Genomic DNA, 105,666 nt, shown 5'->3' with positions numbered 1-105,666 from the left:
CCGCTCGCCCCGTTCCCCCACAGCTAGTGGGGAATCTTCTCCTCCTGCTAGCTGTCAAAATTAAAAACAAACATCCCCATGGGTGGCCCTGCCCCGCCTGGGCCATGTCGCTCATTTACAGTCCTCTATGAATGAGAAACTACAAGTCCCGACGGCCTTAGCAGCTGTCGACTTGTAGGTCTTTTTTTTCCATAATACATTTTTATTGGATTTTACAAATATAGTTACAACAAAAAAAAAAATTGCTCAATAATAAAATAATAAAAGGAATGCACTAAAGTGTCAAATAATTCAAAACAAAAAATAAAATATACTAAATAATAATAATGATACAAATGTCCACAAATCTTGTATACAGTCCAACCACCAAAAAGTGATAAACAATGTTGCAATCTTGCATAAACAATTGACACTGTGAAGAAAATCCACCATCAAATGAATTAAATAAACTCACCAGAGCGATATGCTGATCAAATTATAAATCAGCATAATGGCTAGTGCTCTGGGAGTGATGATCTGTTTGAGATATCCAAAAGTATGGGAGCAGTACTCTGCAATCAGCCAGCCCGCATGTATCAAGAGACTTTAATATCAAATGGACCTCCTCCCTCTCTCCATGGATAAGGCAATGCTCGGGGAATTGAACAGAAATATAATAGTGCAGTACGTTCTAAAAAACATAAGCTTTATTGGATGCCGACACCAGCAATCACAGCATCTGTCAATACCAAGGACAAGCCTCGCTCACCACGGTGACCCAGCCGACAGACTCGAGGAATGTCCTGACATCACATCCATTAAGCCCCGCCCTACGTGTTTCGTCATTCGACGTCCTCACAGAAAAAAAAATCAGACAGTTAAAAGCTATGCAATATCACAGTATAGGTGCTGCGGTAAAGTTTAACAAACAGAAAAAAGGAAATATTGAATAATTCCTAACAGTACTACTAGTTCCACAAATAATCATTTTAGAGTATCCAAGAAAAGGTTAAACATAATAATATCTTCGGTTCCAGTTTTGAACCAGTCGGACCGGGGAGTCCAAGCTTTGTCAAATGTAGTAATTCTATCGTTTAGGTAAGCCAAAGATTCCTCATAGATGAAGTGGGTCCGGACTCGCCCAATGACTTCTTTTAGAGAAGGGGCGGAGTCTTTTTTCCAGTGTCTAGTAATGGTAAGTCTTGATGTTAGAAGAATATGTGTCACCAACAGTCGATCATGGATTGGATATGTATCTACAGTGGGGATCGAAAGTTTGGGCACCCCAGCTAAAAAGTTGTATTAATGTGCATAAAGAAGCCAAGGAAAGATGGAAAAATCTCCAAAAGGCATCAAATTACAGATTAGACATTCTTATAATATGTCAACAAAAGTTAGATAAAATAACAGAAAACAAAAAAATGGCGTCTGCAAAAGTTTGGGCCCCCTGCAGAATTTATAGCATGCACTGCCCCCTTTGCCAAGCTGAGACCTGCCAGTGTCATGGATTGTTCTCAATCATCGTCTGGGAAAACCAGGTGATGTCAATCTCAAAGGTTTTAAATGCCCAGACTCATCTGACCTTGCCCCAACAATCAGCACCATGGGTTCTTCTAAGCAGTTGTCTAGAAAACTGAAACTGAAAATAGCTCACAAAGCTGGAGAAGGCTATAAGAAGATAGCAAAGCGTTTTCAGATGTCAATATCCTCTGTTCGGAATGTAATTAAAAAAATGGCAGTCATCAGGAACAGTGGAAGTTAAAGCAAGATCTGGAAGACCAAGAAAAATATCAGACAGAACAGCTCGCAGGATTGTGAGAAAAACAATTCAAAACCCACATTTGACTGCACGAGCCCTCCAGAAAGATCTGGCAGACACTGGAGTTGTGGTCACTATTCCACTATAAAGAGATACTTGTACAAATATGGTCTTCATGGAAGAGTCATCAGAAGAAAACCTCTTCTACGTCCTCACCACAAAAATCATCGTTTGAACTCTGCAAATGAACATATAGACAAGCCTGATGCATTTTGGAAACAAGTTCTGTGGACCGATGAGGTTAAAATTGAACTTTTTGGCCGGAATAGGCAAAGGTACGTTTGGAGAAGAAGGGGCACAGAATTTAATGAAAAGAACCTCTGTCCAAGTGTTAAGCATGGGGTTGGATCAATCATGCTTTGGGGTTGTGTTGCAGCCAATGGCACAGGGAACATCTCACGAGTAGAAGGAAAAATGGATTCAATAAAATTTCAGTAAATTTTGGATGGTAACTTTATGCCATCTGTGAAAAAGCTGAAGTTAAAGAGAGGATGGCTTCTACAAATGGATAATGATCCTAAACACACCTCGAAATCCACAGGGGATTACATCAAGAGGCGTAAACTGAAGGTTTTGCCATGGCCTTCACAATCTCCTGACCTCAACATCATTGAAAATCTATGGATAGACCTTAAAAGAGCAGTGCGTGACAGACAGCCCAGAAATCTCAAAGAACTGGAAGACTTTTGTAAGGAAGAATGGGCAAAGATACCTCAAACAAGAACTGAAAGACTCTTGGCTGGCTACAAAAAGCGTTTACAAGCTGTGATACTTGCCAAAGGGGGCAGTACAAGATATTAACTCTGCAGGGGGCCCAAACTTTTGCAGACGCCATTTTTTTGTTTTCTGTTATTTTGAAAGTGTAAATGATGGAAATAAAATCTAACTTTTGTTGACATATTATAAGAATGTCTAATCTGTAATTTGATGCCTTTTGGAGATATTTCCATCTTTCCTTGGCTTCTTTATGCACATTAATACAAATTTTTAGCTGGGGTGCCCAAACTTTCGATCCCCACTGTATATTTATATTCAGAATGGCGGGGGTAGGATCGGGTTGTTCTAATATCCCAGTAATTTCTGATATCATGTGGAAGACTTTATACCAATAGCTTCTAATATTTTTCCATGTTTATAATTAGAGATGAGCGAAGTATTCAAAAATTTGATTCGGCTGATTCGCCGAATTCGCGGAAAAAATTTGATTTGAGGCGAATATATTCGCTGCGAATTTAACTTATAAAAGGGTGTTTCTAGGCTTCAGAGAGCCTTTATATTAGTGCAGAACACTGTATCTTTAATTTAAATGCCCTTGGAGTCTGCTGGGGAAGAGAAATAATACTGTCAGTCAGTATGACATGCAGATGAGTGCCGTCGATCGTAGAATCACTGCACACTTCACTCATTTGGGCAGTCACGGGGCCAAAACCAGAGTGTGGAGCCACAGTGTGGCGGTGGAGGCAGCAGCAATGGGAGGCCATACAGCACCCTATGACAAAATGGAACCCACCAGCAGTATGAGGAGACCTGAAAGTGGCACATGGCAGAGTGTGGCGATGGAGACAGCAGCAATGGGAGGCCGTACAGGGACCCATGACACACTCTGGACCTGGCAGCAGCATGAGGAGGCGGTACAGGGGCCCATGACAGATTACGGGCCTGGCAGCAGCATGAGGAGTCGGTACGGGGGCCCATGGCAGATTACGGGCCTGGCAGCAGCAATGGGAGGCCCGTAATCTGCCAGCACCCTATGACAAAATGGAACCCACCAGCAGTGTGAGGAGACCTGAAAGTGGCACATGGCAGAGTGTGGCGATGGAGACAGCAGTAATGGGAGGCCGTACAGGGACCCATGACACACTCTGGACCTGGCAGCAGCATGAGGAGGCGGTACAGGGGCCCATGACAGATTACGGGCCTGGCAGCAGCATGAGGAGTCGGTACGGGGGCCCATGGCAGATTACGGGCCTGGCAGCAGCAATGGGAGGCCCGTAATCTGCCAGCACCCTATGACAAAATGGAACCCACCAGCAGTGTGAGGAGACCTGAAAGTGGCACATGGCAGAGTGTGGCGATGGAGACAGCAGTAATGGGAGGCCGTACAGGGACCCATGACACACTCTGGACCTGGCAGCAGCATGAGGAGGCGGTACAGGGGCCCATGACAGATTACGGGCCTGGCAGCAGCATGAGGAGTCGGTACGGGGGCCCATGGCAGATTACGGGCCTGGCAGCAGCAATGGGAGGCCCGTAATCTGCCAGCACCCTATGACAAAATGGAACCCACCAGCAGTGTGAGGAGACCTGAAAGTGGCACATGGCAGAGTGTGGCGATGGAGACAGCAGCAATGGGAGGCCGTACAGGGACCCATGACACACTCTGGACCTGGCAGCAGCATGAGGAGGCTAATAGTCGTCTCCCCACGCTGCTGCTGGGGGGACTTTTTAACATAGGCCTCTGTATGGCCTTCAATTTAAGCTGCTTACGCTTCGCCACTCTGCCATTGGCCCCTGTACCGCCTCCTCTTGCTGCTGCCAGGTCCAGAGTGTGTCATGGGTCCCTGTACGGCCTCCCATTGCTGCTGACTTCATCGCCAGACTCTGCCATGTGCCACTTTCAGGTCTCCTTATGCTGTTGGTGGGTTCCATTTTGTGATAGGGTGCTGTATGGCCTTCCATTGCTGCTGCCTCCACCGCCACCCTGCGCCTCTGTCTTCTGCTCACGCTGCTGACGGCTTCCGCTTTTTAACCGAGGCCTGTGTTTGGCTTCCGAATACTGCTGCATCCACCGCCACCCTGCGCCATGTGTCTCTGTCGTCTGCTCACGCTGCTGACGGCTTCCGCTTTTTAACCTAGGCCTGCGTATGGCTTCCGAATAATGCTGCCTCCACCGCCACCCTGCGCCATGTGCCTCTGTCGTCTGCTCACGCTGCTGCCAGGTCCATACTGATTCATGGCCCCCTGTACCGGCTCCTCATGAACGTGGTTCAGCGGGTTTGCATCACTTAACGGCAAATCGTTGACAAACGCTGGGACGTTCAGTGTTGTGCGCATTAAGCCAGACACCAAAGGGCAGCACAGACCTGTTATTACTCGCTCAAGCATGGCTGAACAAAACCAGTCTCTACCACAAATTGGACCCAGACCTGCCCAGGGTCTCGTAAGTAGATTGCACGGAGGAGTAGAGTTCGTTATTGGAATTAACTGTGAGGGACTTTTAAACCTAGGCCTGTGTATGGCCTTCAATTGAAGCTGCTTCTGCTCCGCCACTCTGCCATTGGACTCTTGATAGTCGTCGACTATCAAGAGTCCAATGGCAGAGTGGCGGAGCAGAAGCAGCTTCAATTGAAGGCCATACAGAGGCCTAGGTTAAAAAGTCCCCCCAGCAGCAGCGTGGGGAGACGACTATCAAGAGTCCAATGGCAGAGTGGCGGAGCAGAAGCAGCTTCAATTGAAGGCCATACACAGGCCTAGTTTAAAAAGTCCCTCACAGTTAATTCCAATAACGAACTCTACTCCTCCGTGCAATCTACTTACGAGACCCTGGGCAGGTCTGGGTCCAATTTGTGGTAGAGACTGGTTTTGTTCAGCCATGCTTGAGCGAGTAATAACAGGTCTGTGCTGCCCTTTGGTGTCTGGCTTAATGCGCACAACACTGAACGTCCCAGCGTTTGTCAACGATTTGCCGTTAAGTGATGCAAACCCGCTGAACCACGTTCATGAGGAGCCGGTACAGGGGGCCATGAATCAGTATGGACCTGGCAGCAGCGTGAGCAGACGACAGAGGCACATGGCGCAGGGTGGCGGTGGAGGCAGCAGTATTCGGAAGCCATACGCAGGCCTAGGTTAAAAAGCGGAAACCGTCAGCAGCGTGAGCAGACGACAGAGACACATGGCGCAGGGTGGCAGTGGATGCAGCAGTATTCGGAAGCCAAACACAGGCCTCGGTTAAAAAGCAGAAGCCGTCAGCAGCGTGAGCAGACGACAGAGGCACATGGCGCAGGGTGGCGGTGGAGGCAGCAGCAATGGAAGGCCATACAGCACCCTATCACAAAATGGAACCCACCAACAGCGTAAGGAGACCTGAAAGTGGCACATGGCAGAGTCTGGCGATGAAGTCAGCAGCAATGGGAGGCCGTACAGGGACCCATGACACACTCTGGACCTGGCAGCAGCAAGAGGAGGCGGTACAGGGGCCAATGGCAGAGTGGCAAAGCGTAAGCAGCTTAAATTGAAGGCCATACAGAGGCCTATGTTAAAAATAATAACATGTTTGGGGCATGATTCATGGCGGATTTAGTCAGTTGTGTCAGGAACTGGTGGTTTGAAATCCAGACTAATCCACGCCTGATTCATTTTCACAAACGTGAGTCTCTCCACACTTTGGGTGGACAGTCGTGTCCTCCGCGGAGTTACAATACCTCCTGCCGCACTAAACACGTGCTCCGATGCCACGCTACTGGCCGGGCATGACAGCCTTTCAAGGGCAAATTCAGCTAGTTGGGGCCAAAGGTCAAGTTTCGTTGCCCAGTAGTCAAGGGGATTGTCTACCTCGGTTGGCAGGGTGCTGTCCAAGTAGGCCCGAGCCTGTTTGAGGTCCTGCTCCAGGTCCACCTGATGCTGCTGCTGCTGCGGCTGGTTAGTAGTTTCCTCACTGCGCTGGTGAAGAAAGCTACTCATCATCGACTGCAGACTGAGGCAGCCGCTGCTGGTGGAGCTGCCACTGCTCCTACCACCCCACCCTCCCCTGCTGCCATGGCAGCGGAACGCGAGCGCACAGGGCCCACAGTGTCTGAGGATGGACGTTGGCGCAGAAAGGCAGAGACCAACTGACTACATAGGTGGTTTTTATAGTACTTTATTTTGGCCTCCCTCTCAGCAGGTGTGAAAAAGGCCACCATTTTTGAACGGTAGCGAGGGTCCAACAAGGTGGACAGCCAAAAGTCATCCCTCTGTCTGATGGTTATTATTCGGCTGTTGCTACGCAAGCAACCGAGCATGCTATGGGCCATTTGTGCCAAGGAATGTGAGGGACTCCCTGCCTCCATCTCCACAGCATACTGCCACGGTGCATCTGGGTCCTCTGTCTCCTCCTCCTCCTCTACCAGATGCTCCTGCTCCTCCACTCCTGTCCGCTGAGTGGAAAAACCACCCATTTCACTCAATAATTCCTGAGCACCAATGTCCTCCTCTACCTCCTCCTCTTCTTCCTGTCCTGCCCCCACAGGGGTCATGTGGCGTTGAGATCTGTGCGCCACGTCTACCGCACCCTGACCAGCCATTGTTAACAGCATTTAACTGAGGCTGAGGACACGGCGGAAGAAGAGGTGGTAGAGGCGGACATCTTTGCTGGACCAAGGACGTGCAAACGTGGAGGCAAAAGCGGCGTGACCTGTCCAAGTTGCTGGTGCGGCTGTGCCGGCACCACGTTCACCCAGTGGGCCGTAAATGACATGTACTGTCCCTGACCGTAGTTACAGCTCCACACGTCGGCGCTGCCGTGCACTTTGGCAGAGACCGACATGCTCAAAGACTGGCCCAATATCTCTTCTACATGTGAATGCAGGGCTGGCACTGCCTTTTTGGCGAAGAAATGCCGGCTTGGCACTCTCCACCGCGGCTCGGCACAAGCCATCATTTCTCGGAAAGGTGCTGAGTCCACCACTTAGAAAGGGAGGGACTGCAGCACCAGCAACTTGGACAGGAGGACGTTCAGCTTCTGCACCGTCGGGTGCGTGCTCGCAAACTGTTGTCTCTTGGAAACGGATTCCAAGAAAGACTGCTGACGGAATCCGTGAAGAGGAGTAGCAGGAGAAGGAGCATCTGAACGAGCGGAAGATGCCAACGAGCGACAACTCCCCTCAGCAGAGGTGTTGGAGCCTTGACTGGCTGATAGAGGGCGATTGACGTCGGGTGACGGAGCAAGTAACGGAGCGGGTGATGGAGCGGGGGCTGGGGCAGGCAGAACCGCCGTATCTTTATCACGGTTTTCCCAGGCCACCAAATGGCGACGCTGCATATGCTGACGCAACGCTGTAGTCCCAACATGGGCCCCCTGGCCACGCTTTACTTTCTGGCCACATAGTCGACATACGGCTACGTTTACTTCCTCGGGCGGCTTGACGAAAAATTGCCACACCGCCGAGTAGGAAACTTTGCCCCCGATACTCCTCACTGGCTGACTGCTACTTCCTCCGTGCACACCGGCACCACTACTGGCCGTGGTGGTAGGCTGCAGTGGAGCTGGTGCTCTACTCCGTGGCCGTTTGCCTCCACTGACACTGCTGCGACCCTGCTACCTCCTGGGCAACCCACCGACTGTTTTGCTCGCTGCCAAGCTGGCACCCTCTTCTCCTGATGGTGCGGAAGCAATAGCCTGATGACGACGAGGCTGCCAAGTGCGATCAGCCTCATCATCATCAATTAGGGTCTCCGCCTCACTACTAGCCCCCTCGGCTGCGTGTGGGTCAGGAGACAGACCTGTCTCTAGACCGGCTACCGAGCCACTCTCCTCGCCAGTACTTCTTCGCCTGGCTGCTGAAGAGGCGGATGTCTCCCCCCGTTCCTGACCGCCCTCTGTTAGCTCTTCCTCACTGTACAGTGGGGCTGAGCCCACAGCATGCGATACTTCGCTTGGTGAGGGAACACCAAAGGACAGGGGCAGGTAGAGGACACGTGATTTCAGTGGGCTTGCTCCCGGGCCATGCCAACTAACGGTTGTGTGTGACGTACACACCGACCGTTGGCTGTAGGTGTCAGAGGTGACCTGGGAAGAGGAAGACGACCGAGCCAACCAATCGATGACGGCAGGGTTGTCGGTGGAGACACGACCGCTGGATGACACCGGGAGCACTGGCCTCTGGCTGCGACTAGTGCTGCCTCGACCCCGTCCTCTGCTGCCACGTCTGCTCGCTCCTAAAACATTGCCTCCTCTGCCACTCCTCTGCATGTTGTCTGACATACTCTTTAATTCAACGATTATGTGTCCCTGAGTAACAATTATGTGTCCCTCAGTAACAATTATGTGTCCCTCAGTAACAGTTATGTGTCCCTCAGTAACAGTTATGTGTCCCTCAGTAACAGTTATGTGTCCCTCAGTAACAGTTATGTGTCCCTCAGTAACAGTTATGTGTCCCTCAGTAACAGTTATGTGTCCCTCAGTAACAGTTATGTGTCCCTCAGTAACAATTCTGTGTCCCTCAGTAACAATTCTGTGTCCCTCAGTAACAATTCTGTGTCCCTCAGTAACAATTCTGTGTCCCTCAGTAACAATTCTGTGTCCCTCAGTAACAATTCTGTGTCCCTCAGTAACAATTCTGTGTCCCTGAGTAACAATTCTGTGTCCGTCCCTGAGTAACAATTCTGTGTCCGTCCCTGAGTAACAATTCTGTGTCCGTCCCTGAGTAACAATTCTGTTACACAGTGCTGGCTGGCTGGCTGCTGATTGGCTAATGCGATCACATGTCATTAATGAATGCATTATGGGTCAGCGCGCCTTGTCTGCGCACCTTCCCAGACATCCCCGCTCCGTCGCCGCACATGTCGCCGCCATTTTAGGAAAAATTTTGATTCGCGCATCCGAAGTATGCTAATTTTCGGATTTGGCGCAAATCAAAATTTTTCTATTATTCAAAACGAATTCCACTTCGCCTACTTCGATTCGCTCATCTCTAGTCATGTTGCTTAAAGTGTTACCAAACCTCAAACCCCATCTATATCCACTCTCCTCGGACCCTGCATTCACTATATCCTCTCTCCTCGGACCCCGTATTCACTATATCCGCTCTCCCCGGACCCCGTATTCACTATATCCGCTCTCCCCGGACCCTGCATTCCTATTTCTGCTCTCCTCGGACCCCGCATTCACTATATCCGTTCTCCCCGGACCCCGCATTCACTATATCCGCTCTCCCCGGACCCCGCATTCACTATATCCGCTCTCCCCGGACCCCGCATTCACTATATCCGCTCTCCCCGGACCCCGCATTCACTATATCCGCTCTCCCCGGACCCCGCATTCACTATATCCGCTCTCCCCGGACCCCGCATTCACTATATCCTCTCTCCTCGGACCCCGCATTCACTATATCCGCTCTCCCTGGACCCTGCATTCACTATATCCGCTCTCCCTGGACCCTGCATTCACTATATCCGCTCTCCCCGCACTCTGCATTCACTATATCCGCTCTGCCCGGACCCTGCATTCACTATATCCGCTCTCCCCGGACCCCGCATTCACTATATCCGCTCTCCCCGGACCCCGCATTCACTATATCCGCTCTCCCCGGACCCCGCATTCACTATATCCGGTCTCCCCGGACCCTGCATTCACTATATCTAGTCTCCCACAGTACACAATACACGGAAATGCAATTATTTTAATAAATATAAACTGCTAAATACCTTTTCTCATCAGCAGTATATAGCAGTCTTGTGACTTCTATCAGTATTCAGCCCAGCACTGTCTAATCTTGTAGGAGGAGTTTTCATTCTCATCTGGTTGTCCTATGAGGCTGCATGACCCCTGGCCCTCTGTCTGGAGAGTGCTGATTGGCCCTGTGCTGATCACATGCACCTTCCCAAGAAAAAAAACTCTTTAGCAATACACACCAATCTGAGCATGTGCAGCTTGCCCCCAAGGCTCTGTTCTATCAGCAGATGGATTGGGGACAGTATAAGAAGGGGAGGATCAAAGAAGACAGGATTAAACAGGCTTTTTACACAATGCAGAGGATTAACCCCTTAGGTTCCACAGTGAGTATAACAAGCATGCTTTACTGCATCTACAGACTGATTGTACTGTTGTGGGTTTAGTAGCCCAGCTGGCCACCTGTGTTTGGTCTGGTCCAAGTTCTCATGTTAGCCTTCCAGTGGGTGGAGATAAGAGCTTTGATGTCCATGTTGGTCTTTCTGAGCTCTCCAACACCATATGGATGGAAAGTGTTACTTTGACTTGCAAAGTGTTGTATACCAGAAATATTATCAGGTCTTAGAGAATCAAAGACTCCGGATTAAAGCTCATACATACAATGCAGACATACAATTTCCAGAGTCATGGGTGCAGGAAGAGGGGACCTCATACCTCCAGTGACTCCTTTGGAGGGGGGGGGGGGTGTAAGTGTTACTTTTACAGAAACCCAAAACAATCTGGGGAATTCAATAAAGAAGTGATTACATCGTTCTGTCAGCAGGGATGAGAGAGCGGTTCAGTCCAAACCTAGGTGCAGACCAATCATTGGCTGTTCGGGCATTTGGACAGAATCCAGAACTTCATCCTGATCAGCTCCCTGTTCAGTGAGAGCCATTCATTGTATATAGAGACGGTACAACCTCCATATATGACAGCCTCCCGCTATCACTGGTTACTAAGGAAGATGTTGATGCTTGAACCCACAGCATCCCTAGGAACCACAGAAGTCCCATCATTTCAGTAAAAAGAATGGCCATCTTTGGGCAATGACACTGACCATATAGGAGCCATATTTGGTTAATGTTGTCACCGCTCTCCCCCCCCTTCCCTCCTATATCTGATGACAGCTCATGGCGCTGTCATTCAGCCATCTGTACCACTGGCATCAATTGCATGTACTGAGTTATTCTGGGTTTGTTCAGTGAGTTGGCGGGTGGTGGGAATCATGGCTGATGATACATTTATAACAACGGACATTTTGGGGGATTTTCATTTTTTTAAATAAAGGACTTATCAAACATTAGGTGTCTTGATTTCTAGGTTTCAGTTCTACCCCATACTCATTTACATGGAAGGGCGGTATCTGGGGGCCTCATATTATTAACCACTTGCCGCCCAGCCACTGTAGAAATACGGCGGCAGGGCGGCACGGCTGGGCAAAACCACATTTTAAAACGTATGTTTTCAAAACAGGTAGGGGGTGCGCGTGAGGCGCGCTGCCGCCCTACCTATCCCGCCGATCACAGCCGCGGATGTCAGTCGCCAGGTCACAGCCGATCGTTACCGGTTATGTCCCGGCGATTAGCGGCAATCACTGACAGAGAGCGGGGCTGCAGTAGCTCTGCTTTCTGTCAGTTCCCTGACAGCTCCTGACACGCTGATCGGGACAGAAGAGTTTCTGTCCGGATCAGTGTGTCTCCGTGCAGAACACACCCCCACCCCGCCCCCTAGTAATAAAGTCAACCCCTTCCTGCCCAGTGCCATTAGTACAGTGTCAGTGTTTTTTTTTTTGCACTGATCACTGTATAGGTGTCACTGGGGATGTCAGTGACCCCAAGTCAATTCCTCTCCAGTGTCAGAATGTCCGCAGTCCCACCTTAGGTCGCTGATCGCCGCCATTATTAGTATAAAAAAAATTAAAAATCCCAGTATCTTTCCCGCCATTTGTAAACGCTATAACTTTCACGTAAACCAATTATTTTACACATATTGGGGTTTCTTTTTAGCAAAGACATGTCGCAGAATACATTTTGGCAGAAATTTATGACTAAATTAGATTTTTACATTTTTTTTTACTGGACATGTTTTATAGCAAAAAGTCCAAAATATCTTTTTCCTCAAAATTGTCAGTCTTTTTTTTTATAGCGCAAAAAATAAAAACCGCACAGGCGATCAAATACCACCAAAAGAAAGCTTAATTTGTGTGGAAAAAAAAGATGTAAATTTCATTTATGTACCGTATTGCATGACCGCGCAATTGTCAGTTAAACTAGCGCAGCGCTGTATAGCAGAAAAATGGCGTAAATTGCAGTATCTCTCCCATAGTTTGTAGACGCTATAACTGTCACACAAAGCAATCAATAGACACTTATTGAGATTTTTTTTACCAAAAACATGGAGCAGAATACATTTTGGCCTAAATTTATAACCAACTTTGAGTTTACTATATATTTTTTATAGCTGAAAGTAAAGAATATGGTTTTTCTTCAAAATTTTTGGTCTTTTTTTGTTTATAGCATGAAAAATAAAAAGCACACAGGTGATCGAATTACACCGAAAGAAAGCTCTATTTGTGTGAGAAAAGGACATAAACTTCGTTTGGGTGCAGCATTGCATGACCGCGCAATTATCAGTTGAACTAGTGCAGCGCCGAGTAGAAAAAGAGGCGTGGTCATTAAGGGGGGTAAATCCTTAGGAGGGCAAGTGGTTAAAGGAAGCTTCTAGATTCTGATAGGCGCCCCCCCCACTCCTGAAGACCCCCACAGCCACTGGGCAAGAGTTGTGGAGAAGAGACTCTTTCCCTTGATCAATATAAGGGCAAGGTGCTTTGCGGGGGGGGGGGGGGGGGGGGGCACCGTTGCTGGGAAGGGAGCGCACCAGGAGAGGAATGCCCCATATAGACATTCCAATTTCAGTACCGGCCTCTGACAAATGTACGTATCTGTATGTGATGGCTGTGAATCTGGCACAATCATCAACACTTCTGGGGTGGAGGTCTGATGACATTCTGAATGGTGTCTTCCTGTGAATTCCCCCCAATGCCTCTTTGTGTCAATTCATTTTTTCTCTTCTTCTGTAGAGTTCTGTGACCCCCTCCATCTCCTTCTTACTGTTAAGGGAAAAGAAAGAGTATTTGCAAACACCTCCATCTAATTCCTTGTTATTGTAACCTAACAGTACTGTAGCTGCAATGGCCTCCTCTTCCTTGTTATTACAAATCCCGTCCTGCAGTCACCTCCTCCGTAATATCACAAGAAGAGAGACCAGGACCAGGATTTGTCTATTACCAAGACTATTGGACCCCCTGCCCAGTGCAGGGACTGCCAGCCACTGACATAGGTCCATGCCCACCGACAATACAGGCTCCGTCTTCGGGGTGTCTTTGTAGAGTTGATGAATAACCTGGAATGGGAGAAGTTTAGGGGTCCAGGATATTCCAAAACGATCACAGATATAGCTTTAGCACCAACCCTTCTAGCTGCAGACACCCATGAAAGTCTCTCAGTAGGCCTTACAATGTCCAGGATCTGACTGCCACCCAACTTCCACAGGAAGTTCATCCGTGAGCGAGATAAAAGATCCTTCTGCAGACCAGGGCTTCAGAACAGACAGTTCTGCCCAGGTCATTTTTTGTGATATGGTGCTGAGTTACTTTAATTGACAATTGCACGGTCGTGCAACGCTGCACATAATTGAAATGTATGTCCTTTTTCCCACAAATTGAGCTTTCTTTCAGTGGTATTTGATCACCTCTGTGGTTTTTAATTTTTCTGCGCTATAAATAAAAAAACACTTCCAATTTTGAAAAAAAAAAAAACCACTATATTTTTGACTTTTTGCTATAAAACATTTAAAAAATCAAATATTGCCATAAATTTAGGCCAAAATGTATTCTGCTCCATGTCTTTGCTAAAAAAAATCCCACTACCTGTAAATTGGTTTACGTGAAAGCTATAGCATGTGCAAATGGCGGTATATATACACTGGATTTTTTTTTTTTTTTTTTTTTTACTAATAATGGCGACGGTCAGCAACTTATAGTGGGACTGCAGTGGGCATTCTGACACTGGGGGGAAATGACTTGGTGTTTACACACAGGTCTCTCCCCTGTCACAGTTTCTCAGCAATTACTGGGTGCTGGCGGGGAATGTCTGGCCGGGTCCCGGGGATTGACATCTGTAGCCGCCAATGGCAGCGTGGTTGGGTGGCATGCCCATGTGTGCCTCCTACTTGGTCATGCAAATCACATATATATATATATATATATATATATATATATATATATATATATATATAGCGCTTTCTCTGCAGCATCTGAAAGCTGGATTCTTCTCTCCCTCCTGCTGGGAATCAATCTTAGTAATTGCCCCCCACCCACCATGCCAATTGCCCTCCCTGTGCACATCTGATTCACATAGCTGCCTGGGGCCCCACAATGCCGGCTTCCCTCCTCTCCTTCCCACCGGAAGCTGCAAGCACACAATAGGATCCTTCAGGATGGAGAGTGGGGAAAGGGTCCGGTAAATATGTCACATTAACCAGCCCCTTCCTCTCCTGAATTAACACAATGAGTAATTAGTATTGATCACTGTGTTCATTCATAACTGAAGCATAGAAAACTGTTTTTTTTTTTAAGTGGGTCCTGTCGAGTTGGCTGTAGGGGGCCCTGTGGTTTCTAACAGCAGCCCTGCCCAGAGCCTCCGTGTGCATTAATCTCTCTGCTTTTTAAGCTTTACTTTTACTTTGTACCTTTTCGCTTTTAAACAAACTTTCACAACTTTCAACCCTGAGTAGAGGTCATTCATCTCCTTATCACAGGCATGGTCCACCATTGTCACTGTGTCACGATATAAGGTCAGGTTCAGAGACCAGTTGCTACAGCAGTTGTAAGGCTTACCTGAAACCAGCAGGACTGGTACACCAGCGGCCCACCCTGGGAATGACGCAGGCTCACCTGAGGTGCGGGGTCTAAGCATCCACCGGTCTTCCCCAGAGCTCCTAATGGTGGAGATGGATTTGGCTGCGTGTGAATGCCAGGTCGCAGATCTCAGGATCACCCCACCAGGGAATGAGTAGGCTGGAAACCAAAAGCGGATCAAACAGTTCAGGGATCAAACAGAAGCGGAGTCAGTCACAAGCCAAGGGTTGGTCACGGATGGTAGTAGATAGGATGAGGCAGAATCGTAGTCAGTAGCAAGCCAAAGGTCGGTAACGTAGATGAAGACAGCAGCAGGCCCAGTAAGCGGGATATTGGCTGGTAAGGCACAATAATCTGGCAACCAGGAAGTGCAGAGACATGGCTTTTATAGGAAGTTCATGGGAGGAGCAAGGAGTTCAAGGTTCAAGACAAAACAGGGCAAAGGCAGGATCATCCAAAGAATTGTCAAGGGAGCTGTCCAGCATTCCAGGTGGCTCAGTGAGAAGAAACATTGTCTCTCACTGCAGAAGGCCCAGGTTCGATTCCAGGCTCTGACACACTGTGTGGGGGGTGCAGAAATACGATGTACAATCATGTGAGACTAAAGTGATTGGGTTTACTTCTACATTGTATTTTAGCAGATGCAGATATGGTAGCACACAATGCCTGCTTACTGGCTGCGCTCACTTCTACCTCTGGAACACGTTCTCACTTCAGGGCTGCCATATAAAATCCTAGTAATTGTCTCAGCACAAATACAGGTATGGCATATGATGGACCAATGAAACATGCAGTAAAGAACATATTATTATTATTATACAGGATTTATGACACCAACAGTTTGCTCAGCACTTTACAATATAACGAGAGACAATACAGCAACAATACAGTTCAATACAAGAGGGCTGGTGGTACAAAAGATAGTAACTGTGAGGGATGGACTGGTAGGAAGAGTAGAAGATTCCATTATTAGCTGAGTGCGGGATAGGCTTCCCTGAAGAGATTTTCAGAGATTGCCTAAAATTGAGCAGAGTAGGCAATTGTCTGATAAATTGGGGTAGAGAGTTCCAGAGGATGGGGGAGGCTCTGGAGAAATCCTGGACATGAGCATGGGAGGAGGAGACAAGGGAGCTAGAGAGTAGGAGGTCATGCGCGGAGAGTACGGTTTGGGTGATATTTAGAGACAAGGTTGGTGATGTAATTTGAGGCGGAGTTATAAATGGGTTTATATGTTATTATTAATGTTTTGAATTATATTCGTTGGGAAATGGGAAGCCAGTGGAGGGATTGGCAGAGAGGGGTGGAGGACATTGAGTGGAGGCCAAAGGAGGGATTGGCAGAGAGGGGTGGAGGACACTGAGTGGAGGCCAGTGGAGGGATTGGCAGAGAGGGGTGGAGGACACTGAGTGGAGGCCAGTGGAGGGATTGGCAGAGAGGGGTGGAGGACACTGAGTGGAGGCCAGTGGAGGGATTGGCAGAGAGGGGTGGAGGACACTGAGTGGAGGCCAGTGGAGGGATTGGCAGAGAGGGGTGGAGGACACTGAGTGGAGGCCAGTGGAGGGATTAGCAGAGAGGGGTGGAGGACACTGAGTGGAGGCCAGTGGAGGGATTGGCAGAGAGGGGTGGAGGACACTGAGTGGAGGTCAGTGGAGGGATTGGCAGAGAGGGGTGGAGGACACTGTGTGGAGGCCAGTGGAGGGATTGGCAGAGAGGGGTGGAGGACACTGAGTGGAGGCCAGTGGAGGGAATGGAAGAGAGGGGTGGCTGATACAGAATGGTTAGTAAGGTGGATGAGTCTGGCAGCAGCAATCATGATAGACTGAAGAGGGGATAGCCTGCGATGGGGTAGGCCAATGAGGAGGGAGTTACAATAGTCAAGGCAAGAGATAACAAGGACGGGAATTGGTTGCTTAGTGGTTTCCGAGGTTAAGAACGGGAGTATCTTGGAGATGTTGCGGAGGTGAAGTCTACAAGAGTTGGATAGTGATTGGATTTGGGGCTGAAAGGACAGATGGGAGTCCAGGATTACACCTAGTACCCTGGCATGAGGGGAGGGACCAGGGGTGGACTGACCATTCAATCACTCAGGCACTGTCCGAGGGCCCGTGGTCAGTAGGGGGCCCCATGAGATGCCCCTGGTACCTTTCATTGGCTTTTTCATAGGCTTTTGTTGGCGAGGACAAAGAGGCTCCATTATCCCCTATTGCCCGTGGACCCCAGGAGTTGTCAGTCTGCCCCTGGGAGGGACTGATGGTTGTATTATTGGTCGTATATTCTGATAAGTGTGGTACATGGCTCCTCCTCTGCACCCGGGATAAGGACACCTTACCATAGAACACAGTATAAGGGTGTCTCATCTTTCCCAAGAGAACTAATGCTGCTGCCTATATCAATATAAAATACACACATTTATCACTCATACTGGAGTTCTTTATCTTCTTGTATCAGTTCATGAGTTCATTAATAGCAATAAGTGTATAGAAAATGCAATGCAATAAGGAAAAAGTCATCGGTTTAATTATCAGCACAATTCGAGGTCTCCTGGGACTGTGTTGATAATCAGAGCTGACCCTGAACCCCACATCACCGAACATTCGGGGTAATAACTCCCGTATTTATAATCCTGGAATTCTGTGCAGGATACAAAGTCACCAGAACACTTCCATCATCTATGGTTACCTGTACTTGGAATATCTCCTGTAATGGTGAGCTACAGTGACGCCTGCACTGAATATTCCAAATCTTCTCACGGTGGCTGAAAGAATTTCCTCCAATGAAAGGCAAGTAAAAGGAAGAAGTCAGTTACTGATGACTCTAGAGCAGTGGTCTCCAAACTGCGGCCCGAGGGCCAGATGCAGCCCTTTGCTTGCTTTTATTTGGCCCTTGGAGCACTATTTCATCCTCTGATACCAACAATGGGGCATAATTCCCCCAACTGACACCAAATGATGGGGCACAATTCTTCCCAATGGCGCCAATGATGGGGCACAATTTCTCCCAATGACACCATCAAGGGGGGCCCAATGACCCCACTGATGGAGCACATTTCCTCTCACTGGCACCAACAATGGGGCACAATTCCTCCAACTGACTAAAGATGGGGCATTGTTTTCTTCCCCACTAACATTGGGACCTTTTCTACTCCCAGTGACCACAGTCTGCCCCCCCCCCCCTAATATCTGAAGGACAGGAAATTGGTCCTTTGTCTAGAAAGTTTGGAGACCCCTGCTCTAGAGTGTTCTAATACAATGATATTTTTACTTTTCAGTGGGAAAGGGAATGAAAAAAGGAAAAGAAGGGAAGGGGAAAGTAAAGGTAAAGAGAAAGGGAAGGGGAAGAGGAAGGGGGAAGAAAAGTAAAGGAAAGGGATGGAGAAGAGATGAGCAAGGGACGGGAAAGGGATGGAAAGGGGAAGAGAAGGGGATGGGAAGAGGAAAGGGATGAGGAGGAGAAAGGAAAGGAAAATGTAAAGGGGAACTGGAAGGGGAAAGGGAAGAGAAAGGAAGGAGAGGGGAGGAGAGGGCAGTAGGAAGGGACAAGGGAAAGAGAAGAGGAAGTGAAAGGGAGGGGTAGGAGAGGAGATGTAGAAGGGAAGTAAGGGAATGGGAAGATAAAGTGAAAGGGAAGAGGAAGGGGGAGGGAAGTAAAGGAAAAGGATCTGAAAGAGATGAACAAAGGAAGGGAAGGGGATGGAAATGAGAAGGAAAGGGGAAAGGGGAAAGGAAAGGAAAAAAAAGAAGGTAAAGGGAACTGGAAGGGGAAAGGGAAGAGAAAGAAAGGGAAGGGGAGGAGAGGGCAGTAGGAAGGGAAAAGGGGAAGGCAAGAGGAAGTGAAAGGGAGAAGTAGGAGATATAGAAGGGAAGTAAGGGAAGAGAAAAAGGGAAGGGAAGGGACGGGGGATGGGAAGGAAAGGAACAATATTTTAGTCTGCCATCTAAAGGAAAAAGTTACAATTAGAAACAAACCAATCATAACACCTCAAATCCATTAATATATTTACTTTTTTAATTTTTACAGGTACTTATATAATATCAGGTATAACATGCAAGTTTACAACAATATATTTTCCCATCTTCCCTTTCTCTTGTATGGATAAAGGATTCTGAGCTTTGCATTAACCAATTCAACATGTGTGGTATATACCGTATACAGGATATGTTATTACAAACATTTCTTTATTTTTTTGTTTAGATTTAAAGAAATATTTGCACCCACGACTTCTACTGAGGATCTTTTTCTTTTCTCTCCACCTGTCACCCTACATTTATGTACATAATATATACTATATATAAAAGTGCGGAAACATTTTGAAGACCCCTCGTATATGTTAGAATCTACTTATAAATACAATTTTGCATGCGCTTTACGTAAACCTTTGTTTGTATCGTTCTTTCATACATTTTTATACTATACATAGTTACATAGTTAGTCTGGCTGAAAAAAAAGTCAAAAGTCCGTCCAGTTCAACCATAGAAAAAAGAGTAATAATCCTACACCCACACATACATAATCATTGAAATCATAATGATTTTGCACAAATCTTCATAAACATGAAAGTTCTAATTCTGGAATAAACCTTTCCTAGCACATACTGTACATATTACAATTAGAGATCTCTTTAACAGAATTGTATTCATTCACATAAAGGAAAAAAGAAACATTTTGCATCTTTTGGCTTTGATTTTTCTCATCACAACAGTCAAAAATGATCATCAATGTGTCCCCATTAACCATCAGAAAATTGCGCACACATTTTAATTAATATTTTTGAACAATATTCCAGCCTTGCCTAGCTTTATGCAGGCCATAGACGGTTCGTTTATCGGCCGATTTTTCGTCCAAAAAACGAAACATCGGTCATTTTGTTGCCACCAATGATTGCAAAAATCTGCTGTTTTTCACAAATTTTCCAGCATGACCGATAAAAGAAATGAGGAGGAACCGCGAAAATCGGTCGATGCCATTGCCCCACTAACAGTACGAAAATCGTCCGCTTATTCTTTTGGATGAAAAATCGGCTGATAAACAAACCGTCTATGGCCTGCACTCATCCTCACGTGTTCTACAGCAAGGCTTTATATGTGCTGCAAAACAGCAGAAATGAATGTCTATTGTAACTGTTATTATGTTGCTTTCCTCCAACTGTTACCCATTCTATATATATATATATATACAGTATACAGAGCTCAGTAGTGTAGGAGTTTCCGTGGCCATTTCTGTTGGTTTATATTATGGCGGTGGTGTTGGCGGTGATATTCCGGGGACTCGCTGTAGTCTGAGGCACAGAGCTCTGCAGCTTCCCAAGCTCGAACAGTACGATGATCATAATAAAAAGAAGATACATAATGAAGGCCAATATTATAATCATCAGATGTTGGGGTTCCATTAATATTTTGCACTAAAAACAAGAAGAAGTATTATTGTACGTTGGGTTGTTGTATAATCGATACAAGTGAGTGATGCACGGTGTATGATACATTATAATACGCTGTAGGTCAATGTTAGAACTAGGAGTGAGCAAAGAGGAGTTTCCATTTCCTTGAAATTTTGGTAAATCTTTTAGGGTCGGTTCACACTATAGAAACACAGTCCAGATGCATTTCTGCGTGTGCGTTTTTGGTGCGTTCTGATGTGTTTTTGATGCGTTCCGTTACATTTTTTCCCCTCTTTTTCTTCAATTCAAAAGGGACATGTGCATTCCAGTGCATTTTTGATGCAATCCGGTGCATTTTTGATGCATTTTATAGATTGAAAAAGAAAAGAATAGAATAGAAAAAAGAATAAAATAAAATAGAAAGAATATAATTTTTTCTGAAAATCCAATAAATCTGATATTGAATGGAATAGAATAGAATAGAAAAAACAATAGAATGGAATAAAATAGAAAGAATGTAACTGTCTTCCAAAATTTTAATTTTGAATTGAATACATTTAAATTTGAATAGAATATATTAAAATAAAATAGAAAACAATATAATATATTAGAATAGAAAATAGAATAGAAATCTATAGAATAGAAATACTATTTGCATTTTGTATAGAATACATTTGAATAGATTTGAATAGAATAGAACAAAATAGAAAGAATTTAACAGTCTTCCGAAATTACAATTTTGAGTAGAATAAATTCAAACTCAAATGCCAATTCAAATTCAACTGCCGATTCGAATTTTCCGAATTTGGTCAAATTGAATTAGAATTAAATCCAATTGAATTTGAAAACTAAATGAAGTTAAACAAATTGTGTAAATAAATGAAACTAATAAAACAAATTTAATGGAACAAAATTATTTAAACAACAAATCGAAACAAAATGAGACAAATGATTTGTTCTGCACATGTCCAGATAAAGGTCGGTATATTGAGTTTTTATTTGGAGTGTATGTCCCCCAACAGAGGAGTCCGGGGGCCCCATTACTAGGCAGCCAAGACATAATCTGCTCAGCGAGGAGTCTTTTGGGATTCATTGTCAGTATAAATAGTGTTGGGCTCTATGTTGGAGCCAAGCGTTCGTTTGATTGGAAGATCGGCCGTTCGTGTGTTCAGCAAATACACAAACAGTAAGGGTGTTCAGCGGGCTGTTCTCCTGCACCACAATGCACTGCACCCTGAGAGGGCATTGTGATTGGCCAAAGCAATGCATCTGACCACAGGTCAGGTGCAATGCTTTGGCCAATCACAGTGCATAATGACGTCGCAAGGGGGCGGGGTGATGTCATCACAGTATTTAAGAACTGTCAGGCTGGCACAGCCCTCAGATGGTGGGAGCCAACATCGAGAGCGGAGCATTTTTTTTTCTTTTTTCGGGTCGGGGATGGCGGTGGGCATCATGATTGATGTTGGATCTACGTCAGGAGACATTTTTTGTTTTTGTATTTAATAAAGGACTTGTCAAAGACTGTCTCCTGTCATTTTTTACACTACATTTTCTTTTGTGAATGGGTAGCAGTAGCATGTACCCCATACTCGAACCTCTCCTTCCAACCGCATGTCAAATCACTCACAAACACATGCAGGCTCCACCTCCGCAACATTGCCAAGATACGTACCTTCCTCACCCTTGACACCACCAAACTTCTAGTACACTCCCTCATCATCTCACGCCTTGACTACTGTAATTCTCTTCTCACCGGCCTACCCAAGTGCAGGCTCTCCCCGCTCCAGACCATCCTGAACTCAGTGGCCAGACTCATCTACCTCACCACCCGCTCCACCTCTGCCACCCCCCTTTGCCTCTCCCTCCACTGGCTCCCGATTGCCCAACGCATCAAATTTAAACTTCTAACCCTGACCTACAAAGCCGTTCATAACACTGCCCCTGACTACCTCACCAACCAGATCCCCAAGTACCGCCCTACCTGTACCCTTCGCTCCTCACTGGACCTCCTTCTATCCTGCTCCCTGGTCTCCTCCTCCCATGCACGACTGCAGGACTTCTCCAGGTCCTCCCCCATCCTCTGGAACTCACTGCTCCAATCCATCAGACTGTCGCCTTCCCTCTTCACATTCAGGCGCTCCCTCAAAACCCATCTCTTCAGGGAAGCCTACCCCACCCTCACCTAATGGCCATTCTCCCTCTTTCCTCCCACCCCTCAGCCACTTCCTACTGTACCTTTACCCCCTCCCTCCTAGATTGTAAGATTGTGGGAGTTCTTCTCAAAATCCATACTAGACCTGAAGGGCTTGGTATGGAAGGGGGGGACCCCACGTTTAAAAAAATAAATAAATAATTGCCAGACAATGCCAGCAATTCTTTTAACATTCAGATCGGTGTGTTGAGATACTTTGGAAAATTAAAAATGGCGCTGTTTATCTGATGAAATTGGATGTGATGAATAGAGTCTTACAATTCTCTTATTAGTGAAACTTTAGCTCTTACCCACAGTGATGGAGGGAGATGGGGGAGGAAAGCTTGACTAATTACTACCACATGTTGCTAGAATGTAGAGAAAAAACCAAGATATATATATGTATATTCACATAGACTATAAAAAATCTATTTATCTTACTTTTCCCAATCTAGAACAAATATAAATATAATAACTCAATTATTCTATTAGGATCCAACTCATTCATACATATGTTAGTACTGTTAATACGCAGATAATGTACCCATTTACATCACAGCCCCCCATTTACATCAATGCCCTCAATTCCCTCTTCACATCACAGCTCCTCTCCTTTCCTCACAATCCCCTCCCCTTCTCATCAGTGTCCTCTGTGATTGCTTCACAGTAGCCCCCTCCTTGCATCCATGTCCCTTTAACAATCCCCTTCCTTGTATCCCAGTTTCCTTCATAGCCCCCCTTCCTTGTATCCCAGTTTCCTCTACAGAGCTCCCTCCTTGCACCCCAGTCCCCTTTACAGCCCCCTAACTTGCACCCCAGCCCCCTTCCCAGCCCTGCTTTCTTGTATCACAGTCCCCTTCACAGCAATCCAAACTTGCTCCCCAGTTCCCTTCACAGCCCCCCTTTACTTGCACCCCAACCTTTTCACAGTCCCCCTCCTTGTATCCCAGACCCCTTTACAGTCACCCTTACTTGAACCTGAGTTTCCTTCACATCTCCCCTACTTGCACCCGCGGCCCCTTCATAGCCCCTCTCTTTGCACCCCAGTTCCTTCACAGTCCCTCTTCTTTGAACTCCAGTCCCCTTCACAGTCCCCCTCTGAGCCCCCTTATTTGCATCCAAGTCTCCTTCACAGCCCCCCTTCTTTGTATCCCAGTCCCCTTCACAGCCCCCCTTCTTTGTACCCCAGTCCCCTTCACAGCCCCCCTTTTGTACCCCAGTCCCCTTCACATGCCCCCTTTCTTGTATCCTGGTCCTTTTCACAGCCCCCTTCCTTCTTTGCAACCCGGTCCCCTTTATGTGAATGCCCCCTCCCTTACATCACATTTTCTCCTGTCAATCACAATCCTTCAATCCCACCTTACACAGCAGGTAGAAGGCAGAAGGTGCAGCATGTCCGGACAGAGGGCGGGAGCTGCCCAACTTTTTATGTTAACAGGCAGATGATTGGTTGCTAGGGCTGCCCCTAGCAACAGATCACATATTTGTTAACTTGGGCAGCTCCTGTCCTTTGTCCTGACATGCTGCACCTTCTGCCTTCTACCTGCTGTTTGGAGATGAAGATGGTGGAGGGGCGATGGGACAGCGGGGTGATGGAGCAGAGGGGTGGAGGAAGGAGTGGAGCCGCGGTCCAGAAATTACTGTCATGTGGTCAGTTTTCAGACTTCAGTCCACCATTTAGTGATACCTGGTCTAGGGGGAGCTTGGTTAGGGCAGTAGGCTGATGGGAATGAAGATGCCTGGTTAGAGAGATGCACTGAAGAACTAAAACCAATTTATTATAACCCAATTATGGGAACCCCCAATACGGAGTGATGGAAGGTACATGGCCTACTTAAAGAGGACCTGTTCTGTATCACTGTGTTGGGGATTAATCATTACTAAAGACTGTTACTGATTGACTACCTCAAGTACAAACAAAATGGAAACGTACTGAGCCTCTGGCTGAATATTGGTGAATCAAGTGGATGCCTTCTATCTGTGAGAGTGTGAGTTGTGACTGCACATTGTGAGGACCCAGCAGTGGATATCTCATGGAAGGTATACATTACTGGATACAGGATCCTGAAGTGAGATTACACTAGTTCAAATCTGGTTGGGTTGGAGCCGGTGCTGGATAGCGGATTAAGCCACCCTCTTGTTGGCAATGAGCTGATCTCCTCTACCGTATGTAGCACAAGGCAAGTGATCTGGATCCCCTTATCACATGGGCCTCAGGTGTTGGACTATCAGAGGTCTATCCTGTAACCATGGAGAAGATGTAAGACCTTTCACAAGCAGTATCCCCAGCCATAGGTGGATCATTGCTAATGGTGACCAGGAGAATGATCAATAAAAGGTTTAGAACCTTAGTTATGAGTTACAGGAAACTGCCTTAATGTCACATGAAGGGTTATAGGAAACTACCTCAATGTCACATGAAGGGTTATAGGAAACTACCTCAATGTCAAGTTACAGGAAACTGCCCCAATGTCACATTATGGGTTATAGGAAACTACCCCAATGTTAGGTTATGGATTACAGGGAACTGCCCCAATGTCACATGATGGGTTATAGGAAATCACTGCAACATCAGGAAATGGGTTACAGGAAACAACCACAATCTCAGGTTTTTGGTTACAGAAAACTATCCAATGTCACTTTTGGGGTTATAGGATATCACTCCAATGTCAGGTGATGAGTTACAGGACACCACCCTGAATTTAAGGTATAGGAAATTACTTCAATATCAGGTTATGGGAAAATGCCTCAATTTCAGGTTTTGGGCTACAAAAAAAATCACCCCAACGCCATATTCGGGGTAACAGAATTCCAACTTCCCAAAGTTATTGGGGATCATTGTCTGGACACTCAATAATGTAAAGTCATCATCTCTGTATTGTGGATTGCAGTAATGATTGTACACTTGTACATTATTAATGGAGACATGGCCAGAAATAGGTCAGTGGGCATTGCGTGTCACCATGTATTGGGCTAATAGTAAGCCATCACTGTGATGTCACAGATAAAAGTTGTCACCCAATGTTATGACTTACCCACAGTCTTCTGTTGTGAGCTGTAAAAGGTGAAAAGAGAGGAAATCAATACAGAGAACTCAGCGACCTTTCATCTTTTTGTCTTTCATTATTCTGTACATTTTTCCATCCATGGTGAGTCGAACTGATGAATCAAACACCTTTTTTTTAAAGGGTTCACAGTATTATGTTAATAAGGACCTGGTCACACTACCATCCAGCTGCAGCAGACAGCAGGGAAAAAGCTCACCTACTTCATGCGTTGCTCCCTTCCAGACCATACAAGTGAAGTGTCTCCTCCTCAATGACAGGAAAACTCTAGAGAACGTCAGTGACCAGCAATGGAGGGCATCCAGCCGGTGAGGAAGTGACACATTGAAACAGCTGAGTATTTCACTTGCACTGCACAGCCCTGCAGGGCAGTAGATAATGACTTTTCCTGGGGGGGGGTCAGATCTCAGACTGCAAGAGTAACACAAGATGGTGCCTCTTACACTGCTCAGTAAGGTTGGCTATGGGGGTGTTTCTGAAAGCAGTGGTCCTGTGTGCATGCGGAAAAAAAGGGTGGTGCAACGAATATTGGAGGTGGTTCTCATAGTGCTGAATATTGGCTGTGGCTTATATGGACACAGAGTTCAGATATCAGTAGACAAGACAGTCAAGATGCCAGCCACATAGGGAGTGCATTGTTTCATTATTGACTGTTTGTCAGCAGAATAATACATTTCCAGTGTGACAAGCATGGCAGAATGAGGCGTGTAAGGTGCTCTGACTGGGGAGGAAGGTTTAAGTGAGTAGGAGAGAGGTGAAATGAGTGGGAGATGGGTGGGAGTTGCTATAACCTGGGGAGGGGGTTAGGTGGGGGGACAGGAAGGCACATTGATTAGGAAGGGATAGAGGGAGGTGCTATACCTGGAAGAGAGAAGGTGAGGTGGTATAGAGGGGGTGAAGCAGTATGGGGGGTAGGTGAAGTGGTATGAGGGGTAGGTGAGGTAGTATGGGAGGTCGGTGAGATGGTATGGAGGGTAGGTGAGGCAATATCAGGGTATGTGAAGCGGCATAGGGGGGTAGGTGAGGAACTATGGGGGGATAGGTAAGGCAGTATTGGGGGTGGGTAAGGCAGTATGGGGGGGGGGGGTAGATGAAGTGGTATGAGAGGGTAAATGAGGCAGTATGGAGGGTAAGTGAGGTGGTATGTGGGATAGGTGAAGTAGTGTGAGGGGGTGGGTGAGGCAGTATGAGGGATAGGTGATGAGGTATGGGGGGGTAGGTGAAGCAATTTGCAGGTAGGTGAAGTGGTATGAGGGGATCGGTGATTTGGTATAGGGGGTAGGTGAGGCGATATAGTGGGTAGATGAAGTGGTATGTGAAGGTGGGTGAGGCGGTATGGGGTTCTGTGGGGCAATATGGAGGTTAGTGTTATGAGGGGTAGGTGAGGCGGTATGGGGGGTAGGTGAAGTGGAATGAGGGGATAAGTGAGGCATTATGGGGTCAATTAAGTAGTATTGGGGGTAGGTGAATTGGTATGAGGGGGTAGATGAAGCCGTATGGAGGGGTAGGTGAAGTGGTATGAGAGGGTGGGTGAGGCAGTATTGAAGGTTTTTGAAGTCATATGAGGGGGTAGATGAGGCAGTATGGGGGGTATGTGAGTCGGTATGGGGGGTAGGTAAAGTGGTATGAGGGGATGAATGAGGCATTATGGGATCAATGAAGTAATATTGGGGGTAGGTAAATTGGTATGAGCAGATAGGTGAAGCGGTATGGGGGGTAGGTGAAGTGGTATGAGGGGATGAGTGAGGCATTATGGGGTCAATGAAGTAGTATTGGGGGGTAGGGGAATTGGTATGAGGGGTTAGGCGAAGCAGTATTGGGGTAGGTGAAGTGCTATGAGAGTGTGGGTGAGGTAGTATGGGGGGTGAAGCGGTATGAGAGGGTGGGAGAGACAGTATGGGGGGTAAGTGAAGCAGTATGGGGGGGTAGGGGAGGCGATATGAGTGGAAGGTGAAGTGGTATGAGGGGATGACTGAGGCAGTATGGGATCAATGATGTAATATTGGGGGTAGGTAAATTGGTATGAGGAGGTAGGTGAAGCGGTATGAGGGGATGGGTGAGGCAATACGTGGAGTAGGTGAAGTGGTACGAGGAGGTAGGTGAGGTAGTATTGGAGGTAGGTGAGGTGGTTTGGATGGGGTGAAGCTGCTTGGGGGGTAGATGAGGCAATATGTGAGGTAGGTGAAGTGGTATGAGGGAGAGGGGGAGGCAGTATGGAGTAGATTAAGAAGTTTGGGGTTGTAAATGAGGTGGTATGGAGGGGGGGGGGGGGTAAGTGGAGCGGTCTGGAAGGTAGGTGAAGTGGTATGAGAGGGTGGGTGAGACAGTTTGGGGGGGTTACATACAGAGTGCAGAGTTGGACCTTCTTCCGCAGCTACTTACCTCTGCATCCCCCATCCACATCTTACTTTCACCCCTCATCATCTCTGACCTCTGCATACAAACCCCCCCCCCCACTGCCCCCATCTTCTCCCCCCTCCATCTTCCACATCTTACCTTTGTTGCTGTATTAAGCTCAAGCACCCAGTTGGATCTAGTAACTCCTCCCACACTGTAGGTGGCTCCGCCTCTCTCACTTGCAGGTAGATCATTGTGTGGGGGTGTCGGTATCCGCACTGCACCTGTATCTCCTTTGTCCCCATTCTGCACTCAGTGGCAGCCACTCAGGAGATCAGATCTATGGGATCCACTGGGGGACAAGCTGTCCCTTGTAAGCACAGAAGCCGGACTTCTGCCTTTACAAGTGATATCGGTGAGCGGGGAGCAGAGGGGCGGAGACAGAGGTGGGGGAAGTTACAGCTGAGAAAAGCCCTGATTAATATGTTAATTCAATTTAAAAAGTAATTTTATTGTTTTTTTCTAAACTATAACTTTCACTAAATAATCCCGGTGATTTTGACTAGTTCAGGCACTTCCTGTTACAAGCTGACAACACTCTGTTCCTGTCTCTCAATCAGGGGTGGACTGACAACTCATGGGGCCCCCGGGCAATAGGGGATCATGGGGCCCCTGTGTCCTTGCCTAAACTCAAAAAAGCCTATGAAAAATGTACCAGGGGCATCTCATGGGGCCCCCTACTGACCCCGGGCCCTTGGGCAGTGCCCGAGTTTCCAAATGGTCAGTCTGCCCTTGCTCCCAATTGTTCTCTTGTGTTGTCACCCTGTCACATGCTCTTCCACTGCAGACTCCAAGTAGCCGTGCACTTTTCCCCAATACATAGGGCCAAAATCATACTAGTAGATTTAATACATGAAACACAAATATGGCCATAGCTGGTCCGTGTGTTTCTATGATTGTGGTGCGGGCATTAGAGTGTAAGCTCTTCTGAGGAGGGAAACATCAACATAACATAGATGAATTCATTACCTCGGATGATGTGTTGGATCTGTTGATGCTTTTTCCAAGATTCATTTGTGTTTATCTGGTTAATGAACATTTTATTCTCCTCTTTTCCAAAAAGGATGAGTTCCTGGGCCAATCGCTTTATACTTGGCTGACATTCCAGAATCCTCTCCTTCTCTTCATCACTGGCGCTGTCCACATCATCGATCACCACAATCACATTCCTCCTCCCTGTGGGGAAATGATTGCCTTATTGATGATCAGTTTTGTATTATTACATTGCACAGATCTGTGTAGCAGAGCTTTATTGTCTATACAGTACATACTCCATGCAGAGGGGTAACTAGAGCCTTTCATGCAAGAAACCATAAAGGGCCCCCTGACCCCTGGCTGAAACCCTTCCCCCACGGTGGTGGAATGCCAGGGCCCGGTCACAAGTACAACCTTTATGACCCTGCTAGTTCAGGCAACTGTTGTCAGTAGTTTTTTACATTTTTGTTATTTTATTTTTTATTTTTTTGTCATTTTGTTGGGGGATTTGGTGAGATATCAGGGGTCTAAACAGACCTCTGATGTTCCACCTTTGAGACAGAGAGAGGAGATTGATGGCACAGCCCTCAGTCTCTGTCTCTGCAGCCTCAGCTATACAGAATGAATGGACAGGAATAGCTCTGTACAGAGGTTTCCTATTCATTCACAAAGTGAAGAAAAGGAAACAGTTCTCTATGCCTTTGTTACTGTGTGAATGAACAGAATCAGCGATCAGTACAGATCACTGACTATTCGTTAAATCAAGGAAGGGACAGTAAATTACACATTTACCGGCCCCTTCCCCACTTTCCATTCTGATCCCATGCAGTAGGCGACGGGAGAGGGGAGGGGGGAACCTGTTAGCACTGGGGGGGAGGGGCTTGATCACATCACAACAGGAGGTAGATAGGAAAGGCGGTGGGGCAGCATAGAGAGGAACCGATCCACTCCATTTTCCTCCTGCATCCCCTAAAAGGCTGAAGGAGATTGGACCCTCTAAATGCCACCCCCATTGCCCCTCCTTTCCAGATGAACAGGAGCTTCACAGGCCCTCTGGGCATGGGGCTGGGTTACAATTGTGACCCTTGCAACCCCTGTTCATATGCTCCTGACTCTGTCATTCCTTGACTCCATGATGTCTGGGTAACAGTGTCAAGCTGTTCTTGGCTCAACTTAGTATAAATAAAGACAGAAATGTTTTGTTAAACACACAAATAGCCTGAGATCTATTGTAGAAGTATGTTGGTGAAAGACACTTGGTGGCCCTGGTCAAGGACATGTTTCGTCCTCATCCCTGTGGTGTCCCCCTGTAGTCACCATCTTACAGAAGGAAGTTTAGACTCCTTTTAGCAGATGAGAAAGATTATAAGTACAGCGATCATCACAAATAAAGTTTACAAGAAATCTTAGTCCTTTCACCTAGGATGTCTGATAGAGCCTTCAGTTCCTCATCGTACAAAGAGTCGGTGACATCGGTGAAATTAATTCTTCCTCTGTTCTTGGTGTGGTAGAGAATACCAAACGTACATTGGCGTATTTCCTGTCTGAGGTTCCAGGTTGTATTTGAGATGTAGATGCGACGGACATCTCTCACAAGGGATGAATCCAGGAGTAAATCAATCAGCCAATCATAGCAGCTGGCAGGTTCTCTGGAGAAGATCCCAACCAGCCCCTTCTTCTGACACATCTCCCTTCTTATCCAAGGAGACTCCTGAAGTCCTGGATCTCACCATCGGCTCCTAATAAAGACGGTTCTCCATGATTTCTGTAAAGTGTATAGAAAATGGCAATGTAATCTCATGGTGCTAATTCCTCATATTACATTTATGGGGCTTCCTACGATGGCTGCAAGGAGGATGAACATTATTTATAGAGTCTAAATTCTACTGGTGGTGTTCCTCTCTTCCGAAACTGAATTGAAATGCCATTTTGCTGGGCAAAATTTGTTCTAAATGTTAATCAATTTGTTAAAGATAATTACTTGATACAGTACAAAAAGAATAATAACGCCACACAATCATTCAATGTAAACCATTTTGGATGACACTTAGGGGGTTATTTACTAAAACTGGAGAGTGCAAAATCTGGTGCAGCTCTGCATAGAAACCAATCAGCTTCCAGGATTTATTGCCAAAGCTTAATTGAAGAAGCTGAAGTTAGAAGCTGATTGGCTATCATGCACAGCTACACAAGTTTTAGTAAATGTCCCCCATAGCTTGCTCTGTGCACTGCATATGATAAACAATTGTCATAAATTCCTGCTTTCCACCTTTTTTAATCCTTTGTTCCATCTCAGTGCTGCTGATTGTCTGCAGTCTCTATAAAGCCCCTTCCTGTCTATGTGCATTGCTGCATTGGCTACATGACATTTCCTGGGCGGGTTTACTGATGACCACAGTGGATCATGTCACTTACAATGTTCTTTTAGAAGCCCATGTGGGGGGGGGGGGGACCACTAGACATGTGTGTTTTGTTTCATAACGATTCAGTTTTCGGATGAAAATTAGATTTCCGAATATTTGGATGTATCTGAATTTCCAAATGTACATAGTAACAAATTTTAATGAATCTGAGAAAAAGTTATAACTTCCCCCCTCTTCAAATCTATACCAGGCCCATCAAGTCTTGTATGGATTTTGAGGGGAACCCCACAACATTTTTTTTTTTTTTTAAATGGCATGGTGTTCTCCTTAAAATCCATACTAAACCCTTATCTGAGCATACAGCCTGGCAGGCCAGGAAAGGGGGGGAGGCAAGCAAGCACATCCCCTCTTGAAGCATACCAGGCCCCTCACGACCCACACAAACATGAAAAAAAACACGTAACATGACAGATATCATCGAGAGATGTTGCTCTGAGACCGCTTTCCATGACTTCATAGGGAGATTGCTCACCCGGGACATCATGGGTCACCACGCTCCCATGTTTACTTGCTGGCACGTGCCTGTCATTCCGCGAGTATTTGGCTAGTATGGATTCAGGAATGGAAGGGGCTGGTAAGTGTGACATATTGGACACACATCCAGCACCTCCTGTGCTCAGGGACCCAGATCAGAAGAAGGCCAATTGAATAAAATGATAAATGTTCATCCAACACTGATCAAAGGTTGTGCGGCTCTGAAACGCGTCAACTTGACCAAGAGTTTATCTCCCTTCCGGATGGGACTTGTACGTGTCTCCTAACCCTCTGTTTGGTTTTGGATGTTATTTGCCTTTTTTACTGCTACTCTTGTGAGTATAATTTATCAATAAATTTAGGAATTACTGAATTAATGCTCAAGGTTGGTGCGCTTTGTATTTTATTCTCTACTAAAGTGTGGCATATTTACAGGACCCCTCCCCCATTCTGCATCCTGAAGGATCCTATTGTGTGCTTGAAGCTGCCAGTAGGGAGAAGAGGAGGGAAGCCGGCACCACTGCAGGGGTAGGGGGCACACAGGGGGGGCCTGGACAGCAGAGGGAATTGTATGGTGCACAGGGAGGGTGATTGGTGTGGCGGGGGGGGGAGGGAAATTACTGGAACACCCCCCTGTATGGCTTTTTCTGCAGCAGCTGAAAACCAGCGGGAGGAAGAGGAGAATCCAGCTTTCAGCTGCTGCAGAGAAAGCCATACAGGGGGTTGGTTCCAGTAATCCCCCGCTCTGTGCCGATCACCCTCCCTGCCTACATCTGATTCACCCAGCTGCCTGGGCCCTATACAGGGGGATTGGTAACACCCTCCTATCTACAGCCCTGATACACAGTACACAGAGCAAACTAAATGTTCTTCAATTTACATCAACAGTAAAGGGCAGCCTTACTCTTCCTAGCAAGTTTACAGACTTTTTCTCAGCCCCTCCTTCTCCAAAATGATTGTAATTTTTTGGGGGGGAGGTATAAACACAGGGACCCCCTCCCTGCACGTCATTATTTCTGGCCTAGTTCTTAAAGACCGATGCTACCGTTGTTCACATCCTAGGTGGCCCAGGGTAACTTACAGCTCATGACTCCAAAGAAACAGCCCCCCTGGAGATATCAGGACAAGATGGGATGTTTACTGTGGTGAAGAGACAGATCCCTAAGGAACACCCTGGATTGCCAGATTTGTGAGTATACTTTTGGGGAATAACCCGGCTACACAGGTAGGGGGGGGGGGGGCGGATGATAAGCTCTTCCTTAAAAGACATCGTAGACTTACTACTGGCTTGGCTTCCCATCTACTTACTGTAGTTACCGTCTCATCTGATTTACATAAGAATACATTGTTCCTCTAAACTACAATCTGGGCTCACCAGACTTCTGGAGCTTCAACAATAACATGAAAATAATCAGCCGGTGCTTACCATCCATAATGGCTTCCCAACCGCTGTACCCTCCCGCTTCGGCTTACCTGTGTGCACCTCTCCGACTGCCACGTTTGCTGATCATTAAAGGGTTTTTGTTCTTTAAACTTTCTTCTGATCTGCAAGAATAACAATCGTGAATGGTGAAATGTGGAAAAACCAGTCCCCAGCCTGATATTTCCCCTAGCTGCTGTAGGGCACGTCACATCTTTACCTCTCTTCAATCCACCAACATTTTCAAAGAAAAAGAACCTTTTTCTTCGATCAGATCGATATATATTGTCCAAAGGATGCAGATCACTTCATACCCGGCTGTGATGAGCATGTTATATAGAATTATAGACAGACTTGTATTCAATGTGATATATTTTAATGTAGATATAAACTCAACTGATAAAATCTCTAACTTGTTAATTTTATTCCAAATATAGTTTCCAAATGTTTCAACTGTGCATCTCACATTAAAATAATTCCTGGTGATCCTGCCATGAATGTCCTTGTCTAGCTATTTCCTGTAATAGTGTGACACAGCTCTGTTACTGTCTCCCAATTGCTCTCTTGTGTTGTCACCCTGTCACATGGGCCCCTGGTGGAGAATACAAACACCCGTCTTGACATACATTGAGAGAATGAAAAGGAAATATAGTATATATCTACAGGTCAGAATCAAACACCAGTAACCATAGCAGTTGAGAGATTCCCAGTGACCAGCAGGATAAATATATGAGCAGATCATCCTGGCAGATGACACGGGCTTACCTGAGGTGTGAGATCTAAGCACTAGCCACAATTCACCAGAGCTCCTGATGGTGGGGATGGGTTTTGCTACATATTAGTATCAGGTTTTATTCTTCAGGATCGCCCCACCAGGAGGTGAGTAAGCCAGGATCCAAATGCAGATGTAGCAGTTAGGGATCACAGAAGCGTAGAAAGAAAACAAGCCAAAGGTCAGTAACAAGTGGCTGAAGGTTAAGATTAGACAGAAGTGTAGACGAGGATCAAGTCAAGGTCAGTAAAAATGATTGGAGGTTGGGATTAAGCAAAAGCGAAGTCAAGGAACCAGCCAAATATCATTAACAAGTGGTAGCAAAGATATGGATGGCAGAATGAGTAAAAGGAGCAAGATATTGGCTGGAGTTATCTCAATAATCTGGCAAACAGGAAGTGCAAAGGCATGTCTTAAATAGGAGGTTCACAGGAGGAGCAAGGAGTTCAAGATTCACAAAAAACAATAAGTGCATTATCCAAGGTTTATTAAAAATGATTAAAAAGCGATAACATACAAACATGGAAGCCTATAAAGCCATTGAGATGACCCAACGTGGTAGCAGAGTTCCCAACTGGTTTTGAAGTTAGCCTGCTGATGTGTTTCGGGGACGTGTCCCCTTCCTCAGAGCTCTGAGCTCTGCTACCATGTTGGGTCATCTCAGTGGCTTTATAGGCCTTTATGCTTCCATGTTTGTGAGTATGTTATCGCTTTTTTATGTTTTTAAATAAACCTTGGATAATGCGCTTGGTGTTTGAGCCCACTGTGTGCTTCTTTTTCTAGTTTGCGGTTTGATCCCCCAATCACAGGAGGGCTGCACCACCAAGACCTGTTCCAAGGCTAGTTGCACTTCTGAATCTCTCACCCATTGTCTGCTTTCCAGTGTCGATCCCTTTGGAGCGCTGGAGAGATGGTTCTTTTGTGTCACAAGAAACAATGTTCAAGGGCAAGATTATCTTAAGATTCAAGCAAGATGTTGTCCAGCATCCCAGGTGGCTGAACAAGGGGAGCTACTGCCAGATGCAGCAGATCTTGAGGGGTCATATCCTGGTCCTGACATCTAATGAGTAAATAACAATAGAACGTGCTTATATGCTAATGTTAGGTTCTTTGCAAAAAAAAGTGTTTGTTTGCTAGAATGTCTTTGCAGCGAGATGTTCAGAACATTTTGTTGTTCCCCATTCTTGGAACGTCCTGTTTTTCTAAAATTGTAGATACAGTTATACTCCATATATTCTATAGCGAGGCATGTCAGCGTGTGGGTTAGACATTTGCAGTTTGTTTCATTACGAATTGAAATTTGTTCAAGATTTTTGTAATTCGGCTATTTGAATGTATCGGCATTTCCAAATCACAATAGTAACACATTTCAATGAATCTGAAATAAATAATATTTTGAATTTGAACTAAATTGAACGGATATAAGAAACAAATCCGAATATACAAAACAAATTCTGAAAACAAATCATTTGAACATAACGAATATGACAAAACAAAATGATTAACTTACTGTAATGAACGAATCTGAAGCAAAAAACTATTTTTTAGCTCTGTGGGGGTCGCAGTCCCACTGATAAGGTGTTCCAAAATAACAGAAATGAACATCTCTTCAAATTGTTGATATGGTGGAAATTTCTCAGTGAATGAGTTTGTGCTTTGGGGGTCCCACATGATAACAGTCCAGGATTAAAGCTTAAAAGCCTCCCCTTAAATCCTTGGTATACTTACTTTAGTTTAGAAAGCAGAGAGATTCATGCACATGGCGGTTCTGGATATCAGAACCGCCATGTGCATGAATCTCTCTGCTTTCTAAACTTTACTTTTACTTTTTAACTTTTCTCTTCTAAATGTACTTTCAAAACTTTTCACCATGAGCAGAGGTTGATGATTTACTTATTAGTTGGTGGAGAATGCAGGTCTGTCCACAACCTCAGCTGACATGTCAAATTTGTCACTGCCATGGCAAAGTAAGAAACAGACAACTGGGAGAAAATCATAAAGTCCATACATTTCTCTGCTCATTTCTGAGCAAAATGGCAATAATGGCCACAAGTGTAGCATGTATGTGTCAGGGCTCCGGGTATGACCAGAGGTATGTGAACTGACGCAGGGAAACGCAGGCTTCAGATATGTTATAAACAATATAATTTATTAACACTAACAATACAAACGCAGTGCAATACTAAAACATAAACACAGTGCAAACTAACCAAACCAAACAACCCACAGATAACAATACATACAATGCAAGTGTAGTCAGGCAGGCCGGGTCAATAACAACCGGCAGGTAGGAACAGGAGGAGCAGGCAGAGAGTAGTCAGGTCACGAGCCGGGTAAATCAACTAACGGGCAGGTAGGTACAGGGGGTCAGGCAGAGAATGGTCGGGGTCACAAGCCAGGGATCAAACAGGAGAAGTAAGCAGAGATCCGGATCAGGCAGGGTCAGCAACGAGTCAGTCAGGCAGGAACAGGAACAGGAACGCAGGTAACAAGATACAGGGGCCCATAGATAAACACACACCAAGGCAAGACTGCAGGTCTGGCCATCCCTTAAATACACCTCCGTAATCAGCCTCAGGTGTTTGGCTGACTACAGGGTTGAGTCTCTGATTGCTGAGAGCACCCGCTGGCCAGCCCTGGTACTGCAGCCCACAAGGCAGGTGAGTCCCACCATTACTGGCAAGTCCATTCCTGACAGTACCCCCCCCCTCAAGGAGTGGCCTCAGGACGCTCCAAACAGTCCTAGCTGGGCAAAATGTTCCACCGCCCGGGTCTGGTAACTGGCGGGATATCAAAGACTGGCACATTGGGCTGGACTCCGGGCAGCGGCACATCGGGCTGGACTCCGGGCAGCGGCACATCGGGCTGGACTCCGGGCAGAGGCACAGGGCCCCCAGGAGGAGCGGCAGGCACAGGGCCCCCAGGCGGGGCGGCAGGCACCGGGCCCCCAGGCAGAGCGACAGGCACCGGGCCCCCAGGCGGAGCGACAGGCACAGGGCCCCCAGGAGGAGCGGCGGGCACAGGGCCCCCAGGCGGGGCGGCGGGCCCCCAGGCGGATCGGCGGGTGCAAGGCCCACAGGCGGAGCAGCGGGCCCCCAGGAGGGGCGGCGGGTCCCTGGGCGGAGCGGCAGGCACCGGGCCCCCGGGCGGAGCGGCAGGCATCGGGCCCCCAGGCAGAGTGGCGGGCGCCGGGCCCCCAGGCAGAGCGGTGGGCGCCGGATCATCAGGCACGACAGCGGGCATCAGGTCACCAGGCATGACCGCGGGCACTGGGTCATCAGGCATTGGATTGTCTGGCTCGACAGCGGGCATCGGGTTACCAGGTATGACAGCGGGCACTGGGTCACCAGGCATCAGGTCATTCGGCTCGCCAGCGGGCACCGCGTCATCTGGCAAGGCAGTGGGCACCGAGTCACCAGGCACGACAGTGGCCTCTGAGTCAATTGGTACGACAGCGGGCACCGGGTCATCAGGTACCGGATCATCTGGCTCGACAGCAGGCAGCGGGTCATCTGGCGCTGGATCATCTGGCTCGACAGCGGGCATCGGGTCACCAGGCATGACAGTGGGCACTGGGTCATCAGGCATTGGATCGTCTGGCTCGACAGCGGGCATCGGGTCATCAGGCGTTGGATCGTCTGGCTCGACAGCGGGCATCGGGTCACCAGGCACGACAGCAGGCACTGGGTCATCAGGCATTTTATTGACTGGCTCGACAGCGGGCATCGGGTCACCAGGCATGACAGCGGGTACTGGGTCATCAGGCATTGGATCGTCTGGCTCGACAGCGGGCACTGGGTCATCAGGCGTGATAGGATAATCAGGCTGGATCAGTTCATCAGGCTGGGTACAGACATCAGGCTGGGTAGAGACATCAGGCTGAAGTGCGGGTGCTGAGGCACCAGGCTGAACCACGGAAGGCAGGTTCTCAGACGGCAGGCTCACCGGTTTGGATACTGGCAGGATGGTATTGGTTGGAAAGAATTTTCGCTTTTTTCTGGTTTTAACTACTGGAGCACTGCAAGTAAACGCAGGTCTGCAAACGAATGGAGCAGCTGAGGACAGAGAAAAGCTGGAAGATGGAACAGAGGAGGGAGCAGTTGCTACAGAGGACTTCTTTACAGGGTTAAAGAAAGGATAGGTGCAGCGAGTGGGAGCAGAGGACTGGTATGTGGTAGTTAGAGTATACTGGGCAGTCACTGGGGGTGCTGTCGGGGATGCAGGAAGAGTGCCTTGAGTGGAGGAATGATGTTGTAAGCTGACTGAGGCTGGGTGCAACAAATCTGTCCATGTCTGAAGTATGGGTTGAACAAAGCTGAGTTTACACAAAGCCTGTCTGGTCAAAGACTGCACTGCGTTTATACAATCTCTTAGTATCTGTGGTGAACATGCAGAATAACGCTCCAAGAAGCAATCCACATCATCCTCTAATAACCATACCAGGGACTCTACCTGGTCGGCACTAAATGGCGGCAAAAATTCATCCCTGCATTCGGGGGTACCAGATGAAACCAATTCAGCACAAACCTGAATCAATGGCTGCACCTCAGAGAATTCTGTGCCCTGATCTACTAGGCAATGAGCGATTCGTATACATTCTAGCAGTTCATCCCGGGGATACTCCCTCAGAGTCTGATCAGCATATTCTCTGTCATCAAACACTAGCAGAGATACACAACCTCATCAATATCCATCCTTCCCAGCAACAAGCCAAGATGGCTTCCCTGTGCCACTTCTGGTCAGGATTGGCCTTGGTGTAATGTCAGGGCTCCGGGGGTATGACCAGAGGTATGTGAACTGACGCAGGGAAACGCAGGCTTCAGATATGTGATAAACAAGATAATTTATTAATACCAACAATACAAACGCAGTGCAATACTAAAACATAAAACACAGTGCAAATGAACCAAACCAAACCACCCACAGATAACAATACATACAATGCAAGCGTAGTCAGGCAGGCCTGGGTCAATAACAATAGGGCAGGTAGGAACAGGAGGAGCAGGCAGAGAGTAGTCAGGTCACGAGCCGGGTACAGCAACTAATGGGCAGGTAGGTACAGGGGGTCAGGCAGAGAATGGTCGGGGTCACAAGCCAGGGATCAAACAGGAGAAGTCAGCAGAGGTCAGGATCAGGCAGGGTCAGCAACGAGTCAGTCAGGCAGGAACAGGAACGCAGGTAACAAGATACAGGGGCCCATAGAAAAACACACACCAAGGCACAGACTGCAGGTCTGGCCATCCCTTAAATACACCTCCGTAATCAGCTTCAGGTGTTTGGCTGACTACAGGGTTGAGTCTCTGATTGCTGAGAGCACCCGCTGGCCAGCCCTGGTACTGCAGCCCACAAGGCAGGTGAGTCCCACCATTACTGGCAAGTCCATTCCTGACAGTATGTCACCTGGCCTGTCCACCCCAACTGGGACGATTACAAGGGCAAATACAATTTAAATGTTGGGTAAAGCCATACGGGTTGGAAGAGAGGTCTCTTTCATAAAGGCCCTCAAATCCTGGCTGTCTGTGGTACCTAATGTTTTAGGGTTACTTTGAATCCCTCCTCTTCTGTAGTAAAGACCCTTACTGAAATCATAATAATGAGATTGGCAGAGCCAATTTGTTGGAATGAGCACTGACTTTACACTCTGCAGAATCCCTGCCTCTGAAGAATGGGTACAGTCTACATACATCTCCTTCAATTGAAATATAATATAGCCACTACGGTCCATTAAACCCATTACATGAGAGAGTGGAAACATGAATGCATTAACCTATTTGATGGCACTCTCGGAAGAAGCCATCACATCCTCCATGCTCCCAGGGGCATATTTACCATGAGGCAAACATCATGAGAGGACTTCCTTGAGGGGGGTTCTTCTGGGCTGTGCTAGGCAGGGTCACTACTTTACACATGGGGTACTTTTACTTAATGGACTAAATGCAATTTCTCCTGCGCTCCGGGACCCAGGCCGGTGGTGAGTAGATCAAATCCCAGCAAAACAACCACCGGGGCATACAAGGTCGTGCAGCTCCAAACCAAGGCTGGGGAAGCCCGAACAGAACTGTGAAGTAAAACAAGAAGAAGGGCACCAACCTTGCGCATTACCTCAGTAACCAAATTTATTTAGTAAAAGAATGGTACTCACAAACAGCGAATAAAAACAGGCATGTAAGTCCTCCCAGGGACTTCAAAGGCAAGAGGCCAGCGCGAATCCCATCATGGGGGTGGACACTTAAACCATACTCATGACCCAGTAGATGACAAACATGAATGAACTCCAGTAAACTCTCTTGATGTAATATACACCAACACTTAGAGGGACATGCAGAGCCAATGTCCCCTCCAGCGGTCTAGTGTATCACCACTATCTCACTCCCAGGAATGGTATGGGGTGTGTGCACTTCACTTAACTCTTTGTCTTCTATACCTGTGTACAGGATGTGGGCCCCGGTGGTACAGATCTGCTCCTGTTGCTATGGGAGACAGATCGCTGCTGAACATCTCACTCACTGCCAATGGTTATCTCACCTGACACATCTACACACTTAATGACAGACTTCATGTGAACCCTTTATTACCCTTGGTCACCACTGCATCTGCATGCTGTATTAACTCTTGTAGTGACGTCTTCATACCCCAATGTGTTTAGTGACCCGAGCTGTAGACAATATGTGCCGGTTAATTACATTGCACCCCTTTAGTAACATCAGACCAGGCAAGGGCAAAGTTTCAAAAGCTTTATTTAAAGAATACAATAACATGATGGCAATCACAAGTAAGAGTTCATAATAAAGTTCAGACATTCCCCTAGCATCCCTAGTCCCTAGCTAGAGGCTTGTGGCTGCCCCAGCATACCTGCTTAGATTAAATCCATAATTTGATGAATCCATAGTGGGGTTAAACTTTGATTTCAGCAATTCTCTGGTCCTCCAGACTCTGATGACAGCATGGCAGCATTCCATTCCCTGCATCTCTGGGCCCCATTTGACTTTGGCAATCCCTTGTTCTTTTCCCCTTTTTTTTTGGCTTAGACTTTATCTCCTGGGTGCGGACCCTCATTTTCCTATTTATATCATACCTGGGCCATACCCAGCAAAACCCACCATACAGAAAACCTGGGAACATACTTAACGCTTCCTGACTGGCCAGTGTAAATAGCCAGCTGGAACCTCAGCCTGCCTACAAGTGTGTGCAAATAGCTGCAGTCCAACTGCTGGCTATGGAGGGCCTTCAATTTGCTGAGTATTGATCTGCTGCATATCATAGTGTCACCTACTTGTATACTAATGGATGTAACTGACACTGAGTGTACCTGAAGGCATTAAATAAGGTGATCACAATTCACAGGGCAAAGGTAAGTCTAATATGTGGCTGCCTCCAGATGCCTGGGGCCACTTATCAAAACTTCAGCCATAGATCATGTTACTGCTTATCCCATACAACAGCAGAGGTGAAGAGTGCCCCAAACTCATTCTTAGCAACCAGATTAATTTAGCAAAAAAAGTTAACGAGAATTCAGAGAAATATTCACTGTGAGAGGGACTGAAGCTTCCCTATCAGCATACCTTTCCACTACAAGCCCTGCAGCAAGTTCTACCCGCAGCCATTGAGTGTCAGTCCCAATCCACCAGTCCCAGTGGAGGAAACCCCTGTCCGTAGATGAATAGATGCATGACTAGTTGGAAAAGTAACAGCCCAACTACTACCTGGAATTTGCTGTCAGAAATAGTTTGTAGTTTCAGGTAGTGCAGCTGATAATGGATGATTTGTGCAGACATTAGCAGCTTTAAACTGATGTTCACCCAACAGCAAAGGGTCATGTTGAGCATTACAAATTAAGTTTGAAAAATGAAAAAAGCAAAGTTTCCTGAGCAGTCAAGTCTAAAATGAGATGAAGCCCCGAGTTTGCCACTAATATCTATAGGCCCCCAACCCTATGAACTTACAGTATCTCCTTTTGAGATAATCGTAAGTTCAAGCTCCTAAGACTGGACTTCGTTGTATTCTTTATCTTGCTTTTTAGAGCTTAGAACTGAACAAGTAATACATGTGAATCTTATACTCTGACCTGCGTCCCCAAAGTATTTTCTTCATTGCCAGATCCTGAACTAAGAACACTCAACACTACCTCTGTACCAGAGACTGGGGATTGGTCCAGTAACACCTTGCCAAGTCTCTGCAGCATCACTGAGACGGCCTTTCCAGGCTTTCTAGACTAATTCTACATCAGGCAAGGATGAAGGGTTTAAATCACATAGTAAATTGCAGTGCTACAGTAACTACAAAGAATACAGACAAATCACTCCGGACCCTCTCAAATCAATCAAAAAGGAAAAAGTGCATCCATGTTCATTATGCCAGCCAATGATTGCGGCAAAAAAAAAGTCTCAGTGTTCAAATAATTAAAGTGTTCACCATGTGATATATAAACACTCCATAGTGTGGCCTCCACCTTTACATAAAATGCAGACTCACCAGAACAACTTGCTGTCTAATTATAGGACAGGAATGAGTGCCTAAAACATAGAAAGTCTCTCTCTCCCTCCCAAGGTCCAGGATAACATACACTCTGAAGCCAGGAATGGGGCATCTGTTCACATCTCCAGCTTTCCCGGGATCAAATACACTCACATCAACAAGGATACACTGATTAAACTGAAACATTCCTCGCAGTGTAGTCACTTTAATGGAAATCGAAAATGAGTGCGACATTTCAATAAAAAAATGGTTTAAAAAAAAAAAATAAAATACATATATATACTGTATATATGTACACATGCCTCTGTACAAAAGTTACACAGGAGGCCACAGACCAACAAGGAATGGCGGCACGAACTTCGGCAATACACCTCAAACCCAACGCCGTTTTGTGCGATCTTCAGGGGTATAGGATGAAGGTATGTCCATCTGGAGCCACACTGTTAGGGATCCGGGTATGACCAGAAATGTGTGGACTGACACAGGGAAGTAGCAGGCTTCAGGAACACAGGCGTAGTCAGGCTGGAGAGGTGGAATGGTCAGGCAGGCCATAAGGTACTGTCAGGTGCCGCCTGGCAGTGTCTCTAGCAGCCCACAGCACGGATTTCCTCAGGGCGCGGGGTCTAAGTCCCAGCCTGCTATTCACCAGGGCACCTGATGGTGGGGATGGACTTGGTGCAGACTGGAACCAGGTCACGACCCCTGAGTGCGTCCGGCTGTGGTAGAGAGTACTGGCAGGGGAGTGCAGGAACGGAGTATGATGGGAAGAGGCAGGCAGACTTACTAAAGGTGATCCATGCGGGATGGATGGATGGATCGTCAGGTGAAGTAAGCGTAGTCAGACAGACCGGGTCGGTATCATGCGGGCAGCGTGGTACAGGAGGAGCAAGCAGAGAATGGTCGGGGTCACAAGCCAGGTTCAGCAGGTAGCGGGCAGCGCGGTACCGAGGATCAGGCAGAAGGATGGTCAGGCAAGCCAGGGGTTCAACAGGAGACGGTCAGCAAAGGTCAGGATCAAAGCAGGGTCAGCAACGAGGCAGGAACACAGGTTACCAGGTACAGGGGCTCATGGGAAACATACACCAAGGCCCTGATCACAGGCCTGGTCATTCCTTAAATACACTTCCTGCAATCAGCTTCAGGTGTTGGCTGACTGCAGGAGTGAGCTTCTGGCTGCTGAGAGCACCCGCTGGTCAGCCCTGGTACTGCAGCCCACACGGCAGGTGAGTCCCACCACCAGTGCTGAGTCCATTCCTGATAGTACCCCCCCCTCAAGGAGGGGCCTCAGGATGCTCCAAACAGTCCTTAGTGGGCAAAATGTTCCACCACCCGGGTCAGGTAACTGGCTGGATATCTTACTGCCGGAGCCAACCGGCTGGCTGGGTTTCCTGCTGGCAGACTTCTCTTTATGTAGGGGAACCCAGGAAGGCAGTTCGCTGGACACAGGATTTCCAGGAGTAGGCTGGGAATCAGTTATTGGCCAGTTTAGCTGGACATCAGGGGCTGGCACATCAGGCTGCGCAGCGTGCAGAGGCACGACAGCGGGCACCGAGTCATTTGGCACGACAGCGGGCACCGAGTCATCAGGCAAGTCAGTGGGCACCGAGTCACCAGGCAAGTCAGCGGGCACCAAGTCACCGGGCAAGTCAGCGGGCACCGAGCCATCTAGCAGAACCGCGGGCACCCGGTCACCAAGCTCGACAGCGGGCACCGAGTCATCTGGCATGACAGTGGGCACGTCACGGGCACCGAGTCATCTAGCTCGACATCGGGCACCGAGTCATCTGGCACGACAGCGGGCACTGAGTCATCTGGCCCGACAGTGGGCACCGAGTCATCTGGCCCAACAGTGGGCACCGAGTCATCTGGCCCGACAGCGGGCACTGAGTCATCTAGTAGAACCGCGGGCACCAGGTCACCAAGCTCGACAGCGGGCACCGAGTCATCTGGCATGACAGCGGGCACCGAGTCACTGGGCAAGTCGGCGGCCACCGAGTCACCGGGCACGTTGGCGGCCACCGAGTCACCGGGCACGATGGCGGCCACCGAGTCACCGGGCACGGAGTCATCGGGCACCGAGTCATTTGGCAGAACCGCGGGCACTGGGTCGTCTGGCTGGATCGGGTCATCAGGCCGGATCGGGTCATCGGGCATCAGGGCATCAGGCTGGGCAATGGAAGGCGGGTCCTCAGACGTCAGGCTGACTGGTTTGGATACTAGCAGGATGGTACTGGTTGGAAAGAATTTTCACTTCTTCTTGGGTTTACTGGAGCACTGTAAGTGAATGCAGGTCTGTAAACAGATGGAGCAGCTGAGGACAGGGAAGAGCCGGAGGATGGAACAAAGGAGGGAGCAGTTGCTACAGAGGGCTTCTTTACAGGGTATAAGGCAGGATAGGTGCAGCGAGTGGGAGCAGAGGACTGACATGTGGTAGTTAGCAGAGTATACTGGGCTGTCACTGGGGGTGCTGTGGGAATGCAGGAAGAGTGCCTTGAGCAGAGGAATGGTTAGAAGCAGGACTGGGTTGTTGCAAGCTGACTGAGGCTGGATGTAACAGATCCGACCATGTCTGCAGTACTGGCTGAACAAAGCTCAGCTTACACAAAGCCTGTCTGACCAAAGACTGCACTGCGTTTATACAATCCCTTAATACCTGTGGTGAACATGCAGAATAACGCTCCAAGAAGCACTCCGGATCATTCTCTAATAACCATACCAGGGACTCTACCTGGTCTGCACTAAATGGTGGCAAAAAGTCATCCCTTCCCTCAGGGGCACCAGACGAAGCCAACTCTACACAAACCTGAATCAAAGGTTGCACCTCAGAGAACTCTGTGCCCTGATCCACTAGAAAATGAGCGATCCGTATGCATTCTAGAAGCTGATCCCGGGTATACTCCTGAGTGCGTCCGGCTTTGGTAGAGAGTACTGGCAGGGGAGTGCAGGAACGGAGTATGATGGGAAGAGGCAGGCAGACTTACTAAAGGTGATCCGTGCGGGATGGATGGATCGTTGGGTGAAGTAAGTGTAATCAGACAGGCCGGGTCGGTATCATGCGGGCAGCGTGGTACAGGAGGAGCAAGCAGAGAATGGTCGGGGTCACAAGCCAGGTTCAGCAGGTAGCGGGCAGCGCGGTACTGAGGATCAGGCAGAAGGATGGTCAGGCAAGCCAGGGATTCAACAGGAGACGGTCAGCAAAGGTCAGGATCAAAGCAGGGTCAGCAACGAGGCAGGAACACAGGATACCAGGTACAGGGGCTCATGGGAAACATACACCAAGGCCCTGATCACAGGCCTGGTCATTCCTTAAATACACTTCCTGCAATCAGCTTCAGGTGTTGGCTGATTACAGGAGTGAGCTTCTGGCTGCTGAGAGCACCCGCTGGTCAGCCCTGGTACTGCAGCCCACACGGCAGGTGAGTCCCACCACCAGTGCTGAGTCCATTCCTGACACACACCTACTATTGGAACCTCTATGATGTCAGCAATCCAGGCAGCTCATGTGATTGAGTTACCAGCCAAGTCACTGCTTGGTGAGAAGCTACTTTCTAAGTTGAATGGAAATTTCCTACAAGTGTTTGTTTGTAATTTTCTGCTATTTATGTGCTACCTTTTAGTCATGTTGCTTAAAGTGTTACTAAACCCCGGACTATATCCCCTCTCCCTGGACCCTGCATTCACTATATCCGGTCTCTTCTGACTCTGAATTCACTATATCCGCTCTCCCCTGTAAGGGAAAATGGAGCAGCCATTTATTGAATTAGATGGCCTAACAACCTATTTATTTTATTTCCTTGTTTCTGTATGAGAAACAACAGTTTCACACCTCATGTTCTCTCCTGCTGGCTCAACATTTTCTACTTCCAGTTCACACCACCTATTGTCTACAAGACTATTGTCACAGCCTTTGAAGATCTGTTAAACAACAAAGGACACTGGAAGTAACAATAACATATGGATAACTATTCGCATCTCAATGAGTTACACCAAAGATACAGATGACTCTTCAAAGAAAGATCAGATAGCTAGTTACCACCCACTGTAGAGCATATAAATTGTATTAGAAAACCTTAGTAAGATAGAGCATTTCTTTGAATCCAACACCATGTAATGTTCTGCTCTCCCTGCATGGAGGTCTAGCTACATGCTTGTATAATAAACATCTACTTTACAATCTGGCTTCAGCAGTCAAAATGTTACTGAAACCCATGAGTTTTGGGTTTCCCCGTCAATTTGGTCCTTCGAGCCGGAAAGGGAAACTCTACAGACATCGTTTAGACACAGAAGGACAGCACAACCTGGGAAGTCATCTCTGCTGGCATTGGTAAGCTAACTTTCTGCTTACTATGATTCCCCTTGTGCTGGGCCTTTGTATGTAAAGTCGATGTTGTGGAAAAGTACCCTTTCCAAGAACCTTGACTGTTGAATTTTTTTCTTTTCTTTTTACTTTCCATACTATCTGTTACTTATTACTGTCCTTTTGCATGAATGTGTTCTGCTGAATGATTTGCCCTATTTCAGGTGCAATGTGTGGTTAGGTAGGATCTCTGCAGTTCCTGTTACCGGGCGACTGGGCAGGTCAGGGATCGGGTCTTCTGACTCAAAATATCTTGAGGTATGACTGATAAGGTACTAAGTGTGGTGGGGCCACGTGGTCCATTGCCATGGGTGACAGGCTGCTTAAAAAAACAGCACTGGTTGAAACATTAGTACCAGTTTTGATTGATGAAGCTTTCTTCTTTTTTTCTCTTCTGCGTGGCTCTCCATAAAGTCACACCATAAGTAGAGGAACTGTCTTTTCTATTCTACAGCAGTGTCTATAAACTGATGTGAAAGACTTTTTAGGGAAACAAAGCTATCCGATACTATACTTTCTCTAAAAAGTTCTATAATCTTTTCCTATTGAAATTTTGGTTGCTTTGGTTGTACTGTATTGATCTCTTTATGCGCTGCCATGTGTTTTACATATAAGTGGACTGTCTCTCTTTTTGTAGAAAGAAGTATTTTTTATTTTTTTTTTTACATTCCTGAATTGTTTTACTCTGTATAACCGAATCCCCTCAGCCTATGTGACTGAGGTGTCCCTGTTCGGTCTGTGTGGCTGATTTATGCATAGTATAGTCTGGTATATATCCTTGGCCAGGATTGGGGGCCAGATATACGGTTCCTGCTATTATCTAGGTATATCGTATCTTTGCATATGATCGTGGGGGCCTAGTAATAGATGAATTCTGACATTATCTAGGTATATCGTATCTTGCATTTGATCGTGGGGGCCTAGTAATAGATTAATTCTTGAGGAAGTCTCACCACCGTGTGAGATGGGGAATTGTACCACCGTGTACACCCCAAATGGGTATCTGTGTGATACCACTGGGAGCTCCTCCTGGATTGCCAAAGTACATGATATATAACTTTGGAACAGGAGTGGCTGAATCCCTCAAGGAATGGAACCAAGGCACACAGGGGTTTAGTACCCCTAGAAGGGAAATTTCACCTTAAACTCTTGAAAGAATGTAAAAAAAAAAAAAAAAAAAAAGGGGAAATAATGAGATCTATATATAGATTTGAGGTACAGTCCAGAAAAAATAAAAAAATAAGAGAGAATGCAGCCTTATTAGAGAAATGTGCTCATATTTTTGTCTAGAATTTAAGCAAGCGAATTGTGAGAGTATGTTGTTGTGATAAGATGTGTGAGATCCATGGATTGTATGTTGTATTGTCTGGGTTGACTGTATTAATGTGCCTAAAGTGTCGTGTCAGCAAAATATTTGACAATACTGATTCAATATCAGTGGCATAATGATTTGTTTTGTGTTTGTTACTTATGTTTTAAGGTGATGTGATGTTGCAAGTAAAGGTAACGAGTCAATACCATGTTGGTCATGGCAACATCTAGAAGATAAACACATTTTGATCTTAAAATTACTAAATTTTGATTTTTGACTTTTAGAAGTTTAAACAAATTGAGACATGATTGGGGTAACTAATCACTTAAAATCGTAAAGCTATAAGTGTAATATGCAGAAGTTTTGCACTTTCCAATTTAGGAATGTGATAAATTTAATGTAGGAAAAACAAAACAAAAAACATGTAAAATTGGTTTGGACATTTAAGCCACACCCATTGCCGTTATTAAAATTGATAAAAAGTCAAGGGGAATATTAAAAGAATTAGTGACATGTAAAAAGCATTTTCACTGATCTTATTTAAAGTTTAAAAATCAGGAGTGCTGTCTCATATGTTTAAGGTGCTGACAGCCCACCGAGTGCTGACCCCCCTTTTTCTTTAACACAGGTTAATTGCATGGTTTGTGAATGAGAACAGCTGTGTGGTCATGCAAATTTACTGAGCCAAGTGAACTCTAAAAGGAAATCAGATGTTAATAGTGAATTGTTATGTGTATTCACTATCTTGTGTTTGTTTTTTAGAAGATACAGTTTTGGAAGTTTCCAGTGTGTTCAGTATGGTGAAGTATAACTCTTGCACACAAATGGTAGCTTACTAAAAGGTTTACATTGAGCTGCTCATTTTTAACCATGGTGTATAATAATAATAATTTTTTTCTTAATGGTATACCATAAACAAAATCCACGTGGTAATAATTAATTTGACGTCAATAATTTTTGGTATTAGAAAAGTGCACTGTTAGAACAACTAAGAGAAAATTTTAAAAGTATGTACTGTACGTTTTGTTGTTAGATCTTTAACCATTGGTTTATTAGGAGGAAAGTGTCATGTTTGTTACTAAATGTAATTGATGCTTATTCATCAGATTAGATCAATGCCTTGGACTTCTTTCAGGCTTTCAGAACGGAAGATCACAGCCTTCATAAAAAAAATAAATCAACCAATGGAAGTATTCCAAATTGTTTTCTTCCTTGTTTTATTAGTCTGTTTTCTTTTGTAAATACTTAAATGTTTCACCCCCATTAGCTGATATTGGTGTAGTTGGTTAAGTTTGTACCTTCTTTGGAAGTTCCTAGTTGCCTATTTATTGGGTGTTAGATCTTCTTTGTTGTGTGTTCTGATCTAACATGTATGGGCTCTGGTATTAACGAGTTCAACACTCTAAGGGAGGTCCCCAAACGAACCAGACAAAGCCAGAAATCCCCTGATACCAGTGACAATAGAACTGAGCATTTTCTATCTTATAAAGTTTTTATATTATTGTGAAAGTTTGACTATTAAGTTGAATAATTGTTTCTCTATTTTAACACCTATAATATCCTAAGAAATATAATTCATGTATGTTAGTGTTACTATATTGATTGTTAAGCTCAGTTAGATATTGTCAAGATTTTAAATTAAAGCTATGTCAGGGTCTTCAGCTTTTCTTCAGATCTGTCTCCTCTATTTCCAAAGAGCAGCAGGGGTATGCTGGTACATGTAGTTCCATGACTTTAAATTATAAGGTTCTGCTGTTGCCTATTGTCCCACAAGACTTGTGTTTAAGGCTGCTTAACCTCCTGCTGATGATTTAATGAACCCAGCCAGGCCATCTCTTCTCATTCTAATGTGGCTCATTGCCTCAGGCTTTACACCTTAAAGGTCCTAGCAGATTGTCTCTGTGTCTCCGAATGTGTTTCAATCCTGTTTCCTGTTTGGTGTCACCGTACATCTCTATCTGCTCTTAGAGACTCCTGTTTGTTTGCTTTCTTTACTACCTACTCCTAGTTTTCTGTTCCCAGTGTCTGTGTGTTTCTATGCATGTCAGCTTGAACTGAGCTCCCAACTGTCCAGTGATCCCTGTGCCTCATCACTGCAAGGGGTTCTTATTTATCAGTTAGTAATTCCCAGTAGCTTCCTGCCTGGGTGAGTACGAGGACCGCAACCTGGGGACTGTCTGCAGCAAACCCATCTCTACCTTCAAGAGCTCTGGAGAAGACAAGGCAGTTCCTTAGACTCTGCGCCTCGGCCCTTACAAGGGCCCTCGCCCTTGTTACATGTGCGGACATGCTGTGTTCTCCCCAGATGATACTGTTGGGTATCCTTCCGTTCTTAGACTCCTTGATATATCAGCTGTATCCTGTGTGCCTGCATTCCCTGTGAGCTCTGATCCCCAGTGCTACAAGTGTTTCTTACTAGCATTTTGTGTCCTGCTTGACTTTAAGACCAGTACCCCAGTGCTAAACTGTCCTCCTGCCAAGTCCTGTATTCTGTGCTCTCCAAGTCTCCTGTCTCTGTGCTTACATGTTCCTGGTCAACTGTAAGGTCACTGATCCCAGCCATACATGATAGGCCCTTTTTAAGATGGCCGATTGTTCATGATTGAATTCTGAATAGTGTAGTTAAGTTTGGATGACGACTGAGCAACACATTATACAAAGTGAGAATGGTTTCTCCTCGTATTAAGATGTATTTCTTTTCTTCTAGGTCTTATTGTCTCTATAACACAGATTTACTTCGGCAGAAAAATAAAAACGCCATGGCTTCATGGGCATTTTTGTTAAATACCTAATGTTGGACTAGCAATCTGAATGACGCCATCTTCAAAAATATCCTCCCTTATTCCTGGACTTCTTGACATCAGCCACAAACAACAGTGATGGAGAAAAGTGGTTTCAAAACTTTTGAGTATCTGAAGAACATTTCCACTTATCATTTCAGCTGTCCATGAATAGAAGTCAAAGCTCAATTTGCTATAGTTGCAGCAGATCTGCACACCTACCAGAAGTTTCTTGTCATGTGGACTGCGATGGTCCTGAAGAAAATATTATGTATGAACATTGTACGAGTTCTTAGGTGTTGCAGTACAGTCTTATGAAGGACTAGCTGTCAAGGATACATTGGAGGAATCAACTACAGACTTGGCGTTCATAAACAGTTAGCCCAACACACAGTTTTTTTAGACTTTTTGATTTTTAATTTTGTTTAATGTTTTGCATTTTTTAGCCTTTGTGAAGCAAAATTAGATTTTTCTGCAGAAGTAAATTGGATGTATAAATCAGGAGAAATATGGACTAGAAAGAAATATTAGGCAAACAAAGTGAGATGTATGAGAATTTAAGGGAGGAATTGTAAAGCAAACATGTTTCTCAAATTTCTTTTTAGGAAGGGATAATTGTTTGGACAATATGATGTCCAAGAGGAGGGATTGTAAGGGAAAATGGAGCAGCCATTTATTGAATTAGATGGCCTAACAACCTATTTATTTTATTTCCTTGTTTCTGTATGAGAAACAACAGTTTCACACCTCATGTTCTCTCCTGCTGGCTCAACATTTTCTACTTCCAGTTCACACCACCTATTGTCTACAAGACTATTGTCACAGCCTTTGAAGATCTGTTAAACAACAAAGGACACTGGAAGTAACAATAACATATGGATAACTATTCGCATCTCAATGAGTTACACCAAAGATACAGATGACTCTTCAAAGAAAGATCAGATAGCTAGTTACCACCCACTGTAGAGCATATAAATTGTATTAGAAAACCTTAGTAAGATAGAGCATTTCTTTGAATCCAACACCATGTAATGTTCTGCTCTCCCTGCATGGAGGTCTAGCTACATGCTTGTATAATAAACATCTACTTTACAATCTGGCTTCAGCAGTCAAAATGTTACTGAAACCCATGAGTTTTGGGTTTCCCCGTCACCCCGGACCCTGCATTCACTATGTCCGCTCTCCCCGGACCCCGCTTTCACTATATCCGCTCTCCCTGGACCCCGCATTCACTATATCCCCTCTCCCTGGACCCCGCATTCACTATATCCGGTCTCTCTGGACCCCGCATTCACTATATCCGCTCTCCCCGGACCCTGCATTCACTATATCTGCTCTTCCCGGACCCTACATACACTATATCCGCTCTCCCTGAACCCCGCATTCACTATATCTGCTCTCCCCGGACCCCGCATTCACTATATCCACTCTCCCCGGACCCTGCATTCACTATATCCGCTCTCCCCGGACCCCGCATTCACTATATCCACTCTCCCCGGACCCCACATTCAGTATCGTGATTTGTCTGTTACCAAGACTATTGGACTCCCTGCCCAGTGCAGAATCTGCCAGCCACTGACATAGGTCCATGCACACCAACAATACAGACTCAGTCTTGGGGATGTCTTTGTAGAGTTTTGATGAAAAACTTGGAATGGGAGGAGTTTAGGGGTCCAGGATATTCCAAAACGATCACAGGTAATCCTTTAGCACAAACCCTTCTAGCTGCAGACACACATGAAAGTCTCACAGTAGGCCTTACTCACAATGTCCCTGGATCTGGCTGCCACCCAGCTTTCACAGGAAGTTCCTCTGTGAGCAAAATAAAAGATCCTTCTGCAGACCAGGGCTTCAGAACAATGTCTTCCAGAAAAACTCTTTAGAAATCTTCTCCAGGTCATCAGCACAACTCCTGCTAAGGCTCAAACTGCAGTTCTTGTCTCAGTATAGCTGCCTCCAAGGATAGCAGCCCCAGGAGAACAGGAACCCTTCCTAGCAGAGAAAGGCTCCTCTGGAAAGGCCTCCCAAACATTTATTGACCCCCCAGCCATCTGTTGGATGCCCCTTTTCCAGGGATTGGCTGAGGAATTATAAATATTCATAACTGCGTATCTGACTCCCCCTGCCCTATGTTCTGGAAGCTTCTCCAAGAAGCAGGAGGGAAAAATCAAACACCCAGCTCAGAAAGCCCTGACTAGACAAAAACAATAGATCCATGCTCCACTGGCTACAGTGAAGTCAGCAACTAACAGCCTAAGTAGAGGAAGGTGCCACTGTCTGTATGTTTTGAAGTATATTTACATTTATATTATAAGTTCATTAGTCAATGGGGTTGTAGTGGATAAAAAAAATATATATATATATATGCTGTATATATTCTACCAATAAATGTAGTTTTGCATATTCTACACATAAACCTTTCTTTGTTTTCTTATACCATATATAATCACTTAAATGAACAAATGTTTATGAACAGGATCGTTCTATTTCCACATGAAACATTTCCTACCACGTGCATTTTTACGTTTCCTAATAATGGATAAAGTGCAGCGCTAAAATCAACAAGCAGAGAAATCGATCTGTAAAATTCGATCTAAAAAGTTCGATCCCACATTATGTTATCAAATGTTCGTTTAGTTCATCAATATGATATAAAAGTGGGCACAGCTATGAGGAATCCAAAAATGGCGAAAATGCGCACTCACCGACCGCGCATAGGAAATGCGCATGTGTGTATTAAATCCCACAGACACCGATCTCCCTCTGGAAGGAATGTCATCAAACGATAGTCTGCTGGGCTCACAAGACCTCCTCAGGATCAGGATAGATCAGCCGGATAAGAATCCCTCCAAGTGAAGGCTTCCCTCCTCTGGATGTAGTATGGAATTGGAAGCTGTGTCTGCTGACCCCTCAAAGAGGGGCAAAAAGTGGAAGAGTACCCATAGTGTAGTATGTCACAAAAACTTTATTAACAACAAGCTTAGTGCAGCGTAGATCTGTGCAGGTGCTGGCAAATGCCAGGAATAAAATGCAACCCTCTGTTTCCCTGCATTTTATTCCTGGCATTTGCCAGCACCTGCACAGATCTACTCTGCACTAAGCTTGTTGTTAATAAAGTTTTTGTGACATACTACACTATGGGTACTCTTCCACTTTTTGCCCCTCTTTGAGGGGTCAGCAGACACAGCTTCCAATTCCATACTACATCCAGAGGAGGGAAGCCTTCACTTGGAGGGATTCTTATCCGGCTGATCTATCCTGATCCTGAGGAGGTCTTGTGAGCCCAGCAGACTATCGTTTGATGACATTCCTTCCAGAGGGAGATCGGTGTCTGTGGGATTTAATACACACATGCGCATTTCCTATGCGCGGTCGGTGAGTGCGCATTTTCGCCATTTTTGGATTCCTCATAGCTGTGCCCACTTTTATATCATATTGATGAACTAAACGAACATTTGATAACATAATGTGGGATCGAACTTTTTAGATCGAATTTTACAGATCGATTTCTCTGCTTGTTGATTTTAGCGCTGCACTTTATCCATTATTATTTTACCTAAGGCGGTTGTGATCTCCTTTTAGTGCTATTAGCTGCTTACTTTCTTATTATACAGGAGCGCTCACTACACTTTTACATTTTTACGTTTCCTGATTGAAGATCTCATTAACCGTTAGAATGTTGTTCCTTCAGATAAGAAACAAGACACATGTTCTGTTATTTGCTTTTGATTTCTCATCACTACGGTCAAAATTGACCTTCCATTTGTCCCTATTAGCCTTTCCAACTTTGTATCAAAAAAATTTCCCACTCACATGTAAAACAGCATAATCCAGCTTTTACCCATATCATGGGTGTATGTGCATGGTTGTGGGTGATCCAAGATGGCCCCCATGCTGGAACTGATATGGGTAAAAGCTGGATTATGCTGTTTTACATGTGAGTGGGAAATTTTTTTGATACTTGAGTATTAAAATACTGATTTACACTATGGAGGATCTCTGTTTGTTTCTGCTATGATCCTCTGTAAGAGAACGACCAGTTGAGTTGGAGTACTAAAGAGGATTGCTGATCTGTGGGAATTTCCAGGAGGGTCCATCTGGTGGTGATGAGGATATCCCTGTGAAAGTGTGACTTAACCTTGAAAAGCGAGCTGGCCCTTGTGGTCACTGTAAGGAGGTGAAGGGGCATTTTGGCTAATTCTGGATTCATGGTTTGGCACTGGATTCACTTCACGTTGGGTTGAGTTTACACGTGATTTATTTTTGTGGAGCACTATTTAATATTATAAGTGCAGCGTGTGGACTTGGAGTGGACATTTATTTTCACTGAGCGTGGTTTGTACACTTGCACTGTGTTTTTATGTTCATATATATATTTTTTGATCCCTTAAATTGAGGGAATCATCCGAAATGTATTTAATGTAGTGTTTTGCACTTTATTATATAACATTTATTTATAGTTTATTTTTATACACGGTTTAATGAGTGATATTTAGAATTGTGATGCACATGTTACTATTTATTTAGCGCTACACCAATTTATTTATTTACTTTTACTTTGTATCTTTTCTCTTTTAAATAAACATTCACAACTTTCAACCCTGAGTAGAGGTCGTTGATCTCCTTATCACAGGCATGGTCCACCATTGTCACTGTGTGGGGGGGGGGCAGCCCAGAACTATGATGTACAATCATGTGAGACTATAGTGATTGGGTTTACTTCTACATTGTATTTTAACAGATGCAGATATGGTAGCACTCAATGCCTGTTTACTGGCTGCTCTCTACCTCTGGAACACGTTCTCACTTCAGGGCTGCCATATAAAATCCTAGTAATTGTCTCAGGTATGACATACGATGGAGCAATGAAACATGAAGTAAAGAAAATATTATTATACAGGATTTATGGCGCCAACAGTTTGCTCAGCGCTTTACAATATAACGGGAGACAATACAGCAACAATACAGTTCAATACAAGAGGGATAGGAGGACCCGATCCTGGGAGCTTACAATCTAGGAGGGAGGGGCTAGTGGTACAAAAGGTAATAACTGTGTGGGATGGACTGGTAGGAGGAGTAGAAGATTCCATTATTAGCTGAGAGCAGGATATGCTTCCCTGAAGAGATAGGTTTTCAGAGATTGCCTAAACGAGGGCAGAGTAGGAGATAGTCTGATAAATTGGGATAGAGAGTTCCAGAGGATGGGGGAGGCTCTGGAGAAGTCCTGGAGATGAGCATGGGAGGAGGAGACAAGGAAGCTAGAGTGTAGGAGGTGATGCGAGGAGCGGAGAGTACGTTTGGGTGATACTTGGAGACAAGATTGGTGATGTAATTTGGGGCAGGGTTATAAATGGTTTTATATGTTAATGTTTTGAATTTTATCTGTTGGGCAATGGGAAGCCAGTGGAGGGATTGGCAGAGAGGGGTGGAGGACACTGATTGGAGGCCAGCGGAGGGATTGGTAGAGAAGATTGGAGGACACCGAGTGGAGGCCAGTGGAGGGATTGGCAGAGAGGGGTGGAGGACACTGAGTGGAGGCCAGCGGAGGGATTGGTAGAGAGGGTTGGAGGACACTGAGTGGAGGCCAGCGGAGGGATTGGTAGAGAGGGTTGGAGGACACTGAGTGGAGGCCAGTGGAGGGATTTGCAGAGAGGGTTGGAGGACACTGACTGGAGGCCAGCGGAGGGATTGGTAGAGAGGGTTAGAGGACACTGAGTGGAGGCCAGCGGAGGGATTTGCAGACAGGGGTGGAGGACACTGAGTGGAGGCCAGTGGAGGGATTTGCAGAGAGGGTTGGAGGACACTGACTGGAGGCCAGCGGAGGGATTGGTAGAGAGGGTTAGAGGACACTGAGTGGAGGCCAGCGGAGGGATTTGCAGACAGGGGTGGAGGCCAGTGGTGGGATTGGATTGACAGAGAGTGAGTTACAATAGTCAAGGCGAGAGATAACCAGGGAGTGAATACGTTGCTTAGTGGTTTCCGAGGTTAGGAACGGGCGTATCTTGGAGATGTTGTGGAGGTGAAGTCTACAAGATTTGGACGGCGATTGGATTTGGCACTGAAAGGACAGATAGGCATTCGGGATTACACCTAGTACCCTGGCATGAGGGGAGGGACTGATGGTTGTATTATTGGTCGTATATTCTGATAAGTGTGGTACATGGCTCCTCCTCTGCACCCGGGATAAGGACACCTTACCATAGAACACAGTATAAGGGTGTCTCATCTTTCCCAAGAGAACTAATGCTGCTGCCTATATCAATATAAAATACACACATTTATCACTCATACTGACATTTTTTTATTTTCTTGTATCAGTTCATGAGTTCATTAACCACCTCCCATCCGATCCCAATGTTTATAAACGGCTGGACGGTGGCAGTGCAGGGTTGGGTGGCCGTTTCTAAACGGCCTCCCCGCACCCTGCTTGTGCGCGCCCCCTGGGAACGCACAGTACCGCAATCCGGACATAGTGAAACACCGATCGTCGGACGGGACCTCAGTACGAGGTCCCGATCATGTGATCACTGATTGGCCAATCAGTGATCACATGCAGAGTAGTAAGCAAGATGTCACTTGTGACATTATTGCTTACTACATGTGAAATCTGTGAATGATCACAGAGGTCACATGGTACAGGGCTATTCACAACAGCCTTATACCATGTGACAAGCTGTGACCAATCACAGCTCATTCATTAGTTCTCAATGGCTGCAAGAATGCAGACAGAGAGAAAGAGAAATGATTGCTTTTACATCCTAAATGGGTGTAAAAGCAATCAGTGTAAAAAAAAAAAAAATCTTCATCACCCCCACAAGTAGTAGTGTCCCCATGGTGACCCTGTACTGCTAGGGTGACAGTATGTAAAAAAAAAACATAAATAATAATATAAAAAAATAAAATAAAAATTTCAAAAATGTTTTAAAAATTATCATTTTTGGTTATAAACTAATTTCACTTATTTTCTTTTTACTAAAAAGATAACAGAATAAATTTTGGCGAATATTTATGATGAAATATTATTTATTTGCAAAATTTTATAAGAAAAATACTTTTTTTCAAAATTCTTGGACTTTTTCATTTACATAGCAAAAAAAATAAATATCCCAGCGGTGAATAAATACCACCAAAATAAAGCTTTATCTGTCTCAAAAAAATGGTAAAAATTCATTTGGGTACAGTGTTGCATGACCACGTAATTGTCATTCAAAGTGTGATAGCGCTGAAAGCTGAAAATTGCCCTGGACAGGAAGGGGGTGAAAGTGTCCGGACTGGAAGGGGGTGAAAGTGTTTGGACTGGAAGTGGGTAAAAGTGTCCGGACCGGAAGGGGGTGAAAGTGTCCGGACTGGAAGGGGGTAAAAGTGTCCGGACTGGAAGGAGGTGAAAGTGTCCGGACTGGAAGGGGGTGAAAGTGTCCAGACTGGAAGGAGGTAAAAGTGTCCGGACTGGAAGGGGTGAAAATGTCTGGACAGGAAGGGGGTAAAAGTGTCCGGACTGGAAGGGGGTGAAAGTGTCCGGACTAGAAGGGGGGGGAAGTGTCCGGACTGGAAGGGGGTAAAAGTGTCAGGACTGGAAGGGGGGAAAGTGTCTGGACTGGAAGGAGGGGAAAGTGTCCGGACTGGAAGGGGGTGAAAGTGTCCGGACTGGAAGGGGGTGAAAGTGTCCGGACAGGAAGGGGGTGAAAGTGTCCGGACTGGAAGGGGGTAAAAGTGTCTGGACAGGAAGGGGGTAAAAGTGTCTGGACAGGAAGGGGGTAAAAGTGTCTGGACAGGAAGGGGGTAAAAGTGTCCGGACTGGAAGGGGTGAAAGTGTCTGGACAGGAAGGGGGTAAAAGTGTCCGGACTGGAAGGGGTGAAAGTGTCTGAACAGGAAGGGGGTAAAAGTGTCCGGACTGGAAGGGGGTGAAAGTGTCTGGACAGGAAGGGGGTAAAAGTGTCTGGACAGGAAGGGGGTAAAAGTGTCCGGACTGGAAGGGGTGAAAGTGTCTGGACAGGAAGGGGGTAAAAGTGTCTGGACTGGAAGGGGTGAAAGTGTCTGGACAGGAAGGGGGTAAAAGTGTCTGGACTGGAAGGGGTGAAAGTGTCTGGACAGGAAGGGGGTAAAAGTGTCCGGACTGGAAGGGGGTGAAAGTGTCTGGACAGGAAGGGGGTAAAAGTGTCTGGACAGGAAGGGGGTAAAAGTGTCCGGACTGGAAGGGGGTGAAAGTGTCTGGACAGGAAGGGGGTAAAAGTGTCTGGACAGGAAGGGGGTAAAAGTGTCCGGACAGGAAGGGGGTAAAAGTGTCCGGACTGGAAGGGGGTGAAAGTGTCTGGACAGGAAGGGGGTAAAAGTGTCTGGACAGGAAGGGGGTAAAAGTGTCCGGACTGGAAGGGGTGAAAGTGTCTGGACAGGAAGGGGGTAAAAGTGTCCGGACTGGAAGGGGTGAAAATGTCTGGACTGGAAGGGGGTAAAAGTGTCCGGACTGGAAGGAGGAGAAAGTGTCCGGACTGGAAGGGGGTGAAAGTGTCCGGACTGGAAGGGGGTGAAAGTGTCCGGACTGGAAGGGGGGGAAAGTGTACGGACTGGAAGGGGGTAAAAGTGTCTGGACTGGAAGGGGTGAAAGTGTCCGGACAGGAAGGGCGTAAAAGTGTCTGAACAGGAAGGGGGTAAAAGTGTCCGGACTGGAAGGGGGTGAAAGTGTCCGGACAGGAAGGGCGTAAAAGTGTCTGGACAGGAAGGGGGTAAAAGTGTCTGGACAGGAAGGGGGTAAAAGTGTCCGGACAGGAAGGGGGTAAAAGTGGCCGGACTGGAAGGGGTGAAAGTGCCTGGACAGGAAGGGGGTAAAAGTGTCCGGACAGGAAGGGGGTAAAAGTGTCCGGACTGGAAGGGGGTGAAAGTGTCTGGACAGGAAGGGGGTAAAAGTGTCTGGACAGGAAGGGGGTAAAAGTGTCCGGACAGGAAGGGGGTAAAAGTGTCCGGACTGGAAGGGGGTGAAAGTGTCTGGACAGGAAGGGGGTAAAAGTGTCTGGACAGGAAGGGGGTAAAAGTGTCCGGACTGGAAGGGGTGAAAGTGTCTGGACAGGAAGGGGGTAAAAGTGTCCGGACTGGAAGGGGTGAAAATGTCTGGACTGGAAGGGGGTAAAAGTGTCCGGACTGGAAGGAGGAGAAAGTGTCCGGACTGGAAGGGGGTGAAAGTGTCCGGACTGGAAGGGGGTGAAAGTGTCCGGACTGGAAGGGGGGGAAAGTGTACGGACTGGAAGGGGGTAAAAGTGTCTGGACTGGAAGGGGTGAAAGTGTCCGGACAGGAAGGGCGTAAAAGTGTCTGAACAGGAAGGGGGTAAAAGTGTCCGGACTGGAAGGGGGTGAAAGTGTCCGGACAGGAAGGGCGTAAAAGTGTCTGGACAGGAAGGGGGTAAAAGTGTCTGGACAGGAAGGGGGTAAAAGTGTCCGGACAGGAAGGGGGTAAAAGTGGCCGGACTGGAAGGGGTGAAAGTGCCTGGACAGGAAGGGGGTAAAAGTGTCCGGACAGGAAGGGGGTAAAAGTGTCCGGACTGGAAGGGGGTGAAAGTGTCTGGATTGGAAGGGGGTAAAAGTGTTCGGACTGGAAGGGGATAAAAGTGTTCGGACTGGAAGTTAATAGCAATAAGTGTATAGAAAATGCAATGCAATAAGGAAAAAGTCATCGGTTTAATTATCAGCACAATTCGAGGTCTCCTGTGACTGTATTGATAATCAGAGCTGACCCTGAACCCCACATCACTGAACATTCGGGGTAACAACTCTCGTCTTTATACTCCTGGAACTCTGGGTAGGATACAAAGTCACCAGAACACTTCCATCATCTATGGCAATGTTTCTCAACCTTATTTCAGTCAAGGCACCCTTTAAAATTATGGACAGTCTTGAGGCGCCCCATTCTAAAATGTGAAAAACTATTCTAATTTTATATAATGCAGCAACATCCACACATGTAGGACACCCAATGTTAGAGGTGATTTATTCTTCCAAAGCAAATACACTTTTGTACACTGGTACTGACTAGCATTCCCATGTTTCTCTTCTCCCTCAGTTTTTCTCTATCACTGAGCTAATATGATCCCAGCACTGATGGAGAGGGGTGGGGGAGGATCAAACTAGGATGTTGTGCAGGCAGATGACATCCTCCCTATCAACTGGTGATGTCATTGGTTGTCAGGACATTGGTGGATAAAAGGTCATAATGGTGCACAATGAAAACCTGTGGCTTTTGTGTAACTAAAAGGCCGGCTTGTTCCACCCGCTGGCTTGTATACAAGTTTTGGGCAATTTTTAGACATTTTACCAAGGCGCCCCTGAAGAATCCTCAAGGCACCCTGGTTGAGAAAGGCTGATCTATGGTTACCTGTACTTGGAATATCTCCTGTAATGGTGAGCTACAGTGACGCCTGCACTGAATATTCCAAATCTTTTCACAATGGCTGAAGGAATTTCCTCCAATGAAAGGCAAGTAAAAGGAAGAAGTCAGTTATTGATTACTCTAGAGCAGTGGGCTCCAAACTGCGGCCCGAGGGCCAGATGCAGCCCTTTGCTTGCTTTAATTCGGCCCTTGGGGCACTATTTCCTCCTCTGATACCAACAATGGGGCATAATTCCCCCTACTGACACCAAATGATGGGGCACAATTCTTCCCAATGACACCAATGATGGGGCACAATTTCTCCCAATGACACCATCAAGGGGGGCCCAGTGACCCCACTGATGGAGCACATTTCCTCTCACTGGCACCAACAATGGGGCACAATTCCTCCCACTGACTAAAGATGGGGCATTGTTTTCTTCCCCGCTGACATCAGGACCTTTTCTACTCCCAGTGGCCACAGTCTGTCCCCCTCTAAAGTCTGAAGGATAGGAAATTGGCCCTTTGTCTAAAAAGTTTGGAGGTCCCTGTTGTAGAGTGTTCTAATACAATGATATTTTTACTTTTTTGTGGAAAAGGGAAGGGAAAGATAAAGAGAAAGGTAAGGGGGAAGGGAAGTAAAGGAAAGGGATGCTCAAGGGAAGGGGATGGAAAGGGAAAGGAAAGGGTAATGGATGAGGAAGAGATGGGAAAGGAAAGGAAAGGAAAAGGGAAGTGGAAGGGGAAAGGGAAGGGAAAGGAAGGAAAGAGAAGGGGAGGAGAGGGCAGTAGGAAGGGGAAGAGATGAGGAAGTGAAGGGGATGGGTAGGAGAGGAGATTTAGAAGGGGAGTAAGGGAAGGGGAAGGGAAGGGAAAGGAGATGGAACAATATTTTAGTCTGGCGTCTAAAGGAAAAAAAGTTACAATTAGAAACAAACCACTCATAACACCTCAAATCCATTAATATATTTACTTTTTTAATTTTTACAGGTACTTATATAATATCAGGTATAACATGCAAGTTTACAATGATATATTTTCCCATCTTCCCTTTCTCTTGTATGGATAAAGGATTCTGAGCTTTGCATTAACCAACTCAACATGTGTGGTATATACCGTATACAGGATATGTTATTACAAACTTTCCTTTATTTTTTTTTATAGATGTAAAAAAAATATTTTCACCCAAGACTTCTACTGAGGATCTTTTTCTTTTCTCTCCACCTGTCACCCATAATTTTATGTGCATAATATATACTATATATAAAAAAAGCGGAAACATTTTGACGACCCCTCGTATATATTAGAATCTACCTATGAATACAATTTTGCATGTGCTTTACGTAAACCTTTGTATCGTTCTTTCATACATTTTTATACCATACATAATCATTTAAATTATAATCATTTTACACAAATCTTCATAAACATGAAAGTTCTATTTCTGGAAAAAACCTTTCCTAGCACATACATATTACAATTTTACTCGACCACAGAGATCTCTTTAACAGAATTTTAATAAATCACATAAAGGAAAAAGAAACATTTTTCATCTTTTGGCTTTGATTTTTCTCATCACTACAATCACAATTGATCATCAATGTGTCCCCATTAACCATCCGAAAATTGCGCATACATTTTAATAATGAACATTTTTGAACAATATTCCAGCCTTGCCTAGTTTTAGTCCTCACATGTTCTACAGCAAGGCTTTATATGTGCTGCAAAAGATCAGAAATGAATATCTATTGTAATTGTTATTATGTTGCTTTCCTCCAGCTGTTACCCATTCTATATATATATACAGTATACAGAGCTCAGTAGTGCAGGAATTCTTGTGGCCATTTCTGTTGCTTTATATTGTGGCGGTGGTGTTGGCGGTGATATTCCAGGGACTCGCTGTAGTCTGAGGCACAGAGCTCTGCTGCTTCTCACGCTTGTACAGTACCATGATCATAAAAAGAAGACCCACAACAATAGTAACGACCGGTAATATTTTGTTCTAAAAACAAGAAGAAGTATTATTGTACGTTGGGTTTTTGTATAATTGACACAAGTGAGTGATGCACGGTGTATGATACATTATAATACGCTGTAGGTCAATGTTAGAACTAGGAGTGAGCAAAGCTGAGTTTCCATTTCTTTGAAATTTTGGTAAATCTTTTACGGTTGGTTCACACTATAGAAACGCAGTCCTCTTTTTTTATTCAATTCAAAAGGGACATGTGCGTTCCAGTGCATTTTGGGTGCATGCTGATGCGTTTTTGATGCGTTTTACTAGAGATGAGCGAATTTTTCAAAAATTCGATTCGCCGAATTTTCCGAAAAAATTTGATTCGATTCGAATTTATTCGCCGCAAATTTTACTTATAAAAAGGGTTTCTAGGCTTCAGAGAGCCTTTATATTAGTGCAGAACACTGTACCTTTAATTTAAATGCCCTTGGAGTCTGCTGGGGAAGAGAAATAATACTGTCAGTCAGTATGACATGCAGATGAGTGCCGTCGATCTTAGAATCACCGCACACTTCACTCATTTGAGCAGTCACAGGGCACGACGAAGAAGATGATGAAGAAGAAGAAGATGAAGAAGAAGATGAAGAAGAAGAAGAAGGAGAAGAAGAAGGAAAAGAAGAAGAAGAAGAAGAAGAAGAAGAAGAAGGAAAAGAAGAAGAAGAAGAAGAAGAAGAAGAAGAAGGAAAAGAATGAAAAGAAGAAGAAGAAGAAGAAGAAGAAGAAGGAAAAGAATGAAAAGAAGAAGAAGAAGAAGAAGGAAAAGAATGAAAAGAAGAAGAAGAAGAAGAAGAAGAAGAAGGAAAAGAATGAAAAGAAGGAAAAGAAGGAAAAGAAGGAAAAGAATAAGAAGAAGAAGAAGAAGAAGAAGAAGAAGAATGAGAAGAATGAGAAGAATGAGAAGAATGAAAAGAAGAATGAAAATAAGAAGAAGAATGAAAAGAATGAAAAGAAGAATGAAAAGAAGAAGAAGAATGAAAAGAAGAATGAAAAGAATGAAAAGAAGAATGAAAATAAGAAGAAGAATGAAAAGAAGAATAAAAAGAATGAAAAGAAGAATGAAAATAAGAAGAATGAAAAGAAGAATGAAAAGAATGAAAAGAAGAATGAAAATAATGAAAAGAAGAATGAAAATAAGAAGAAGAATGAAAAGAAGAATGAAAAGAATGAAAAGAAGAATGAAAAGAAGAAGAAGAATGAAAATAAGAATGAAAAGAAGAAGAAGAATGAAAATAAGAATGAAAAGAATGAAAAGAAGAATGAAAATAAGAAGAAGAATGAAAAGAAGAATGAAAAGAATGAAAAGAAGAATGAAAAGAAGAAGAAGAATGAAAAGAAGAATGAAAAGAATGAAAATAAGAATGAAAATAAGAAGAATAATGAAAAGAAGAATTAAAAGAATGAAAAGAAGAATGAAAATAAGAAGAATGAAAAGAAGAATGAAAAGAATGAAAAGAAGAATGAAAATAAGAAGAAGAATGAAAAGAAGAATGAAAAGAATGAAAAGAAGAATGAAAAGAATGAAAAGAAGAATGAAAAGAAGAAGAAGAATGAAAATAAGAATGAAAAGAAGAAGAAGAATGAAAATAAGAATGAAAAGAATGAAAAGAAGAATGAAAATAAGAAGAAGAATGAAAAGAAGAATGAAAAGAATGAAAAGAAGAATGAAAATAAGAAGAAGAATGAAAAGAAGAATGAAAAGAATGACAAGAAGAATGAAAAGAAGAATGAAAAGAAGAAGAAGAATGAAAAGAAGAATGAAAAGAATGAAAAAAAATGAAAATAAGAAGAATGAAAAGAATGAAAAGAAGAATGAAAAGAAGAATGAAAATAAGAAGAAGAAGAATGAAAATAAGAATAATTCCAGTAAAGCAAAAAGTGTATGTGCAGAGTTCCTCTATTTCTGACAGTTCTCTGACAGTTCTTTCACATTTCCAGCGATTGAAACATTGTATCTATTTGTTTCCTAATAAAAACATCTGTATCCTAAATGGAAACAAATACATACAATGTTTCAACCGCTGGAAATGTGAAAGAACTGTCAGACAGCTGTCAGAAATAGCGGAGCTCTCTGCAGGGACATTTTTGCCGGCTGTAGAAGGGATGAAAACGGCCGATCAGGAAAAATTTGATTCGACCATCCGAAGTCGGCAAAAATTCGGATTCGCCGCAAATCAAATTTTTCCTGAAATTCGAAACGAATTCCACTTCGCCTGATTCGATTCGATCATCTCTACGTTTTACAGCATTACAGTACAGTTCTGTGCAGTAAAAATGCAGCCTGTTCTTTTTTTTCTGCAACCGGAACGCACTGGAACTGCAAACGCTGATGTGAACTAGGACATTGATAACCATATCACCTATTTTCTGTGTGTTTTGGATGCAGAAAAAAAAACACACTGAAATGCATGGGGCGTGAACTGGTCCTTCGTGAAAAGTCATTGGAATCAATGGGGAAGGAGAAATGAAAGCTATGGCCTTTCATTACCATGTTCCATGATTACTTGTTGATCCTGCCATTGAAGCCCACCTTACAGCTTTCTGTGATTGGGTGGCAATGATGCTGCACTGCTTCTGAATTTATAACAGAGTTGTATGGGCAGCAGAGGCGTCCCTAGGGTTGGTGTCACCCGGTGCAGTAACATGTAGTGTCACCCCTCCAGAGAGGATTAGCGGTGCCGCTGTAGCAGTAAAATGGCTATCCCCTGAAGCAACTCCACATGGGTCGGTTTCAGGCCGAAGAAGCCAATCTCCGAATTTAGCACAGAGCCAGAGATCAGCTTCTTCAGCCTGAAACCGGCACATGCACAGTTGCTTCAGGGGATACATATCTTCACAGGGATACTCATTTTACCGCTACACTGGGGCGGGGGCAGCTGTCAATGTGCCAGCATCCTGCTCTTGCACCCCCTGTGATGGTGTCACCTGGTGCGGCCCGCACCCCCCCGCACCCCCCTAGGGACACCACTAATGGGCAACATGGTGGCTTAGTGACCAGTACTTCCGCCTGGCAGCACCAGAGATGTTGGTTTGAATCCCAACCACGGCACTACCTGCCTGGAGTTTGCATGCTCTCCCTGTGCATGTGTGGGTTTCCTCCAAATTCTCCAGTTTCCTCCCACACCCCATGTTGGTATGGTAAGTAACCCTAGTATGGCTATGAATGTGAGTTAGGGACCTTATACTGTACACTCCTCGAGGGCGGGGACTGAAGTGAATGTACAATATATTGAAAGCTCTGCGTAACTTGATGAAGATATAAGTACCTGAAATAAATAATAAGAACTCTCATGTAAGCAATGCCTGATTATACAAATACAGAACGGACAAATGTTACAAGGGGCATGGTTGTCACTCAGCACCTGGCCACTCCTAGTCCCACCCACTGATCTCTGGGTAGACAGCACTGCTTCTGATGATGACACCCTCCCACTGTGAGCTGCAGTGTCTGGGAGGGGGAACGTGGGAGACACAAATGAAGGCGGATTCCAAGGAAGGCACAAGATATTTGGTGATAGGTGAACATGTGTAGTTTGTTTCTATTTCAAAATTCTGGCAACTTTTTTGTGATTCAGATGTATCCAAATGTTCGAGTTACATAATAAAATTATGAAGAGTAACAAATCTGAAATAATGAAGTTAAATTTGGACGAAATTTGCATCGACTTTGATTTGAAATTGAATTTGACTCAAATTTGAATATGAAAAGAATAGAACATAAATGACTAGAAAAGAACAGAACACTGATAGAATAGAATATAATACAATACAATATAAAATACTAGAATAGATTGAAAAAGAATAGAATAGAATAGAAAAAAACTATAGAATAGAATAAAATAGAAAGAATATAACTGTTTTCTGAAATTTAATTTCAAATAGAACAGAATAGAAAAGAATAGTATAGAATACAGCAGAAAAGAATAGAATAGAAAATCAATAGAATAGAATGGACTAGTAAACAATAAAATACATTATAAAAGAATAGAATAGATTAGAATAGATTGAAAAAGAAAAGAATAGAATAGAGGAGAGTAGAATAGAATAGAAAAAAAATAGAATAAAATAAAATAGAAAGAAAATAACTGTCTTCTGAAAATCCAATAAATCTGAAATTGAATGGAATAGATTAGAATAGAAAAGAATAGAACAGAATAGAATGGAATGAAATAGAATAGAAAAACAATAGAATGGAATAAAATAGAAAGAATGTAACTGTCTTCCAAAATTTGTATTTTGAATAAAATACATTTGAATTTGAATATTATTATATTATTATTATACAGGATTTATGGCGCCAACAGTTTGCTCAGCACTTTACAATAAAACGAGAATCAATACAGCAACAATACAGCAACAATACAGTTCAATACAAGAGGGATAGGAGGGCCCTGATCCTTGGAGCTTACAATCTAAAAAGGAGGGGCTAGAAGTACAAAAAGTAGTAACTGTGGGGGATGGACTGGTTGGAAGAGTAGAAGATTCCATTATTAGCTGAGGGCAGGATAGGCTTCTCTGAAGAGATCGGTTTTCAGAGATCGCCTAAAAGTGGGCAGAGTAGGCGATAGTCTGATAGATTGGGGTAGGGAGTTCCAGAGGATGGGGGAAGCTCGGGAGAAGACCTGGAGACGAGCATGGGAGGAGGAGACAAGGGAGCTAGAAAGTAGGAGGTCTTGCGAGGAGCGGAGAGTATGGTTTGGGTGATATTTAGAGACAAGATCGGTGATGTAATTTGGGGCGGAGTTATAAATGGCTTTATATGTTATTGTTAATGTTTTGAATTTTATCCGTTGGGCAATGGGAAGCCAGTGGAGGGATTAGCAGAGAGGGGTGGAGGACAGTGGAGGGATTGGTAGAGAGGGGTGGAGGCCAGTGGAGGGATTGGTAGAGAGGGGTGGAGGCCAGTGGAGGGATTGGCAGAGAGGGGTGGAGGACACTGAGTGGAGGCCAGTGGAGGGATTGGAAGAGAGGGGTGGCAGATACAGAACGGTTAGTAAGGTGGATGAGTCTGGCAGCAGCATTCATGATAGACTGAAGAGGGGATAGCCTGCGATGAGGTTGGCCAATGAGGAGGGAGTTACAATAGTCAAGGCAAGAGATATAACAAGGGAGTGAATAGGTTGCTTAGTGATTTCCGAGGTTAGGAACGGGCGTATCTTGGAGATGTTGCGGAGGGAAGTCTACAAGATTTGGACAGCGATTGGATTTGGGGCTGAAAGGACAGATGGGAGTCCAGGATTACACCTAGTACCCTGGCATGAGGGGAGGAACTGATGGTTGTATTATTGGTCTTGATGGAGAAGTCAGGGGAGGGGGCATGGGCTGGGGGGAATACTAAGAGCTCAGTTTTGGAAAGATTGAGTTTGAGGAAGTGGAGTGACATCCATGCCGATATGTCGCTTAGTAGGTTAGTAATGTGAGAGGAGACTGAAGGGGTGAGGTGAGGGGTAGAAAGATAGATTTGCATGTCGTCGGCATAGAGATGGTACTTAAAGCCATGGGAGTTGATCAAGTGACCAAGGGAGGAAGTGTAGATGGAGAAGAGAAGGGGTGCAAGGACAGAACCCTGAGGGACCCCTACAGAAAGAGGGAGTGAAGAGGAAGTGGCAGCGTTTTAGGTAACGCTGAAGGAGTGCTGTGATAGGTAGGAGGACAAACCAGGAGAGAGCGAGTCTCAGAGGCCAAGAGAGTGGAGTTTTTTGAGGAAGAAGGGATGGTCAACCGTATCAAAAGCCTGTCAAGGTCCTACCTTTCCTCAGAGCTTGTGCATCCCATGTGCTGGCGTCCATCTTGGGTTTCTGCAACCTTTATGCCTTCAGGCTTCTGCGGCTCCTCCTCAGAAGGGTGTGGTTCATCACATTTAAGCCTGCTGTCTGCAAGTGCTCTCTGCATTCGTGTCTTGTGTGTTTGTGTTGCTATAGCTCTGTTTATACTCTCGTGGCTCTCCTGGAGACTGACTCTTGACGAGACCATTCTCTACATTTTCCATTTGATCTGACCTCCCGTTGCTGAACCCGGCCTGTGACCTGTTATTCTTGTCTACCGTTCGTCCTATTGTTATCGACCCGGCCTGCCCGACTACGCTTTGTCTGATCTGGTTCCTACCAGCTACACGCCATTGTCTGCGGCCATTAGCACAGCTGGGGTGTCTCGGGGGCCGCGACCTGGTTCCTGGCTGCGTCAAGTCCATCCCCACCATCAGGGGCCCTGGTGAAGGGCAGCCTGGGACTTAGACTCCGCGCCCTGAGGGACTCCAGTCTGTGGGTGGTGGTTGTCGTCATTAGGTGCGTGACCCTGCCACTAGGCCTGCCTGTCCGTACCACAGCTCCTGCCCTGACAAAGCCGCAGAGAGGTCAAGTAGTAAGAGTATGAAGTAGCGGCCATTGGTTGGGATGAGTACAGAGTAGTGGCCATTGGTTGGGATGAGTACGGAGTAGTGGCCATTGGTTTTAGCAGTTAGTAGATCATTAGTGAGGTTTAGTAGGGCAGTTTCAGTGGAGTGTAGTGAGCGAAAGCCAGACTGTAAGGGGGCAAGAAGGTTGTTGTCAGTGAGGTGGGAGCTCAGGCGATTGTAGAATAGATTAAAATAAAATAGAAATCAATGAAATATATTAGAAAAGAAAATAGAATAGAAATCTATAGAATAGAAAGACTCTTTGCATTTTTAATAGAATAAATTTGAATAGATTTGAATAGAATAGAACAAAATAGAAAGAATTTAACAGTCTTCCAAGATTCAAATTTTGAGTAGAATAAATTTGAACTCAAATGCTAATTCAAATTCAAATGTGGATTCAAATTTTCTGAATTTGGTCAAATTGAATTAGAATTAAATCCAATTGAATTTGAAAACTAAATTAAATTAAACAAATTGTGTAAATAAATTAAACTAATCAAACAAATTTAATGGAACAAAATTATTTAAACAACAAATTGAAACAAAATGAGACAAGTGATTCGTTCTACACATGTCCAGATAAAGGTTGGTATATTGAGTTTTTATTTGGAGTGTATGTCCCCCAACAGAGGAGTCCGGGGGCTCCATTACTAGGCAGCCACAATCTGCTCAGCAAGGAGTCTTTTGGGATTCATTGTCAGTATAAATAGTGTTGGGCTCTATGTTGGGGCCGAGTGTTCGTTTGATTGGAAGATCGGCCGTTCGTGTGTTCAGCAAATACACAAACAGTAAGGGTGGTCAGCGGGCTGTTCTCCTGCACCACAATGCACTGCACCCTGAGAGGGCATTGTGATTGGCCAAAGCAATGCATCTGACCACAGGTCAGGTGCAATGCTTTGGCCAATCACAGTGCATGATGATGTCACAAGGGGTGGGGTGATGTCATCCCAGTATTTAAGAACTGTCAGATTGGCACAGCCCTCAGATGGTGGGAGCCAGCAGCGAGAGCAGAGCGGTTCTTTTTTTTGTCTTTTTTCGGGTCGGCGGTGGGCATCATGATTGACGCTGGATCTACTTCGGGAGACATTTTTTATTTTTGTTTTTTGTAAAGGACCTATCAAAGACTATCGTTTACACTACACTTTTTTGTGAATGGGTAGCGGTACCATGTACCCCATACTCATTTATGTGGGGGGTGGGATCTGGGAGCCCTTGTTAAAGGGGGCTTCCATATTCTGATAAGCCCCCCGCCCGCAGACCCCCACATCCACAAGCCAGGGTTGTGGGGAACAGGCTGTCCCCATGGGGACACGGTGCTTTGAGGGGGAGCCCCCCTGCCACCTGGGGGGGGGGGTGCTCGCTTTCCTGGCCTGCTGGGCTGCATGCTGGGATAAGTATGGTATGGATTTTGGGGGGACTCCCATGCCATTTAAATTTTGGCCTGGGGGTTCCCCTCAACATCCGTACCAGACCCGAGGGGTTGGTATGAATGGGGGGTACCCCACATGGTTCAAAAACCAAAAAAATTAATTGCCGGCCAGATTAAGAGAAACTCTATGAGTTCAGATATAAAGGGGAACTCCATGGATTCAGATGCAAGGGGAACTCTGCAGATCCAGATCTAAAGGGGAACTCTGCCAGTTCAGATCTAAGGGGAATGCTGTGGATTCAGATGTAAAGGAGAACTCTGCTAGTTCAGATGTAAATGGGAACTCTGTGGTTTCAAATGTAAAGGGGAACTCTGTGGATTCAGATGAGAGGGAAACTCTGTGGATTCAGATATAAAGGGGAACTCTTCAGATTCAGATGTAAAAGGGAACTCTGACAGATCAGTTGTACAGGGAATTCTGCAGATTCAGCTGTAAAGAGAAATTCTATGATTCAGATATTCAGATGTAAAAGGGAACTCTGCCAGTTCAGATGTGAAGGGGAACTCTACGGATCAAGATGTAAAGGGGAACTCTGTGGATTCAGAGTAAGGGGGGATGCTTGTGATTAAATCCATATGATTAAAAATGTTATTTAATCACAAAATATATGTATAGTGCATGGTACAAAAATTGATGATTTGCTGTGCGCCACTAACGTGTTTGGGTTTGGCTTAAAAATGTGGCAATCCTACCCAAAACAGCAGGAAGGGGGCCTGCTGCAGGACATGTGAAAGGGTCCCATTGTAATAAAGGACCCCATGAAGGGAATAAAGGGCCCCAGGATTAGTGGGAAGGGCACAAAAACCAGGGATTAAAGAGGCACTTCATGGTCCGTGCACCGGGGCCATGAAGGTTCTAGTCACACTTCTGCCCCCCCGGGTACGTCGCTGGTCTCCAAGTAGTTATAGATACTTCTCTCCTGAACCCTATTCACACCTTTCCTGTAATGAAAGTTCTCAGTCCCGCCTCTCCCTCCTCCTCCCTCCACACTCTCTGTATTAAGTTCCTGATATGTTTTATCCTTCAGACAGTTCACCATTTTTGTTGCATGTTGGAAGGAGGAGATCATCTCTAATCCTAATACACGTTCCATCCTAAGGTGACAACGCTGCTCCATAGATACAGTATGGGTACAGCTGGCCATACATGAACTGAAATTCACGCGGTTCAGCAGGGATTGGCCACATTTAATCGATGTATGGGAACAGTGGTTGTACAGAAGTCAATTTACTGATCGACTTCTATACAACCAGCCTGTGGATAAATGCCGCCCAATCAGCACTGCAGACTATAGCCGGCAGCACTGATCTGTGTATTGCGATGGCAGGGAAGTCTCCCCACTGTCAGAATACAACAGCTGAGCGGGGAGGATTCCCTCATCCCTATCGAGTGTGTGGATGGGGAAATTGGGCCAGATTTTTTTTTTCGTTAAACCTGCTGGTCAAACAAAAAAAACCTGAATCATCTCTGGGCTGCTTTAATCAGCGTTGTCGCTCCTGTGTGTTACTGGCAGGATGACAGTTGGACATAAAGGAAATATAAGCCTAAAAAAGAGAAAACTAATGCAGCCATCACATCGAAGGACTGGTAGGCTGACTTCATGTTTATTCTTGTATTTAGATATGCTTAAAATTACTGAAAAGAATGAGTGAATTCAAGAAGTACGAAGTTCAGATTCTTCCCCACAGATGACGGGTGGACCCATAGCTGCTCCTAGAGATGAATGTTCCTTGGCCAGCTCTAAATTGGCACATTAAGATGACCTGTGACCCGGGGTGTAGGCAGGGGTGAATGCGGTGCCCCTTTAAGATGGGAGTTCTTCAGAAACCCTCCCAGGAAGTGAGATGAGGTCATTTCTTTCCTGGTGGGATCCTTTATAAGTCTAGGGCGGGGTATTGAATTAAGATTCACGGAGGTCCGTCATTAACATTTCCATCCAACAGAGGTCCAAGTCTCATGGTTATGACTCAGGTCCTTCATGTCACAGCCCCACCCCCTTACATGACAGTTTGCTCTTCACATCAGTGTCATCAGTTCTCCCTTTACAATACAGCCCCCCTTTACATTACATTGCACCCATTTACTGTACAGCCCCCCTTTACATTACAGACCCCTTTGCATCCAAGAGCCCCCCATTTACATCAAAGCCCTCAATCCCCTCTTCACACCACAGCTCCCCTCCTTACATCACATTCCCCCTCCCCTTCTCATCAGTGTCCTCTGTTACTACTTCACAGTCGCCCCCGCCATGCATCCATGTCCCCTTAACAATCCCCTTCCTTGTATCCCAGTTTCCTTCACAGCCCTCCTTCCTTGTATCCCAGTTTCTTCTACAGCTCTCCCTCTTTGCACCCCAGCCCCCTTCACAGCCATGCCTCGTTGTATCACAGTCCCCTTCACAGCCATCCAAACTTGCTCCACAGTTCCCTTCACAGCCTCCCTTTACTTGCACCCCAACCCTATCACAGTCCCCCTCCTTGTATCTCAGACCCCTTTACAGCCCCCCCTACTTGCACCTGAGTCTCCTTCACATCCCCCCTCCTTGCACTCCTGGCCCCTTCACACCCCCTTCTTTGCACCTCACTCCCCTTCACAGTCCCCCTTCTGTGCACCCCAGTCCCCCTCTCAGTCCCTCTTCTTTGCATCCCAGTCCCCTTCACAGCCCCCCTTTCTTGTATCCTGGTCCTTCTACCAGCCCCCTTCCTTCTTTGCAACCCGGTCCCCTTTATGTAAATGCCCCCTCCCTTACATCACATTTTCCCCTGTCAATCACAATTATTCAATCCCACCTTATACAGCAGGTAGAAAGCAGAAGGTGCAGCATGTCCGGACAGAGGGCGGGAGCTGCCCAACTTTTTATGCTAACAGGCAGATGATTGGTTGCTAGGGCTGCCTCTAGCATCAGATCACATATTTGTGAACTTGGGCAGCTCCTGTCCTCTGTCCAGACATGATGCACTTTCTGCCTTCTACCTGTTGTTTGGAATTGAAGGTGGCGGCAGGGCGATGGGGCAGCGGGGTGATGGAGCAGAGGGGTGGAGGAAGGAATGGAGCCATGGTCAAGAAAGGACTGTCATGCGGTCAGTTTTTGGACTGTGGTCCACCATTTAGTGATACCTGGTCTAGGGGGACCTTGGTTAGAGGAGTAGGCTGATGGGAATGGAGATGCCTGATTAGAAAGATGCATTGAAGAACTAAAACCAATTTATTGGAACCCAAGGATGGGAAACACCAAAACCGAGTGATGGAAGGTACATTGCCTACTTAAAGAGGACCTGTTCTGTATCACTGTGTTGGGGATTAATCATTACTAAAGACTGTTACTGATTGACTACCTCAAGTACAACACAAATGGAAATGTATGAGCCTCTGGCTGAATATTGGTGAATCAAGTGGATGCCTTCTATCTATGAGAGTGTGAGTTGTGATTGCACATCGTGAGGACCCAGCAGTGGATATCTCATGGAAGGTATACATTGCTGGATACAGAATCCTGAAGGGGAATTACACTAGTTCAAATCTGGTTGGGTTGGAGCTGGTGATGGATAGGGGATGAAGCCACCCTCTTGTTGGCAATGAGCTGATCTCCAATATGTAGCACAAGGCAAGTGATCTGGACCCCCTCATCACATGGGCCTCAGGTGTTAGTTGGACTATCAGAAGTCTATCCTGTAACCATGGAGAAGATGTAAGACCTTTCACAAGCAGTATCCCCAGCCATAGGTGGATCATTGCTAATGGTGACCATGAGAATGGTCAATAAAAGGTTTGGAACCTTAGCTATGAGTCACAGGAAACTGCCTTAATGTCACATGATGGGTTATAGGAAATTACCCCAATGTTAGGTTATGGATTACAGGAAACTGCCCCAATGTCACATTATGGTTTATAGGAAATCACTGCAATGTCAGGAGATGGGTTACAGGAAACCTTCCCAATTTTAGGTTACAGGAAACCACCACAATTTCAGATTTTTGGTTACAGAAAACCATCCAATGTCACTTTTTGGGTTACAGGATACCACCCCGATGTCAGGTGATGGGTTACAGGATACCACCCCAATGTGAGGTGATGGGTTACAGGATACCACCCCGATGTCAGGTGATGGGTTACAGGATACCACCCCAATGTGAGGTGATGGGTTACAGGATACCACCCCGATGTCAGGTGATGGGTTACAGGATACCACCCCAATCTCAGGTGATGGGTTACAGGATACCACCCCAATTTTAGGATATAGGAAACTACTTCAATGTCAGGTTATGGGTTATGGGAAAGTACCTCAATTTCAGGTTTGGGGCTACAGAAAATCACCCCAATGCCATATTAGGGGTTACAGAATGGCAGCTTCCCAAAGTTGGTATTAGAGATTTAATGCAAATACAGTTTTTATACTATATACAGGTAATAGGTCTTGATAGAGCGCGGCATCTATATTTTCTTCATTTGTATGCACTGATAACTCACATTTATGAGGGTGAGCAAGATAGCCTGCGATCTTATTGATAGAAGATGTTTATTATATACCTTATTGGCTCACAAGTAAATTTTTAATATTCAGTTATCGGGGATCATTGTTTCTCACATTGGACACTTAATAATGTAAAGTCATCACCTCTGTATTGTGGATTGCAGTAATGATTGTACACTTGTATCACTGCTCAGAGCTGTACATTATTAATGGAGACACGGCCAGAAATAGGTCAGTGGGCATTGTGTGTCACCATGTATTGGGCTAGTAGTAAGCCATCACTGTGATGTCACAGATAAAAGTTGTCACCCAATGTTATGACTTACCCACAGTCTTCTGTTGTGAGCTGTAAAAGGTAAAAAGAGAGGAAATCAATACAGAGAACTCAGCGACCTTTCATCTTTTTGTCTTTCATTATTCTGTACATTTTTCCATCCATGGTGAGTCAAACTGATGAATCAAACACCTTTTTTTTTTTAAAGGGTTCACAGTATTATGTTAATAAGGACCTGGTCACACTACCATCCAGCTACAGCAGACAGCAGGGAAAAAGCTCACCTACTTCATGCGTTGCTCCCTTCCAGACCATACAAGTGAAGTGTCTCCTCCTCAATGACAGGAAAACTCTAGAGAACGTCAGTGACCAGCAATGGAGGGCATCCAGCCGGTGAGGAAGTGACACATAGAAACAGCTGAGTATTTCACTTGCACTGCACAGCCCTGCAGGGCAGTAGATAATGACTTTTCCTGGAGGGGGGGTCAGATCTCAGACTGCAAGAGTAACACAAGATGGTGCCTCTTGCACTGCTCAGTAAGGTTGGCTATGGGGGTGTTTCTGAAAGCAGTGGTCCTGTGTTCATGTGGAAATAAAGTGTGGTGCAACAAATATTGGAGGTGGTTGTCATAGTGCTGAATACTGTCCGTGGCGTATATGGACACAGAGTTCAGGTATCAGTAGACAAGATAGTCAAGATGTCAGCCACATAGGGAGTGCATTGTTTTATTGTTGACTTTCAGCAGACTAATACATTTCCAGTGTGACAAGCATGGCAGAATGAGACGTGTAAGGTGCTCTGACTGGGGAGGAAGGTTTAAGTGGAGTAGGAGAGAGGTGAAATGAGTGGGAGATGGGTGGGAGTTGCTATAACCTGCCTCCCTGTCACTCACCTAATCCCCCCATTAGGTGGGTGACAGGGAGGCACAGTGATTAGGAAGGGAAAAAGGAAGGTGCTATACCTGGAAGAGAGAAGGTGAGGTGGTATGGAGGGGGTAAAGCAGTATGGGGGGTAGGTGAGGCAGTATGGGGGGTAGGTGAAGCCGTATGAGGGGTAGGTGAGATAGTGTGGGAGGTTGGTGAGATGGTGTGGGGGGTAGGTGAGGCGGTATAGGAGGTCGGTGAGATGGTATGGGGGGTAGATGAGGCGGTATCAGGGTAGGTGAAGTGGCATAGGGGGGTAGGTGAGGAACTATGGGGGGATAGGTAAGGCAGTATTAGGGGTGGGTAAGGCAGTATGGGGGAGTAGATGAAGTGGTATGAGAGGGTAAATGAGGCAGTATGGAGGGTAAGTGAGGTGGTATGGGGAATAGGTGAAGTAGTGTGAGGGGGTGGGTGAGGCAGTATGAGGGATAGGTGAGGAGGACGAGGGGGGGGGGGGTAGGTGAAGCAATTTGGAGGTGTGATGGATATGGTAAAATGCCTATTTTGTTTCCTATTGAATATATACATTTTTCTATACATATCTACTTTTATACTTTAATACTATTTTATATTCTAAATGTTTTGTATGAATATATATACAGTATATATATATATGTTGTGTGAATATTTTCTGCCTACTGGGCTTTGTGGTACTTTAAGAAATTCTTGCTTGGGAGGTGTCTGCTCACATGCACTGACCCCCTCCCATTGTGCCAACTTGAGACAAAGGAATGTTTTTCTTTCTATAAGATAAGACTTGGAAGAAGATCACACCTATATTCTGATGAAGATTGTTTCCATGTGGAAATGACCAATCAAAGACTAATATAATGCTCATGCTGTTGTCACATGACTCTCGCATCATTCTGCATATATAAGCTCACTTTCTCATTATAATAAACTAGAAGTGTTCATAGACTGAACTTGTGTGTCAGCGTGAGTCTCTTCCAGTGTGCGCACATTCCAAAGCTAGCTAGAATGATTAATTTGGACAGGAGCAGATAATCAACGGACATTTTTAGTCCCTAACCAAATCAGAGGTAGGTGAAGTGATATGAGGGGATCGGTGAGGTGGTATAGGGGGTAGATGAAGTGGTTTGTGAAGGTGGGTGAGGCGGTATGGGGTTCTGTGGGGCAATATGGAGGTTAGTGTTATGAGGGGGTAGGTGAGGCAGTATGAGGGGTATGTGAGGCGGTATGGGGGGGGGGTAGGCAAAGTGGTATGAGAGGGTGGGTGAGGCAGTATGGGAGGTTGTTGAAGTGATATGAAGGGGTAGATGAGGCAGTATGGGGAGTAGGTGAGACGGTATGGGGGGTAGGTGAAGTGGTATGAGGGGATGAGTGAGGCAGTATGGGATCAATTAAGTAATATTGAGGGTAGGCAAATTGGTATGAGCAGGTAGGTGAAGCGGTATGGGGGGTAGGTGAAATGGTATGAGGGGATGAGTGAGGCATTATGCGGTCAATGAAGTAGTATTGGGGGGTAGGTAAATTGGTATGAGGGATTAGGTGAAGAGGTATTGGGGTAGGTGTAGTGCTATGAGAGGGTAGGTGAGGCAGTATGGGGGGTAGGTGAAGCGGTATGAGAGGGTGGGTGAGACAGTATGGGGGGTAGGTGAAGTGGTATGAGGGGATGGGTGACGCAATACGTGGGGTAGGTGAAGTGGTACGAGCAGAGGCGGACTGACAACTCATGGGGCCCCCGAGTAATAGGAGATCATGGGGCCCCTGTGTCCTTGCCCAAACTCAAAAAAGCCTATAAAAAAGGTACCAGGGGATCTCATGGGGCCCCCTACTGACCCTGGGCCCTCGGGCAGTGCCCAAATGGTCAGTCCGCCCCTGGGTACGAGGAGGTAGGTGAGGTAGTATTGGAGGTAGGTGAGGTGGTATGGATGAGGTGAAGCAGTTTGGGGGGTAGATGAGGTTGTATGTGGGGTAGGCGAAGTGGTATGAGAAGGTAGGTGAGGTAGTACTGGGGGTAGATGAAGTGGTATGAGGGGGTAGGTGAAGTGGTATGAGGGGGTATGTGAGGCAGTATGTGGGGAAGGTGAAGTGGTATGAGGAGGTAGGTGAGGTAGTATTGGGGGTAGATGAAGTGGTTTGAGGAGATAGGTGAGGCAGTATGGAGTAGATTAAGAAGTTTGGGGTTGTAAGTGAGGTGGTATGGGGGTAAGTGGAGCAGTATGGAAGGTAGGTGAAGTGGCATAAGGGGGTGGGTGAGGCAGTTTGGGGGGGTTACACACAGAGTGCACAGTTCAGTATTGCACTGCACACAGAGTGCAGAGTTGGATTCTTCCACAGCTACTTACCTCTGCATCCCCCATCCACATCTCACTTTCACCCCTCATCATCTCTGACCTCTGCATACAACCCCCCCCCACTGCCCCCATCTTCTCCCCCCTCCATCTTCCACATCTTACCTTTGTTGCTGTATTAAGCTGAAGCACCCAGTTGGATCTAGTAACTCCTCCCACACTGTAGGTGGCTCCGCCTCTCTCACTTGCGGGGCGATCATCGCGTGGGGGTGTCGGCATCCGCACTGCATCTCCTTTGTCCCCGTTCTGCACTCAGTGGCAGCTACTCAGGAGATCAGATCTATGGGATCCACTGGGGGACAAGCTGTCCCTTGTAAGCACAGAAGCCGGACTTCTGCCTTTACAAGTGATATTGGTGAGCGGGGAGCAGAGGGGCGGAGACAGAGGTGGGGGAAGTTACAGCTGAGAAAAACCCTGATTAACATGTTAATTCAATTTAAAAAGTACTTTTATTGTTGTTTTCTAAACTATAACTTTCACTAAATAATCCCGCTGATTTTGACTAGTTCAGGCACTTCCTGTTACCAGCTGACAACACTCTGTTCCTGCCTCCCAATTGTTCTCTTGTGTTGTCACCCTGTCACATGCTCTTCCACTGCAGACTCCAAGTAGCCGTGCACATTTTCCCAATACACGGGGCCAAAATCATACTAGTAAATTTAATACACGAAACACAAATATGGCCATAGCTGGTCCGTGTGTTGCTATGATTGTGGTGCGGGCATTAGAGTGTAAGCTCTTCTGAGGAGGGAAACAGCAACACAACACAGATGAATTCATTACCTCGGATGATGTGTTGGATCGGTTGATTCTTTTTCCAAGATGCTTTTGTTTTTATCTGGTTAATAAGGACAAGTTCCTTGGCCAGTTTCTCTATACTTGGCTGACATTCCAGAATCTTCATCTTCTCTTCATCACTGGCGCTCTCCACATCATCGATCAGCACAATCACATTCTTCCTCCCTGTGGGGAAATGATTGCCTTATTGATGATCAGGTTTGTATTATTACATTGCACAGATCTGTGTAGCAGAGCTTTATTGTCTATACAGTACATACTCCATGCAGAGGGGTAACTAGAGCCTTTCATGCAAGAAACCATAAAGGCCCCCCTGACCCCCGGCTGAAACCCTTCCCCCACGGTGGTGGAATGCCAGGGCCCGGTCACAAGTACAACCTTTGTGACCCTGGTAGTTCAGCAACTGTTGTCAGTAGTTTTTTACATTTTTGTCATTTATTTTTTATTATTTGTCATTTTGTTGGGGGCTTTGGTGAGATATCAGGGGTCTAAACAGACCTCTGATGTTCCACCTTTGAGACAGAAAGAGGAGATTGAAGGCACAGCCCTCAATCTCCATCTCTGCAGCCTGAGCTACACAGAATGAATGGACAGGAATAGCTCTGTACAGAGGTGTCCTATTCATTCACAAACTGAAGCATAGGAAACAGTTCTCTATGCCTTTGTTACTGTGTGAATGAACAGAATCAGCGATCAGTACGGATCACTGACTATTCATTAAATCAAGGAAGGGACAGTAAATTACACATTTACCGGCCCCTTCCCCACTTTCCATTCTGATCCCATGCAGTAGGCGGCGGGAAAGGGGAAGGAGGAACTTGTTAGCACTGGGGAGGGGGGTGAGGGGGGATTGGGGAATATACAGGGGCCTGATCACATCACAACAGGAGGTGGATAGGAAAGGCGGTGGGGCAGCATAGAGAGGAACCGATCCACTCTGTTTTCCTCTTGCATCTCCTAAAAGGCTGGAGGGGATTGGACCCTATAAATTCCACCCCCATTGACCCTCCTATCCAGATGAACAGGGGCTTCACAGGCTCCCTGGAGTATGGGGCTGTGTCACAATTGTGACCCTTGCAACCCCTATACATGTGCTCCTGACTCTATGTCATTCCTTGACTCCATGATGTCTGGGTAACAGTGTCACACTGTTCTTGGCTCGAATTAGTATAAATAAAGACAGAAGTTGTTTTTTTAAACACACAAATAGCCTGAGATCTATTGTAGAAGTATGTTTGTGAAAGACACTGGGTGGCCCTGGTCAAGGACATGTTTCGTCCTCATCCCTGTGGTGTCCCCCTGTAGTCACCATCTTACAGAAGGAAGTTTAGGCTCATTTTAGCAGATGAGAAAGATTATAAGTACAGCGATCATCACAAATAAAGTTTACAAGAAATCTTAGTCCTTTCACCTAGGATGACTGATAGATCCTTCAGTTCCTCATCATACAAAGAGTCGGTGACATCGGTGACATTAATTCTTCCTCTGTTCTTGGTGTGGTAGAGAATACCAAACGTACATTGGCGTATTTCCTGTCTGAGGCTCCGGGTTTTATTTGAGATGTAGATGCGGCGGACATCTCTCACAAGGGATGAATCCAGGAGTAAATCAATCAGCCATTCATAGCAGCTGGCATGTTCTCTGGAGAAGATCCCGACCACCTCCTTCTTCTGACACATCTCCCGTCTTAGCCAAGGAGACTTCTGAAGTCCTGGATCTCAGCATCGGCTCCTAATAAAGACGGTTCTCCATGATTTCTGTAGAGTAAATAGAAAATGGCAATGTGATCTCGTGGTGCTAATTCCTCATATTACATTTATGGGGCTTCCTACGATGGCTGCAAGGAGGATGAACATTATTTATATAGAGTCTAAATTCTACTGGTGGTGTTCCTCTCTTCCGAAACTGAATTGAAATGCCATTTTGCTGGGCAAAATTTGTTCAAAATTTGAATCAATTTGTTAAAGATAATTACTTGATACAGTACAAAAAGAATAATAACGCCACACAATCATTCATTGCAAACCCTTTTGGATGACACTTAGGAGGTTATTTACTAAAACTGGAGGGTGCAAAATCTGATGCAGCTCTGCATAGAAACCAATCAGCTTCCAGGATCTATTGCCAAAGCTTAATTGAAGAAGATGAAGTTAAAAGCTGATTGGCTACTATGCACAGCTACACAAGTTTTAGTAAATGCCCCCCATAGCTTGCTCTGTGCACTGCATATGATAAACAATTGGCCTTTTTTTCATTCATTCCTGCTTTCCAACTTTTTCTAATCCTTTGTTCCATCTCAGTGCTGCTGATTGCAGCGTCTATAAAGCCCCTTCCTGTCTATGTGCATTGCTGCATTGGCTACATGACATTTCTAGGGCGGGTTTACTGATGACCACAGTGGATCATGTCACTTGCAATGTTCTTTTAGAAGCCCATGTGGAGGGGGGACCACTAGACTTGTGTGTTTCGTTTCATTACGATTCATTTTTTGGATGACAATTTGATTTCCGAAGATTTGGATGTATTTTAATTTTCAAATGTACATAGTAACAAATGTCAATGAATCTGAGAAAAGGTTATAACGAAATAAACAAATGTATTTGTTTAATTTGTTTTGGATACATTGGGAATAGCTGGTTGTTAAGGAGCGGGCGCCTGCTGCCACATCCTTGACAACTATGACTCATCTGCTTACAGTAGCATGTAAAGAAAATAAAGCACAGCAATGGGACCAGACAGGGATGCCCACTGTCTACCCTCTTATTCATTCTTACACTGGAACCTTTATTGAATTGCATTAAAGATAATGCTAACATCAAGGGGATTTTGATCAATGGCAAAATACATAAAGTGGCAGCCTTTGCTGGTGACATACTACTTTTCCTGACAGACCCACATATCACAATACCTAATTTTTTACAAGATTTCAAATTATTTCAGTATTTGGCTAACTTTAAAATCAACTTCCAATCCCAAGCGCTTAATGTATCATTAACTCCTGATGTGATTAGACAAGCGACATCAAACTTTCCCTTTACCTGGCAACGCGAGGCTATCACTTATTTAGGTATCCAATTACCATCCCATCTTACAGAATTATATGCAAAAAATTTCCTACCCCTCTTACGTAACATCTCCAAAGACCTTCAGACGTGGAATAAACCTTGGTTCTCCTGGTTTGGCAGAGCAGCTATACTTAAGATGACCGTGCTCCCCAGAATATTATATCTACTACAGACGATACCAATTCAACTACCAAACTCGTTCTTTCAATCTTATAAAACGCTCTGCTCCTCCTTTCTTTGGTATAATAAACGCCCAAGAATTAGCTTCACCCAACTCACTATGCCCAAGAAGAATGGAGGTATTGGACTACCGGATATTAATCGTTACTACAGGTCTTGCCACCTAGCCAGATTAGTAGACTGGACCACGAATCACATTCGTAAGGTCTGGGTTGGTTTGGAGGCTGATTTCTCAAAGATACCACTCTCCACCTCCCCATGGCTGAAAACCTCCCACGTCCCTTCTGAGTTTCGGAAACACCCACTTATAGGTCCCACTGTATGCTTTAGCTCGCAATTGTTCCAGAAAAAAGAACTTTCTTCCTCTCCAAGCCCTCTTACTCCGATCAAAATGAATCCGGACTTTATTCCAGGGATGTCTCCGACTTTTCTCGCTGGGTAGAGAAGACATTACAAAGGCGTGGCCATCCCTTACTCTAACACCTTGGATGTATAGACAAATCCACCACTTCTTACGTAATTCCCCACATTTAAAGGATTATTCAAGACCGCTTACTGCATTTGAGAAGCTCTGCTTTACAGACCTCCCTCAGAGGCATGTAATATCTAAGATATACTCTTTTTTGGAAAGTGCCAATACATCTCACTTGCAGAAGACCTGTGCAGCCTGGCAGCGTAATCTACAAATTCCAATCTCACCAGAGGACTGGGACCACATTTATGACCACATGCATAAAGGTTCCATATGTGTTTCTACACAAGAAGGCAACTATAAAGTATTTTCCAGATGGTACAGAGTTCCATCTGTGATTCATAAATTTGATCCTAACGTTCCAGATTTATGCTGGAGATGTTTCCAGGCAAAAGGTACTCTTCTACATATATGGTGGGAATGCCCGCTGCTGCAGCCCTTCTGGAGAAAAGTTTTGGACTTGATCGCACAAGTAACTACATACACCCTAGACTTTGCCCCAGCACAATGTCTACTCCATCACTCCTCACTTCCTGTGAGGACTTACCGTAAGTCGCTTGCATTACACATGATACAGTCAGGTCCATAAATATTGGGACATCGACACAATTCTAACATTTTTGGCTCTATACACCACCACAATGGATTTGAAATGAAACAAACAAGATGTGCTTTAACTGCAGACTGTCAGCTTTAATTTGAGGATATTTACATCCAAATCAGGTGAACAGTGTAGGAATTACAACAGTTTGCATATGTGCCTCCCACGTCTTAAGGGACCAAAAGTAATGGGACAATTGTCTTCTCAGCTGTTCCATGGCCAGGTGTGTGTTATTACCTCATTATCCCAATTACAATGAGCAGATAAAAGGTCCAGAGTTCATTTCAAGTGTGCTATTTGCATTTGGAATCTGTTGCTGTCAACTCTCAAGATGAGATCCAAAGAGCTGTCACTATCAGTGAAGCCATCATTAGGCTGAAAAAACAAAACAAACCCATCAGACAGATAGCAAAAACATTAGGCGTGGCCAAAACAACTGTTTGGAAAATTCTTAAAAAGAAGGAATGCATCGGTGAGCTCAGCAACACCAAAAGACCCGGAAGACGATGGAAAACAACTGTGGTGGATGACTGAAGTATTCTTTCCCTGGTGAAGAAAACACCCTTCACAACAGTTGGCCAGATCAAGAACACTCTCCAGGAGGTAGGTGTATGTGTGTCAAAGTCAACAATCAAGAAAAGACTTCACCAGAGTGACTACAGAGGGTTCACCACAAGATGTAAACAATTGGTGAGCCTCAAAAACAGGAAGGCCAGATTAGAGTTTGCCAAACAACATCTAAAAAAGCCTTCACAGTTCTGGAACAACATCCTATGGACAGATGAGACCGACATCAACTTGTACCAGAGTGATGGGAAGAGAAGAGTATGGAGAAGGAACTGCTCATGATCCTAAGCATACCACCTCATCAGTGAAGCATGGTGGTGGTAGTGTCATGGCGTGGGCATGTATGGCTGCCAATGGAACTGGTTCTCTTGTATTTATTGATGATGTGACTGCTGACAAAAGCAGCAGGATGAATTCTGAAGTGTTTCGGGCAATATTATCTGCTCATATTCAGCCAAATGCTTCAGAACTCATTGGACGCTTCACAGTGCAGATGGACAATGACCCAAAGCAGACTGCAAAAGCAACCAAAGAGTTTTTTAAGGGAAAGAAGTGGAATGTTATGCAATGGCCAAGTCAATCACCTGACCTGAATCCAATTGAGCATTTCACTTGCTGAAGACAAAACTGAAGGGAAAATGCCCCAAGAACAAGCAGGAACTGAAGACAGTTGCAGTAGAGGCCTGGCAGAGCATCACCAGGGATGACACCCAGCGTCTGGTGATGTCTATGCGTTCCAGACTTCAGGATGTAATTCACTGCAAATGATTTGCAACCAAGTATTAAAAAGTGAAAGTTTGATTTATGATTATTATTCTGTCCCATTACTTTTGGTCCCCTAAGAAGTGGGAGGCACATATGCAAACTGTTGTAATTCCTACACCGTTCACCTGATTTGGATGTAAATACCCTCAAATTAAAGCTGACAGTCTGCAGTTAAAGCACATCTTGTTCTTTTCATTTCAAATCCATTGTGGTGGTGTATAGGGCCAAAAATGTTAGAATTGTGTTGATGTCCCAATATTTATGGACCTGACTGTAAATGCGGCAAAGCAGTGTATTCCGGTTCATTGGCGTTCAGACTATACTCCCACCGTGCGAGAGTGGATTCTTAGGATCAATAGGATCGCGGAAATGGAGGAGCTGATCTCAGTGGCAAAAGAACACCCGGAGAGATTCAGGAAGACTTGGGCATGTTGGACTCATTTCCAATCTACTGATACTTATCATGGCTTAATGAAGGAATGAGCGAGAAAGATCTGGAGAGATGGAAAGCCTCTAGAATTCTCTCCTCAGGAATAACTCCATTAACGGACTTTCACTGAATTATACCCCTAATTAAAGATAGAATCTGTTACAGCCAGGCCAATGCTAATTGATGTGATTGGTTTGGTTATGCCTATTTAACTCTAAACCTCAATCTTACCCCCCCCACCCCCCCCCCCTTTTTTTTTTCCCTTCTCTTCTTCCCCATCTTCCCTAATTATTTGTCCTCTATGTTCCCCCCCACCTCATTCTGATATTACATCTCATATTCTTCCTCCTTTCCCACGCTCGTCTCTTTCTTTTCTTTTCTTTCTCTCTTTTGCACCCCCTTATCTCATATGCTAGCTAGCCATATTTGTCACAAGGTACGGAACACTCCTAGATGTACAGGTGTAACAATATTCCACAAAACTAGCCCACACGTTACGGATATGGAAACATAGGACATATATGCCTTGAGATGATACTTGTGCCTTGCACTTCACAGTCATATTATTTGAGCTCTCCCTTCATAGAGACTAGCGTATACCGTATGTATCTAAATTACATACTGTCATCAGTACTGCTATGGTTATATCTTTTGCATCTGCCTTATGGTGGGACCTCGTCTCATGATGACCTACAATTTAATCTATTGTCCTGATCCCGTCTGCGTTACGGGAGATCATGTAAGAGGATGTGCACGGACTGCGATCCATATCTGTTTATGACTTGTTTTGCCTTTCATACTTCAATAAAACTTTTTTGGAAAAAAAAAAAAAAAAAGAAAATAAAGCAGTAACTTTTTTTTCCCAGATTCATTTGTATTTGGACCCTTTCAGATGGGGCAGATCCACCTGCTCAGTGGGGCGATCTCTCCTTTGATCCTCACTGAGCAGGCACATGACAGGTCTGTGCCCGCTCTACTGTCTTCTATGGGATGGTTGGATGAAAACAGACCACCTGTCATCTGATCCACTGGATGGATGGGGAATGAATGTCCATCCATCTGTTTTTGGCATACAGGATCGGATCAGATGCTGGCGGGTGTTAGCAGACACTTGTCCGCTGACACCTGCCGGTCCATAGAGGTCTATAGATGGTCCGATCGGGTCCGCCTGAAAAACTGACAGGTGGACCCGATCGGACCATCAGTGTGAAAGGGATAGTGAGTATTTTTTGTCATCTTTTCTACAAAAAAAAAGGAAAAAATCCCGGACTAGTTGTTTTGTAAACAAATCAAATGCCAGCATTAAAAAAGTGGAACCTCACAACAATTTTTTTTTTTTTAATGGCATGGTGTTCTCCTCAAAATCCATACCAGACCCTTATCTGAGCATGTGGTCTAGCAGGCCATGAAAGGGGGGGAGGCGAGCGAGCACCTCCCTCCCCTCTTGAACCATACCAGGCTACATGTCCTCACAACCCACACAAACATGAAAAAAACTCATGAACATGACAGGTATGATCGAGAGATGTCACTCTGAGACCCCTTTCCATGACTTCATAGGGAGATTGGTCACCCGGGACATCATGGGTGACCGTGCTCTCTTGTTTACTTGCTGGCAAGTGCCTGTCAGTTGGTGAGTATTTGACTAGTAGGGATTCAGGAAAGGAGGAGGCTGGTAAGTCTGACATATTTACAGGCCCCTTCCCCCACTCTGCATCCTGAAGGATCCTATTGTGTGCTTGCAGCTGCCAGTAGGAAGGAGAGGAGGGAAGCCGGAACCACTGCAGGGGTAGGGGGCACACAGGGGGGACCTGGGCAGCAGAGGGAATTGTATGGTCCACAGAAGGGTGATTGGTGTGGTGGGGAAGGGGGGGATAGTAATTACTGGAACTGGTCCCCTGTATGGCTTTCTCTACAGCAGTTGAAAGCCAGTGGGAGGGCAAGGAGAAGAAGCCAGCTTTCAGCTGCTGCAGAAAGAGCCATACAGGGGATTGGTTCCAGTAATCCCCCTCTCTGTGCCGATCACCCTCCCTGCCCACATCTGATTCAACCAGCTGCCTGGGCCCTATACAGGGGGATTGGTAATACCCCCCTATCCACAGCCCTGATACACAGTACACAGAGCAAACTAAATGTTCTTCAGTTTACATCTACAGTAAAGGGCAACCTTACTCTTCCTAGCAAGTTTACAGAATTATTCTCAGCCCCTCCTTCTCCAAGACGATTGTAATTATTTTTTTGGCGGGGAGGTAGAAAGACTTTTTTTGGGGACCCCTCCCTGCGCTTCCTTATTTCTGGCCTAGTTCCTAGCTCACATCCCAGGTAGCCCAGGGTACTCTTCGGCTCATGACTCGAAAGAAACAGCCCCCTGGAGATATCAGGACAAGAAGATGGGATGTTTACTGTGGTGAAGAGACAGATCCCTAAGGAATACCCTGGATTGCCAGATTTGTGAGTATACTTTTGGGGAATAACCCGGCTACACAGGTAAGGGGGGGGGGATGATAAGCTCTTCCTTAAAAGACATCGTAGACTTACTGCTGGCTTGGCTTCCCATCTACTTACTGTAGTTACCGTCTCATCTGATTTACATAAGAATACATTGTTCCTCTAAACTACAATCTGGGCTCACCAGTCTTCTGGAGATTCAACAATAACATGAAAATAATCAGCCGGTGCTTACCATCCATAATGGCTTCCCAGCCGCTGTACCCTCCCGCTTCGGCTTACCTGTGTGCACCTCTCTCCGACTGCCACGTTTCCTGATCAATAAAGGGTTTTTCTTCTTTAAACTTTCTTCTGATCTACAAAAATAAAAATTGTGAATGGTGAAATGTGGAAAAACCAGTCCCCAGCCTGATATTTCCCCTAGCTGCTGTAGGGCACGTCACATCTTTACCTCTCTTCAGTCCATCAACATTTTAAAAGAAAAATAACCTTTTTCTTCAATCAGATTGAAATATATTGTCCAAAGTATGCAGATCACTTCATACCCGGCTGTGATGAGCATGTTATATAGAAATATAGACAGACTTGTATTCAATGTGATATATTTTAATGTAGATATAAATCCAATTGGTAAAATCTCTAACTTGTTAATTTTATTCCAAGTATAGTTTCCAAATGTTTCAACTGTGCATCTCACATTAAAGTAATTCCTGGTGATCCTGCCATGATTGTCCTTGTCTAGCTATTTCCTGTAATAGTGTGACACAGCTCTGTTACTGTCTCTCAATTGCTCTCTTGTGTTGTCACCCTGTTACATGGCCCCTGGTGGAGAATACAAACACCTGTCTTGACATACATTGAGAGAATGAAAAGGAAATATAGTATATATCTACTGGTCAGAATCAGACATCAGTAGTCATAGCAGTTGAGAGATTCCCAGTGACCAGCAGGATAAATATATGAGCAGATCATCCTGACAGATGACACGGGCTTACCTGAGGTGTGAGATCTAAGCACTAGCCACAATTCACCAGAGCTCCTGATGGTGGGGATGGGTTTTGCTACATATTAGTACTAGGTTTTATTCTTCAGGATTGCCCCACCAGGAGGTGAGCAAGCCAGGATCCAAATGCAGATGTAGCAGTTAGGGATCACAGAAGCGTAGAAAGAAAACAAGCCAAAGGTCAGTAACAAGTGGTAGAAAAGATATGAATGGCAGAATGAGTAAAAGGAGCAAGATATTGGCTGGAGTTAGCTCAATAATCTGGCGAATGGGAAGTGCAAAGGCATGGCTTAAAAAGGAAGTTCACAGGAGGAGCAAGGAGTTCAAGGTTCACAAGAAACAATAAGTGCATTATCCAAGGTTTATTTAAAAATGATTCAAAAGCAATAACATACAAACATGGAAGTCTATAAAGCCATTGAGATGACCCAACATGATAGTAGAGTTCCCAACTGGTTTTGAAGTTAGCCTGCTGATGTGTTTCGGGGAGGTGTCTCCTTCCTCAGAGCTCTGCTACCACGTTGGGTCATCTCAATGGCTTTATAGGCCTTTATGCTTCCATGTTTGTGAGTATGTTATCGCTTTTTTATGTTTTTAAATAAACCTTGGATAATGCGCTTGGTGTTTGAGCCCCCTGTGTGCTTCTTTTTCCAGTTTGCGGTTTGATCCCCCAGTCACAGGAGGGCTGCACCACCAAGACCTGTTCCAAGGCTACTTGCACTTCTTAATCTCTCACCCATTGTCTGCTTTCCGGTGTCGATCCCTTTGGAGTGCTGGAGAAATGGTTCTTTTGTGTCACAAGAAACAATGTTCAAGGGAAAGATTATCTTAAGATTCAAGCAAGATGTTGTCCAGCATCCCAGGTGGCTGAATAAGGGGAGCTACTGCCAGATGCAGCGGATCTTGAGGGGTCAGATCCTGGCCCTGACAACTAATGAGTAAATAACAATAGAATGTGCTTATATGCTAATGTTAGGTTCTTTGCAAAATAAAAGGTTTGTTTGCTAGAATGTCTTTGCAGTGAGATGTTATCAGAACATTTTGTTGTTCCCCATTCTTGGAACGTCCTGTTTTTCTAAAATTGTAGATATAGTTATACTCCATATATTCTATAGCGAGGCATTTCAGCGTGTGGGTTAGACATTTGCAGTTTGTTTCATTACAAATTGAAATTTGTTCAACATTTTTGTAATGATTTGAATGATATGATTTGAATGTATCGGCATTTCCAAATCACAATAGTAACACATTTCAATGAATCTGAAATAAATAATAACGGATATAAGAAACAAATTTGAATATACAAAACAAATTCTGAAAACAAATCATTTGAACATAACGAATATGACAAAACAAAATGATTAACTTTCTGTAATGAACAAATCTGATGCAAAACTATTTTTTTGCTCTGTGGGGGTCGCAGTCCCGCTGATAAGGTGTTCCAAAAAAAAAAAAAATTAACATTTCTTCAAATTGTTGATATGGTGGAAATTCCTCAGTGAATGAGTTTGTGCTTTGGGGGTCCTACATGATAACAGTCCAGGATTAAAGCTTAAAAGCCTCCCCTTAAATCCTTGGTATACTTACTATATCCAGAACCGCCATGTGCATGAATCTCTCTGCTTTCTAAACTTTACTTTTACTTTTCTCTTCTAAATGTACTTTCAAAACTTTTCACCGTGAGCAGAGGTTGATGATTTACTTATTAATTGGTGGAGAATGCGGGTCTGTCCACAACCTCAGCTGCCATGGCAAAGTAAGAAACAGACAACTGGGAGAAAATCATAAAGTCCACACATTTCTCTGCTCATTTCTGTACAAAATGGCAATAATGGCCACAAGTGTAGCATGTATGTCTCCTGGCCTGTCCACCCCAACTGGGACGATTACAAGGGCAAACAAAATTGAAATGTTGGGCAAAGCCATACGGGTTGGAAGAGAGGTCTCTTTCATAATGGCCCTCAAATCCTGGCTGTCTGTGGTACCTAATGTTTTAGGGTTACTTTGAATCCCTCCTCTTCTGTAGTAAAGACCCTTACTGAAATCATAATAATGAGATTGGCAGAGCCAATTTGTTGGAATGAGCACTGACTTTACACTCTGCAGAATCCCTGCCTCTGAAGAATGGGTACAGTCTACATACATCTCCTTCAATTGGAATATAATATAGCCACTACAGTCCATTAAACCCATTACATGAGAGAGTGGAAACATGAATGCATTAACCTATTTGATGGCACTCTCGGAAGAAGTCATCACATCCTCCAGGCTCCCAGGGGCATATTTACCATGAGGCAAACAAGGCATTTGCCGTGGGTGGCATTTTTAAGAGATGGCGATTTCCCCCTCCCTGGAAGAAAGTACTCTCTCTCATTGGGGGGACAATTTTTGTGTTGCCTAGGGCAGCATAAAACCTAAATGCACTACTGCATGCTCTTCTCCTCCTTGGGTGGCAAATGAGGGTCACATGAGAGGACTTCCCCGAGGGGGGTTCTTCTGGGATGTGCTAGTCAGGGTCACTACTTTACACATGGGGTACTTTTACTTAAACCATGCTCATGACCCAGTAGATGACAAACATGAATGAACTCCAGTAAACTCTCTTGATGTAATATACACCAACACGGTCACTTGTGCATTTAGGAATGACGTGCAGAGCCAATGTCCTCCCCACCGGTCTAGTGTATCACCACTACCTCACACCCAGGAATGGTATGGGGTGTGTGCACTTCACTTAACTCTTTGTCTTCTATACCTGTGTACAGGATGTGGGCCCCGGTGGTACAGATCTGCTCCTGTTGCTATGAGAGACAGATCACTGCCGAACATCTCACTCACTGCCAGTTGTTATCTCACCTGCCACATGTACACACTTAATGACAGACTTCATGTGAACCCTTTATTACCCTTGGTCACCACTGTATCTGCATGCTGTATTAACTCTTGTAGTGACGTCTTCATACCCCAATGTGTTTAGTGACCCGAGCTGTAGACTATATGTACTGGTTAATTACATTGCACCCGTTTAGTAACATCAGACCAAGCAAGGGCAAAGTTTCAAAAGCTTTTTTTAAAGAATAAAATAACATGATTACAATCACAAGTAACAGTTCAGAAAGTTCAGACATTCCCCTAGCATCCCTAGTCCCTAATATAGAGGCTTGTGGCTGCGCCAGCATACCTGCTTAGATTAAATCCATAATTGGATGAATCCATAGTGGGGTTAAACTTTGATTCCAGCAATTCTCTGGTCCTCCAGACTCTGATGACAGCATGGCAGCATTCCATTCCCTGCGTCACTGGGCCTCATCTGACTTTGGCAATCTCTTATTCTTTTCCCCTTTTTTTGGCTCAGACTTTATCTCCTGGGTGCGGAACCTCATTTTCCTATTTATATCACACCTGGGCCGTACCCAGCAAAACCCACCATACAGAAAACCTGGGAACATACATAACGCTTCCTGACTGGGCAGTGTGAATAGCCAGCTGGAACCTCAGCCTGCCTACAAGTGTGCGCAAATAGCTGCAGTCCAACTGCTGGCTATGGAGGGCCTTCAATTTGCCGAGTATTGATCTGCTGCATATCATAGTGTCACCTACTTGTAGCCTAATGGATGAAACTGAGAGTGAGAGTACCTGAAGGCATTAAATAAGGTGATCACAATTCACAGGGCAAAAGTAAGTCTAATATGTGTGTCAGGAATGGACTTGCCAATAGTGGTGGGACTCACCTGCCTTGTGGGCTGCAGTACCAGGACTGGCCAGCGGGTGCTCTCAACAACCAGAGGTTCACTTCGGCAAGTAGCCATCACCTGGGGCTGATTGCAGGTGTATTTAAGGGATGGTCAGACCTGCAGTCTGTGCCTTGGTGTGTGTTTTTCCATGGGCCCCTGTATCTTGTAACCTGCATTCCTGTTTCTGTTTCTGCCTCTGCCTGACTTGTTGCCGACCCTGCCTGATCCTGACCTCTGCTGACTTCTCCTGTTTGATCCCTGGCTTGTGACCCTGACCATTCTCTCCGCCTGCTCCTCCTGTACCTACCTGCCCGATAGTTATCGACCCAGCCTGGCTGACTACGTTGTGCTCTATATGTGTATGTACCTGTGTATCTGTATCAGTTCAGGTTTGGGTTTGTTTCACCTTGTTGTATGTATTTGTGTTAGCTTGGGGTTTGGTGCACTGCGTTTATGTTTGTATTGTTAGTCTTTAATAAATTGTCTTATTTATACCATATCTGAAGCCTGCGTTTCCCTGTGTCAGTCCACACACTTCTGGTCACACCTGCATCCCTGACATTACACCAAGGCCACAAACCTGACCAGAAGTGGCTGCACAGGGAGGCCATCTTGGCTTATTGTTGCTGGGAAGGCTGGATCTTGATGAGGTTGTGTATTTATCTCTGCTAGTGTTTGATGACAAAGACTATGCTTATCAGACTCTGAAGGAGTATCCCCGGGATCAACTACTAGAGTGTATAAGGATCACTCATTGTCTAGTAGATCAGGGCACAGAGTTTTCTGAGGTGCAGCCATTGATCCAGGTTTGTGCTGAGTTGGCTCGGTCCTGTACCCCTGAGGGCAGGGATGACTTTTTTCCCCCATTTAGTGTGGATCAAGTGGAATCACTGGTATGGTTGTTGGAGGATGATCCAGATTGTTTCCATGAGCACTATGCAGCATGTCCATCACATGTGCTTATGGATTGCATAAACGCAGTGCAGTCTTTGATCAGACAGGCTAGGTGTAAGCTGAGTTTTGTTAAACCAGTACTGCAGACATGGACAGATTTGTTACACCCAGCCTCAGTCGGCTTGCAACATCATTCCTCTGCTCAAGGCACTCTTCCTGCATCCCCGACAGCACCCCCAGTGATGGCCCAGTATACTCTGCTAACTACCACATACCAGTCCCCTGCTCCCACTCGCTGCACCTATCCTTTCTTCAACCCTGTAAAGAAGTCCTCTGTAGCAACTGCTCCCTCCTCTGTTCCATCCTCCAGCTCTTCTCTGTCTCCAGCTGCTCCATCCGTTTACAAACCTGCGCTTACTTACAGTGCTCCGGTAACTAAAACCAGGAAAAGGCGAAAGTTCTTTCCAACCAATACCATCCTGCCAGTATCCAAACCGGTCAGCCTCCCATCTGAGAACCTGCCTTCCGTGGTGCAGCCTGGTGCCTCGGCGCCCACAATTCAGCCTGATGTCTCTACCCAGCCTGATGCCTCTACCCAGCATGATGTCTCCATTCAGCCTGATGTCTCCATTCAGCCTGATGTCTCCATTCAGCCTGATGTCTCTACCCAGCATGATGTTTCTACCCAGCCCGATGAACTGATCCAGCCTGATGATCCTATTATGCCAGATGACTCGATGCCCGCTGTTCCGACAGATGACTCGGTGCCCGCTGTCTTGCCAGTTGACTCGGTGCCCACAGTCTTGCCAGACGACTCGATGCCCGCTGTTCCGCCAGTTGACTCGGTGCCCGCAGTCTTGCCAGACGACTCGGTGCCCGCTGTTCCGCCAGTTGACTCGATGCCCGCTGTTCCTCCAGTTGACTCGGTGCCCGCAGTCTTGCCAGATGACTCGGTGCCCGCAGTCTTGCCAGACAACTCGATGCCCGCAATCTTGCCAGACGACTCGATGCCCGCAGTCTTGCCAGACGACTCGGTGCCCGCAGTCTTGCCAGACGACTCGGTGCCCGCAGTCTTGCCAGACGACTCAATGCCCGCTGTTCCGCCAGTTGAATCGGTGCCCGCTGTCTTGCCAGACGACTCGGTGCCCGCAGTCTTGCCAGACGACTCGGTGCCCGAAGTCTTGCCAGACAACTCGATGCCCGCTGTTCCGCCAGTTGACTCGGTGCCCGCAGTTTTGCCAGATGACTCGATGCCCGCTGTTCCGCCAGTTGACTCGGTGCCCGCAGTCTTGCCAGACGACTCGGTGCCCGCTGTCGGGCCGGTTGACTCAGAGCCCGCTGTTGTGCCTGGTGACTCGGGGCCCGCGGTCTTGCTAGATGACTCGGTGCCCGCAGTCTTGCCAGATGATCCAATGCCGGATGACCCAGTGCCCATTGTGATGCCTGGTGACCCGATGACCGCTGTCGTGCCTGGTGACCCGATGCCCGCTGTTGAGCCAGATGACCTGGTGCCCACGGTCGAGCAAGACGATCCAATGTCTGATGACCCGGTGCCCGCTGTTGTACCTGGTGACCCGATGCCCGCTGTCGAGCCAGATGGCCCGGTGTCTGCTGCCCTGCCTGGGGGCCTGGTGCCCGTCGCTCCGCCTGGGGGCCCGGTGCCTGCTGCTCTGCCTGGTGGCCCGGTGCCCACCGCCCTGCCTGGGGGCCCGGTGCCTGCTGCCCTGCCTGGTGGCCTGGTGCCCACTGCTCCGCCTGGGGACCCGGTGCCCGCCGCTCTGCCTGGGGGCCCGGTGCCTGCCGCCCTGCCTGGTTGCCCGGTGCCCGCCGCTCCGCCTGGGGGCCCGGTGACTGCTGCTCCGCCTGGTGGCCCGGTGCCCACCGCCCTGCCTGGAAGTGCCTCTGTCCGGTGTCCAGCTCGAAGTGCCTCTGTCCGGTGTCCAGCTCGAACTGCCTCCGTCCGGTGTCCAGCTCGAAGTGCCTCAGTCCGGTGTCCAGCTCGAAGTGCCTCTGTCCGGTGTCCAGCTCGAAGTGCCTCTGTCCGGTGTCCAGCTCGAAGTGCCTCCGTGCGGTGTCCAGCTCGAAGTGCCTCCGTCCGGTGTCCAGCTCGAAGTGCCTCCGTCCGGTGTCCAGCTCGAAGTGCCTCCGTCCGGTGTTCAGCTCTAAGGGCCTCCGTCCGGTGTTCAGCTCGAAGTGTCTCCGTCCGGTGTCCAGCTCGAAGTGCCTCCGTCCGGTGTCCAGCTCGAAGTGCCTCCGTCCGGTGTCCAGCTCGAAGTGCCTCCGTCCGGTGTCCAGCTCAAAGTGTCTCCGTCCGGTGTCCAGCTCGAAGTGCCTCCGTCCGGTGCCCAGCTCGAAGTGCCTCCGTCCGGTGCCCAGCCTGATGTGACAGTCTTTGATATCCCGCCAGTCACTGGACCCGGGCGGTGGAACATTTTGCCCAGCTAGGACTGTTTGGAGCGTCCTGAGGCCGCTCCTTGAGGGGGGGGGGGGTACTGTTAGGAATGGACTTGCCAATAGTGGTGGGACTCACCTGCCTTGTGGGCTGCAGTACCAGGGCTGGCCAGCGGGTGCTCTCAACAACCAGAGGTTCACTTCGGCAATTAGCCATCACCTGGGGCTGATTGCAGGTGTATTTAAGGGATGGCCAGACCTGCAGTCTGTGCCTTGGTGTGTGTTTTTCCATGGGTCCCTGTATCTTGTAACCTGCGTTCCTGTTTCTGTTTCTGCCTCTGCCTGACTTGTTGCCGATCCTGACCTCTGCTGACTTCTCCTGTTTTGATCCCTGGCTTGTGACCCTGACCATTCTCTCTGCCTGCTCCTCCTGTACCTACCTGCCCGATAGTTATCAACCCGGCCTGCCCGATTACGTTGTGCTCTATATGTGTATGTACCTGTGTATCTGTATCAGTTTAGGTTTGGGTTTGTTTCACCTTGTTGTATGTATTTGTGTTAGCTTGGGGTTTGGTGCACTGCGTTTATGTTTGTATTGTTAGTAGAGATGAGCGAATCGAAGTAGGCGAAGTGGAATTCGTTTCGAATAATAGAAAAATTTTGATTGCGCGAATCAAAATTTTTCCTAAAATGGCGGCGACATGTGCGGCGACGGAGCGGGGATGTCTGGGAAGGCGCGCAGACAAGGCGCGCTGACCCATAATGCATTCATTAATGACATGTGATCACATTAGCCAATCAGCAGCCAGCCAGCCAGCACTGTGTAATGGTCGAGCTATAAATGGCGGCCATTTAAGAATTCTCCATTTGCCTCCAGTCATTCAAGAGAGGCAGACCGCTCTGTATTAGGGACAGAGTTAGGGCCACAGAAACGTTACTTAGGGACAGAGAAACGTTACTTAGGGACAGAGAAACATTACTCAGGGACACAGAATTGTTACTGAGGGCCACAGAACTGTTACTTAGGGCCACAGAAACGTTAGTTAGGGCCACAGAATTGTTACTCAGGGACAGACACAGAATTGTTACTGAGGGCCACAGAATTGTTACTGAGGGCCACAGAACCGTTACTTAGGGCCACAGAAACGTTACTCAGGGACACAGAATTGTTACTGAGGGCCACAGAACCGTTACTTAGGGCCACAGAATTGTTACTCAGGGACAGACACAGAATTGTTACTGAGGGACACAGAATTGTTACTGAGGGCCACAGAACCGTTACTTAGGGCCACATAATTGTTACTCAGGGACACAGAATTGTTACTGAGGGCCACAGAACCGTTACTTAGGGCCACAGAATTGTTACTCAGGGACAGACACAGAATTGTTACTGAGGGACACAGAATTGTTACTGAGGGCCACAGAACCGTTACTTAGGGCCACAGAATTGTTACTCAGGGACACAGAATTGTTACTGAGGGCCACAGAACCGTTACTTAGGGCCACAGAATTGTTACTCAGGGACAGACACAGAATTGTTACTCAGGGACAGACACAGAATTGTTACTGAGGGCCACAGAACCGTTACTTAGGGCCACAGAAACGTTACTCAGGGACACAGAATTGTTACTGAGGGCCACAGAACCGTTACTTAGGGCCACAGAATTGTTACTCAGGGACAGACACAGAATTGTTACTGAGGGACACAGAATTGTTACTGAGGGCCACAGAACCGTTACTTAGGGCCACAGAATTGTTACTCAGGGACACAGAATTGTTACTGAGGGCCACAGAACCGTTACTTAGGGCCACAGAATTGTTACTCAGGGACAGACACAGAATTGTTACTTAGGGCCACAGAACCGTTACTCAGGGACACAGAATTGTTACTGAGGGCCACAGAACTGTTACTTAGGGCCACAGAAACGTTAGTTAGGGCCACAGAATTGTTACTCAGGGAAAGACACAGAATTGTTACTTAGGGCCACAGAATTGTTACTGAGGGCCACAGAACCGTTAGCAGCCAGCCAGCCAGCACTGTGTAATGGTCGAGCTATAAATGGCGGCCATTTTAGAATTCTCCATTTGCCTCCAGTCATTCAAGAGAGGCAGACCGCTCTGTATTAGGGACAGAGTTAGGGCCACAGAAACGTTACTTAGGGACAGAGAAACGTTACTTAGGGACAGAGAAACATTACTCAGGGACACAGAATTGTTACTGAGGGCCACAGAATCGTTACTTAGGGCCACAGAAACGTTAGTTAGGGCCACAGAATTGTTACTCAGGGACAGACAGAGAATTGTTACTGAGGGCCACAGAATTGTTACTGAGGGCCACAGAAACGTTACTCAGGGACACAGAATTGTTACTGAGGGCCACAGAACTGTTACTTAGGGCCACAGAAACGTTAGTTAGGGCCACAGAATTGTTACTCAGGGACAGACACAGAATTGTTACTGAGGGCCACAGAATTGTTACTGAGGGCCACAGAACCGTTACTTAGGGCCACAAAAACATTACTCAGGGACACAGAATTGTTACTGAGGGCCACAGAACCGTTACTTAGGGCCACAGAATTGTTACTCAGGGACAGACACAGAATTGTTACTGAGGGACACAGAATTGTTACTGAGGGCCACAGAACCGTTACTTAGGGCCACAGAATTGTTACTCAGGGACACAGAATTGTTACTGAGGGCCACAGAACCGTTACTTAGGGCCACAGAATTGTTACTCAGGGACAGACACAGAATTGTTACTGAGGGACACAGAATTGTTACTGAGGGCCACAGAACCGTTACTTAGGGCCACATAATTGTTACTCAGGGACACAGAATTGTTACTGAGGGCCACAGAACCGTTACTTAGGGCCACAGAATTGTTACTCAGGGACAGACACAGAATTGTTACTCAAGGACAGACACAGAATTGTTACTGAGGGCCACAGAAACGTTACTTAGGGCCACAGAAACGTTACTCAGGGACACGGAATTGTTACTGAGGGCCACAGAACCGTTACTTAGGGCCACAGAATTGTTACTCAGGGACAGACACAGAATTGTTACTGAGGGACACAGAATTGGTACTGAGGGCCACAGAACCGTTACTTAGGGCCACAGAATTGTTACTCAGGGACACACAATTGTTACTGAGGGCCACAGAACCGTTACTTAGGGCCACATAATTGTTACTCAGGGACAGACACAGAATTGTTACTCAGGGACACAGAATTGTTACTGAGGGCCACAGAACTGTTACTTAGGGCCACAGAAACGTTAGTTAGGGCCACAGAATTGTTACTCAGGGACAGACACAGAATTGTTACTGAGGGCCACAGAATTGTTACTGAGGGCCACAGAACCGTTACTTAGGGCCACAGAATTGTTACTCAGGGACAGACACAGAATTGTTACTGAGGGACACATAATTGTTACTGAGGGCCACAGAACCGTTACTTAGGGCCACAGAATTGTTACTCAGGGACACAGAATTGTTACTGAGGGCCACAGAACCGTTACTTAGGGCCACAGAATTGTTACTCAGGGACAGACACAGAATTGTTACTCGGACACATAATTGTTACTGAGGGCCACAGAATTGTTACTGAGGGCCACAGAACCGTTACTTAGGGCCACAGAATTGTTACTGAGGGCCACAGAATTGTTACTGAGGGCCACAGAACCATTACTTAGGGCCACAGAATTGTTACTCAGGGACAGACACAGAATTGTTACTGAGGGACACAGAATTGTTACTGAGGGTCACAGAACCGTTACTTAGGGCCACAGAATTGTTACTCAGGGACACAAAATTGTTACTGAGGGCCACAGAACCGTTACTTAGGGCCACAGAATTGTTACTCAGGGACAGACACAGAATTGTTACTCAGGGACACAGAATTGTTACTGAGGGCCACAGAACCGTTACTTAGTGCCACAGAATTGTTACTCAGGGACAGACACAGAATTGTTACTGAGGGACACAGAATTGTTACTGAGGGCCACAGAACCGTTACTTAGGGCCACAAAATTGTTACTCAGGGACACAGAATTGTTACTGAGGGCCACAGAACCGTTACTTAGGGCCACAGAATTGTTACTCAGGGACAGACACAGAATTGTTACTGAGGGCCACAGAATTGTTACTGAGGGCCACAGAACCGTTACTTAGGGCCACAGAACCGTTACTCAGGGACACAGAATTGTTACTGAGGGCCACAGAACCGTTACTTAGGGCCACAGAATTGTTACTCAGGGACAGACACAGAATTGTTACTGAGGGACACAGAATTGTTACTGAGGGCCACAGAACCGTTACTTAGGGCCACAGAATTGTTACTCAGGGACACAGAATTGTTACTGAGGGCCACAGAACCGTTACATAGGGCCACAGAATTGTTACTCAGGGACAGACACAGAATTGTTACTCGGACACATAATTGTTACTGAGGGCCACAGAATTGTTACTGAGGGCCACAGAACCGTTACTTAGGGCCACAGAAACGTTACTCAGGGACACATAATTGTTACTGAGGGCCACAGAACCGTTACTTAGGGCCACAGAATTGTTACTCAGGGACAGACACAGAATTGTTACTGAGGGACACATAATTGTTACTCAGGGCCACAGAACCGTTACTTAGGGCCACATAATTGTTACTCAGGGACACAGAATTGTTACTGAGGGCCACAGAACCGTTACTTAGGGCCACAGAATTGTTACTCAGGGACAGACACAGAATTGTTACTGAGGGACACAGAATTGTTACTGAGGGCCACAGAACCGTTACTTAGGGCCACAGAAACATTACTCAGGGACACATAATTGTTACTGAGGGCCACAGAACCGTTACTTAGGGCCACAGAATTGTTACTCAGGGACAGACACAGAATTGTTACTCAGGGACACAGAATTGTTACTGAGGGCCACAGAACTGTTACTTAGGGCCACAGAAACGTTACTCAGGGACACAGAATTGTTACTGAGGGCCACAGAACCGTTACTTAGGGCCACAGAATTGTTACTCAGGGACAGACACAGAATTGTTACTGAGGGACACAGAATTGTTACTGAGGGCCACAGAACCGTTACTTAGGGCCACAGAATTGTTACTCAGGGACACAGAATTGTTACTGAGGGCCACAGAACCGTTACTTAGAGCCACAGAATTGTTACTCAGGGACAGACACAGAATTGTTACTCGGACACAGAATTGTTACTGAGGGCCACAGAATTGTTACTGAGGGCCACAGAACCGTTACTTAGGGCCACAGAAACGTTACTCAGGGACACAGAATTGTTACTGAGGGCCACAGAACCGTTACTTAGGGCCACAGAATTTTTACTCAGGGACAGACACAGAATTGTTACTGAGGGACACAGAATTGTTACTGAGGGCCACAGAACCGTTACTTAGAGCCACAGAATTGTTACTCAGGGACACAGAATTGTTACTGAGGGCCACAGAACCGTTACTTAGGGCCACAGAAACGTTACTCAGGGACACAGAATTGTTACTGAGGGCCACAGAACCGTTACTTAGGGACACAGAATTGTTACTCAGGGACAGACACATAATTGTTACTGAGGGAAACAGAATTGTTACTGAGGGCCACAGAACCGTTACTTAGGGCCACAGAAATGTTAGTTAGGGCCACAGAATTGTTACTCAGGGACAGACACAGAATTGTTACTGAGGGCCACAGAATTGTTACTGAGGGCCACAGAACCGTTACTTAGGGCCACAGAAACGTTACTCAGGGACACAGAATTGTTACTGAGGGACACGGAATTGTTACTCAGGGCCACAGACTTGTTACTCAGGGACAGACACAGAATTGTTACTCAGGGACACAGAATTGTTACTCAGGGACACAGAATCGTTGAATTAAAGAGTATGTCAGACAACATGCAGAGGAGTGGCAGAGGAGGCAATGTTTTAGGAGTGAGCAGACGTGGCAGCAGAGGAAGGGGTCGAGGCAGCGCTAGTCACAGCCAGAGGCCAGTGCTCCCGGTGTCATCCAGCGGTCGTGTCTCCACCGACAACCCTGCCGTCATCGATTGGTTGGCTCGGTCGTCTTCCTCTTCCCAGGTCACCTCTGACACCTACAGCCAACGGTCGGTGGGTACGTCAGACACAACCGTTAGTTGGCATGGCCCGGGAGCAAGCCCACTGAAATCACGTGTCCTCTACCTGCCCCTGTCCTTTGCTGTTCCCTCACCAAGCGTAGTATCGCATGCTGTGGGCTCAGCCCCACTGTACAGCGAGGAAGAGCTAACAGAGGGCGGTCAGGAACGGGGGGAGACATCCGCCTTTTCAGCAGCCAGGCGAAGAAGTACTGGCGAGGAGAGTGGCTCGGTAGCCGGTCTAGAGACAGGTCTGTCTCCTGACCCAGACGCAGCCGAGGGGGCTAGTAGTGAGGCGGAGACCCTACTTGATGATGAGGAGGTTGATCGCACTTGGCAGCCTCGTCGTCATCAGGTAATTTCTTCTGCATCATCAGGAGAAGAGGGTGCCAGCTTGGCAGCGAGTGAAACAGTCGGTGGGTTGCCCAGGAGGCAGCAGGGTCGCAGCAGTGTCAGTGGAGCCAAACGGCCACGGAGTAGAGCACCAGCTCCACTGCAGCCTACCACCACGGCCAGTAGTGGTGCCGGTGCGCACGGAGGAAGTAGCAGTCAGCCAGTGAGGAGTAGCGGGGGCAAAGTTTCCTACTCGGCGGTGTGGCAATTTTTCGTCAAGCCGCCCGAGGAAGTAAACGTAGCCGTATGTCGACTATGTGGCCAGAAATGCAAGCGTGGCCAGGGGGCCCATGTTGGGACTACAGCGTTGCGTCAGCATATGCAGCGTCACCATTCGTTGGCCTGGGAAAACCGTGATAAAGATACGGCGGTTCTGCCTGCCCCAGCCCCCGCTCCATCACCCGCTCCGTTACTTGCTCCGTCACCCGACGTCAATCGCCCTCTATCAGCCAGTCAAGGCTCCAACACCTCTGCTGAGGGAAGTTGTCGCTCGTTGGCATCTTCCGCTCGTTCAGATGCTCCTTCTCCTGCTACTCCTCTTCTCGGATTCCGTCAGCAGTCTTTCTTGGAATCCGTTTCCAAGAGACAACAGTTTGCGAGCACGCACCCGACGGAGCAAAAGCTGAACGTCCTCCTGTCCAAGTTGCTGGTGCTGCAGTCCCTCCCTTTCCAAGTGGTGGACTCAGCACCTTTCCGAGAAATGATGGCTTGTGCCGCGCCGCGGTGGAGAGTGCCAAGCCGTCATTTCTTCGCCATAAAGGCAGTGCCAGCCCTGCATTCACATGTAGAAGAGAGGGTGGGCCAGTCTTTGAGCATGTCGGTCTCTGCCAAAGTGCACGGCAGCGCCGACGTGTGGAGCTGTAACTACGGTCAGGGACAGTACATGTCATTTACGGCCCACTGGGTGAACGTGGTGCCGGCACAGCCGCACCAGCAACTTGGACAGGTCACGACGCTTTTGCCTCCACGTTTGCACATCCTTGGTCCAGCAAAGATGTCCGCCTCTACCACCTCTTCTTCCGCCGTGTCCTCAGCCGCCACCCCCGTGCCAAGTCCCATTACCCGACCGGCATATCACATGTGCAGGGCGCAACGGTGTCACGCTGTGCTGCACCTGGTATGCCTTGGCGAACGTAGTCACACAGGGGAGGAACTTCTGAGTGTAATGAACAGAGAAATCGACAGATGGCTGTCTCCGCGCAAACTGAAAATCGGAACCATGTTGACCGACAACGGAAAGAACATGGTGTCTGCTCTGCGTCAAGGAAGGTTGTGCCATGCGCCATGCATGGCTCACGTGTTCAATCTGGTTGTCAAGCGGTTCCTAAAATCCACCATCCCACTGCAAGACATCCTTAAAATGTCACGTAAACTTTGCATGCATTTCAGCCATTCCTACAGCGCAAAGCACACCCTCCTTGAGCTGCAGCGGCAGAACGGAATTCCACAGCATCGCCTGATCTGCGACGTTGCAACAAGGTGGAATTCAACCCTACACATGTTAGACCGCCTTTACGAGCAGCGAAAGGCCATCACCGATTTCCTGATGTTACAAGCGGATAAAGGTACTCCCCTGTGTAACTTCGATGTCAGCCATTGGCAGCTCATGCGTGACACCTGCCGCTTGCTCAGGCCCTTTGAGGAGGCCACGCTATTCGTGAGTCGGCAGGACTATGGGATGAACGACGTCATTCCTCTGTTGCACGTCCTGGAAAAAAATGCTGTTAACAATGGCTGGTCAGGGTGCGGTAGACGTGGCGCACAGATCTCAACGCCACATGACCCCTGTGGGGCCAGGACAGGAAGAAGAGGAGGAGGTAGAGGAGGACATTTGTGCTCAGGAATTATTGAGTGAAATGGGTGGTTTTTCCACTCAGCTGACAGGAGTGGAGGAGCAGGAGCATCTGGTAGAGGAGGAGGAGGAGGAGACAGAGGACCCAGACGCACCGTGGCAGTATGCTGTGGAGATGGAGGCAGGGAGTCCCTCGCATTCCTTGGCACAAATGGCCCATAGCATGCTCGGTTGCTTGCGTAGCGACAGCCGAATAATAACCATCAGACAGAGGGATGACTTTTGTCTGTCCACCTTGTTGGACCCTCGCTACCGTTCCAAAATGGTGGCCTTTTTCACACCTGCTGAGAGGGAGGCCAAAATTACGTACTATAAAAACCACCTATGTAGTCAGTTGGTCTCTGCCTTTCTGCGCCAACGTCCATCCTCAGACACTGTGGGCCCTGTGCGCTCGCGTTCCGCTGCCATGGCAGTAGGGGAGGGGTGGGGTGGTAGGAGCAGTGGCAGCTCCACCAGCAGCGGCTGCCTCAGTCTGCAGTCGATGATGAGTAGCTTTCTTCACCAGCGCAGTGAGGAAACTACTAACCAGCCGCAGCAGCAGCATCAGGATCAGGTGGACCTGGAGCAGGAGCTCAAACAACAGGCTTGGGCCTACTTGGACAGCACCCTGCCAACCGAGGTAGAC

General features: G+C 46.2%; 1 protein-coding gene across 1 annotated transcript; it reads right to left on the bottom strand.

Moving 5' to 3' along the window:
* Positions 1-19,109: 19,109 nt before the first annotated feature.
* On the bottom strand, positions 19,110-89,008 carry LOC149437865 (uncharacterized). The gene is made up of 11 exons (XM_089660548.1): positions 88,930-89,008; positions 81,531-81,876; positions 80,105-80,284; positions 76,135-76,154; positions 63,358-63,501; positions 33,502-33,573; positions 33,404-33,416; positions 30,551-30,850; positions 29,126-29,332; positions 25,730-25,749; positions 19,110-20,524 (listed from the first exon to the last, which is right to left on the bottom strand). Exons 2-11 carry the CDS (start codon positions 81,796-81,798, stop codon positions 20,351-20,353), a joined length of 1,398 nt encoding a protein of 465 aa, XP_089516674.1. The 5' UTR covers positions 81,799-81,876; positions 88,930-89,008; the 3' UTR covers positions 19,110-20,350.
* Positions 89,009-105,666: the final 16,658 nt, after the last annotated feature.

Source organism: Staurois parvus, unplaced genomic scaffold (assembly GCF_062004578.1).
Source record: "Staurois parvus isolate SC_StPar_1 unplaced genomic scaffold, SC_StPar_1.0 ptg001252l, whole genome shotgun sequence".
Classification (NCBI taxonomy): domain Eukaryota; kingdom Metazoa; phylum Chordata; class Amphibia; order Anura; family Ranidae; genus Staurois; species Staurois parvus.
This window is presented reverse-complemented; position numbering and strand designations above follow the sequence as displayed.

What these genes read in the sequence shown, in the direction of transcription:
- LOC149437865 (XM_089660548.1), bottom strand. Translation starts at nt 81,798, where the DNA reads ATGTGTCAGAAGAAGGAGGTGGTCGGGATCTTCTCCAGAGAACATGCC. An exon ending in CCAACACCACCGCCACAATA is followed by an intron (nt 33,574 to 63,357) that starts TAAAGCAACAGA and finishes TTATTCTTGCAG; the next exon opens with ATCAGAAGAAAGTTTAAAGA. An exon ending in GGCTCTATCAGACATCCTAG is followed by an intron (nt 29,333 to 30,550) that starts GTGAAAGGACTA and finishes ATTTCCCCACAG; the next exon opens with GGAGGAGGAATGTGATTGTG.